Raw genomic sequence first — 121896 nt, 5'->3', positions numbered from 1 at the left:
GATGTTTATGATCTACTGACTTATGTGAGTGTGTGCATGCATGTCATGTCATTGTGAGACAGCTGCAAGCAAGACCACATTCTGATTGGCTCCTGTGGAAACCCAGGTGGTGTACGGTACCTGAAACTAGGGTATTCATGCTCTATAAATAGGCTCGACTGAAGACAGTTGTGGACCACCATTTCAACTGAGTACTCTGTTTGTTGCTGCTGTGATATTGTAAGACAAGTGATACAGGCTTCAATCGTCATTCTGTGAGACTTGAATGAACTGCTCTGCGATCTCCTGCTTTCAGTGATGACCTCCAGAATAACAGCATTCCTTTACAAACAAGACTCCTGCATCTCTTCGTTGTTGTGTTGCAGAAGCCATTGAGTGTCATCAATTTTTACATCCTGCACAATTCCCTAGACAATCTCCTATTTTAGTGAAGTTAATCATCGTATTATTCTGTTTTTCGTTTTTTGTAATAATTTTGAGAAGTATTAAAGCCAGAAGCTTTAACTTGATAATTTGGTGTATGTGTATTTCATTTCAAGTACTATTTTGTCTACCCCCATTTAGCAGTGACAGAACCCCTTGTCCAGTGCGAGTTCTTTCAGTGTCCCTCTCAATATCAATAAGCAGGCCTTACATAGTCATATCTGAGAATCAGCTGCTGACACATAACAAAAGTGATTAAGTATTTTTTCATCAAAATTAAATTGAATCAGAAAAAAAAGTGGTGCTGATGTATCTTCATTTATACTATCTATGTAATAAGATTAAATAAATCTGTGAAAGTGTATCAGAGAAAAAGAGGGAAAATATGTAAACAAACAAAATGGCCGCCAGTCGAATCTTGAAAAAAAAAATGACATGCACCTGTAACCCAATATGTATGATCATCATACCAACTTAGATCAAAATCGTTGTTACGTCGTCATCTCCGAGAAACAGCACCTGCACGTTTGCGAATCAAAAATAGCAAATTTTACATCCAAAATGGAAACCAGTTGGCCATTTTTGTTCCGATCTTTAAATAGAAATAATCTCATCAATAAAATATGATTTATTGTCTTTGTGTGAAGTTTTAATGAGATCGGTCAATGAGTGTCTGAGACCCAAAATGAATAGTCCCTGTTTTGGGACTAAAAAGTAATCATATACCTGTAATCCAAAAATGCTTAGAACTAAAGTATGCTGGAGGTATTGAAAGCATTAAATAGATCTAGGAAATATGTGAAGATCAGTCTTACAGAATCCAGGCAGCTACATGTAAGATATAGCTTGGCTTTTTGACATGCACAAATAAAAGTAATCTGATCCACAGTATTGAAATTAATAATACTAAAACAAAAAGAATTTCATACCTCAAAACCTTAAATTAGTATGCAAATTAAGCAATTAATAAGTGCAAAAGGCAGCTCACAACTAAGCAGATCCAAGGTAAATTTTAGAGCATATATGTGTATCAAGTTTATATCTGAAAACTGTCCAATTCATACTGCAAGTAATTTGCATGGATTGCAACTAAACACTAAAAGGTTTGCGGATTATCCGGAGGCACCTTTTGTAATCTGTTGAGTGGTTCAGGAGTTATCTGTAGAACAGCCATAAATTGGGTAATGTATATGTATATGGTGTAACTGCAAAAACTTCCATTGTGTGCATTACAAACAGAAGTTATTGCTAAACCAGGTGATAATCAAATTATATAATAACAACAAGCAATTTAATATAGATACTAAAATTTATTTAATTGTTATACTTCTTTAACAAGCGTAAAACAAGGAAACACTAATAACTAAATTTTCTAGAATAAAATATAATACATTAATAAAACAATGGTATGGCAGTGAAAGTCAGACTTTGTACAATGAGAGGATAGATGAAACCATATAACAGCTGTTATTACTTACTAGTAGTTTCCTAATTATTAAGACTACCGGTATACAAATAAACTTGGGAGTAGTCATTTCATAACAAACTAAGGGGTCTGGTCTAATGTCATATAGGAAAGCTTGACTGGCTATAAGATAATGACATAAAACAAACATGCAAAGCATTTCTTAAAATCCACCAAATTTTCTTATTTTCCCAATGCAAATGGTGTAGTTAGCAGGCGATTTCCAGTGAGATTATGCCTACCATAGTTACTCAGAGCTGCAACATGTTGAGTTGCTGTGACACGACTGAACTGTGGTATAAATGAACACTGTGTAGTTTTACCACCTACATCATTACACATATCTCAGTATCATGTTTGTGCAGGTTGCCATAGCAATACTGTAATTCACTTTAATTTCGCATGAAACAAACTCTGAGGCACTATGACATGGAATGTCAGTGACTTTTGCTAAATTTACAAATGCCATAAATCATCTAATCACAGAAATTACAGTAAATTATTATACACATACAGTTAAAACAAAGAATAGATGAGTTTTGAGTTCCCTGGTTGCTACGTTGATAAGCATGTGCTCAAAATAGAAAGGATTGGGAGGGGGGATTTTGTAACCAGGCATTGGTGAGCCTGTTCAACCTTTCACAAGTTGAGTCCTTGTATGAATGTTAACATGTTGTCAATCATAGTTTGTCCTACTTCACCATGTGTGTAAGAATGAAAAATACACTTTTTCTTATTTTACAAACGTTTCATGCAATGTCAATAATAATGTGGAAACCAACAATACAAAATCTACATATTTGGTAGAAAACTGAATCTCATATTGTAAAATATCTGCCTAAAACTGCATTCTAGCTGACCATAAGTGAAGCATTGACAAACTGTTAGTAGCTAAGCAACCAGGGAATCTAGTCTACTGAAAGGTGTGAGACAGCTTTTGAAATTCCTACAACTAATTCAAGGAAGATCGGCAGTGAAAAACACCAAATATATTAACCCCAAAAATATACATATTTATACATGTCACTATGTAGCAAATAAAAAATACTACAAGTTAAACAGTGCATTAGTTTATTGTTAAAATATAATGGCTAAATATAAATATGAATGAAAAAAGATGTTCTGTATGTACCCATATGATTCAAATAATATGTACAAAGCTAGCACTGTCCAAGCAAACTACTTGTGTGCATATCATGTTTGTATTTGCAGTATTTGATGAGAATTACTTCAATTAATATGATGCATGTAATGTTATTAATGGTAACCATTTTGTGAGAAAATACACTGAACATGTTTCTCGGTTGTCATGGTAAACAAATACTATTCATATGCACAAGTGAAAACATTGAGTGGGACTTAAGGGTTTCACAATGTTATTTTAGGCAAAAATTTGCACACATGTTAGAAATCAAGGCGTGAACCAGAGATATGAAAATAGCTGTGACTGCAGTGAAGACACAATGTACAAAGTAGACATTTTAACATCAAGTGAGAACCACATCCAAGTGGCAGAGACTAAACTGAGGCAACACACAAAAGGAAATACTTGTGAGAGGTAGTACTGTAAAACGAGTGAGAGTAAAAGCAACAATTTAAACTCAAATCAAGTAATTCTTCAAGTTATTGATCATTTTTGAGATACTGATCAGAGAGATTTTCTCTTTTATCTACAACATAAATGCTAAATATAGATAAATGGGAACAATTTCTGAAAACTTTAAATGCAGTCAATTCAGAAAACATGTGTTGTGACCACTGTATCTTCATGCAATGATGAGTGTCTTGCTTGCTATCTCAATAAGAGCACACCATGCACAGTGGGTGATGATCCTCTTTGTTTGTGCAAGTTAAAAATAATAGCAAGTATGTATGAATGTTCTAAAGTCGATTGCTTGATGAAGGCCCAAAGGTGTTACTTTTAAATTTCTTGGGTGTGACAGAAGCTAGAGGAGACACATCCTGAAATGGACAAATCATTTAGAATGAATATTGATTATTGGATTAACAATTGAATTATTATTGACAATGAAGTTAATTGAAAAGTTAACGGGTTACTCATGAGTACATGACACTGCCAACATGGAAGATAAACCAAGGGCATTTAGAAAGACAAGATTTTAACGAAATGATAATACATGCAGTAGAAGGAGAGGAGTCTGTTACAGGTAATTCAACAGTTCTTTGAACGATGAAATTTATTCAAATATTGCTATGCTATCGAAATTGGTTTGTAACCTCATGAGAAATGTATATACAAGCTGCTCTGAATTTATTTTTGAATTCACAGTTGTTTTTTTAGTCAAAACATAGATTTGTCGTAACCCCATTAACTGTTTAATAACCTGTGACCTCACAATATAAGGGAACCTCATTCTGGGATTATACTCGATCGATTCATTCTTATATCAAGACTTGCTTTATGAAAATGCTGGTGGAATCCCTGCTATACTGGTGCTAATTATAAAGACATGCATATATCTAAGTCAGAACTACCTTAAAAATTGCAGGACCCTAGTGCTGCCTCATTTTTTCTTTTTTCTTGGGGACAGAAGAAGTTCAGTCACTAAATAGGCATACTGAAATGAAAACAAAACAGCAAGGATATGGTGGTGTTATGACTAAGGAATTAATCATGATCAAAATAATAAATTATGCAAGAATTCATGGATGAAACAAACAATGCAAAGTAATGCAATGAATAGAGAAAAAGAATGAAAGTTCAGAAAATACACTGACCAATGTCAGTGCACTAGTATGCAGAATGTCAGGAGAACAAAACCTTGGCATACCAACAGACACAAGGAGAGCAGGACTACAGTCATTTTTAAACAAGTTTGGGCAGTAGCTAGAGTAAGCAAGATCCGATTCTGTTGTTTGGGTGTGCACAGTGTAATAACTGTACTGGAAGATGTTAGATGTTAGCCAAGTAAATGTAAGTTGCACGTTGAATAGCACTGGTCAGTTCAGGAGTACATGGTGTCTTCTTTTTTCTCATTGAAAACTTGAGTTTCTTTTTTGAAGAGGGGGGACGAGAAGTGGAAACAAGCTGAAAGATTAGAGACAAGGTAGAAAGACTTGATGCCTGAAAATGATAATTAGTTGGTAAAAACAATATTTAAAGATTTTAGTAGAAATATGAAAATAAAATGTTATTTATTTATTTATCAGCCTTGTTAGCATGTAAGCATAGTTATTAGTAATGTACATGTATACTTGATTCTTCCAACTATTACAACACCTCCAGATTCTGTAAACTTTGAGCCAGATGGCCGTAGCTTTCTTGGAATTCGGAAGGTGAATACGTATTAAAGTCGAATACCTTTAGTGAAGAACTACTAGCTAGTCTGGCTCCCATCATTTCATCTCTTTTTGGAGTAACAGTACGGCATGAAGTTGTCGGGTTATTCATCACTAATGGACTCATACTTGTAGACATCACAGATTTAGCTCTTTGCACAATTCGTCTAGGAGTTTTGTTGAAGGAGAACGTCCTACCAACCTTCTTTGTTGCTTTCCTGGCCACTCTGTACAGAAATTGGTTTACATTGTGATATGCTAGTTGTTATTATTAAGTGGAAGTGGAATGGATTTACTGTTAAAACAATTTACTATTAAAATGTGTAAGCGTTCTATTGAGAGTACATAGTAGATAATATTCTGGCACAGAAAATACGAGAGTTAAAAACAAGTTTTGTGAGACTAACAATAAGTGACAATTAATATACCTGATTGCTCTTCCAAATTTGCCAACATCAAAATCACTTTTTGAGATTTCCAGCTCTTGTGGATCAATCTGCGTCAGGAAATTTTCCTAGTAAAAAAAAACAGCATTGAGTAATTTGTAATATCATAATTTAATGTGAGATAACTACCTGAAATAGAAAGAAAAAATGTGTGCATGGCGAACATTGCATTCAGTAACAAAATTCTATTTTCGGTATGCGCTATACAAATTCACAAAATAATCCAGTTTATAGTCTGCACTTTCCTTCAGAAGATTGGAACAAAAATAGCCAAATTTCTGAATAAAACTGAAAAAAAAATGACTTCTGTCTGTTGGCTCCAAAATTTATTTCCATAAATATTAAATAGTTAAGAACATACTGGAATAAAACCAACAACATGACAATCAGTCAACTACATGTTCCTCAAATAAGGTAGTATAAGAAAAAATTGACGTGCACAAGTAACCCGCCATGAGTGATGTCAATCAATACCAAATTTTATTTGAACAAAAACACTCAGTCAAAGGTCAAAAGAACAAAAAATTGATGTGCATATGTCTTTCCCTATAATATGCCTTTCTCCAACTTTGAACAAAATTGGTCCAGGCATGTCTGACAAATAATGTTGAACAGACACACACAAAGATGAAAGTATGCAGAGAACTAAATACTTACTGAGTCAGCTTTACATGTAGTATTTGCCATGTGTTTACATAATGTTTTCAGCCATGTGGATTTATTTTGATCTTCACCAGTTAACATAAACATATAGATTCTGTCTGTTCTATCTAATCCATCTATAGGTCTCACCAGTATAGCAAAGGCATTCTGACAATCTAAAAGAAAAGTGACAAAATAAAAAACTAATGAATACATTTGTTAACTTTATTTTATTTTATTTTATTTTATTAGTATTTGATATGAACTCATAGCAACGTATACATGTGTAATATAACATTGTTTGTTTATACAAAACACAAACATATGCTGTTCAAACTGCCTATTCCATAGTAGTGATCAAGACCTTCTTATTGTAATGTCAGTGTTTTCCATCATCTGGTTTGCAATGACAATATGTTATAGAAATCTTTCCAAAGGTTCAATCAATTCCAAGTCACTGTCTTTTAGTTTAATAGTAAAATCCCCTGTTGACTTTGCCTAAACATGAAGTGCTTAACTGGAGCTCTACACAATTACAGCTATGACTTGTTGCCAAATTATACGATTGTCCCGGTCACAGAAATGGTACTTCTCAGCTATTTCACGGAAAGATGAAAATTTAAGAGACCTGATTACTAACAAAAAGTCATTAACAATAGTTAATAAAATGATGGTTGAGATTACCTTCAGTTTCATTGATATCTAATACTCTTCTTATATGTGATAATGATAACAGTTCTAAATGTTTATAACCTTTCTGAAGTGCTTTGACTGTCAATGACGCTGGACTTCTGTAAGTATTCACAATCTTGGAACGTCTTTTACATATCTAATATTGTAATAGAATTTCACAGTAAGACAGTAGATTATATTTTGATTATTCAGGCAATATCAATAAACAATGTTCAGTACTTCTGAGAGATCTTGTGCTATATGTGAACGACATGGGCAAAACATCCTAAAAGTTCAATGGTGAAAAAACATTGCTGTGAACATAACTTTACTTTCACTATAACTGACCATCATCAAATGTGAATAACTCATTATTGAATGTGAAAATACCCTTCCCATACAATATTTTAATAGGACCTTTGTTTGTCTTGATTTTACATTCAATTTTTTGTATAACGAGTAATCTTAGAAAGTTCTGAAAATGGTATATTCTGAATAGATGTGAACAAGCCAATGACAGCTGCAGTAAAACCTACATGTATTATTATATACTGTAGAATACTTTATTTTCGCTGAAGGGATGATTCCGTGAAAATAAAATCCAGCGAATATACTTTTTTTCCTATATTTAACATTAAACTCATCAAAAATCAGTGAAAATAAATTCCATACAAAACGCCCAAAAAGCCTTTTCAGCGAAAATTAATTCCAGCGAAAATAAAGTAGTCCACAGTATCTGTCATCACAGGGTATGTACATTTTAGGAAAGGCAAAATCCAAATATGAAATGAATACACAAAATGGTCTATATGAAGTTCATAGCAAGAAAGTTGCAATAATTTTCACCATCCTGCTCAGTTTAGGACATTAGACACTAATCGGTTTGATCGGGAAGATGCAGAATAATAATAACGAGGATACTGCAAAGTATACACTCAGACATTACTACCGGTAAGCAACAACAACCTTCACTTAGCGTCTTAGTGGATACTTTTCAGTCTTCTTGTTACCTCATATTTTTTATTTATATAACTATCAAGACTAACATATGGTGTCAATACTCACCTCTAAGCAGTCATTGAAGAGAAACATAGAAACATTGGCACCTTTCTCACTGAAATTATCTCCTTTTCCATTCTCTCTGTCACTTATTTCTACAGTATCACATCTCATGATTAGACTCCGATGTGATGACAATAGATGGGGTGGCACACCTTCAATGTCATTGATCACATCAAACATTTGAGTATGTCCTTCTGTTTTACGTTTGTCTTCATTGATGTGTCTGTAAATAAATAAAATAAAACACATATGTATTAAGTATATTCACAGGGACACGCACCAGACTCAAGTTACTTAGTTTAATTATAGCCTAGTGAAATTGTGTAAAGTCACTTAATAACATTGTGTAGTCACCTAATAACAATGTGTAAAGTCACCTAATGACACTGTAGTCATTTAATGACATCGTGTAAAGTCACCTAATGACACTGTGTAAAGTAATTTAATGACATTGTGTAAAGTCACCTAATGATATCGTGTTGAGTCACCTAATGACATTGTGTAAAGTCACCTAATAATGTGTAAATTCACCTACTTTCAATTGACGACATTGTATAAAGTCACTTAATGACATTGTGTAAAGTCACCTAATGACAATGTGTAAAGTCACCTAATGACATTGTGTAAAGTCACCTAATGACCTTGTGTAAAGTCACCTAATGACACTGTGTGAAGTCACATAATGACACTGTGTAAAGTCACCTAATGACACTGTGTAAAGTCACCTAATGACACTGTGTAAAGTCACCTAATGATATTGTGTAAAGTCAACTAATGACACTGTGTAAAGTCAGCTAATGACATTGTGTAAAGTCACCTAATGAAACTGTGTAAAGTCACATAATGACAATGTGTAAATTCACATAATGACAGTGTAAAGTCACCTAATGACACTGTGTAAAGTCACCTAATGACACTGTGTAAAGTCACCTAATGACACTGTGTAAAGTCACTTAATGACATTGTGTAAAGTCACATAATGACATTGTGTAAAGTCACATAATGACATTGTGTAAATTCACATAATGACAGTGTAAAGTCACCTAATGACACTGTGTAAAGTCACTTAATGACACTGTGTAAAGTCACTTAATGACACTGTGTAAAGTCACATAATGACATTGTGTAAAGTCAACTAATGACACTGTGTAGTCACCCAATGATATTGTGCAAAGTCACCTAATGATACTGTGTAAAGTCACTTAATGATACTGTGTAAAGTCACTTAATGACACTGTGTAAAGTCACCTAATGACACTGTGTAAAGTCACCTAATGACATTGTGTAAAGTCACCTAATGACATTGTGTAAAGTCACATAATGGCACTGTGTAAAGTCACCTAATGACACTGTCTGAAGTCGACTAATGACATTGTGTAAAGTCGACTAATGACATTGTGTAAAGTCAACTAATGACATTGTGTAAAGTCACCTAATGACACTGTGTAAAGTCACCTAATGACACTGTCTAAAGTCGACTAATGACATTGTGTAAAGTCGACTAATGACACTGTGTAAAGTCAACTAATGACATTGTGTAAAGTCACATAATGACACTGTGTAAAGTCACCTAATGACACTGTCTAAAGTCGACTAATGACATTGTGTAAAGTCGACTAATGACATTGTGTAAAGTCACTTAATGATACTGTGTAAAGTCACATAATGACACTGTGTAAAGTCACCTAATGACACTGTCTAAAGTCGACTAATGACATTGGGTAAAGTCGACTAATGACACTGTGTAAAGTCGACAAATGACATTGTGTAAAGTCGACTAATGACATTGTGTAAAGTCACCTACTTTCAATTGATTACTTGTATTATTTAAATGATAAACTCACTTGGTGACTTCTTTCACAGCTGTTATAGACCTTTCTACCTGTTCAAGATCTGGACTGGAAGAATCTGTACGTTTTAATAAATCTAGTGGAAAAAAAGAGAGAAAATTATAAAACATAAAAACCATTTGACAAACTTCAAATTTTGAGACACATAAGTTGCTTAAAAAGTTATTGTGATTAAAAAATGCCGTCAACATACTGTGAAAAGTTAAATTTTTGCTGCTGAGAAAATAGGTATTAAATTAAAAGTGTTAGCCAGAACATCAGAATTTGTTAAAAAAATAAAATGTTTGTTTGGTACATACCTTGTAATAGCAATATCATACTTGGTAACCTTTGTACTGGTCTTATTAATAATTCACAAAGTGTCTGTCTACCACACTCAGGTTTACTTTGACAAATCTACAGAATCATTACAAATTACATTTTCATCATATTAGTCATATTAATAAGTAATTTTGATATTTTGATGAGTCGCTATCATCAATGATTTCACTGATCTAGATATGTTTTAACAAAAGAAGATGGAACTAGATGTTTATACAGAAGCCATACCGTTAAGGGCACACACCCTTGATCGTTGATGAGAGAAACAAGATACAAATGAAATTTTAATAAAATACAAATTTTACAAATGTAAACAACAAAAACTCAATTTCTGTTCACCAGGACTGATTATAATGTTCAGTAAAGTATTTCTGAAGTGTTAAATTGACCTTTGTTCGTATGTCACTCGTTGTTTGGATGTACCGGTGTTCAATGTGTTTAATTGAATTTTGGAATTATAAACTGCAGAAACATTTAATAAAGTGCAGAAATATTTGGGTGAGAAAGTCTGGTGGTGAAAAGATTAATGTGTGGGAAAAACTACCCAAAACCTAAACAAGCCAAAACAAAACTACCCAAAACCTAAACAAGCCAAAACAAAACTACCCAAAACCTAAACAAGCCAAAAAATGTTCAAAATTGTATGAATAACATAAAAGCATATTGTTGAGATGTGCAGTAACAATATTTTCTGTATTTCAATGTGTCGTCAAATAGAGGATCATATCATCCCTTTAGAAAACTGGAAGAGTGATAATACAAATGTTCCATGTTGATATTGAGCATTTAAGGTTTGAATCAAATTAAAGATATGTCATGTCATAGTACTTTCATTATTATGGGTCAACATTGAATAAAAAGTTGTATTATTTTTATTGATATGAATTTTAATATTGTGAAAATATTTCAAAATATAATAATTTTCCATCACTGTAAAATACTTTATTTTCGCTTGGAATTAATTTTCGTTGAAGAAATGATTCAGTGAAAATAAAATCTAGCGAATATACCTTTTTTCACATTCTTTACATTCAACTTGTCAGAAAATTAATTCTAGCTAAAATAAAGTATTTTACAGTATATAGAATGGATACAGACAATAATTTCAATAGGATAAAAACCAGACACTTACGTACCTTGAGAAAAGCATGAAACCTCGGAAATTGCTTGTCACATTTGTTAACGGTTTCTTTTGTCATTTCAAAGTAATTGACAAACTGAGGATATGCTTTCATCATACCACTAGACTGTAAAAATAAGAAGATTACATGTATGTAATTATTGTTTTGGCATCGACAGTAACACTACAAATATAGTATAGGACATTAGCAGGCAGTCTTTACATACTTATGGCCACAAAGCTCACCAACTATTTAGATCATTAAAATATGACTTTAATTTATTTTGACGAAAGAAACTCTTCTGTTATTATTACTTGTAAAGACAATACAGTATATATGTCTTGCAACATGAACGTCTGTGTTGCAAGTTCTCACTAAGTATGTGACTTGAGTCAATAAAATAAATATGCACAGCAGAAATATCAACATCACAATTGTCTGCGTAACATTTTTGGACATACCCAATGCAATAGGACAATGTCCATATGAGGTTAGATATAATTGACTGGATGCGACAACCAAGAAAGCTGCCAGCCTACTATCTTGGATTGGATGACATTTTAACTTGCAACTACATGTATGTGGAACAATACAGCGTTACTTTGTACTAACATAATTAGACAATGTGCATTGGTTACCAGTCTGCCATTTTGGATTGGGTTGTTATGCAAGAAACACAATTGTACCGGATTCGGCTGATACCCTACCCTGGGCGATCTTATGGAGGATTTTATTTTTTTTTAGAAAAATGTGGACCAAAAGATCGCCCGGGCGATGTTATGGCAGATATTACGAAGCCCATCTTGTCTGGAAAAATAACCCTGCACTGATAAAAATGGTGTCAGAAAATGTTTAAAAATAATAATGTTTCACGTTGACCAGATATAATCATACAAAGTATAAATTCAAAGTGTTTTAATACATTAACAGGAAGGAAAAGCAAGCCAAACTCGAAAAGGGGTGCATCATGGACATGACACAACACACGTTGCGACAACTGAGTAATCAGCTAAATCATTTTGGGCGCAATTGAACTTCAAGTACTTCTTTACAAACTGTTGCTGCGCGGCGATACTACTGACATCAAGTGTGTGTTGACCGAAGTTTGACCCCCAAGTCACGCACTGAACTGGCGCGTTACCATAGCAACCTTATTCTTTTGTGCTCCGCACGCCAGTCTAGTAAAATTATTATTATATCCACAATACTGTAATCACATAACTTGTCTGCAACTCTGGCTTTGAATATATCAACATCGTTTACTTGGTGTGCTGCTTTTCTAATGACGCAAATTTTTTTACAATATTGTACCGGCTCTGTATATTTTAACTTCGTAATGTTTTCATAATAATTACGCAAACTCAAGTAATTTATATTACCGACTTTATAATGCGTTACACTCGTAATAATTACGCAAACATAAACATGGGCGCATTTAAAACATAGTAGTCAGGTGTCATGTGATTCATCAATGTTCCCAATGGTGAATTATTTTATTCGAAATGAAGTGAATATGTAATATAATAAACTCTGGGCAGCGCACTTCGATCGCATTATTCACGTACATTTCGACTGAACTCTAATAACCATGTGTTTGAATTACGTGCGGCATTTGGACAATGACCTCCAGAATTCACGCACTGATATTTTAATTATTTAAATTCAGGTCACCCAGGTTCACCCAAATTAATATAGTTACCTATCATTTGTTCAAAAAATCTTTCAACTCTCACAAATACCACGAACGCGAAGAGTTTACTGAAAGGGAACGTCTTTATTGGACAAAAAATACACGTTAAATACAAGATTATGTGTGCAAGGTTAGAATTTTAGAACGTACATGACCGCTTAAAGTGCCTGTGAAATGGCTGCTATTTTCACGCCTAAAATTATCCATTGATACATAAATATTATTAATTTTTATGTTTCTAAGCATAAATAATTTTTTTTAAGTGAAAAAATGTGTTTTTAACTCAGTCTACAGAAACTTTATTTTTGTGTATTTTAAACAAGGCTCCTCATTAGCTCCTCATTTGCATACAGGAATTCCCCTTGTGACGTCAGAAGGGGAAGTCGCTGGGCAGCTTGCATTGCCAATACGTGTAAATAAGGCAAATTTCTTGTGCTGTTTTCTCGTCTTTGACTAAATTGCCACTTATGTACTTGTTCGTCGAAGAAGAATGGGCCATAATGAACACATAGTATCAAGTTTGTTGCATGGGGTTGAGTCAGATGCGAAATATGTCCGGTCTGGTGTCGCTAGTCATCGTGGTCGTCACCGTCACCGGAGCACGTTTGTACACTGTCGCTGGACTCCGGCATTGGACAAAATCAAATTTGAATCGTCTTGTTATTTAGCAGGTTACTAGACACTATTGATTTATAAAATAGAGAAATAATTTTAAAAAAACGACAAAACACAGTTACTGAATAAATGACTACCGCGTTGTAATGGGTGAACGCGTCGGGTCATGAGGGGGACAAGTGCGTGAATGGCGGCGTTTAATTAGATAACAAAAATTATTGAGAGCGACTCACATACAGACAAATTCAGAGTGGATTTAGCGTGATTTTCATGATTATGACATCATATTAAAAAAATACATTGACAGCTCAAGCCCGGATTCTTATTCCGTAAATTATTACGCCGATCAAGCTGCAAGTAAAGGCAACAAAGGTGTGAATTCGACATTCAACACCAATAACCGAACAATTCAGACACTTTGAGCCTGCGAAAATGAAAACAGCCTGAGGGCTGCGTAATTTCCTGTTTGTTCGACGCTTCGTTTTCGTGTCATTATCAAAATTACTGCTACCTTTTTACATAACACCGGTGGTCTCTATAAAGCGATAATCAGGATCGCAAAAAAATCAAATCATTTGAAACACATACTCGACGTCTCTTTTCCTTCTGAAATCAGTCTCAGTGATCATGGGCTGGTCCGGAATCTATTTTTTGGAAAACGTTTTGTATTGTCGGCGTTTCTCGTTAAAACCTAGTTGTTGTCATGGACAAGGACAGTTTTTCAAAAAAAAAAAAAGAATCTGAGGTGAAGTGGACACTGCATATGAGGCATACGAGGAAGTCCACCCCAATCTTTTCTCATTATTTTCACGGCTTTCGACCACCGATTTCGCACCTTCGGATTGATTGGAAACGTGGAAATACTTACACTATGACTATACGCATTACTGCAACTGCCCACAACACAGCGTTTAACCATCATAAACGTTTTTTGTGAAAACAACTTCTAAAAATTCGCTCTCTCAAAAATAAAATAAAATAGACAAAAGAAACGTAGATTAAAAAATGTATATCGTTTAAAAGTACAGTTGTACGTTGAATGACAGTGATATAAAAGTACCGCCCAAGGGTATGGCTTCCTCTCATATTTTTGCATTTGGTGGCGCACTTTCGGCGTGAGTCGGAAATCCAGAAACAGTCGACCGTTTCAGGATAGGTGGGCGTGGCTACAGCACGGGAAATATCTCAAATTTACTAGGATACGAGTAATCATTTTCAGCAAAAAAATCAATAATTGCCCATTTCAGTGGGGCACAGATCTAAAACGGGAAGCGTGTGGGTGGGCATTGCACAGGCACTTTAACTCTGTGTTTTTTAATAATCATGTCGCATGTGAAACGCAGGAGACATTTTAGTTCGCTAATTTCCTGTTTACCAATCTTGAACTTTTTGTCAGGAATGTGATACAGACAAAGATTAAACAGTAACAATACCTACCGTTGTCAAATCAACCAAGAGGCTCGAATCAGGAAGACTTGGGTATTTCAAACTTCGTAAATAGCATTCATTTCAAGCGCAGACTTTATTCGAGTGTAATTAACGTAAGTGAAATGTATTCACGAGCCATAATACTCGTACCTTCTAAAGTTACGACTTTTACTCTTGAAATTGGTGATAAATACTTGCATAAAATACAAACATATACCATTTTTCATGCAACAACAATTCGTATACAGCATTGGATTTATTGGATTTTTACGCGTTTCGACTTCACAGCACAGTCACTCTAGTAGAGTGACTGTTCACAGTGAATTATTTTTAGCGTCATATTTGAAATAGCGCGCTTGATGCAAGATGTCGGACGGGGAAATTGGGGTCTGTAAAAATGTTTGTTGGTTCAGTCAGGCAATGTGTGGACCAAAACATCGCCCACTATTTGAAACATCGTCCATGGGCGGGGTTTAGGATGGGCGGGGTATCAGCCGAATCAGGTATGTGGTCAGTGAATTTGCAATACAAGTATAATTGAGCCAAAAAATGCAGATTTTTGTCAATTAAAATGCCTGCCCGTCAGCAATCAGAGATTAGATCGCGACACAAATAAACTTGCATCTGGACATTGTCTCTACCAAATACTAACAAATAATTGATGCACCAGTAAACTAACTGATGTTACCAATATCACAAGTTTTAACAGAATTGATGTGTGCAACTTCAAGAAACTGCTCTGCACATATGTACAGTTTTAGACCATTTTAGGGTCAAATATGGCCGCCAGTCAGCCATTTTGAATCATATTCTAATGAAAAAATAGGAGCATATGTATACTATCACATATCAACTATATATCTTTTTTTGAAACAATCTGTCAAACTTCTGAGAAAATACAACAGATGAATGAATGAAAAGATGGACACACAGAACCCAATCCTAGAATGTTCATTTGAGCACTAAGAACACTAGTAAGGTCAAAGGAATATACTGCAGGATTTTTTTTTTGTCTGTCCCTGATGTATGTTTTTGTACCACACATTACTTACATGTCTGAGTATTATTTCACCAATACTTTTGTCATCACTATAGTCAGCTAATAATTCAGACAGATCTTCTTTCAATTTCATATGCACTTCATATATAATAGGTATACTTCCAAATATAGTCTTGATGTCTTCAGCTGGTATAAGTGGACCGCCTGTCTGATTTTGTTCTAGTGGCTCTTTGAAAACCTGTTAATAAATAATTCAGATTTGAATTCCTTATTTTCTCCATTAAAGGGGTTCCCTAATTTACTGGATCATTAAAATATGACACATTTTTGTCTATATTATAACAAAATTCCTTAGTTTGTGCACCCTAACAATATTTACATTAGAAGCAACCTTGTGGGCGTGGTTTGTGTGTTTGGGTTAGGTCCCCCTAGCTGACTGCTTACTCAGCAGTATAAATTCTGCCTAGCACACCAAACATGTGATGTTATGATGTAGATAATATTGCCCTAGCAGACATAGAGAACGATAAAAACATGTAAGCTGCTCTTATCATCAGCTCACACTATGCCAGACGAATCATTGGTACATACTTGTAAGAGCTGGTCTTTCACATGATTGTGTTATTTGACTATTTGCATATTGATCTGAGTGATAAATAAATAAAAATAAAATACCTTGATAATTGTATGTAAGATACCAACATAATTACTTTCAGTTTGTAATAATTCCATCGCAATATGTTCTCGTTTGCTTATTATTCGTTTAGGTGGTGCAGGCGGTGTGGTTGGTGCCGTATCCACCGACTGAGGTGTACCTGAAGACGAAGGCAAGGTATGTATAGTTATTTACATTATTATTTAAGATTGTTTATAGCTAATACCAGACTTGTGGTATTGCGAGAAACAGTGTTTATATTCGGATGTATCATCTGTGATGACCTCTTCATCATACATGAAACTGCATCAGCAACAAAATAATGAAACTGACGACAAGTGAACATCATACAATATGATTTGCTGAATTATTGACTCAAGTACATTTTTAAACTAGTGAATGTTAGATATTTTTCAGTTTCTGAGTGAATTTGAAACTAGAATATCCAAATTAAGGAAAGAATTTTTCTGAGACGGTTTCCAGAGAATGGTCTAAAGGTAACTACAATTTTAGTGTTGGATCTTGATCAAGTAAAATATTGTAAGAATAATAATAATAATCATATGCTTTACTACAACGTGATTAGCTATGGCAATGTTGTAGAAAAGTGATTTTTTGACTCCACATATATCACAGTTGATTATGACATATGCAAATAGCAGCACTAGATCCAAGTCTGCTTCACAGATTATAGTCTATTTTCAAACACTTACAAGCAGTTCTAAGAGTGATGGATGAATCCGGTGTATGAGAGGCATCTAAGAAGGAACCAGACATAGACAGCATTCCCATGTCACTGGATCTTCTCTTTCTTGGAGGCACATGTGGGGATTCATGTTCACTCTCTTTTGACAAAGCTGCTATGCTCTCTCGTAACCGTCTACGTTTTCGAGAGCGAGCTACTGGTGTGCCTGGAGTAGAAGTCTTATGATCTGATGAATCGACCTGTCAAGGAGAATGAGCCAAAGCCAACTTCAAGTCAAGTCTACAATTCGGGCGCCACATTTTTTCCCTCGCTAAACTTTTGGTGCAACAGTTTGCTTATTTTTATGTATTATGTATATTTTTTTTTTTTAATTTTGTAGTTAATGAAATAATTTCCTATTGGCTGTAAGTCTTGATCAACTTTTTTGGAAAAAAATATTAAAAATACGAAGTAGGTGTAATCTTGTGAAAGGTGACGATAATTGTCTTTAGTGCTCATTAGAGACAGCAGAGAGCACAGTACCTACCTTTGTGAAACGGTACATGGTTTCATCTGCACATGCAGCCATCTGTATACTACCCCAAAACCACTATCAAAGAGAATAGCAACATGATTACTAATATACTAACATTACAACTGAAATCCACTGTGTTGTGTCTATCTGACTTCAGATTTGGTGGCACACTGGTGATCTTTGAAACCAAGACCAACTGTAATTTTAATTCCTGTTTTTTCGATATAATGTTAATCTTAAACTTTAACCAAATGAATAAACTTTTAACCAACCTCAGACTTGACTATGTGAATTTTACCATTGCATTCAAATGGTAAGTCTTTTACAGTGACATCATCAATAACTAAATGCGTACAACTTTTATCACCGACTGGAGCAGATGATCCACCTACAATATAAACACAAGTTACTATTAGAGTACATCACATCAGGTGTTCCAAAAATATGAACAAAAAACAATACACAGATTTTATAATGATGTGTAGTGTCAAATAAAATAATACAATCTATGTTGTTTAGTTATTTTTTATAACGACATGCCATAGATAACTGCACCCATTGATTGGAGAGGCATTCCCAAGCAGTCTCCCATGTAACAGGTAACTGCACCCATTGATTGGGGAGGCATTCCCAGGCAGTCTCCCATGTAACAGGTAACTGCACCCATTGATTGGAGAGGCATTTCCAGGCAGTCTCCCATGTAACAGGTAACTGCACCCATTGATTGGAGAAACATTCCCAGGCAGTCTCCCATGTCACAGGTAACTGCAATCTGATTAAAATCTGATGTAGTGTACGGGCTTTAATTATTTTGGCTATAAACTTATTTTAATTTTATGTTTTATTACTTTTGTTATTAATGCCTTTTTATTTTATTATTTTACTTTGATTTTGATTTTGTGATTTTTTTTAAATTCCGCCCTACATACATCTGAGCCGATGCCTATGTAACGAGATTTCAACGAGACCCACTGTCGACGATTTTAGTCAATGAATCACAGACCTTCTTCTATAGCGCACATGATGACGTCATTGGGCAGAGTCAGGGTGGCAAACACACTCAAATAAAATGGCGGATTATACCGACGTTAGCGACCGAGAAGAACACGGCTTTTCGGTAAGTTTATCATTGTCAAATGCAACGAAAGTCATTTTTTTTGTGTTTATATTGTGGCTCGAATGGTTCGAGTTTAGATCGTTATTTTGCGTAGTTATTCTGGGAGTGACGATTTTGTTTCCACCGGTTCGACCGAACACCGGTGTCTTTTTCCAGTCGCTTGCCCTGGAGACGGGTGATGTTTTGTTGACGATCGGGCCAAAACCGTCTACGGTATTGAAGCCGTAGCTGTAAATAATCATCAAAATGTATCAACATTTTGTACATTATACAATAACTCTTTATTAAAGTAATTGAGCTGATTTGGACTGGAATAAAATATTTTTTATTTGGAACACATCGCAATTGATCAGGAAATATTTTTTTGCTCCAATTTTCTGCGTCGATGCCGTGGGCCGGTGACCGTTATACAATTTAAAATTCGCATTGTTTACTATAGCTGTTTACAGTGTTCTAATCATTACGATTTACTTATTTTTTTGCTTCCATTCTAGATAATTATGCTCAGTGTTTGATGTAAAATTGAAGCGATGACTGAATAAACGAACCTTGGCTGGCGAAGATGTATCAGGACGTGTACACATTTGTTGGAAGTGAACAAAATATTCAATGTAATGACAAACATTGTAAAATGCTGTGGAATTTCTTTTGTAAATAAAAATATACTAGCAATTTTCTATTAATGGTTTATTCAAGTGGGCAAAATATAATGTACAGAAAGATTGCCCGTAGAGTATCGCTACACTGAAAAGTAAGCAACCGACAGCCTGTATAAAAGGGGGCCTGTGATTGGCTGTTACTTACGCGAAATTTGAACGGGACTTACGTAGGCGTCGGATCAGATGTATGTAGGGCGGAATTAAAAAAAATCAAAATCAAAGTAAAATAAAAAAAAAAAAAGGCATTAATAATAAAAGTAATAAAAAATAAAATTAAAATAAGTTTATAGCCAAAATAATTAAAGCCCGTACACTACATCAGATTTTAATCAGATTGAGGTAACTGCACCCATTGATTGGAGATGTATTCCCAGGCAGTCTCCCATGTCACAGGTAACTGCACCCATTGATTGGAGAGACATTCCCAGCAGTCTCCCATGTCACAGGTAACTGCACCCATTGATTGGAGAGGCATTCCCAGGCAGTCTCCAATGTCACAGGTAACTGCACCTATTGATTGTAGAGACATTCCCAGGCAGTCACTCATGTCACAGGTAACTGCACCTATTGATTGGAGAGGCATTCCCAGGCAGTCTCCAATGTCACAGGTAACTGCACTTATTGATTGGAGATGCATTCCCAGGCAGTCTCCAATGTCACAGGTAACTGCACCTATTGATTGTAGAGACATTCCCAGGCAGTCACTCATGTCACAGGTAACTGCACCTATTGATTGGAGAGACATTCCCAGGCAGTCTCCAATATCACAGGTAACTGCACCCATTGATTGGAGATGCATTCCCAGGCAGTCTCCAATGTCACAGGTAACTGCACCCATTGTTTGGAGATGTATTCCCAGGCAGTCTCCCATGTAACAGGTAACTGCACCCATTGATTAGAGAGACATTCCCAGGCAGTCTCCCATGTCACAGGTAACTGCACCCATTGATTGGAGAGACATTCCCAGGCAGTCTCCCATGTAACAGGTAACTGCACCCATTGATTGGAGAGACATTCCCAGCAGTCTCCCATGTCACAGGTAACTGCACCCATTGATTGGAGAGGCATTCCCAGGCAGTCTCCAATGTCACAGGTAACTGCACCTATTGATTGTAGAGACATTCCCAGGCAGTCACTCATGTCACAGGTAACTGCACCTATTGATTGGAGAGGCATTCCCAGGCAGTCTCCAATGTCACAGGTAACTGCACTTATTGATTGGAGATGCATTCCCAGGCAGTCTCCAATGTCACAGGTAACTGCACCTATTGATTGTAGAGACATTCCCAGGCAGTCACTCATGTCACAGGTAACTGCACCTATTGATTGGAGAGGCATTCCCAGGCAGTCTCCAATGTCACAGGTAACTGCACCCATTGATTGGAGATGCATTCCCAGGCAGTCTCCGATGTCACAGGTAACTGCACCCATTGATTGGAGATGCATTCCCAGGCAGTCTCCCATGTAACAGGTAACTGCACCCATTGATTAGAGAGACATTCCCAGGCAGTCTCCCATGTAACAGGTAACTGCACCCATTGATTAGAGAGACATTCCCAGGCAGTCTCCCATGTAACAGGTAACTGCACCCATTGATTAGAGAGACATTCCCAGGCAGTCTCCCATGTAACAGGTAACTGCACCCATTGATTAGAGAGACATTCCCAGGCAGTCTCCCATGTCACAGGTAACTGCACCCATTGATTGGAGAGGCATTCCCTGGCAGTCTCCCATGTCACAGGTAACTGCACCCATTGATTGGAGAGGCATTCCCAGGCAGTCTCCCATGTAACAGGTAACTGCACCCATTGATTGGAGAGGCATTCCCAGGCAGTCTCCCATGTAACAGGTAACTGCACCCATTGATTAGAGAGACATTCCCAGGCAGTCTCCCATGTCACAGGTAACTGCACCCATTGATTAGAGAGACATTCCCAGGCAGTCTCCAATGTCACAGGTAACTGCACCCATTGATTGGAGATGCATTCCCAGGCAGTCTCCCATGTCACAGGTAACTGCACCCACTGATTGGAGAGACATTCCCAGGCAGTCTACCATGTCACAGGTAACTGCACCCATTGATTGGAGAGACATTCCCTGGCAGTCTCCCATGTCACGGGTAACTGCACCCATTTATTGGAGAGGCATTCCCAGGCAGTCTCCCATGTAACAGGTAACTGCACCCATTGATTGGAGATGCATTCCCAGGCAGTCTCAAATGTCACAGGTAACTGCACTTATTGATTGGAGATGCATTCCCAGGCAGTCTCCAATGTCACAGGTAACTGCACCCATTGATTAGAGAGACATTCCCTGGCAGTCTCCCATGTCACGGGTAACTGCACCCATTTATTGGAGAGGCATTCCCAGGCAGTCTCCCATGTAACAGGTAACTGCACCCATTGATTGGAGAGGCATTCCCAGGCAGTCTCCCATGTCACAGGTAACTGCACCTGTTGATTGGAGAGGCATTCCCAGGCAGTCTCCCATGTAACAGGTAACTGCACCCATTGATTGGAGAGACATTCCCTGGCAGTCTCCCATGTCACAGGTAACTGCACCCGTTGATTGGAGAGGCATTCCCAGGCAGTCTCCAATGTCACAGGTAACTGCACTTATTGATTGGAGAGACATTCCCAGGTAGTCTCCAATGTCACAGGTAACTGCACCCATTGATTGGAGATGCATTCCCAGGCAGTCTCCCATGTAACAGGTAGCTGCACCCGTTGATTGGAGATGCATTTCCAGGCAGTCTCCTATGTCACAGGTAACTGCACCCATTTATTGGAGAGGCATTCCCAGGCAGTCTCCCATGTCACAGGTAACTGCACTTATTGATTGGAGAGGCATTCCCAGGCAGTCTCTCATGTCACAGGTAACTGCACCCATTAATTGGAGATGCATTCCCAGGCAGTCTCCGATGTCACAGGTAACTGCACCCATTGATTGGAGATGCATTCCCAGGCAGTCTCCCATGTAACAGGTAGCTGCACCCATTGATTGGAGATGCATTTCCAGGCAGTCTCCCATGTCACAGGTAACTGCACCCGTTGATTGGAGAGGCATTCCCAGGCAGTCTCCAATGTCACAGGTAACTGCACTTATTGATTGGAGAGACATTCCCAGGCAGTCTCCCATGTAACAGGTAGCTGCACCCGTTGATTGAAGATGCATTTCCAGGGAGTCTCCTATGTCACAGGTAACTGCACTTATTGATTGGAGAGGCATTCCCAGGCAGTCTCTCATGTAACAGGTAACTGCACCTATTGATTGGAGAGGCATTCCCAGGCAGTCTCCCATGTAACAGGTAACTGCACCTATTGATTGGAGAGGCATTCCCAGGCAGTCTCCCATGTCACAGGTAACTGCACCCATTGATTGGAGAGGCATTCCCAGCAGTCTCCCATGTCACAGGTAACTGCACCCATTGATTGGAGAGGCATTCCCAGCAGTCTCCCATGTCACAGGTAACTGCACCCATTGATTGGAGAGGCATTCCCAGGCAGTCTCCCATGTAACAGGTAACTGCACCCATTGATTGGAGAGGCATTCCCAGGCAGTCTCCCATGTAACAGGTAGCTGCACCCGTTGATTGGAGATGCATTTCCAGGCAGTCTCCTATGTCACAGGTAACTGCACTTATTGATTGGAGAGGCATTCCCAGGCAGTCTCTCATGTCACAGGTAACTGCACCCATTAATTGGAGATGCATTCCCAGGCAGTCTCCGATGTCACAGGTAACTGCACCCATTGATTGGAGATGCATTCCCAGGCAGTCTCCCATGTAACAGGTAGCTGCACCTATTGATTGGAGAGGCATTCCCAGCAGTCTCCCATGTCACAGGTAACTGCACCCATTGATTGGAGAGGCATTCCCAGGCAGTCTCCCATGTAACAGGTAACTGCACCTATTGATTGGAGAGGCATTCCCAGGCAGTCTCCCATGTCACAGATAACTGCACCCATTGATTGGAGAGGCATTCCCAGCAGTCTCCCATGTCACAGGTAACTGCACCTATTGATTGGAGAGGCATTCCCAGCAGTCTCCCATGTCACAGGTAACTGCACCCATTGATTGGAGAGGCATTCCCAGGCAGTCTCCCATGTAACAGGTAACTGCACCTATTGATTGGAGAGGCATTCCCAGGCAGTCTCCCATGTCACAGATAACTGCACCCATTGATTGGAGAGGCATTCCCAGCAGTCTCCCATGTCACAGGTAACTGCACCCATTGATTGGAGAGGCATTCCCAGGCAGTCTCTCATGTAACAGGTAACTGCACCTATTGATTGGAGAGGCATTCCCAGGCAGTCTCCCATGTAACAGGTAACTGCACCTATTGATTGGAGAGGCATTCCCAGGCAGTCTCCCATGTCACAGGTAACTGCACCCATTGATTGGAGAGGCATTCCCAGCAGTCTCCCATGTCACAGGTAACTGCACCCATTGATTGGAGAGGCATTCCCAGCAGTCTCCCATGTCACAGGTAACTGCACCCATTGATTGGAGAGGCATTCCCAGGCAGTCTCCCATGTAACAGGTAGCTGCACCCGTTGATTGGAGATGCATTTCCAGGCAGTCTCCTATGTCACAGGTAACTGCACTTATTGATTGGAGAGGCATTCCCAGGCAGTCTCTCATGTCACAGGTAACTGCACCCATTAATTGGAGATGCATTCCCAGGCAGTCTCCGATGTCACAGGTAACTGCACCCATTGATTGGAGATGCATTCCCAGGCAGTCTCCCATGTAACAGGTAGCTGCACCCATTGATTGGAGATGCATTTCCAGGCAGTCTCCCATGTCACAGGTAACTGCACCCGTTGATTGGAGAGGCATTCCCAGGCAGTCTCCAATGTCACAGGTAACTGCACCTATTGATTGGAGAGGCATTCCCAGCAGTCTCCCATGTCACAGGTAACTGCACCCATTGATTGGAGAGGCATTCCCAGGCAGTCTCCCATGTAACAGGTAACTGCACCTATTGATTGGAGAGGCATTCCCAGGCAGTCTCCCATGTCACAGGTAACTGCACCCATTGATTGGAGAGACATTCCCAGGCAGTCTCCCATGTAACAGGTAACTGCACCCATTGATTGGAGAGACATTCCCAGCAGTCTCCCATGTCACAGGTAACTGCACCCATTGATTGGAGAGGCATTCCCAGGCAGTCTCCAATGTCACAGGTAACTGCACCTATTGATTGTAGAGACATTCCCAGGCAGTCACTCATGTCACAGGTAACTGCACCTATTGATTGGAGAGGCATTCCCAGGCAGTCTCCAATGTCACAGGTAACTGCACTTATTGATTGGAGATGCATTCCCAGGCAGTCTCCAATGTCACAGGTAACTGCACCTATTGATTGTAGAGACATTCCCAGGCAGTCACTCATGTCACAGGTAACTGCACCTATTGATTGGAGAGGCATTCCCAGGCAGTCTCCAATGTCACAGGTAACTGCACCCATTGATTGGAGATGCATTCCCAGGCAGTCTCCGATGTCACAGGTAACTGCACCCATTGATTGGAGATGCATTCCCAGGCAGTCTCCCATGTAACAGGTAACTGCACCCATTGATTAGAGAGACATTCCCAGGCAGTCTCCCATGTAACAGGTAACTGCACCCATTGATTAGAGAGACATTCCCAGGCAGTCTCCCATGTAACAGGTAACTGCACCCATTGATTAGAGAGACATTCCCAGGCAGTCTCCCATGTAACAGGTAACTGCACCCATTGATTAGAGAGACATTCCCAGGCAGTCTCCCATGTCACAGGTAACTGCACCCATTGATTGGAGAGGCATTCCCTGGCAGTCTCCCATGTCACAGGTAACTGCACCCATTGATTGGAGAGGCATTCCCAGGCAGTCTCCCATGTAACAGGTAACTGCACCCATTGATTGGAGAGGCATTCCCAGGCAGTCTCCCATGTAACAGGTAACTGCACCCATTGATTAGAGAGACATTCCCAGGCAGTCTCCCATGTCACAGGTAACTGCACCCATTGATTAGAGAGACATTCCCAGGCAGTCTCCAATGTCACAGGTAACTGCACCCATTGATTGGAGATGCATTCCCAGGCAGTCTCCCATGTCACAGGTAACTGCACCCACTGATTGGAGAGACATTCCCAGGCAGTCTACCATGTCACAGGTAACTGCACCCATTGATTGGAGAGACATTCCCTGGCAGTCTCCCATGTCACGGGTAACTGCACCCATTTATTGGAGAGGCATTCCCAGGCAGTCTCCCATGTAACAGGTAACTGCACCCATTGATTGGAGATGCATTCCCAGGCAGTCTCCAATGTCACAGGTAACTGCACTTATTGATTGGAGATGCATTCCCAGGCAGTCTCCAATGTCACAGGTAACTGCACCCATTGATTAGAGAGACATTCCCTGGCAGTCTCCCATGTCACGGGTAACTGCACCCATTTATTGGAGAGGCATTCCCAGGCAGTCTCCCATGTAACAGGTAACTGCACCCATTGATTGGAGATGCATTCCCAGGCAGTCTCCCATGTCACAGGTAACTGCACCTGTTGATTGGAGAGGCATTCCCAGGCAGTCTCCCATGTAACAGGTAACTGCACCCATTGATTGGAGAGACATTCCCTGGCAGTCTCCCATGTCACAGGTAACTGCACCCGTTGATTGGAGAGGCATTCCCAGGCAGTCTCCAATGTCACAGGTAACTGCACTTATTGATTGGAGAGACATTCCCAGGTAGTCTCCAATGTCACAGGTAACTGCACCCATTGATTGGAGATGCATTCCCAGGCAGTCTCCCATGTAACAGGTAGCTGCACCCGTTGATTGGAGATGCATTTCCAGGCAGTCTCCTATGTCACAGGTAACTGCACCCATTTATTGGAGAGGCATTCCCAGGCAGTCTCCCATGTCACAGGTAACTGCACTTATTGATTGGAGAGGCATTCCCAGGCAGTCTCTCATGTCACAGGTAACTGCACCCATTAATTGGAGATGCATTCCCAGGCAGTCTCCGATGTCACAGGTAACTGCACCCATTGATTGGAGATGCATTCCCAGGCAGTCTCCCATGTAACAGGTAGCTGCACCCATTGATTGGAGATGCATTTCCAGGCAGTCTCCCATGTCACAGGTAACTGCACCCGTTGATTGGAGAGGCATTCCCAGGCAGTCTCCAATGTCACAGGTAACTGCACTTATTGATTGGAGAGACATTCCCAGGCAGTCTCCCATGTAACAGGTAGCTGCACCCGTTGATTGAAGATGCATTTCCAGGGAGTCTCCTATGTCACAGGTAACTGCACTTATTGATTGGAGAGGCATTCCCAGGCAGTCTCTCATGTAACAGGTAACTGCACCTATTGATTGGAGAGGCATTCCCAGGCAGTCTCCCATGTAACAGGTAACTGCACCTATTGATTGGAGAGGCATTCCCAGGCAGTCTCCCATGTCACAGGTAACTGCACCCATTGATTGGAGAGGCATTCCCAGCAGTCTCCCATGTCACAGGTAACTGCACCCATTGATTGGAGAGGCATTCCCAGGCAGTCTCCCATGTAACAGGTAGCTGCACCCGTTGATTGGAGATGCATTTCCAGGCAGTCTCCTATGTCACAGGTAACTGCACTTATTGATTGGAGAGGCATTCCCAGGCAGTCTCTCATGTCACAGGTAACTGCACCCATTAATTGGAGATGCATTCCCAGGCAGTCTCCGATGTCACAGGTAACTGCACCCATTGATTGGAGATGCATTCCCAGGCAGTCTCCCATGTAACAGGTAGCTGCACCTATTGATTGGAGAGGCATTCCCAGCAGTCTCCCATGTCACAGGTAACTGCACCCATTGATTGGAGAGGCATTCCCAGGCAGTCTCCCATGTAACAGGTAACTGCACCTATTGATTGGAGAGGCATTCCCAGGCAGTCTCCCATGTCACAGATAACTGCACCCATTGATTGGAGAGGCATTCCCAGCAGTCTCCCATGTCACAGGTAACTGCACCTATTGATTGGAGAGGCATTCCCAGCAGTCTCCCATGTCACAGGTAACTGCACCCATTGATTGGAGAGGCATTCCCAGGCAGTCTCCCATGTAACAGGTAACTGCACCTATTGATTGGAGAGGCATTCCCAGGCAGTCTCCCATGTCACAGATAACTGCACCCATTGATTGGAGAGGCATTCCCAGCAGTCTCCCATGTCACAGGTAACTGCACCCATTGATTGGAGAGGCATTCCCAGGCAGTCTCTCATGTAACAGGTAACTGCACCTATTGATTGGAGAGGCATTCCCAGGCAGTCTCCCATGTAACAGGTAACTGCACCTATTGATTGGAGAGGCATTCCCAGGCAGTCTCCCATGTCACAGGTAACTGCACCCATTGATTGGAGAGGCATTCCCAGCAGTCTCCCATGTCACAGGTAACTGCACCCATTGATTGGAGAGGCATTCCCAGGCAGTCTCCCATGTAACAGGTAGCTGCACCCGTTGATTGGAGATGCATTTCCAGGCAGTCTCCTATGTCACAGGTAACTGCACTTATTGATTGGAGAGGCATTCCCAGGCAGTCTCTCATGTCACAGGTAACTGCACCCATTAATTGGAGATGCATTCCCAGGCAGTCTCCGATGTCACAGGTAACTGCACCCATTGATTGGAGATGCATTCCCAGGCAGTCTCCCATGTAACAGGTAGCTGCACCCATTGATTGGAGATGCATTTCCAGGCAGTCTCCCATGTCACAGGTAACTGCACCCGTTGATTGGAGAGGCATTCCCAGGCAGTCTCCAATGTCACAGGTAACTGCACCTATTGATTGGAGAGGCATTCCCAGCAGTCTCCCATGTCACAGGTAACTGCACCCATTGATTGGAGAGGCATTCCCAGGCAGTCTCCCATGTAACAGGTAACTGCACCTATTGATTGGAGAGGCATTCCCAGGCAGTCTCCCATGTCACAGATAACTGCACCCATTGATTGGAGAGGCATTCCCAGCAGTCTCCCATGTCACAGGTAACTGCACCCATTGATTGGAGAGGCATTCCCAGGCAGTCTCTCATGTAACAGGTAACTGCACCTATTGATTGGAGAGGCATTCCCAGGCAGTCTCCCATGTAACAGGTAACTGCACCTATTGATTGGAGAGGCATTCCCAGGCAGTCTCCCATGTCACAGGTAACTGCACCCATTGATTGGAGAGGCATTCCCAGCAGTCTCACATGTCACAGGTAACTGCACCCATTGATTGGAGAGGCATTCCCAGCAGTCTCCCATGTCACAGGTAACTGCACCCATTGATTGGAGAGGCATTCCCAGGCAGTCTCCAATGTCACAGGTAACTGCACCTATTGATTGGAGAGGCATTCCCAGCAGTCTCCCATGTCACAGGTAACTGCACCCATTGATTGGAGAGGCATTCCCAGGCAGTCTCCCATGTAACAGGTAACTGCACCTATTGATTGGAGAGGCATTCCCAGGCAGTCTCCCATGTCACAGATAACTGCACCCATTGATTGGAGAGGCATTCCCAGGCAGTCTCCCATGAAACAGGTAACTGCACCTATTGATTGGAGAGGCATTCCCAGGCAGTCTCCCATGTAACAGGTAACTGCACCTATTGATTGGAGAGGCATTCCCAGGCAGTCTCCCATGTCACAGGTAACTGCACTTATTGATTGGAGATGCATTCCCAGGCAGTCTCCCATGTCACAGATAACTGCACCCATTGATAGGAAAGGCATTCCCAGGCAGTCTCCCATGTCACAGGTAACTGCACCCATTGATTGCAGAGGCATTCCCAGCAGTCTCCAATGTCACAGGTAACTGCACCCATTGATTGGAGAGGCATTCCCAGGCAGTCTCCAATGTCACAGGTAACTGCACCTATTGATTGGAGAGGCATTCCCAGCAGTCTCCCATGTCACAGGTAACTGCACCTATTGATTGGAGAGGCATTCCCAGGCAGTCTCCCATGTAACAGGTGACTGCACCCATTGATTGGAGAGGCATTCCCAGGCAGTCTCCCATGTCACAGGTAACTGCACCCATTGATTGGAGAGGCATTCCCAGGCAGTCTCCCATGTCACAGGTGACTGCACCCATTAATTGGAGAGACATTCCCAGGTAGTCTCCCATGTCACAGGTAACTGCATCCATTGATTGGAGAGGCATTCCCAGCAGTCTCCCATGTCACAGGTAACTGCATCCATTGATTGGAGAGGCATTCCCAGCAGTCTCCCATGTCACAGGTAACTGCATCCATTGATTGGAGAGGCATTCCCAGCAGTCTCCCATGTCACAGGTGACTGTACCCATTGATTGGAGAGGCATTCCCAGCAGTCTCCCATGTCACAGGTGACTGCACCCATTGATTGGAGAGGCATTCCCAGCAGTCTCCCATGTAACAGGTAACTGCACCTATTGATTGGAGAGGCATTCCCAGCAGTCTCCCATGTCACAGGTGACTGCACCCATTGATTGGAGAGGCATTCCCAGCAGTCTCCCATGTAGTAACAGGTAACTGCACCCATTGATTGGAGAGACATTCCCAGGTAGTCTCCCATGTCACAGGTAACTGCATCCATTGATTGGAGAGGCATTCCCAGGCAGTCTCCCATGTAACAGGTAACTGCACCCATTGATTGGAGAGACATTCCCAGGTAGTCTCCCATGTCACAGGTAACTGCACCCATTGATTGGAGAGGCATTCCCAGCAGTCTCCCATGTAACAGGTAACTGCACCCATTGATTGGAGAGACATTCCCAGGTAGTCTCCCATGTCACAGGTAACTGCACCCATTGATTGGAGAGACATTCCCAGGTAGTCTCCCATGTCACAGGTAACTGCACCCATTGATTGGAGAGACATTCCCAGGTAGTCTCCCATGTCACAGGTAACTGCATCCATTGATTGGAGAGGCATTCCCAGGCAGTCTCCCATGTAACAGGTAACTGCACCCATTGATTGGAGAGACATTCCCAGGTAGTCTCCCATGTCACAGGTAACTGCACCCATTGATTGGAGAGGCATTCCCAGCAGTCTCCCATGTAACAGGTAACTGCACCCATTGATTGGAGAGACATTCCCAGGTAGTCTCCCATGTCACAGGTAACTGCACCCATTGATTGGAGACATTCCCAGGTAGTCTCCTATGTCACAGGTGACTGCATCCATTGATTGGTAAATATCTCATGCTTTTTGCTGACATTTCAGATAGCTAGATGCCTCAAAGTATGCACTCACATCACATCAGCCTTTAATGCCTTTATTCATCCATCGCAATATTCGTGTACTAAACTCATTATTTTATAAACCTGCGACTTCTATAGACATATCAACAGACAACAATGGACTGGTAATAATACAAACCTTGCATTTGTGTGACTTCTTCCATGTGTTTTTGTTCTTCATCAGAGAAACCCATAAAACTCAGACAACAACAGAAAAAAGGCATCATTTTATACTGCATCTGAAAACAAGTTGCAATGAATCTTTCAAAGCATGTTATCATTAATAATATGGCTATTCTGCTGTTAGATAATTTGAAATCTTATTAACATTTGCTTTCAAAGGTCTACTTGAACTAAAACGACAAAGCATGATGGGATTTATTGTAGTGGTAAAAACTTATAGTCACTCAGGTAACACAAGTGTAAAAGTATGTATTAATGCCATTTTATTTTTTATATTTATTTGTAGGCATATGAAAATAACAAATCAAAAACCATGCCCTTTTTGTTTCCACAATTTTGATGTAGTCTGTGTAAAGATGAATGCAATTTACTAACCATGTCCTCATCGATAGCAGATCCTGTAGAATCATGTCTTGTACTCCATGCTTGGTGGACCCACTGTTCTGTCATTACTGGTGTACCAAGACTTACTGCTGTCTGTCGGATCAATCACAGATGGGTGTAATCAAGAAGAATAGAACAAAATATTGAGAGTGTGACCAACAATCCTTGAATTTGCTTGGAAGATCCCAGCTGAGGGCAATTATATATAATAGGTGTAATCATTAGCAAAAAGATCCCAAGTGAAGGATTATTAGTTTATGGAGTATTCTTCCTAGACGGTTTGAAGCATCAGAACTGATAACCTTTGACGTCTGGTGGTACTGGTAGACTACTGTCCTGGTGTTTAATTGTAATGCAAACTATACCTGAGTATTCACTCTAATCATGTATGTAAATGTGTCGAAATGGGCGTAGTGCGAGTGGCTAGTGCTAGTAGCACTAATCGGAAAAAGTACTAGATCTAGTGCTAAAATGGCACTAGATCTAGCGCTAAAATGGCACTAGATCTAGTGCTAAAATGTGCACAGTGCGAGTGGCATTGTTATCGCATTGTCAACGACGTCGAATAATAAAAGGGGCATCAACAACCACTTTCATATGCAAACTACGAACAGTATAAAACATCGGCAATATGCACGAGATGTCCATAATAATACTTTCTTTATATAAAACCGGATTCTGACGTAAATTCCGCCATCCGAGTGATGGGCGCTTATTTGGGGTTCAAAATTTCAAAAAATAATTATCAAATATTTTGGGGGAAAATTTTCATTGTATCCAACTACACAGACTTACTACGCCGTCAGTTGGGCCACCCAAGACGAAAGAAACTATTGCAGAATTAACAATAATTAATAATTTTTGCTGAATTAAAAAGTAGACCACCTGGAATGTGTTTACAGTGTCGCCCAGTGTCATTTTTCAAATACATTTGTTTTTATTTTATTGGTAACAACAGTATATTTTAAACGACGTTTCTAATAAAAACGAACACAACTGCATTGCGTAGCAGCAGGCGATCACAGATGCTCAATCCGGACATGCAACGTTTCACAAACGTTGATTATTACTCAGTAGTGATTATAATAACGCACAAAAAATAAATTCGTTGATTCAAACAAAATTCAACTTACTTTCATCGTAAGCTAATAGGTCAAATCGCTAATTAACCAATCAAAATGCTGGATGATGCTAACGCGTTCAAATTACAATAGCTCATTTAAATATGTTAATGTTATTGAACGCAACACGGAAGAGATTTGCCGATGTTGTAGTACGCTCTTTTGGCTTGAATTTGATGGGAAAATGGCATGTTTTTTTTTAATTAAAAAAATAGTTGTTTTCAAAGATGAACTTAGCATAAGAAGAATAATTTAACATTGTTTACAGTGATAACAGCTCTTTGTCCAAACGGAGCTTACGCTAGTCACAATCAACACACTCTTGAATAAAAACTTAAATAGAAGAATTTAGGCGTCAGGAACGATTGAAATGTCCGATAAATTACGACAAAATATTTTAAAAAATAAATTTAAAAACTGCCGAAAAATCGCCCTGGACAATTTCTTGGTCCCATTTTTTTAACGCGACCATACACTGGGTTTGTTTAGCTGTGAAGGGTTAAAATACGTATTTCACAACCGGAAATTCAACAGACGAACTTGTTACTTCACATGTTTTAATTATTAGCAACTGTAACAAGAACAAGATTTCGAGAGTCTACAACAAAAAATCCTAAGGGCTCCTAAAAAATATTATTGCAGAGAAAGTATCTAGACATATATAATATGGTCACGTTAAAAAATCGAAAAATCGGCAAGGTTACATCATATTCCGTTAGTTCCTCCATGATACAATGTAACAACAGGATTGCGTGAATATGTATATGCCCACTCACAGGTCGCAGTACACACAACATCCACTGAGGGAGACTTACACTAAGAGTATACCATTTTTAGGGGCCCAAGCCTGTAGGGCATGGCCCCTATTCTTATTGTTCGGTTTTTTCTTCTTCTTTCTTCCGTAACTTTTTTCGTCAAGCCGTTTGAGAAAACCACTGAACCAAATAGTCTGAAATTGCTCTATACTGATAGTCTCTAATATGAACTGGTGCAACGTGCTTTCAGAATTTTGATTGGTCAATTAGTTTGGCAGCCATATTGGATTGAAATAAAACCGGAAGTGGCTGTTTGACCACTTTCTGAGGGTCTAGGCGTCTAGATTTTTTTATGGTATACAGTACAACTCATGTGTAATAAATATCAGCAATAAAAACTTTAGTGGTCACCATGGGGTGGGGGCTTCTAACCTCATTAAAATGCATAACTGTTATAACTCAAGCACAGTTGTTGTTAGGAAGATGAATCCTGTGTTATTATGACAACGTTGAACAAGAGAATTGATTAAAATAACAAATGACCATATATGGTCATGTGAACTCATTAATATGCATAACTGTTATATCTCAGGCACTGTTGCAGGTAGGAAGATGAAACCTGTGCTATTATGATGATGTTAAACAAGAGATTTGAATAAAATAACAGATGACCATATATGGTCATGTGAGCTCATTAATATGCATAACTGTTATATCTCAAGCACTGTTGCAGGTACATGTAGGAAGATGAAACCTATGTTATTATGATGATGTTAAACAAGAGATTTGAATAAAATAACAGATGACCATATATGGTCATGTGGGCTCATTGATATGCATAATCGTTATATCTCATATAAATATATGGTACCAGCTGCATTTCGACTTCATGGTACTAATCATTCAAACTAACCAATTGTGTATCATGTGTATCATTTGACCTCATTATTTATGGCATGTATACTTGGGCCCCTGTGATGCTGCTTGCAGCTTTAATTTTGTTTAGTTCACATATGGCATCATAATTTCATTTTTGAAGATCTATTTTCATTAAGTGTGGCGCCGACCAGAAATAAAACAGCACATCAGCGATTTAAAAAAAATCAACGCTGAATTCCACCATTTACATAAAGTTTCAATCACCAAAGTTGAAAACACAAACTTCCTCACAATACCATTTCATACAGTATATCTATTCACAATTTGTTCGACCTGGAGTTTCACTGTTTCAGCTAGTTTCCCGGCCGATCGCGTTGTTCCAAAGGTCTATTACGACAAACGTGGACAATGACATTCTCAATTTTCCCACTGTAGCACATTTCCAATGAATGAAAGATACAACAATTTTACGTAAATATTAATTTATTTTCAGAGAATTACAGGATGTCTTGACGTCGTTGACAACGCGATATCAATGCCACTCGCACTATGTACATTTTAGCACTAGATCTAGTGCCGTTTTAGCACTAGATCTAGTGCCATTTTAGCACTAGATCTAGTAGTTTTTCGGATTAGTGCTACTAGCACTAACCACTCACACTATGTCCATTTCGACACATTTACATACCTCCTCTAATTACTAATGGTGTATTAGGGTATAATGTAATAAAATTTTACTCACTCGATATTTGTTTCCATTTGTTGTATTTGCAACCAGATGTGTAACTCTTGTACTAAAATCTTTACGAATACTTCCACCCATGTGATGTACTAGATTAACAAGTCGTGTAATCTCTGCTTTGTTTCGGAAACCCGTGAAACAGATTATGAGTTGTGACATTAGAGTACAGTACAGTGGCCTGGTATTATACGGCAGAGGCTGTTGACAACAAAGAACAGTACCAGTATATATTTAAAAATAGAAGATGGCGACAAGATTTTAAAATGCAAATCTCACTGCATGATAATGCATCTGGTGGAGTGTTCTGTTTTTATCAACAATTAGAATGCATAGAGTATTTTATTTTTCAGTTGTACACAATAATGAATATATGCAGAGAGTGATTTTAATAGTCTACTAATTTAAGTGTAATTGAGTGAGTCAATACGAATGTCAATCATCGGTTTACGTGTTAATCCAAACTGTTTGCGACATATTTTCAAAACAGACAATAATGGCGTTCACGTTAAAGGCATGTGCCGACTCAGTCTTGTGTGTGTAAACAATCAGAACTGAACAGGAAAAAAACTGTCTTTTCTTGAAATGCTACATAGACGTGCAAAATAATTGTTTTTCAAATCTTGTTTGCTGTTCATGTGCAGGATGACTGTAATGCCTCTGCAAACACAAGGGATTCAAAATTTCGGCATGTGTCAAAATACCATAACGTGAATGTAGCAAATGCAGTGTACATGTATGTAGCAAATGGTGTATGTAAGATGTAAGATTACACAACCTGTAATATTTGTATGCATAAAGTAAACGATGGGTGGGATATTTATTTATATTTCCCATGATACACTGGTGCAATCACAGGGATTGCAGAACCATGTTTTAATATATTTGTGCCTATTTTTTTTGTAGTTTTTATAACTATTTTTGATAATTTGGGGTTAAATGTAAAGAAATGTTCATAAGTTAGTATGCAAAAATACCAGAAAATACATGTGAGCAGTAATATGTGAATGGATGACCATGACGAAAGTTGACAATGGTGCTCAAAAGGTTCTGGTTGGGATGAACAACGTTGTAAACATGATTTAGCATCAAAGTAACTTACCTCTTTAGAGTTTGCACATTTTAGTATAACAGGAGGACCCATGATTCTATGGTCCATTTTATGCAAGCAGTCATAGTCCCTCCCTTCAAAGTTATTAAAAACAAATACTGTATCATATTTATCAGCAGCATCATCAATATACTCTAAACCATTGGTGGAATATACCACAGTACATTCCAATTCCTATTAAGAAAACATAAATTAAAGCTGCAAGCAGCTTGACAAGGGTCCAAGGAAGAGGCATACTGCCACTGCATGGACCAATTAAATTGACTCAAATGACTATGGTCATGTTGCTTTCTGTTACAATAACTTATAATGTACCAAAATATTCAGATGGAAAGCTATGGAAAGTACAAATAATAAAACAATAATCTTGTGAGATTTATAAAGTACAAATAATAAAACAATAATCTTGTGAGATTTATAAAGTACAAATAATAAAACAATAATCTTGTAAAATTTGCTCTGGGTGAATGATTATGCTAATTTGTCATTCTCCCAACTTTTGGTTTATTAGTTAGGCAGGGAAATTCAGACTTAATAAATAAGTTTAAGAGTTTTGCTTTGTTTCCATTATGTTGATGGCTTGTTTACCTCCAAAAAATGTCTGATAGTGTGTTTTGTTTTTCTGTAATTGTCAAACAGCCTGGGTGCTTGTCAAATAATTTACATTGAACACTACACTACAGAAATACCAGAAACAATCTCAAATCAAATGGACCAAAATTGGAAGAGCTAAAGAACCGAACAAGATAATGCCATTTTAAAATGTTTGATTTCACGCTTAATGCGGGATCTTGCAGTGAACAGAAAGTGGTCTATTAAGCCATACTTGTAATGTACAAAATAAATATGCAGTATATGCGACGTACAATTCACTTGTTATGAATACATATATAACAGCAAGTATCAACGATAAGAAACAAAATAAATTGAAACATCATTTTAGGGTTTTAGGGTTCTAAGTGCTTAAGAATTATTTATGTATGCAATTCTTACTTGAAGTGCCTGATTTAATCCATCATAGTTGGCAGTATCATCACTAACAACACATATTCTTGTCTCCAACGCAGTTTGATTGATGTCTGTCAAGAGAATCAAACAATACATTGTAACAAACAATCAGATGATGTGATGTCTACATAGAGTCTTGCGTTGGATCCAAAAAGTGCATGTGATTGATAGATTAAATAACAACTTACAATAACGGAAATATCAATTTATTATAAAGTATTTGTCGTGTTGCAGGTTGGAAGAAACAAAACTTTTTAACTTTAACAAAACTCAAAACTGTGCATGTCACGGATAAATAAGAGATACACACCATATTAACAGAACATACAACACAGAAATCAACCATAGACAGTTTGATTTTTTTAAGCAAAAACTTGGAATCCATTTTGAACTACAAATATTAAACAGACTTCAAGCTATTCTAACATTGATTTAAAAATGTATAAGGTTTTTATTAACATTTGTAATAAGGAAGGAGGGATCAATTTATCATTCTCCATGTGAAATATATATTTCAAATTTTCAAAGCAGCTGGAAAATGATTAGCTAGGCAATTTCATCGCCTTCTATGGAACCATACAATGTTGCCACATAAAGTAAAAATAACTTTAACATATTTGGAATTCTGAATGTATTTCTGGATATAGATGAAATTGAACCATCCCATGGTGGTGTTTTTTGGAGACAACCAACACAATGAATATCGGTAAGTAATATATTTGCAAATAACATTTGGGTTTATTCACAGAGAAATGTAGACAGGGAAGCACATGATTTGTATTGTAAAAACTATGATTAATTGGCAGATTTTTGTAGTTTATTAAAGTGACTTGTCAAGACTAGATGTACACATAAAACTTCTCATGATGATCAGTGTCAGTTCCAATCAATGACAAGACATCAAACATATGACAAAACACATCGTTAAATTTTTCCCAAAAAATGTACTGATTATTGACCCAAAATATTAACCTTATTTGCATTTTTGTTTGTTTTGCAGAATCCAAGAAGGGCACCGATGTTGAACAAAGAATCACTTTTGCACAGCCTAATACATTTTGGTTTGCTTCCAGATTGATCTAATTTACTAGAAGATGTTGCTTTGCAATTGATGTGATATGCAATAAAGGTGTCACATGAATTAAAGATAAGTCAATTGCAAGATGATCACAATATTCATACATGTCAAAAAAGTCTATGAAATCTGGTTAGTGTTTTCTCAGGCTGTTTGGCTAGTGTCTTTTTTTTATTTGCAAATTGTGTATTACCGGTACATGCATTTTACATTTTTGAATATTGGCAAAAATCTCACTCACTTCTTTTTATGCAATCAAACCTTTTATAGCATTTACTGGTTTCTGTGATGCCATTGGTTAGAAATCTAATTGCTATGCATGCAGAATTAGATCTTCATTTCATATCACTGAACATACACCGGCAAATATCAAAGTTGCATATCCTCATCTTATAAATCCTTAAAACCTCTGATATAATATACTGTTGTTGTTGTACAAGGTATTGGACTTGGTAATCATTTGATTCTCAGCTAAACTCATCAAGTTTGAGGACACAGCAAAAAATCTTACTTCATACTACATGTACAATTTAATTTTTTTGAAATTTCAATTATTGAGAAAATATTCAAGACAGTCTAAAATGGTTTACATTATCATATAAATAATGATATTAAACAATTATTTACTTTACATTAAATCATCGGACAAACCAAATTCTGGAACATTCCTGAAATCACTATAGAGTAGCCCGGTAATTTCAAAGGAACAATGAAATTGCAACCAAGTTTGCTAAGTCTTGAAGCGACGTAATTTTTTAGGATCAAAGCGTAAAAAATCAGGGTCTTCCTCGAGTTTCAAATCGAGCACAGCTTTAGCGATTACAAGAAAAATATTCTTTTTATAGTTGGACGATGAAACGCTGAATTTACGTAGGAAGTCTTCGAGCTATGGCACGGTCATTCTGTCGAAGTCAGCTATGGTCGAAAACGTGAAACAAATGCAATGAATCACTCAGAAATTTAACGCACGACATTAGGGTACACGCACGATTTAGCACTATTTTGATTCAAAGCTTGACCTGTATCACATGACTAGCAACCAGTTGCTAGGTAAATTTAACGGTCTTTGCGAGGTCTCGCGAGATCTCGACCGAACAGAAAATAGCCAATTACAAAATGATAATTTTGCATGACAATAACATAAGTGAATAGGCTGTAACACATTTTAGCTGCCATGTTTCCTGTTTATTCCAGATACTAGTACCTAAATCATAACACCAGTGTATTGTCTTTTCTACCTCCATGCTCTATTAGTTCGGCTCAGATAGAAAGCTGCCGTGTGAACATAGCAAATATTCATATACCCCTAAGCTTACAATTAAGGATGCTGTAACCGTTTTTGGTATTGATTTTCTAAACTGATATTTTCATATAAAATATTTACTGAACCACACAAAGCTATATATTGATGGAAAGCCTATTTCACACTGGATATGAAATCGACAAGATAGTGTGTGTATGGACGTGTATAGTCATGTGATTGGTAAACATATAATTGAACAATTGAATAAACAAATTTAGTGGAACATTGGCAACAAAACAGTTTTTCAGACGACGCTCACCAACATTCTACGTTGACTGAGATATATATGTACATGATAGTTGGAGAAGCAATTATAATTTAGCTATCTTGAAAAACAATGCGATCTGGTTCTTTCTGGTATTCAGAAATTGGAACATAATTTCGAAACAAATAGGGAAAAAGGAAAATCCCAGCGCCGCTTGAGAGGGAACATATCGAAGAGTGTCTGTGCGAAAAATAGTATAATGTATCCACTAGAACTCGAGATCAAAGGCCTGCAGTTGACGTAAATCGCTGTTTTGATTAACCAGGAAAACGGCAAAAACAACTTAGCTGCAACGTATCATCAGCTAACTCAAAATTCGTGTGTCCCTTGGATCAAAACAAACTCATAATGACTAGTCAGGTATCTGTCTGTCATAATCACGCCGATGTGAGAATATACGTGGTCGCAATTGGTTATAAAGTACGAAATTATACTCCCGAATCCAATAGGAAACACTATTTCACGGCGTGACAAAGCCGCGCCAAAATGACGTCATTATTAGGTTGTGGGAGGAGACTGCATTTCCTTTCTTTGCTGCCAGAGTTTGAAATTCTCAACTATGCATAATCATTTATACAACATTCTATATTGTCTTACCTGACTTTCTCGATTTAGTTGAAATATCAAACAGGAGTTGAGAATTTCAAACTCTGGCAGCAAAGAAAGGAAATGCAGTCTTGGCGTTTGAGGGCGCGAACGCATGCGCAGATTGACACAACTTGAAGGCTGGTATCACAGAGAATAGAAATTGTCAAATTTCGTCATAAATGCGTAAAATCTGGAAAAATATATGATTTATATGTAATCGGACAATATTTTGCGATAGTTCAATGTCTTATAAGCACTCGTAACTGGTTTGGACAAGGTATTTTGTATTTTGAGGTATGATTTTCGGCAGCTAGAAAAATGTGTGCACATTTTGTTTCCTCCCTTGTCTTATATATAGTGCAAGCTGATCGGCCGGAAACAAGTATTAGTGATTTTTGTAGTTTCGGAGTGTGATGATTAAATTTAATAACATATGCTTGCTTTACATTACTAAACTGTTTTAATTCCATAATTTCTATTATTTTGAGCAAAGACAAGGTTCTGTACCGGGACATAGTCGTACGGCCCCATAGACCTCCACGCATTGAGACGAATAGATTGTCAAGCCCCTGTGATACTAGTATTACTACAATATGTAATATGACAATGATAATTAAATATACGATGGACCCACTTAATTATACATTGTACTAATAGTGATTTTTCAATATTTTTAGTAAACATGTAGTGTATTTTATTAATAATTATTATAAACTTGCCATTACAAATAACCTTTTAAAACCTCCTGATTATGATATTTCGTTTGCAAAACAGTGAGCTACAATTGCAATACTGCTGCCTGGGTTGCTTTTTCGATCACAGGAGTACGTAATGCATAGTACATGTATTTTTTTAAACCGATGTTGTAGACATAATAATCATTATGGGACATTTAAGCAGGAGATGAATAACCAAGGAAAGCAAGGTAATAGACGATTTGCACAATTTTTACAAACGATCATCAACACTCACCTTTCACATTTGAATCAGAGTTGATCACCGACATCGTGCAGCTCGATTACTGATGATACGGACAACGACTCATTAGAAGGCGAACTATCGGCCTTTCCACGGTTTAGTTATCTGTTGATAACACTGGTATTCGCTAGTACTTTGATTATAACTAATTTTGTGCTCGCAAACCAGCAATTTTCGCTCCCTATCTAAACAATACACGCATTTTTTTAAATTTGCGAGCGTCGTTTGAAGCCGATAACGTTTATAACAAAGACGCTGATTGGCTAAAATGTCCACATGACCTTCAACCCTGTTTTAGAACTTCTCTTCGAATGAATATTATCTGTCTGCGATAAAATATATCAAAGCTATAATGAAAACATTCATTTGTTATTATGTAATACGAATAAGTAACCCGAAAAAAGAAAAAAGAAAGGAACTATAATATTTTTGTAGAAAAGCTTGCAAGCCAATCACTGAATTCGTTACAAGTGAACCCGGAAATGATACATCCAATCAAACGGAACATGTTGCGCATGTTCATATCGTCTCACCAGAATGGCTGATCGAAGGGAGTCGGGTATGTGTGTTGTTATAAGTTTGGTGGTTGACATTATATTTTGCAAGCAGCGAATGAAAACTACATACATTCTGAACTCTATTATGCTTTGTTAAATATCATTCAGCTGAACATGAATAAGATTTTTTTGTTTGTTTTTTTTCTCGACCATTTGGCATCTCGCATGACCGGTAGTTTTGGCAACATCATAAATTTCGGCGGGATGGTCAAAACAAATCTGCACGAAAAAAAAATATGACAGAAAATTTAAAAAAACAAGTCATTGTCAATGACACGTCCCCGTTCCGTTCATATTTGAGTGACATATACATTCAAAGCAGATCATGACCGAAATGCACCTGCATATGTACAACACATTGTGCTAAATCTGAACAAAATCCATCCATGCATGACTGAGATCCGGTTCTGGAATTGTGAAAATACGTGATTTTGATGCATTTTTGGCCTTAAAATGGCCATCATTCCGCTATTGTTAAGCAGATCATGAAACAAATGCACATATCTATTTGTGACATGATGTACCATGTGTGTGTGAAGTTTGAACTTGATCAATCCAGACATGTCTTGGATACGGATCCAGAACTGAATTCTTTAACAAAATGGCCGCCAGTCGGCCATTTCGAACTTGATCCGAAAAAAAAAGACGTGCATCAAGGTCCTATTATGTTTAATGTATGTACCAAATTTGAACAAAATCCATCCATGCATAACTGAGATACGGGTCCGGAATGGTGAAAATGTGCGATTTCAATGCATTTTCGGCCTTAAAGCGGCCCCCATTTGGCTATCGTTAATGAGATCATGAAACAAATGCACATACATATTTGTGACATGATGTACCTTGTGTGTGTGAAGTTTGAACTCGATCAATCCAGACATGTCTCGGATACGGATCCAGAACTGAATTCTTTAAAACAAAATGGCCGCCAGTCGGCTATTTCGAACTTGATCCGGAAAAAAAAATGACGTGCATCAAGGTCCTATTATGTTTAATGTATGTACCAAATTTGAATGAAATCCGTCCATGCATAACTGAGATCCGGGTCCGGAATGGTGAAAATGTGCGATTTCAATGCATTTTCGGCCTTAAAGTGGCCGCCATTTGGCTATCGTTAATGAGATCATGAAACAAATGCACATACATATTTGTGACATGATGTACCTTGTGTGTGTGAAGTTTGAACTCGATCAATCCAAGCATGTCTCAGATACGGATCCAGAACTGAATTCTTTAAAACAAAATGGCCGCCAGTCGGCCATTTCGAACCCGATCCAAAAAAAAAAATGACGTGCATCAAGGTCCTATTATGTTTAATGTATGTACCAAATTTGAACAAAATCCGTCCATGCATAACTGAGATCCGGGTCCGGAATGGTGAAAATGTGCGATTTTGATGCATTTTCGGCCTTAAAATGGCCACTATTCGACTATCGTTAATCGGATCATGAAAAAAATGCATGTGCATATGTCCCATATAATGTGTGATGTATGAGTGAAGTTTGAACTTAATCGGTCCATGCATGTTCGAGATACAGGTGATCACGGACGCACGGACGGACGCACACAGGGCAAATCATAAGTCCCCGTTTTCGGACTGCGTCCGAACGGGGACTAAAAAATCGAATCGAAACAATTTTGTTTACAGCACAGTAGTCATGTAAACAATCCTATTAAGGTAGAAGCACAGGGAGCCTGTACCACAGTCACTTGGGGGCTGAAAATCAATAAATACTAATTTTCAAAAAAAATAAGCAAATAACACCGAATAAACGGCAAGGTAAAGACTATGTCTAATTATAGTAAATACGTACTGCGTGCGTGACTCGAACCGGCGCTCGCGTACGGCACCTAATCGCCTAGCTTCACGCCACTACACGTCTTCCCCTCGGCCACCGGGCATCCCCAATAAAGGATGCTTAATAACCGAGCTTACTACGTGCAGAGAACATGAAACCCGTCCACGCGATACGCGCCACACAGCATGGCCAGTATGCGGCAAAGGCCTTCAGATCTGGCTGTAGTAGGATGGTGAAAGTAATGGTACAGCATTTTTTTAACAGTGAATAAGTACTGAGAAATAATTTTTAAACTCATAATTGCTGTCGACATAGGAAGTAAAGTAAGCAAATAACACCGAATAAACGGCAAGGTAAAGACTATGTCTAATTATAGTAAATACGTACTGCGTGCGTGACTCGAACCGGCGCTCGCGTACGGCACCTAATCGCCTAGCTTCACGCTGGTACATTTCTGGATTCCCCTGAATGTTTTTCTTTGTTACGCTTGGCTTGATAATGTAAAAAGTAGTTTCCCTGGTCAGCCTGAGAATGGCCACAGTCAGCTGGTGTACAAGCGATAATATGATAAATGCGATTAAGGCTAATCTACCGATATTTACTATATGGGGTAGCCATCGTGAACACTGCTTGGAACTACATAGACAAGTTGAAAAACAGTTTCCTACAAATCAGGGAGAAAATCAGGGTAACACTAAACAATCAGCTAAAAAATTCGAGCTCATTTGTCATTTTTGAGTGGGCAATCCCTTGTATCCCAACACCTCATTAAACAAAGAACATATAACACTTTCTCTGGTATATTTGAATGCGACATTCAACTATAAGACCGTCCCCTACTGTTATATAGATTCTCCCAGAGTGGGCGTGACCAACAGACAGCGCCAGCAATATTCAAAAACCAACAGTTTAGTCAAAACCAATGCAGTTAGCCAATTCGCAAGCGACCTTGCAAATTGGCTGCCCCAATACTTCTGAGACTTGCTGTAACTTAAAAAAAAAGTTTGGGGGTCATCTGCTTAATTTTTGATAAAATGATGGTTGTATTTCAGTGGATAGTGGTGTATTTTGGCAGTATTATAATGCTTTTACCATAGGTTCCTATGGCAGATATATTATGCCATATGTCAAATTGTAGTCTGGTGACATGGGCTGAAAAAATTATATACTGTCAAGGGGTTAATTATTCACTGGGTTTTAATTATGCTTATTTTGCAGACTGGAAAATTAAAACCAAGTGAATATGTAAAATTTAGCATAAGACACTATCTAAATAATAAAACCGTGAATTTAAAACCCACTGAATATGTCTGAAATAGCAAATCAGCAAAATTTAAACCCAATGAAAATTAGTCATTTTACAGTATTATGAATGATGGGGTACTTTTTCTTGTCCTCAGTTATTTAAAAAATCTGGGTTTTAAAAAGTGTCAAAAAATGCAATTTTTCTTTAACATTTTGCTTGGAATTGTTCTAAAAATAGCAGATTTTGGAAAAATATTGGAACAAGTTTGTCATAATACGTCACTGTAACACAAAAAAATGGGACATTAGCTTCATGATCTTACATAATAAATGGATGAAAATTGTCATGCCATTTATGACTAACTTTTTAAAAAGAAGAAGGAAATAAAATATGCAGTTTAGAAAATTGTACTTGTCAATTACACCTGGTGTCTGGTGTGTAATGTAGAACCCATTAAAGTCATGAGAATTGTGAGATAATCATGGTCTGTGTATTTGCTTATCAATACTTATGTTTTGTTTTGTTTTCCTTTCGTTTTGAATACTGCGCTAAGCAAAGCATCCGTTGCTTTCTACGATTGGTCAGTAGCATCCATTACATTCTGTAATTGGTCAGAAACAACGTTGATTGACATGCATTTGGAAAGGAATAGGGTATTCATTGCAACACAGTACATAGAAGTAAGATAGTTTGTGTTGTTGATGGTGTACTCCTACTTGTATTTTGTAAATTACAATCAAAAGTTAACAGGTTTGTAGAAATTTAGCCTGTCAAATCAAATTTTGGAGTGTGTGTCTCAAATAACAACTAAGACGTAGACATCAGGTAGACAAATATCTCTCTTGCTTGAATAGTTGTACTCAATCTGGACAATGAAAATGTACTATTTCATTAGTCCCCGTTCGGACGGAGTCCGAAAACGGGGACTTATGTTTTGCCCTGTGTGCGTCCGTCCGTCTGTCTGTCCGCCCGTGCGTTCGTCCGTGATCACCTGTATCTCGAACATGCATGGACCGATTATGTTCAAACTTCACTCATACATCACACATTATATGGGACATATGCACATGCATTTTTTTTCATGATCCGATTAACGATAGCCGAATAGTGGCCATTTTAAGGCCGAAAATGCATCAAAATCGCACATTTTCACCATTCCGGACCCGGATCTCAGTTATGCATGGACGGATTTCGTTCAAATTTGGTACATACATTAAACATAATAGGACCTTGATGCATGTCATTTTTTTTTTCGGATCAAGTTCGAAATGGCCGACTGGCGGTCATTTTGTTTTAAAGAATTCAGTTCTGGATCCGTATCCGAGACATGTCTGGATTGATCAAGTTCAAACTTCACACACACAAGGTACATCATGTCACAAATATGTATGTGCATTTGTTTCATGATCCCATTAACGATAGCCAAATGGCGGCCGCTTTAAGGCCGAAAATGCATTGAAATCGCACATTTTCACCATTCCGGACCCAGATCTCAGTTATGCATGGACGGATTTCATTCAAATTTGGTACATACATTAAACATAATAGGACCTTGATGCACGTCATTTTTTTTTTCAGATCAAGTTCGAAATGGCCGACTGGCGGCCATTTTGTTTTAAAGAATTCAGTTCTGGATCCGTATCCGAGACATGTCTGGATTGATCAAGTTCAAACTTCACACACACAAGGTACATCATGTCACAAATATGTATGTGCATTTGTTTCATGATCCCATTAACGATAGCCAAATGGCGGCCGCTTTAAGGCCGAAAATGCATTGAAATCGCACATTTTCACCATTCCGAACCCGGATCTCAGTTATGCATGGACGGATTTCGTTCCAATTTGGTACTTACATTAAACATAATAGGACCTTGATGCACGTCATTTTTTTTTCCGGATCAAGTTCGAAATGGCCGACTGGCGGCCATTTTCTTAAAGAATTCAGTTCTGGATCCGTATCCAAGACATGTCTGGATTGATCAAGTTCAAACTTCACACACACATGGTGCATCATGTCACAAATAGATATGTGCATTTGTTTCATGATCCGCTTAACAATAGCTGAATGATGGCCATTTTAAGACCGAAAATGCATTAAAATCACGCATTTTCACAATTCCGGAACCAGATCTCAGTCATGCATGGATGGATTTTGTTCAGATTTAGTACAATGTGTTGTACATATGCAGGTGCATTTCGGTCATGATCTGCTTTGAATGTATATGTCACTCAAATATGAACGGAACGGGGACGTGTCATTGACAATGACTTGTTTATTTATTTATTTTTATTACATGTCTTTATGAAATTAATGTAATATTGCCAACTATTAGAAGTATTCTTTCCATGCTGTTCACTGCTTCACCCACAAATCAACAAGTTTTACAATAAAATGACTTGTATACTTTGGTTTTGTAACATACAGGACGATTGAAGGATGCAAATCATCGCAGAGTTCTGGATGAAGCAACACGAATGCGAAGACAAAAACGGCAACTAGAAGCACTTGAGCGAGATAACTTTCAAGATGATCCCCAAGCTAATTTAGTACTGGTCACAAAAAAGTTACCACAGTTTGATGTACAGGAAGGAAACAGTGAGTTTTAATCTTTCCAATTCATACTAATGTATGCGTGTAATTAGTTGACATATTAATTACACCTGTATCATTGAATATGTACTGTGGGTATTGTGGTTTACTGTAGTTGTCTATAAAAGTTGAGTAAAAACCCCAACCAGGAAAACAGCAAATTGCAGAAAAATTAGGGGATGCTTATCAATGGATAAAAGTTAAAACTTCAGATATTCTTTTTCAAACACATGGATACCATTTATGTCTTTGTTTATATTTCAAAAATGTTTGAATGAAAGTCTTGTGTTCAATTTTTAGTCAAGAAGAAAAAGAAAACAAGAGGTGATCATTATAAACAGCGTTTTAGAAAGAATTTCACTGCATTACTTGAAGAAGAATTAATGAATATGCAAGAACCATCAAACTATCTGTCAGCTTGTGTACCGCCCTCTACATTCCCAGAACGAAAATTTTGTGCTGTTTGTGGATATCCTTTTCAGTTTAATCTGTTTTTCCTTGACATGTTCTAACATAGTACTAGGGTCAAAAAGGAGATTTGTGGGAAAACTTTTACTAAGGGACTTAATATTTGTTTAGCCTTTTTTTGTCTAGTACATTGGCAATATACTACATTCCTTGAGTTAGTCTAGTACATTGGCAATATACTACATTCCTTGAGATAGTCTAGTATATTGGCAATATACTACATTCCTTGAGTTAGTCTAGTACATTGGCAATATACTACATTCCTTGAGTTAGTCTAGTACATTGGCAATATACTACATTCCTTGAGTTAGTCTAGTACATTGGCAATATACTACATTCCTCGAGTTAGTCTAGTACATTGGCAATATACTACTTTCCTTGAGTTAGTCTAGTACATTGGCAATATACTACATTCCTTGAGTTAGTCTAGTACATTGGCAATATACTACTTTCCTTGAGTTAGTCTAGTACATTGGCAATATACTACATTCCTTGAGTTAGTCTAGTATATTGGCAATATACTACATTCCTTGAGTTAGTCTAGTACATTGGCAATATACTACATTCCTTGAGTTAGTCTAGTACATTGGCAATATACTACATTCCTTGAGTTAGTCTAGTACATTGGCAATATACTACATTCCCTGAGTTAGTCTAGTATATTGGCAATATACTACATTCCTTGAGATAGTCTAGTACATTGGCAATATACTACATTCCTTGAGTTAGTCTAGTACATTGGCAATATACTACATTCCTTGAGTTAGTCTAGTACATTGGCAGTATACTACATTCCTTGAGTTAGTCTAGTACATTGGCAATATACTACATTCCCTGAGTTAGTCTAGTATATTGGCAATATACTACATTCCTTGAGATAGTCTAGTACATTGGCAATATACTACATTCCTTGAGTTAGTCTAGTACATTGGCAATATACTACATTCCTTGAGTTAGTCTAGTACATTGGCAATATACAACATTCCTTGAGTTAATCTAGTACATTGGCAATATACTACATTCCTTGGGTTAATCAAGTACATTGGCAATATACAACATTCCTCGAGTTAGTCTAGTACATTGGCAATATACTACATTCCTTGAGTTAGTCTAGTACATTGGCAGTATACTACATTCCTTGAGTTAGTCTAGTACATTGGCAATATACTACATTCCTTGAGTTAGTCTAGTACATTGGCAATATACTACATTCCCTGAGTTAGTCTAGTACATTGGCAATATACTAAATTCCTTGAGTTAGTCTAGTACATTGGCAATATACAACATTCCTTGAGTTAATCTAGTACATTGGCAATATACTACATTCCTTGAGTTAGTCTAGTATATTGGCAATATACTACATTCCTTGAGTTAGTCTAGTACATTGGCAGTATACTACATTCCTTGAGTTAGTCTAGTACATTGGCAATATACAACATTCCTTGAGTTAATCTAGTACATTGGCAATATACTACATTCCTTGAGTTAGTCTAGTATATTGGCAATATACTACATTCCTTGAGTTAGTCTAGTACATTGGCAATATACTACATTCCTTGAGTTAGTCTAGTACATTGGCAATATACAACATTCCTTGAGTTAATCTAGTACATTGGCAATATACTACATTCCTTGAGTTAGTCTAGTATATTGGCAATATACTACATTCCTTGAGTTAGTCTAGTACATTGGCAGTATACTACATTCCTTGAGTTAGTCTAGTACATTGGCAATATACTACATTCCTTGAGTTAGTCTAGTACATTGGCAATATACTACATTCCCTGAGTTAGTCTAGTACATTGGCAATATACTAAATTCCTTGAGTTAGTCTAGTACATTGGCAATATACAACATTCCTTGAGTTAATCTAGTACATTGGCAATATACTACATTCCTTGAGTTAGTCTAGTATATTGGCAATATACTACATTCCTTGAGTTAGTCTAGTACATTGGCAGTATACTACATTCCTTGAGTTAGTCTAGTACATTGGCAATATACTACATTCCTTGAGTTAGTCTAGTACATTGGCAATATACTACATTCCTTGAGTTAGTCTAGTACATTGGCAATATACTACATTCCTTGAGTTAGTCTAGTACATTGGCAGTATACTACATTCCTTGAGTTAGTCTAGTACATTGGCAATATACTACATTCCTTGAGTTAGTCTAGTACATTGGCAATATACTACATTCCTTGAGTTAATCTAGTACATTGGCAGTATACTACATTCCTTGAGTTAGTCTAGTACATTGGCAATATACTACATTCCTTGAGTTAGTCTAGTACATTGGCAATATACTACATTCCTTGAGTTAGTCTAGTACATTGGCAGTATACTACATTCCTTGAGTTAGTCTAGTACATTGGCAATATACTACATTCCCTGAGTTAGTCTAGTACATTGGCAATATACTAAATTCCTTGAGTTAGTCTAGTACATTGGCAATATACAACATTCCTTGAGTTAATCTAGTACATTGGCAATATACTACATTCCTTGAGTTAGTCTAGTACATTGGCAATATACAACATTCCTTGAGTTAGTCTAGTACATTGGCAATATACAACATTCCTTGAGTTAGTCTAGTACATTGGCAATATACTACATTCCTTGGGTTAGTCTAGTACATTGGCAATATACTACATTCCTTGAGTTAGTCTAGTATATTGGCAATATACTACATTCCTTGAGTTAATCTAGTACATTGGCAATATACAACATTCCTTGAGTTAATCTAGTACATTGGCAATATACTACATTCCTTGGGTTAATCAAGTACATTGGCAATATACTACATTCCTTGAGTTAGTCTAGTACATTGGCAATATACTACATTCCTTGAGTTAATCTAGTACATTGGCAATATACTACATTCCTTGGGTTAATCTAGTACATTGGCAATATACTACATTCCTTGAGTTAGTCTAGTACATTGGCAATATACTACATTCCCTGAGTTAGTCTAGTATATTGGCAATATACTACATTCCTTGAGTTAGTCTAGTACATTGGCAATATACTACATTCCTTGAGTTAGTCTAGTATATTGGCAATATACTACATTCCTTGAGTTAATCTAGTACATTGGCAATATACAACATTCCTTGAGTTAATCTAGTACATTGGCAATATACTACATTCCTTGGGTTAATCAAGTACATTGGCAATATACTAAATTCCTTGAGTTAGTCTAGTACATTGGCAATATACTACATTCCCTGAGTTAGTCTAGTACATTGGCAGTATACAACATTCCTTGAGTTAGTCTAGTACATTGGCAATATACTACATTCCTTGAGTTAGTCTAGTACATTGGCAATATACTACATTCCTTGAGTTAGTCTAGTACATTGGCAATATACTACATTCCTTGAGTTAGTCTAGTACATTGGCAATATACTACATTCCCTGAGTTAGTCTAGTACATTGGCAATATACTAAATTCCTTGAGTTAGTCTAGTACATTGGCAATATACAACATTCCTTGAGTTAATCTAGTACATTGGCAATATACTAAATTCCCTGAGTTAGTCTAGTACATTGGCAATATACTAAATTCCTTGAGTTAGTCTGGTACATTGGCAATATACTACATTCCTTGAGTTAGTCTAGTACATTGGCAATATACTACATTCCTTGAGTTAGTCTGGTACATTGGCAATATACTACATTCCTTGGGTTAATCTAGTACATTGGCAATATACTACATTCCTGACAGTATGGAAACAACCTTTTTCCTTAACATTGTGTACATTTCCTTCAAATTATAAGTGTGTTAGCTGTGGTGCCAAGTATTGCTGTATCAAATGTCTTGGAACACATCAAGATACAAGGTATGTGTTAGCTGTGGTGCCAAGTATTGTTGTATCAAATGTCTTGGAACACATCAAGATACAAGGTATGTGTTAGCTGTGGTGCCAAGTATTGTTGTATCAAATGTCTTGGAACACATCAAGATACAAGGTATGTGTTAGCTGTGGTGCCAAGTATTGTTGTATCAAATGTCTTGGAACACATCAAGATACAAGGTATGTGTTAGCTGTGGTGCCAAGTATTGTAATTTGTTGTATCAAATGTCTTGGAACACATCAAGATACAAGGTATGTGTTAGCTGTGGTGCCAAGTATTGTTGTATCAAATGTCTTGGAACACATCAAGATACAAGGTATGTGTTAGCTGTGGTGCCAAGTATTGCTGTATCAAATGTCTTGGAACACATCAAGATACAAGGTATCCCTTACGAAAGAATTCTATTGATTATTATATAGAATTCTATAGAATTTAACAGACATTTGGCCCATTTTCTATAGAATTTGTAAAGAAAAAGGTACTAAAAAATTTGGACCCTTTCATATAGAATGCTACTGGTCATTTAAAGATTTTAACCCAGCAGTATTCAAGTTTCCACCCAAGGCTGAGCAAAGCAACATTGCCAAATATGTGAAGAAAAATGAGGAAACTTCATTAATTCACAGAAAAGTTAAACATTGACACAGCAGTGTAACTGAAACTTTAGTCAGACTGTCCATAAATACATTTAGTTATATAAAAAAATTGTGTACAATTAAGGTACTCTGATTGTAAATACTGGTAGGGTGAAATGAAAAAAAATCAGATTCCACTTTCACATAATTTATTCTTGATGTGTCCTCTTCAGTCTCAGCCAAATTGCTTTGATGCAGTCCCTAAAAGTGAATATGAATATTGAGATATTAGCGCAATGTTTTCGAATGATTTAAGAAAAGAAAATAATAAGGTTGTTTTACGTCATGTCATGTGGAACAATGGTTTTCCCTCTAATCATGTATCCACCGGACAGAAAATAGCGGAATTTAGATGCTACACTGTACCATTTAAACTTGTTATACAAGTGCAAGGGTGTGTTTTCAGAGAAAATTGAGTGTTTAATGCACTACAGTTCTTATGTATGTTATGCAGTATTTGCAAAAAATAACGACAGTTGCAGACAATAGAGGTCTTAAAATTTTAACCCTTTGTTGTGGCTTTTCAGTGATTTTATATGATATCCTGGCAATATTTCAACCCCATAATGATAATAATTCTATGTTTGTTGCTATTTTAGTTTTTGACTACTGATTCTTCATCCGAATTGGAAATGCTAATGACATGAACTTTGGCCAATGCTGATCTACATTGCTTGCCACCTATGGGTACTGTACATAGATCAAAGTTGCATCTCACAACATAAATCAATAGAAATACCCTTAACAAGAATTCTGTGCCCAAAGCAAAATAAAGCAAACAAAATATCACAGTTTCATTTCCATTTCCATTGCATTTGGCAATAAAGAAATAAAATTGAAACCACAACATCTTGAAATATACACATTATAAACATTTCCATCTAGCACACAGAGTTGTCACTTAATAGTTATTCTCTACCAGCCTTATTGAATGTTTGCACACTTTCTACTAGTAACAGTCTAGATTTTGCACAAAAACGAATGCCACTGATTGAATCTTTGCTTTGAGCATCCAGCTTACCAAATTGAAAATTACCGGATTCGGCTGTTACCCCGCCCTGTGCGATCTTATGGAGGATTCGATTTTTTTTTAGAAAAATGTGGACCAAAAGATCGCCGGGGCGATGTTTTGGCAGAATCTTTTGGCAGATATTACGAAGCCCATATTGTCTGGAAAAATAAAAATAGTCTCAGAAAATGTTTAGAAAAAATAATGTTTCGCGTTGACCAAATATAATCATTCAAAGTATAAATTCAAAGTGTTTTAATACATTGGTGAGAAGTTGCATTTTACGTGAACAAAAACATGCACTAAGAAGGAAAAGCAAGCCAAAGTCGAAACGGGGTGCATCATAGACATGACACAACACACGCTGCGACAACTGAGTGATCAGCGGCATCATTTTGGGACGCAATTGAACTTCAAGTACTTCTTTGCGAAACTTGCTGTGCGGCAATGCTGACATCAAGTGTGCGTTGACCGATGTCTGAACTGGCGCATTACCTTAGCAACCTTTTTCTTTAGTGGTCCGTGCGTCGATCTAGTAAAATTGTTATTAGAGAGTTTAAGATTTGCGTACATAACAAGAACGTAACGTGATGTTCTAATTTCGTTTGCCTTACGTTCTCGGGTGTCAGAAAACGATTAAGTAAAAGCGCCCACAACGGGAACGTAACTGAAACCAGAACCATATCAATCCCTCTCTCATTGGGCAACAATAACTATCCAATAAAATTTGTTATGTCATTTCACGTCCGGAATCTGAATTAGTAGTTAGTTTCCAGACATTTGACGGGGCTCTCACTATTTATAATATTTATAATCAGGAAGGCTTGGCTATTTTAAACTTCGTAAATAACATTCTTTTCAAGCGTAGACTTTATTCAAGTCTAATAAACGTAAGTGAAATGTATTTTAACAAGTAATAATACGCAACAATTCGTATACAGCATTTGTTTTATTGGAGTTTCATGCTTTTCGACTTCACAGTGAATTATTGTTAGTGTCATATTTGAAATAGCGCGCTCGATACAAGATGTCGGACAGGAAAATTGGGTCTGTAAAAATGTTTGTAGGTTCAGTCAGGCAATGTGTGGACCAAAACATCGGCCACTATTCAAAACATCGCCCATGGGCGGGGTTTAGGATGGGCCAGGTATCAGCCGAATCCGGTAATACCCGAGTGGTATCAATTGTAATAATGTTTTATACTGCATGTTGATGAACTCATTGAATTATAAATTAACATTAACTGAAACTTGTTTTCAATGAAGTGTGTCTATGATCAAAATTGTAATCCAGTATACTGTATAATTTTTGTTCATCCTATAATAGAATGCACTTCTTATAGAGCAATTACTGTTACTATACTAAAGCTTGTCTCTGAATGAAAACTTATGTAATGTTCATATTGAACAATAAATCATATTCAAAATTGTCCATTAACAGGTAATTTAGTAATTTGGGTTAAAACATAATTTGGGCTAAAACAGTTTTATGAGGGGGTTACACTAGAGCTGATACCTCCCTTTCAGGTGGATAACAGTTTAAATTTTGTCATTGTTGAGTCTCGTGCTTGATGCTAGATGTTTCATATTCACAGCTGTTTTCCTTTTACAATGTTATTTGCAAAAAACACTTTCAAAAATAATATTATATCATTCAAATAATTCGGTTTAATAGCTGATTTCACCAGTTTTTCATAACACAAAAAATACAATGTAGGTTTTTCTACATTACATGTACAGCAGCTGATAACATCTAGATTGCATTAAACTATTTTTTAATCTCATTATATTATATTATATTAATGTAAAAGTCATACAAAATTTCATAATACGATACTGACCTTGTACGTTAATTGTTCCAGAAAATTGTTGTATATTTTGATGTGTTGTACTAAGTCAATAAATGGATATATTATAGTTTCCCATTTATGGCAGCACTAGAATAAAAGATGAAAGTATAATCATAGAAATTAATTAATTATTCTGTTTTACAGTAAAAAAAATAGTTAAACAACTGCAAAATAATTTTAATAAATCTGTGAGAATGAATCTTAACAAGCAGCCAGTCGGCTAAGATAGCTCCGCTGTTAGCAATGCACATTTCAATAAAAGAACAGAAGACATCATTAGAAAATGAACAATATGCATAGTATCAATGCAATGGGACTTGCTGTTTTCAACAATAATTCAAAAATATAATTTTTCACCATAAATGATTGTGGTTTTTAACAAGAAGAAAATATCACTTTTTACCAAAAATGACAAAAATATTCACCAAAATTAGAGAATTAAAGATATCATTACAAAATGAACAAATCTGAGAAAGGTCCACATGTAGTACCTATATATCTAATATTAAAGCAATTGGACTTGCGGTTTTTAACAAGAAGTTGAAAATATCACTTTTAACCAAAAATAATCACCAAAATTAGAGAATTGATCATGAAATGAACAAATCTGAGAGAGGTCTACCCAAGGTACATATACACCAAGTATCAAAGCATTCAGACTTGTAGTTTTCAAGAAGAAGTCGAAAAAGTAAAACATTGACACGGACAACGACGGACAATCACTCATATGATAAGCTCCGCTCGACAAAGTCGACAGCGGAGCTAAAAAAAATATGTCCTAAATATAAATTGAATATCATTAAGGAAAGAGAAGAATAAACTCAGTGAATCTATTCATTGTAATGTTAATTGAATACAAGTTAATTTGCATAATTTATTCAAGGCGCCATATCGAATCAAAATTTGAATCAAAACAGTCGAAAAAATTACTGGTGTCCATGTCTGACTCAATTACATTGTCTCACAATAACACTTAATACAGAAAGAAAATAACACATGTTTCACTTACCTTCCTATGTTGTCTTTATAGAAATCTTTTATACAACAATTATCATTAATTGTCATTGTTCTTTGTTGGTCAATTAAGCTGCTGGCTGAGTCAGACAATCAGATACCACTGCATGAAAGCTACAAGTTGATGTTCTATGATTTTGTTACCCATGTGTTCCCTGTCATTCATTGGTCACTAGGTTCCAATAGTATTATGTTCAACAGCTTGAAAGTCACCAGATATTCCTTCAAACTGTGCCTTCTCTGTGAATGTTGTTGAATGACAGCAGTCATCTTGTTTGGTTGTTTTTGTGAAGCGCCCTCAAGTACAATGCAATGCATTGTGGGTGAACAAAGAGAATACTTTCTGAGGGATGGTTGCAATATGTTTGTTTTCAATATTATTATATTAATTTTGATCTAATTATATTTGTCATTTTATCATTTTACACACCAACAAAAACATTATTTGTGCTCTCTTGGTATAAATTAGATTAGATATTAAATAAACAAACCAAGAACAAAAAAACTGTCAAAAAAATCAATGGGGAACAGCAAACAGATGGCTAGACAGATAAGTGGAACAAATAAACACAAGAACACCTACTGCTGAATTTTGTATTTGCTAATGTATTCATTTCTGTCGTGTTTTTTTGTGTAAATATTATGAATAATAAAAATGAAGATAAAAAATAAAATAACACAAGCAGCCTCTCAACTAAGACGTTAACAATTTATGCACATTTCAATTAGAGAATTGAAGATATCCATCTAAGGTTCATGTATGTTCGATATATAAAAGCAATCAAACTTTCAACACGATGTCAAAAACATCACTGTTTACAAAAACATGTATAGTTTCAAAGCAACCGGACATCAAAAACATAACCTTTTACTAAAAATGAGAAAAATATTCATTAAAATTTGGGAACTGAAGTTATCATCACAAAATGAACAAAGCTGAGAGAAGTCCACTATAGGTACTTATAAGTATAGTTTCAAAACAAAGAAGTCAAAAATATCACTTTTTACCAAAGATATCACAAAATAAACTAATCTAATAGGGGTCTACTCAAGGTACATATACCCCAAGTTATCAAAGTAATTGAGAAAGTAAAAAGTTTGCGAGGACGCCAGACACTAATATGATAAGTTCCAATCAACAAAGTCAACAGTGGAGTTAATAAATATAATTTGACATTTTTAATAAATTCTTACCTCATATTTTTGGCTTCTCTAAAAACAATTTTGGTTGTGCCTAATAGATTTGAGAATGTTTATAATCATGTCCCAATTGTGTGTAATGTGAATCTAGCAATCAAGTATGTCACCAAGAGTCAATATCTTTTGACATTAAAATTAAAATACATCAAAACCTAACTTTTTTGTAAATTTATAATACATCTAGCAATCTAGTATGTCACCGAGAGTCAATATCTTTTGACATTAAAATACATCAAAACCTAACTTTTTTGTAAATTTATAATATATCAGCAATTTAGTGATGTGTAACTGCTGCTCTCTCCATTCCATTATTTTAATCTCTAAAATTCTATAGAATTTCGTAGAGTTCCACAGAAATTCTATAGAAATTGAGTGTTACATATAGTTTCAATATTTTTTATAAGGGTGAATTTTTATCAATTCCATGCAGTTTTTTTTTAGTATGTACATCATTACACAAATATACAGGAATTATTATTTAAAGTGAATGTCACCAGTTGTATAAACTAATGAGGGGAAAAAAGTGTGAAGTAGATAGTCATGTGCTTGATATGATTCTACACAATTCTATAACATTCAACATTACATATACAATTCTATAACATTGTACAGATTTTCTATGGAATTTATTAATAAATAGAATTTAATAGAAGTTTTTCGTAAAATATAAAATAATATCTTGCGTGTTTGTGCGTAGTGTAATAAAGTATTGGATTTCTATAGAATTCTATAGAACTTTTTCGTAAGGGATGTTTTATCTGTGGTGTTAAGTATTGCTGTATCAAATGTCTTGGAACACATCAAGATACAAGGTATGTGTTAGCTGTGGTGTTAAGTATTGCTGTATCAAATGTCTTGGAACACATCAAGATACAAGGTATGTGTTAGCTGTGGTGCCAAGTATTGTTGTATCAAATGTATTGGAACACATCAAGATACAAGGTATGTGTTAGCTGTGGTGCCAAGTATTGTTGTATCAAATGTATTGGAACACATCAAGATACAAGGTATGTGTTAGCTGTGGTGCCAAGTATTGTTGTATCAAACGTCTTGGAACACATCAAGATACAAGGTATGTGTTCGCTGTGGTGCCAAGTATTGTTGTATCAAATGTCTTGGAACACATCAAGATACAAGGTATGTGTTAGCTGTGGTGCCAAAAATTGATGTATCAAACGTCTTGGAACACATCAAAATACAAGGTATGTGTTCGCTGTGTTGCCAAATATTGCTGTATCAAACGTCTTGGAACACATCAAGATACTGGATGGACAAATTCTCCACATGAAAACATCAGCCCATACATGTACATTGTCATATATTATGTATTTCATTGCAAAATGTAAGCCAATAAAAAAATGATCAGGCTTTGGCTCAGGGTGTTCATTCTATTGTACTATCACCTTGTTGAATATAATTATCCTCCCACATTTACCATAGTGCAAGGCATTTCACCCTGTCAGAGCTTATAATGCTGACAGTGTCAAACTAGTTTGACCACAGTCCCTCTATCAGGAAACGGCTAGCATTCTTTTGTCTCAAACCATGTTGCAGGTAAACAAACTGTCCACACCCAGGCCGAGGGAGTCAGGAAGTCAGACAAATTTCAATACTGTCAGAATATTCATTAAAATCGGCAAATTTACCATCATGCAAAGCGACACCTCATTGTATGGCTTTACTTTGACCTCATATTACAGGGAACTACAACGTAAACAAAACATGTAAACAAAATTAGCACTATGAAATTTTGCGTTTTTGAACCCCGATACGTATCAAAAGCAGCCTACCAACATAAACGCCTAGTTCCTGCCATGTAAAGATCAATATCGGGAATTAACGTGGTCGATCGAAAAACCTGTGATATTTCTGATTCTTGGGGGTACATACAAATTTATACTATACAACAACTAATGACTATATTTGATACAGTAGTATAAACAATGCTTCAATTTTTGCATATAAATAGATTTTTAGCACTGAATAGAATACATTGTCATTTCAAAACGTCGCCATTTGCATTTACGATAGAAAAGAGCATCCATAAAAAACGCCCAATTTAATATTAATACAATGCTTTGTGACAAATAACAAATCAGCCCACCAAATTTTGATGATACGTTTCGATCATAAAATGTCAAATAAAAGACAAATGTCGGCTTCACGTCGAGAAGAAGGATAAATAAAATAGAGTTCATTTCAATCACCCTAAAAGTCAAACAATTTCTGGGTAAATTTATGAAAATTTGTTGTGAAAATGTGTCGCTGCTAGTAAAATAAATAATTAAAAATAGTCAAAAATAGTGACCAACTGCGTTCTGATCACATGAAAATGCTTTGGTGGGGAGTAGGTGTGAATAAACCTAATACAATAACCATTTCTATACCGGGGATAGAGGGACTGTGCTTTGACATACCAATTAAATTAAATGGATTGTATCAGCCCATATCAATAATATAATATAATGAACAACTTTTCCCGAACATGGGTGGATTTTTTAAAATTATTTTTGACAGTGTTCACAAACCCATTTAGACTATACATGTATATGATATGAACACATTCAATTGAAATAATACTAAAAAGCTTTCTCTACTTTTCAGATGCTTGAAATGGACTGTGTGAAGTATTGCGTACATTGGACGACTCGTCACCACCAATTTATATATATATACTACCCTAGAAAAGTGGACTATATTTTTCATTTCATATTTTATTTATTTACATAATTTTAATAAAAATAGTTTACTCAGTCAAAACAGGAGATTATTTGTTATTGTTTTTTGTATTGAATAGGTTATTTTCTGTTCACTGCGAGATCTTCTGTATTGCAGGAAAATAATTTGATTTTGAACTCAAATTTCTTTTCTATAGCTCATTTTGAAATGCCTGTAGCACATATTAAGCCTGGAAATACACAAGTAAACTTTGAGTTTGTTGAATTCAATGGGATGTTTTGATGACTTTTGTTTGTTCTATTTTGACAATTGATTTTCGCACATGTGGCATCATGCAGTGAACAAGAAAAGATTTATTGCACAAAATTATCATGTTTAAATATCAGTATGTTATTTGATATAATGCCCACACTTGTGTAAATGACAGCACCGTACTTGGCCAAAATACTATATTTTAGCTTGGAATTAATTTCGCTGAATAGACTTTTTGGGTGTTTTGTATGTTATTTATTTTCATTGATTTTTGATGAGTTGAAAGTAAAATATGGGGTTTACAATAGACAAAATATCACAGAAGCTAAACAAATTATATCTTAAGTATGAGATCATTCCCAGTAATGTTCAGGGTTTTCCCCAGGGCATTAAAGAATATATGCTTAATTTTGGATAAACAATAGAGCCAATTTTTTTGAGAAGGACGCTTGTTATTGGTTCAAAATGGTCATGTGATCATTTGATAAATATTGATATTGGTCTCTGAGGTTTGTGTGTGGTGTCCTAACATCCGGCACACTTCCCAATTCGTTTAATAATGCTTTTAACTTAAGTTCAGCTCATTGTTTCCCTTTGAAATAATAAAACAGTTATAGTCCTTGGTTTCAGCCAATATTGAGAATTTTTTTCTCCTATTGGTTTTTAGCCACTTGGAATCAATAATTTTTCATATTGGCCTTAGGCGAGTTCAATAACTGTATATTATTCATAAAACTTGGCAAGAGTATTTGTGACATGGTTTCAGTACTAATCTCTCCTATATTTTGTTGAAATTTCTTGACATACTCATTTATGTCTTGTACTAATTACATCCCCATGGCTTAACTTGGTTTGCACCACATTTGTGTTTTGTACTTCAATGCATAAGTGACTACTTTGCATTGGTTTTGTTTGGTGAGGAGAATACCAAATATGCATGTATACATAGTTGCCTGTAAGACAATTTATAGGTGTACAAATCATTTTAAGCAATTACTTTAATTATAGTTGATAGTAGTAAATAATTAATAACCTAAAGGAGTCTACTCATAAATAAAAATACACAGAATTTATTTATTTTGCAATAAATTGTTGCATTTTAGTGTTTTGGAAACATTTGTTCCTGTGATAGAGATATGTCATATCCTGTATTGTTCATGTGATCGAGATATGTCATATCCTGTATTGTTAGCTGGTGACATAAGGCAATGTTCCTGTGATAGAGATATGTCATATCATGTATTGTTAGCTGGTGACATAAGGCAATGTTCCTGTGATAGAGATATGTCATATCCTGTATTGTTAGCTGGTGACATAAGGCAATGTTCCTGTGATAGAGATATGTCATATCCTGTATTGTTAGCTGGTGACATAAGGCAATGTTCCTGTGATCGAGATATGTCATATCCTGTATTGTTAGCTGGTGACATAAGGCAATGTTCCTGTGATAGAGATATGTCATATCCTGTATTGTTAGCTGGTGACATAAGGCAATGTTCCTGTGATAGAGATATGTCATATCCTGTATTGTTAGCTGGTGACATAAGGCAATGTTCCTGTGATAGAGATATGTCATATCATGTATTGTTAGCTGGTGACATAAGGCAATGTTCCTGTGATAGAGATATGTCATATCCTGTATTGTTAGCTGGTGACATAAGGCAATGTTCCTGTGATAGAGATATGTCATATCCTGTATTGTTAGCTGGTAACATAAGGCAATGTTCCTGTGATAGAGATATGTCATATCCTGTATTGTTAGCTGGTGACATAAGGCAATGTTCCTGTGATAGAGATATGTCATATCCTGTATTGTTAGCTGGTGACATAAGGCAAACAAATTATAGATAAAAAAATCTGATTTCATGTTCTTTAAAACTGTTTTGAATTATATTTGGCCAATATTCTCAAAATATAGCACTGAAACACACATGATATCATAGAACTGCAAGAAACCAATAAATATTGTGCCATTTTTGAATAATTTTTGTTGTAAGATGTAGCCATCTGCACAAAATTACTGTTTATATGCCGGTAAACCCCATTCTTCAGGTACAAATTGCTCCAATGAAGTGAGTAACTGATAAGAACCACTTGGATAAAATGATTTATCAAGCCTAGGATCTGGAATAAATACAGTCTTCATATTGGCAGCTAGTCCAGAAAGAACACCATTTGGCGCATCTTCAAATACTAACACCTAAATACAAAAAAAAATCTTGTTAATGTAAAAAACTTTATTTTGAGGAAATAAATCCTAGAACATGTGGGCATGAGTGGCAGGGTGCCCTCGCTGGCTGAACAGCATCAGACCCCACTAACAGATGACAGAATAGTGTATGTCTCGTCGACAAGATCAATACTGCGAATTCGCAAAGTTCACGCCTTCTTGCAATGTTTCAATGAATATTCATTTTAGTGGTCATGGTAACACCGTCAACCAAAGCAGTGTTTGCATTGTCGGTGTTTTCAACATAGGATAAATTTACCAGCACCTTATCACACATTATGTCAAACAAATAAACTCTGCCATGAATGGTTACCTTTTGATGGCTGTCACTATCTGACGTTCCTGCAATTTGATTGGTACTGACAAATAAATCGTCTGGAGGGGGAAGTGAAAAACTACATCGCTCTGTCAGGTGTGTGTTGGGTTTGGAACACCTTGGAGGGCGAGACCTTGTCAGGCTAAAAAATTCTAGCTAAAAATAAATTAATCTACAGTAACCAAGAATAATGATATACTGCAGAAGTTTTGATGAGTTGAATATATGTGAGAAAATACATTTATATTTAATTTATACTGGGTTTATTTACCGATATGTTTTATTTTCACTGATTCATGTCTTCAGTGACAATATGAAAACAAGTAATTACATAGTCCCTGTTTAAAAAATAATTAAAGTATTTCAGAGATATGGCTTCAGAACTGTATTCACTAAAACAAAATGGCCACCAGTCAACCATTTTTGAATCCTATCTGAAAAACAAAAGGATGTGCATCAAGATCTCATAATGTTCAATGTACACATCTATGTAAGACTGAAATACAGATCGTGATTTTGATGAAACATTAAAAAGGCAACCATTGTCATTAAATGGATTGTCAAATATTTGTGCAACATGATGTATATATAATGTTTGAACATGATCAGTCAAGGGATGTCTGAGATAAAGTTCTGGAACAACATTTGTTAAATCCGATCAGAAAAACAAAATGACTTACATCAAGATCCCATGTCCGATGTTTGTACCAAGTTTGATTGAAATCAGTTTATACAAGATCTGATTTTGGAATGGCAGAAATGCTTGATTTTAATGAATTTGTAGCACAAAAATGACCACCACTCGGCCATCTTACATCAGATCATAAAATGAATGGACGTTCATACATGTATCCAAAGAAGTGTAAAGTTTGAATGTAATTGGTCCAAGCATGTCCGATTAAGATGGAGACACAGGCAAAGATGCACACAGGTCATAGCAGCAACTATGGTACTGTCAAATATTGTGGTTAATGATGCCTCCCCATTCATACACGTGTTTGATGTTACCAGCAACCATGTTTGATATCTGAGTCTGAACTACAGCAAACTATGTGATGAAATAGATTACTTTTATATCATTACTACTTACATTTTGTGGATTAGGTGAACCACCATCAAATCTATTTGCAGCCACAGTGTAAGCGTCAGGTGCAGGTTTACCATGTTTGATATCTGAGTCTGAACTACAGCAAACTATGTGATGAAATAGTTTGAACATTTCCTTGTGTTTGGTCTGTGTCTTCAAGTTGAAGTGATATGCAGAGGATCCTGTTGATACTGCAATGGGTATTCCTTCTCTATGTAGATGTCTAACCAATGATTCAGCACCTATCAATATCCACCATCAATTATGCGATTTAGAAGTTATTATAAAAGCAATAGTTTCTTTATCTGTTATTAAAAATTGGTGGATTGCCTTTATGTATAGATACATTAACAAGCTACTTAGAGAAAACTGCCCTCAAATATTTATCCCCTTTATAAATCAAAACATGTGTCATTTGGTGCAAGACATCTTAATACAACATTTCAATTAGACAGTATCATGATTTCCTGTTATAATATCAACAATTTGCTCACTGTCTTGCAAAACAATGCAGGCTGATGACTGAGGATTTGATATTCCTTTCAGTATATGGAAAAATGTAGAATTACACTTGAATGGCATGTTTTTTTGACAAACTGAAGTAACAACAATTACAGCCCACAGTATCTTTAGAAATCTTCTTTCATCTTACGATATTTCAGCTGGAAAGCATGGTAAGACATGGTGAGAAAAAATACCTGGATGACACTGTTTTATAAAGTGAGACAACCCAAGATATATTTCCTAGAAATCAAAACAAATCTGCTGTACAGAGTTTATCAGAATGAACTCACAAATCTGTGCATGTCACTGGTAGAGTGTTATTTTGGATAATTGTGGTTTACACCTTGAGCCAGTTTAGTACATTTATTAGTAGGGAGAGCAACTTTTTTCCAGCCATCGTACAACCTTTATTACAATGTACATGAGCATGCAGTGCTTTCGATCAATTAAATTTATGTTGAACGGGAACAAGAACTACACTACAGGCCTCCACAGATATGAATGGGAAAATATGGCGTCAACAGACAATGTGGCTCTACTGGTTTCTATGAATGGGAAAATATGGCGTCAACAGACAATGTGGCTCTACTGGTTTCTATGAATGGGAAAATATGGCGTCAACAGACAATGTGGCTCTACTGGTTTCTATGAATGGGAAAATATGGCGTCAGCAGACAATGTGGCTCTACTGGTTTCTATGAATGGGAAAATATGGCGTCAACAGACAATGTGGCTCTACTGGTTTCTATGAATGGGAAAATATGGCGTCAACAGACAATGTGGCTCTACTGGTTTCTATGAATGGGAAAATATGGCGTCAGCAGACAATGTGGCTCTACTGGTTTCTATGAATGAGAAAATATGGCGTCAGCAGACAATTGGTTCTACTGGTTTCTATGAATGGGAAAATATGGCGTCAACAGACAATGTGGCTCTACTGGTTTCTATGAATGGGAAAATATGGCGTCAACGGACAATGTGGCTCTACTGGTTTCTATGAATGAGAAAATATGGCGTCAACAGACAATGTGGCTCTACTTGTTTCTATGAATGGGAAAATATGGCGTCAACAGACAATGTGGCTCTACTTGTTTCTATGAATGGGAAAATATGGCGTCAACAGACAATGTGGCTCTACTGGTTTCTATGAATGGGAAAATATGGCGTCAGCAGACAATGTGGCTCTACTTGTTTCTATGAATGGGAAAATATGGCGTCAACAGACAATGTGGCTCTACTTGTTTCTATGAATGGGAAAATATGGTGTCAACAGACAATGTGGCTCTACTGGTTTCTATGAATGGGAAAATATGGCGTCAACAGACAATGTGGCTCTACTGGTTTCTATGAATGGGAAAATATGGCGTCAACAGACAATGTGGCTCTACTTGTTTCTATGAATGGGAAAATATGGTGTCAGCAGACAATGTGGCTCTACTTGTTTCTATGAATGGGAAAATATGGCGTCAACAGACAATGTGGCTCTACTGGTTTCTATGAATGGGAAAATATGGCGTCAGCAGACAATGTGGCTCTACTTGTTTCTATGAATGGGAAAATATGGCGTCAGCAGACAATGTGGCTCTACTTGTTTCTATGAATGGGAAAATATGGCGTCAACAGACAATGTGGCTCTACTTGTTTCTATGAATGGGAAAATATGGCGTCAACAGACAATGTGGCTCTACTGGTTTCTATGAATGGGAAAATATGGTGTCAGCAGACAATGTGGCTCTACTGGTTTCTATGAATGGGAAAATATGGCGTCAACAGACAATGTGGCTCTACTGGTTTCTATGAATGGGAAAATATGGCGTCAGCAGACAATGTGGCTCTACTTGTTTCTATGAATGGGAAAATATGGCGTCAGCAGACAATGTGGCTCTACTTGTTTCTATGAATGGGAAAATATGGCGTCAACAGACAATGTGGCTCTACTTGTTTCTATGAATGGGAAAATATGGCGTCAACAGACAATGTGGCTCTACTGGTTTCTATGAATGGGAAAATATGGTGTCAGCAGACAATGTGGCTCTACTGGTTTCTATGAATGGGAAAATATGGCGTCAACAGACAATGTGGCTCTACTTGTTTCTATGAATGGGAAAATATGGCGTCAGCAGACAATGTGGCTCTACTGGTTTCTATGAATGGGAAAATATGGTGTCAGCAGACAATGTGGCTCTACTGGTTTCTATGAATGGGAAAATATGGCGTCAGCAGACAATGTGGCTCTACTGGTTTCTATGAATGGGAAAATATGGTGTCAGCAGACAATGTGGCTCTACTGGTTTCTATGAATGGGAAAATATGGCGTCAGCAGACAATGTGGCTCTACTGGTTTCTATGAATGAGAAAATATGGCGTCAGCAGACAATTGGTTCTACTGGTTTCTATGAATGGGAAAATATGGCGTCAACAGACAATGTGGCTCTACTGGTTTCTATGAATGGGAAAATATGGCGTCAACGGACAATGTGGCTCTACTGGTTTCTATGAATGAGAAAATATGGCGTCAACAGACAATGTGGCTCTACTTGTTTCTATGAATGGGAAAATATGGCGTCAACAGACAATGTGGCTCTACTGGTTTCTATGAATGGGAAAATATGGCGTCAGCAGACAATTGGCTCTACTGGTTTCTATGAATGGGAAAATATGGCGTTAACAGACAATGTGGCTCTACTGGTTTCTATGAATGGGAAAATATGGCGTCAGCAGACAATGCGGCTCTACTGGTTTCTATGAATGGGAAAATATGGTGTCAGCAGACAATGTGGCTCTACTGGTTTCTATGAATGGGAAAATATGGCGTCAGCAGACAATGTGGCTCTACTTGTTTCTATGAATGGGAAAATATGGCGTCAACAGACAATGTGGCTCTACTTGTTTCTATGAATGGGAAAATATGGCGTCAACAGACAATGTGGCTCTACTGGTTTCTATGAATGGGAAAATATGGCGTCAACAGACAATGTGGCTCTACTGGTTTCTATGAATGGGAAAATATGGCGTCAGCAGACAATGTGGCTCTACTTGTTTCTATGAATGGGAAAATATGGCGTCAACAGACAATGTGGCTCTACTGGTTTCTATGAATGGGAAAATATGGCGTCAACAGACAATGTGGCTCTACTGGTTTCTATGAATGGGAAAATATGGCGTCAGCAGACAATGTGGCTCTACTGGTTTCTATGAATGAGAAAATATGGCGTCAGCAGACAATTGGTTCTACTGGTTTCTATGAATGGGAAAATATGGCGTCAACAGACAATGTGGCTCTACTGGTTTCTATGAATGGGAAAATATGGCGTCAACGGACAATGTGGCTCTACTGGTTTCTATGAATGAGAAAATATGGCGTCAACAGACAATGTGGCTCTACTTGTTTCTATGAATGGGAAAATATGGCGTCAACAGACAATGTGGCTCTACTTGTTTCTATGAATGGGAAAATATGGCATCAACAGACAATGTGGCTCTACTGGTTTCTATGAATGGGAAAATATGGCGTCAGCAGACAATGTGGCTCTACTTGTTTCTATGAATGGGAAAATATGGCGTCAACAGACAATGTGGCTCTACTTGTTTCTATGAATGGGAAAATATGGTGTCAACAGACAATGTGGCTCTACTGGTTTCTATGAATGGGAAAATATGGCGTCAACAGACAATGTGGCTCTACTGGTTTCTATGAATGGGAAAATATGGCGTCAGCAGACAATGTGGCTCTACTTGTTTCTATGAATGGGAAAATATGGTGTCAGCAGACAATGTGGCTCTACTTGTTTCTATGAATGGGAAAATATGGCGTCAACAGACAATGTGGCTCTACTGGTTTCTATGAATGGGAAAATATGGCGTCAGCAGACAATGTGGCTCTACTTGTTTCTATGAATGGGAAAATATGGCGTCAGCAGACAATGTGGCTCTACTTGTTTCTATGAATGGGAAAATATGGCGTCAACAGACAATGTGGCTCTACTTGTTTCTATGAATGGGAAAATATGGCGTCAACAGACAATGTGGCTCTACTGGTTTCTATGAATGGGAAAATATGGTGTCAGCAGACAATGTGGCTCTACTGGTTTCTATGAATGGGAAAATATGGCGTCAACAGACAATGTGGCTCTACTGGTTTCTATGAATGGGAAAATATGGCGTCAGCAGACAATGTGGCTCTACTTGTTTCTATGAATGGGAAAATATGGCGTCAGCAGACAATGTGGCTCTACTTGTTTCTATGAATGGGAAAATATGGCGTCAACAGACAATGTGGCTCTACTTGTTTCTATGAATGGGAAAATATGGCGTCAACAGACAATGTGGCTCTACTGGTTTCTATGAATGGGAAAATATGGTGTCAGCAGACAATGTGGCTCTACTGGTTTCTATGAATGGGAAAATATGGCGTCAACAGACAATGTGGCTCTACTTGTTTCTATGAATGGGAAAATATGGCGTCAGCAGACAATGTGGCTCTACTGGTTTCTATGAATGGGAAAATATGGTGTCAGCAGACAATGTGGCTCTACTGGTTTCTATGAATGGGAAAATATGGCGTCAGCAGACAATGTGGCTCTACTGGTTTCTATGAATGGGAAAATATGGTGTCAGCAGACAATGTGGCTCTACTGGTTTCTATGAATGGGAAAATATGGCGTCAGCAGACAATGTGGCTCTACTGTGAACATACTGAAACCTCACTTCAGTTTTGTTGTATAGTTAACACAGAAAAATACAAGGTGAAATTTGCTATGGAATTCTGGGAATTGTGTGAAAATGATCAGATACAGCTTTCATACAAGGTACTAAGTATCAAAGATATCTTGTGATTGACACACATATATAGTACAGGTATATTGCCACATATCTAAATAATAACTAAATATTATAATAGTAAAAATTAATATTCACCTGGCTTAAGATTGCAAAATGGAAATATTTTGTCAAGTTCATTAGCAGCTTCTCGAAGTAATTGAGAAGGTTGTAGAGGTAAATCTAGCAGGTCTATTATCATTTGTGCTGCTGATTCTTCTTTCATTCCCATTATCTTTGGTTTAATTGACCAGTCATAAGATTTTCCATATTTGGCAACTATTGATGAATAAACTTCAAAATAGATCTTCTCTGTGTCTGAAAGAATAAAAATAGAATTAGTGTCATAAACAGTCCAATTTCATGAACTTACTAATCACTTGGTTTAGTGTCTAGTATAAATGACAGGCATATTATGAACAAATAAATACACAAGACAAGATTTGAACTCACAACTATGACAATGTGCCTTGCCACTATAAACTGACATGCACCACACTAAGTTAGTACCTGCTCAAAAAAAGGGTGATCTGAATGGTGTGAAATATACATACTCTTACAGCAACTTGATTGACATGTGGAAGCCACACTTCTGATGTCACAGACAATCACATACATACAAGCCAAGTATATTCATGGTGAGTTTCACCTCTGCAGTTATGATCACCCTTGGGGACAATTTCATGCCCACCAGCAATGGCACACACCTGGATGGTGCTAGTTAATAAACCAACATTTCTGATCATGTCAAATTGTTTGACTATGCCCCAGTTGGGAATGCACACTTTAATATGCTTTTGATGTTGTCAGTGATATTACTTGTCTTGTTACGAAAAAAAATGACCTTAAATGAATTGATTGAGCTATAATATCAGCTGTAGTGTTCCAAACCAACTATCATCATATTCAGGACAACAACTCACTTACAAGAAGAAAGATATTAGGGACCTAGTATTACCTTCCACCAAAGGCGACATTAAGTGATGGCTACCTTCCAAATAGTTGCGTATTTGGCTTGCTCAGCCGACTATTTTGTACATTTATGACAGAAAGTGTCTCATTATGGCCTCCTACTGTCTAAATCTAGTTGCCTCATTAGCACCTTGTTGTACACAGTTGTACCACATTGTCACATTTTGCAATCCCCATTGTCGTCTCATCTCCTAGCCTCAACCATGGAACTATAAACCCCAGGAAGAACAACCACTTCGTTTCCTTTGAACTATGATAGTTGCCGCGATGTCGAATGTTTATTTTGACTGTTTATTTCGTCGCATTAAAAAATAAGCCAATTTACGCAAATGAACGCTAATCTCCCACTATCGGTCATTTTCGGAGTCAATCGGGCGACTTCGGGGGATCACGTGATCGAGTTGTTTCGGTTATAGCATAAAAAAATAATGGCGCCTAGACAAAAACACTGATAAATGAGCGACATTCAACGGGGAAAAAAAACACATTGCCACTTCTGCCAATCGAAGGGAAACACGGAATAAGTCGGGATATCTGGACAACAAACAGCATACCAAACCCCATGTTTCGCAAACTTTCGCAACCTTATTTTTTCAAGGGTTGAAAAAAACAAGAAGTAATCTAAAAACGACATTGAAAATTATGAAAACTTGCTAAAACTCCGAGCCGTTGCATGATTTCCGGTACACTGAAGGTTACCCTGCAGACCGACTTGTTTGCGCATGCGTAGTGAACGAAATATTTTACTGCGCAGATATGAATTTTTTTTTTCAAGTTTTTCGCTTCCAGCAAAGCGGTTGATACGGGCGTATCGGCGGCAACTAACATGGAGTATGACTAATGTTGTGGAAACAAAAGCGAAAGCACTGTAAGATAAACTAAGACAAAGGTTTTTTTAATCCTCTTAGTTTCGTTGTTCTTCCTGGGGTTTATAGTTCCATGCCTCAACAAATAGAAACAACAATCAGATTATAAAATATAATATGGTAATGCCCATATTTACATAATTATCTCCTTGAAAACATTAAACTCAAGTGTGCTGCACATTATTGATCTGGTCAGTTAGCCATATACAGGTGCACATAGGTAAAGTGCCAAATATTCAATACCAGATATTCAATTAATATAATGCCTTTCTAGTTATTATTAAAAATATTATGGAAAAGATCAATAAAATTAAAAAAAAAAGCATTGAAAGAACTCCTGTGTGCTGAGGGCATTGGAGGCATATGTGATTTAAGCAGAAATAGGAAATATTTAAAATGGATTCAAAATTTTATATTAACTCATTAAACAAGCTATAATTAATAACAATAAATATGCCTCAGAATAGACCAGTCATGGTAATTTCGAATCAGAACAAGATTTAAAAAAAAAATTATAAAATTGCCATGGCTGGGCCAGACTAATCAAATGATTGACCCCTTATTGTATTTATTTTCATTATTTATTTGTTTGTGAAATGTGATGAATTTGTTCTCAAGATGTTATTTATTTGTTGTTAATTGATAAAATAATCTCATATCTAATATATACATGTGAAAAATAAAATGTACTGGAATTACCACCCGCCTTACCCTCCCTGTGAACATAGGACCTGATTATATGAACATATGACTGAAACCAACTAATATAATATTGATGATATTAAACTCTAGGACAATTGGTAGTATGCTGACTAAGCTAGTACTAGTAAATCAATATTAGATCCTCTCCTAGAGCTGCTGGACTCCAGACTACTAAGAACTTGTACAAGAGTACGTAGTCTGGGGCTGGACTTAGCCTCCCCGGTACCTTCCACTATAACCTTACCCAAATGGCAATTGTCCCCTTACCTAATAATAGGCCATCCACGTCAAATATAACATGTGTAATATGACCTCGTTTTGACGTCATTTCAACTGAGCAGAATGTACCAGCTTTCTCTTGCAACGCACGTCACCTTCTCATTCGATTATCACGTGAGATAACATGGATGAACTATGATCCGGAAATAGTAGTCATGGTCCTGACCTGTTGTGACGTTTCCAAGCATTGATCGGAGTACCCCATTGACGCTGCAGTTCGGCGTCTTCTCCACTGTGCTGGACAGCGCTTCCGGTGACGACACAACGGGAGTACCCATTGACGCTGCAGTTCGGCGTCTTCTACACCGTGCTGGGACAGCGCTTCCGGTGACGACACAACGCGGGAGTACCCCGTTGTGTCGTCACCGGAAGCGCTGTCCCAGCACAAACCTCGAACTCCGCACAGTTCGATGCGCGTTACTTATCATCACTGCACAAAGCAGCTTTGCATAGAACTCATTTGCATATTCGAATATGTTCGAACTACAAGACCCTGTCGGTTAACAAAGTTATGCGTAAGTTACTTGGTTACTTTAGTCACTTTAATAAGACGTTTCACGCCCCGACTTTGAATAAAATGTTCAGTTAATTAGATTAAAATATACATGACTTGCGTTAGAAACGTACAATCCTTTCCCAGATGAGAAAGCATTAGATTGTACAATAAATAAATAACTTTATAAATTTACAAGAACCTTTGTGTTTCATGGCAGTTAGACGCGGAAAATCGAACCCGTTCAAGCCAGAAATAGTATTGAAATATTCAGCAGAATACAAGATGAACGGAAATGTTAGGAAACCCTTTTCAGTGAAATTAGTATTTAATGTTTCTTTCCCAACTATATTCGTTAACAGAACGTTTTTTCCTCCAAGTTTTAGTGTATCACGTGCGCCGTTTCACGACTATAACATTACCTTGCAAAATATAGTTCGCGATAAAATGGTTCGCATTTACGTTTTTACTGAAGTCTGACATTAATGAATAGTTCGGATATCACATACGTTTTTTCCCACTTTTTGTAGTTCGGTTTCAAATGAAACAACGGCGGAAAAATGACCACAAAATTGAAGGCTGCCTGTGGCAGAGGCACTATTGCGTAAAGCGCAAAGGCCTATGGGAAGGAGATTGCACAAACCTGTGTTCGCTGGTTCCCGGCGTCCTTTGCGAATGGCAGGTAGGACGCAGGTAACTAGTAATTGCCATATTGTTCCATTTGGGCCGGTTTTCCGGCCGGAAGGAACGCGACTGGGTGACGTAATTTGAAAACATTCCAAGTTCCGTTTTGCGTAAACGTGTCTGTAATGCTACAATAAAGCCACGCTCATACATACTGCCTGCTTAGATTTACAGATTTGATATGTTCTGTGCAAATTTATAACAAAAGAAACAATTCTTTTTATTCGCCCAACTTTCAAAAGCAAAAGGAAACCCCTGAACGGCCACGAGCGTAAGCGCTGACGTCAGGTAACTAAGGGAAATGGAACAAGCAACGAGAAAGTGATGTACCAATCAGAATGCCAGAACCGTTACTAGTTACCACCTCTTGTGGCTTGGTATGCCATGACACTTGAGGCGGGAACCAGCCAAAAACCTGTGTCATATGACGCCTTACTAGCCGATTTTGGCTAAAATTCCGCTCCGCCGCCTCTTTACAACAGTGTTTATACGCGGAACTTGATATTGCTTTTTACAATTTGGGTTGCCTTTGGAATCACATATTTTAGTGAAATATTGTTTATAGAGTGAAATATTATTGTCATACATAATTCTATCTTTGAAACAACAGAAACTAACACATAATAACGATAATCAAATTGAAACTTAGAAAACTTGTAAGAACAAACTGGGCCCAAATTGCGCAAGACGCCGAACTGCAGCGTCAATGGGGAGTACCCCTATTGAAGCCAAAATAGAATACATGCATTGACGCTGCAGTTCGGCGTCTTCTACACCTGGGACAGCGCTTCCGGTGACGACACAACGAGAATACATGTATACCGATACGCATGCGCGACGCCATCTTGGAAATGCGGACAAGCTATTTCCACACGTATTGAACTGCTAGTGTTTTTCTATAACTTGACCTACTATTGTTGTCCTAGGCGTATTTAGGGAGCATGGTTACCACAAAACATTGTTGTTATGGAAAATGTCGAAGTGATTCTCGGTACAGTGACCGGGACTACATGAAAAACGTTCGTTTTCTGCGATTTCCGAAACCACACGTCGACCTGGAGAAATGCAAGAAATGGGTTCATGCTTGCGGGCGGAGAGATTTTACAGTAGAAAACATAAAAAAGGATACCTATATTTGTACGATTCATTTCGTTGGAGAGAATGGTCCTTCTAATGAACACCCTGACCCGGTTCCAGCGACATTCAATGAGGAGCAGGTACGATTTTTATCATGTAAACAAAGTGTTGTTGGTGTGTAGACTCACAGGCGCTCGGAGGGTCTTACAGTTTTTGTCCACACCCCCCTACGGATGGTTTAAATCCGAGGGGTCATATTTCTACAGAAAGTATGGATGGTTCAATTCCGAGAGGTGTCATTTTTTGACTATTTTTTTTTCTATATCCACACCCCTACAGATTATTTAATTCCGAGGGGGGGTCATATTTTGGGTCCCACTAAACACAGCCCGGGGCCTCCAGGGGCCTCCCGGGAGGTCCCGGTGTCGTTGTCGCACCCCCCCCCCTGTGCCTGTAAGTGGCGAGAGTGGTTGGGAACTTGCACAGTGTAGAGCAAATGTACGATGAGCCGCATTTGATTTGAAAAAAATGGCGGCCATCATTGTGGGCTCCCTTCCGGTCGATTCTTTGTTGTCAATGAAAAATGAAACCGGTTAAATACACACCGTTAACATACCTGCCTGCTATAAGAAAATTAGGAAGGGAAAATACAGTTGTAAGAGTATTTTTTACACAATGCTGATGAGTAACACATGCAGGTTTGGTCACCTAATTCACGCCCTTTAGACCACACCTGTCGCCTGGCTTAGATGCATTGTTAACGCGTTCTTTGTTTCGTTCCAGGTTGAAGTAGACCGATATACTGACCTGTTTATGGTTAAAAACAAGACTTGTATAATTACACACGTGCAGTCAATGTTTTTCGACCATGTCTCATTGTTTTGGTTATGTTTTTAAGATAGGGAAATGTTTGTATGATACAATGGGATATTTTATTTTGAACGTGCACAGCGAAATGAAGGTAATGTCCAAAAGAGCAAAAAACAGATCTAAAATACAAACAAAAACTGGAAAGGATATACTTGTTGATGCTCTAAACCTTGTCAGAGTAATCCTTGTATCAATGCATGTGTTTTAAAGTACAGGTCACAGCAAAAATAAAACGATTTTACCCAATGGGGTGAGAATACCGCCAAAATTAGCTTTGTGTAATTATTTGAACACTGTTTAATTGTTTGGTCTTTATTTGGAAACTTGTTTGGTTATTATTTAGTAATTATTCAGTTATTTGGTCTTTATTCAAACATTATTTTGCGCTTATTCCATTATAATTTCATTGTGCTATTACCGCAGCATCGTATTGCTATTGTTTCATTATTTCAACTTTATTTCTTAATTATTTCATTATTGTGTAATTGCTACAATTTTATTTTGTCATTGTTTCATTATGTTACAATTGTGTCACTATTTAGACATTATCTTGACATTTAATTGTCAAGATTCGTTTATTTTCACATCCAAATGGATTGACATTCGGTTCGCTTAACTTGCGATTACGTCAACATTTGTTTTAGTGAAAGTTAAACCATTTATCATTCTGATTCCCATTTCCTGGTCTCTCTTAGGTACTTATGACAGACATATTCCTGTTATGGACGTGATTTTTTACGTTCACTCCATTATTGTCAAGATGCCGATATATTCAATTGTACGGCTGTTTTGTAGCGCGCCATTCATTTCATGACGCTCCGAAATCGGATGTCTTCGTTGGCAACAACTGCATCGGCAAGGAATTTCTGGGTTTCATTGTCAATAGAAATCACGTCAGTGTCACGAGAGTTTTTCGCCAGTCATGCGTCGCATCTGTAGTAATCATAATTATGCTGTCTTCGAGGTTTCCGTAAAAGTCGATTTCCTCTCGCAAAGTAGTTTCAATTTTGTTTTGATTCGATTGCTGTGAATGTCTCCTCCGTCAAATTCCCCATATATTACTGGCCAAAGTAGCCTATTCCGACATTTGACAAAACCCAATTTTGTAGTTGACTAGAAATATGCTAAATTAGTAGATGCGGAGCTAAATTTCATCGGAATACATGCCCCGGTTGCAACCGGTTTTCATCATAAAGTTGCGCAGTGGACTAAATAAACTGGGTTGCAGTTGTAACTGTGAAATTTCGCTTGCTGTACAAGGTTCTCGATAGATGATAAATGTGGTTATAAACATTTGCTGCTCAGTATAAACCACACAGTGTATTTACGTAATTACCAGAAATATCAGTATGTATGGGCAGGATTCATTCGTTTTATCGATCTTTATATATAACCTCAGACTGTTTATGAAATAATGTAATAATAATTTCATTTATTACACCATAACGAAAGCTAACAAATCACTTTAGGCTGTTATGTAATAAATTTAAAAAAAATAGTAATAAAAATAGAAGTTAAAGAAAATTAAGATTAAAATGGCAAATTAGCCCGAGATAGTGTGGTGAAATACAATTATGTATAAGTACATGTCTATGTGACATGTTTCTTGAAACAAAGTTTTCAGTATTTTGTCACATGCTTGATTAATTTATGTTCTTTTGTATTAATAATAGTTTTGATTTTGTTTATATTGTTTTCTGGTTGAAAAGTGGGGAGTACATTTGTGAATTCTGTATAAAGTATTTCTCGTTCAGCATTATAAAAATCACACCCTGTTACAAAATGTATTTCATCTTCAATTTCTGATGAAGTGCATTTTTTACAGATTCTTTTTTCTGTTGGTATTTTTGGCCTTTTATGTCTACCAACTTCAATTTGAAGTTTATGGCAGCTCAATCTCAAGTGTGTCTTCTCTATTATATAATAAATGCAGATAGGGTGACGTACTGATATCATTTTTAAGGAGGCTGTAGGTTCTGAGCTTAGAATCTGTTCTATTAATATCACAAATCCATGAATCTGTGTAGTGGTTCTCAGTTTTCTCTAAGAATGACTTTTTTGATATGGTAATAGGGTTTATATTGTAAATGTCCCTAATTCTGTGCATGCCCCCAATCCATCTCCCACGACGTGGACGCGAGGTTGGATTTTTGGGAGACATAAATTACATAACATCGAAGTTCTTGAGTATGAGAGCTATTAAATTACATGGAAATATATGAACGAGTAAGTTACACGCGAGTGAAAGCAACATATGGGGGTTAATTTTTACCAGAGCCTCTTCAGTCGGCACTAAGGTCCGCTACCATCTCCCACGACGTGGACGCGAGGTTGGATTTTTGGGAGACATAAATTACATAACATCGAGGTTCTTGAGTATGAGAGCTATTAAATTACATGGAAATATATGAACGAGTAAGTTACACGCGAGTGAAAGTAACATAACATCGGAGTTCTTAAATACACGAACGAGTGAAAGTAACATAACATCGGAGTTCTTAAATACACGAACGAGTAAACTAAACGCGAGTGAAAGTAACATAACATCGGAGTTCTTAAATACACGAACGAGTGAAAGTAACATAACATCGGAGTTCTAAAATACACGAACGAGTAAACTACACGCGAGTGAAAGTAACATAACATCGGAGTTCTTAAATACACGAACGAGTGAAAGTAACATAACATCGGAGTTCTTAAATACACGAACGAGTAAACTAAACGCGAGTGAAAGTAACATAACATCGGAGTTCTAAAATACATGAACGAGTGAACTACACGCGAGTGAAAGTAACATAACATCGAAGTTCTAAAATACACGAACGAGTAAATTACGCGCGAGTGAAAGTAATATAATATCGGCGATTATTTGGTGTTTTTCCTGCTATTTCAAAGTCGTGGTTCTAGCTGATTTTACTCTTTTCTTCTGGTTTGGTTTCTTCGCGTTTTTCGGAACTCGTGGTATTTTCAGTTTCCCGTCAGTGCTTAGTATATTTTTTTCTCTTTTCGGAACGCCTCTCATAAATTTCCTATAAACTCTGTCCTGCTCTTCTTTCGATTTCTGAGTCCAGACGACATGTTGGATGCGCATCTTCGCCATCCACGGCGCAAGTTCATACTCACCCTGACCATGAATGGCGCGACACACATCAAGCTGTTGACCTCGGACGATTCTGCATGTCAATCAATTCGGGAAGCCTCTGGGACTTCCAGTTGGCACTTAACTTTAAAATATTATTCATACTTTCGCATGAATTATTTTTCCAGTCAAGTGGAATCCAACTGTTGCCTTTTCTTGGCTGCAACACAGACGTCCGCAACTTGTCGGCAATTCTGTGAAAATAAAAAACAAAGCCTGGAAACGAAGCGTTATATTTGGCCGAAAGTTCCGAAAATTGGAGTTCAAATTCCTCGCTGGTAGTACATTTACAAAGACCACTACTGCCAAATATGTCGCTAATTATAATTTTTCGGTTTTTCAAGTCAACTCCAACCTTGTGTGTCAAACACCGACGAACGTTTTCCTCTAAATGTCGAATACATAAAACCTGCGCCGAATCCGGAAAACAATCCCTAACTGCTTTGGTGAGTGCCGCTTCTTCGTCCGAACCAATAACCAAATTAGACAACTGCGTACCATTAATACGACCTGCCAGCTTTCCGTGTAGATGAGAAAAAAAACGCTGATAAGTCTGATACCGACCATCCCAGTGCAAATAAACTGCTCCTAACATAATTGGATGTTTCTGCGTCGTCTTCCTTAATAAATTGCCGTGATGATAGACCATAATTGTCACGTAGCAGGCGCCTAAATTGAATGTCCTGTCGATACCTAAAACACTTGGATGGGAAGAGTTAGACGAACAAAATAACTCGATGTCACTCAGGCTTTCCTCAAGATAACAAATAAACGAGGGTGGTTTACCATGTTCGCCTTTGATTTGGACAATTTCCTGCAGAAACGGGTGCTCGTGAAATGTGCTCTGCAGCATCTGAATGTCGTCGGCTGTATTTTTCTTGCTTCGTCCTTCCGTTTTGTCGCTACTATATTTTATGTTCTCTATAACTTTTAAATTTCGCGGTGCGTCTCCGTCTGCCAACATTTCCTGGTATATAACACGCGGTTTCTTCGTCTTAACCATCTCCACCATTTTTGATTTCTGCTCTTCCGTCGTTCTGATATAGTCTCCGCCGTTAGTCTTTTTCGAGTTTCCATGTGCTGTAACTGAACTATTATACTTACCTATATACTCCACAACCGCGAGTTTTTTCAAATGAGCCAGACTGTCCCTTGTACTGTACTTATTCTTTTCTTGTAATTGCTATCTCGTTTCAGCACTATGTAATACCTCCTAAACACTATGACGCCATCTACGTTTGGCTGGGGCTTTAGTGGTACACGCTTTCTCTTCACGTCCCGGCAGTATAAACCATCTTTCAAATCTACATAAAACTTTAGTCTGTCGCCTTCCATAATATAATGATGAGTTTTGCCAGATGATTTGTTATCCCACGCCCCACATTCGTCTACATAGTTCATCTTTTTGTTACTTTGCCTGCGGAGATAATTGGACTCGAAATTTAAAAGGAAGTAGACATTTTCCTTCACACCTGGTGGCACTGAGGTTGCACTAGGCTGATTTCGTGACATGCATTGAAACAAATCATCTACATCCAGAAATCGGCCATTACCGTGCATTGCACCAGGAAGTGAAGGCATACTCACCTGCATACTTACTACCTCAGGTGTGTCGTCATCTGATTCTTGGCTGCTGTCGTCAGATATAACCGCCACATTACTTCTAATCTTCTTAACAGGCGTTGAAGTAAAAACAGGCGAACTAGGAGGTGTCAGAGATAATTCCAGGATTGATTGTTCTTCTACCTGCAACAAGGGAACAAAATGATTAGGTCTCCATATTCCCGAGTTATACTTACCTGGCATACTTACCGATGTCCACATAACGGACAGATCGCTTCTCGCACGACTACCGGCTACTGCCCTGGGGTTGAATACAGTATTGAGTATTCCGACACACCTGTCAAGTATCCCATTGACACTCGGATATACCGACCGTATTCCAACCCCAAGGACAGTGGCGGCAGCATGAATCGTGAAGGCCGATGAATATCCCCCGTCGGTTGCACAGTCTCGTATACAATTTGCGTACTCCGGTGATATAAGAGAAATCATTCTACCTCGGTGATACTCGGTGTAATACTCTTCGTTGTTTACCATCTCGATGCATGTCCTCAATCTAAGCTCGGTAGCGGCACTCTCATCTCCGACACAGGCAACGGATAGGGCGTTGAACAGGCAGTTACCATCTCCCATCACACTGACTGGTTTCAGCTGTTCATCGCCGCCAGCCTTCTCCCATATCTTCAACGACACTCTATCTACAACTTTATCACCCAACATTACCTCGTTCTCTGGCACCACGATATTCTCCACGCGTCCAATGTAAATACTTTCCATCGTTGCAACATCTCTTAACCGAAAACCACCCAAACATGCAGCAGTGTGTAACCGGGCCAGACCATCTTCAAAACTATAACCAGCTGTGCAGAGAGAGCATAAAAAATCGTTAGTCATAGTCCCTAGTGTTTCCATGTCGTGCGATGTCAGGTTTTCGCAGCGATCATGGAACCATACATGGCACCCATCACAAAAAATCACTCCGTCATCACCACAGTGACTGCCACACTGACCACATGGCCAATGAACTGCAGTGCGATTGCGTCGAGGAGCCATAATTATAGTAATATAATATGTTTGTCTGGATATAGCTTTAGAGAGATGCGTTTCAAAGCAATGCTAAGATCAGCTGATCAAAAAGATCTGACCGAGTCGGGAAAATAAGTCTCATTTTATAGCGCACATCTTCATGTGATTGGCTTACGTTACACTAGCACTTGATTTTCATTGGCTCGAGCAATTACAATTGTTTACAGAAAAAAATTGCGTCTGCAATTTAAAAAGAGTAACACCGTGAACAATGCCTCTTTTCAACACACTCGTCAACAATAGACTCTACTTAAACTGCACTCCTATACCAATTTTGTATCAAAACATTCTCCATTTGCCGTTTGAAATATATTTCACTAGTCCCATTTTATATACCCGTTTCTTCTATTGTTTATGTTTATTTTTTACACTGCCTTAGCGGTAACTCCGTCTGTTACTTTAATAGTTTATGCGCGTTACTGTTCTCAGTGAAGCCATGTCGTAACCTTAAAAAAATACTACTGTTCCCGAATCGAATTCACAATATCATGTAAACTCGTGTGCATTTTTTTTACTCAAAAAGTCCGTCTGTTTTAGATTATTGGTTGGTTACTAGCTCGCTTGGGTCACATTGTAACAATTGAACAATGTACATAACGATAACGCGTCACACCATTGTCTTTGCTGAGAACTTCTGGAGACACCGACTAAACAATGGCTTTCACGACGGTAACTATTACACCAATGCCATGGCGAGTTTTTTTATGGAAACTTCCACGATATGCAGACAGGGTTAAAAATATGTAGAAGTTTCGTGACACTAAAACAATCATACGTTCGTTGGTGATGGAGATGTCCGCACCGATCGACATTACAATATCGAGTGATAACAATAAAATATGTTTTGTTTTTGCTGTGTACCATGTATTCAATTAATTACGAATGTTTCTAACCACTGGACGTACATCTAACAATTTCCGTTGTCATGCAAGTATGTCGATGGAATGGGAGGCACAATCATTTACTTATTGAGATGATATATGAAAATCACTCTGGTACTAGGTCCCACATCACCAATATATGCGATGTAGTGTGGTTTCATCAGGCGTCACCTATTTTTTGTGTGTGACAGTGTTGTCAGTGGCACTGATATAATGCGACGTACCGTAACATGGGACGATTTCTTTTATTATCAGTATGACTGAAATAATGCGACGTACCGTAACATGATACGATTTAGTTATTATCAGTGTGACCGATATACTAGTATTGTTGCCTAGTTTGAGTTTTTTTCCATCAACAGTGGGACTAATATAAGACGGCGTATCATCAGTCACGTACTCACTTCTATTCAAGTTGTTAACACCTTCTCTTTTTTCTCTAAACAATGATCTGCTGCCAACCAACAGGTCATTGTGTTTTTTTACTTAGCGTATATAAAGAACAGGAAGACGAACATGTCGAGCACTTAGCTTGTCGACCAAGTGAATGCATCTTGCTACATTGTCACATTCCGTCTTCTGTTCTTAATTTATTCACGCAATACCCTATGTAAACGCATTCCAACGAACCATGGGGACCCTGGACGGAACTGAAATGCATTGCCCGACTACCAAAAATTAAACATAACATTAACATTATTTGTTTGTTCACAGATAGACCAATAAAACTAGTTTGTTTGTCTACATAAACTGCTACATTATTTCCCTCTGTCGATTAACGTTCTTTATTCATTACGTCAAAGATGCGAGTATTATCCAAGCAAATAACTATGAACATTTTTTTATCGTTTCGAATAGGTTTCCAGTCCAGTAGAAAGACAAGATCTCACTTTTATGCAAATTTGCCGTTTTAGAGCCTTCCATTTTGGCTCTATGCGCATCACTTTAATAAACGTCTAACGTACACAGGATCTATTTCAATTTTTTTCACAGAAGATTCTCATCTAGTATACCAACAACTGTATGTATCACATTATTCAATGAGTACAATAAAAACGACAATTTATTCGCAAAGTTGAACAATTTCCACTTTTGACTCCCATTTCAAGAAAACAAAGGCGCGCATTGTACTGTCCGGAAACGCTCCGATCCCCAGCCAGCTGACCAGTTTACAACAATAGACAGGATGGCCGCAACTTCAGCATGTTTTCCGTACGTCTGTTTTCAGTGAAAAAACAAAACAAACAAAAAACAATTTACACTTTTGACTCCCATTTCAAGAAAACAAAGGCTCGCATCGTACTGTCCGGAAACGGTCCGGTCCCCAGCCAGCTGACCAGTTTATAACAATAGACAGGATGGCCGCAACTTCAGCATGTTTTCCGTACGTCTGTTTTCAGTGAAAAAACAAAACAAACAAAAAACAATTTTCACTTTTGACTCCCATTTCAAGAAAACAAAGGCTCGCATTGTACTGTCCGGAAACAGTCCGGTCCCCAGCCAGCTGACCAGTTTATAACAATAGACAGGATGGCCGCAACTTCAGCATGTTTTCCGTACATCTGTTTTCAGTGAAAAAACAAATCAAACAAAAAACAATTTTCGCTTTTGACTCCCATTTCAAGAAAACAAAGGCTCGCATTGTACTGTCCGGAAACGGTCCGATCCCCAGTCAGCTGACCAGTTTATACAGCCAAAACAAGGTCAGCTTGGACGTTCAGTTGCGAGACATAACAAAAAAACGCAGGCAGTGATACATTTTGAAAATAAAAATACAAAATAAACGCGCGTTGTGACACAGTCTTATCAGCGTCCTTCACTCACGCAATATAATAATGCTATTTCTCAGCGCACTTGTATTGAATACATTGTCGAAAAACACCACAAGAAAAATATCAATCAGGCTTGTAATTACTAGTAACTCAACTCGAACGCAATATTCATCACTGTAAAAGTGTATAAATTCGAACCAGCCAGCTCATGACCGGAGACGCCCGGTCGTCTTCGTTGATAACTCGCCAATTCACCACAATCGTGGTGGTAAATAGTTTAGCTGATTTTTCAAAAGATGGATATTCAATTCATATTCATCCCAACTTATTTGAATATTCTTTCTGAAATTTGAGACATTGTTAAAAAAAAATCCTGTACAGGGATATGTCTGATGTTAACTAATAATACGCAATTATCCAGGCAATACTAGAAATTATTGCTGATACTAATTATGTTTTTTAGTTGGAAGTTGGATACTTGAACGTGTAATTCCCGGGCGTGTAGTAGACGAGCATAATCTTACTGTGTCATATGGTTTTCGTCTTAGCCTTGTCTTTTCGTCTTAACCGTCACAGTCTGCTTCATTGAATGTTTAGTTTAATAATTGATAAACATGCATTCAGCGTGAGACTGTTGTTTAAAGTTGTGTTAAAACAGAGATGATTTAAACTTCTCCTTCAGTTGCCAACGTATTCAGTGTATGGGAATAGCATGTGTGTGCGTTTGCGTGAGTGAAAGATGCAGGCGAGATTACTCGTCGCAACGCGTTCTATTTATTTCCAACGCGCGTGGTCGGCGTCTTTGATTGCGTTTATTTTGTTCTTTCATTTGCGAAATCTATCACTGGCACCGTTTATTTTGTCATGTCTCACAACTGAATGTTCAAGCTGACTTTGTTTGGGCTGTAACAATAGACAGGATGGCTGCAACTTCAGTATGTTTTCCGTACCTCTGTTTTCAGTGAAAAAACTATAAAAAAAAAACAATTTTCGAATGAAACACGCAAACACTTCTCTAGTTTGAGAAGAAAAAAAATATTTCCACACACAACTGGAAATAACTATGAAAAAAAATTATCGCTTTGAATAGGAATAGACAAGAAATCACTTTTATGCAAATTTGCCGTTTTAGAGCCTTCCATTTTGGCTTTATGCGCATTACTTTAATAAACGTCTGACAGACACAGGATCTATTTCAATTTTTTCACAGAATATTCTCATCTAGTATACCAATAACTGTATGTATCGCATTATTCGATGAGTACAATAACAACAAACGGTAATTTATTCGCAAATTGAAAAGTTTTCACTTTTGACTCCCATTTCAAGAAAACAACAAAGGCTCGCATTGTACTGTCCGGAAACGGTCCGACCCCCAGCCAGCTGACCAGTTTATAACAATAGACAGGATGGCCGCAACTTCAGGGTGTTTTCCGTACGTATGTTTCCAGTGAAAATCCTCAAAAAAAACAAAAAACAAAAAAACAATTTTTGAGATAAACACGCATACACTTCTCTAGTTTGAAAAGAAAAAATATATTTTCACACACAACTGGAAACACAGAGCTAACTAAAAATATACAACAGGTGTTCAAATGCCAACTTCATTGTTAAATACAGGTTTGAATATAAGCGCCCACGAGCCTGGGTCTCATCCTTAATTTCACACTACCTATGGCGTTAAAATGACAGGCACATTCATCTTTGACACCGTTTAGTGAGCCTCAATCGAGGAATCGTACAAAGACACTAGAAAAGTGTTTTTGATTCATCTTATATTTACACACATATGTTTAGGTAGTGTGTTTATTTATAAGTCTAGGCACAGACAATGTTGGCTTTGTTTCGTTGGTTAATTTAGCACAAAAAGGCAGTTAGTATCTGAAGTATTGATGATGTCCGTAGAAGTGGATGAGCGCTGCCCGTGATTCCAAATCAGGCCATCGACCTTAGTAATTAGCATATAGCGTACTGGTGACATCCGGTAAAAGTCGGTGGCCGCGTCTCGTGAACCGCAAATGATCATTTGTCGTTGGTAATCAACGTATTACCCAACATAAAATGCCGTCCTAATACTTCGACTGTTTTTGTTTTTAATTACGACGAGATAATCACACCAAAGAAATCTTTCCTGCTGAATTGCGTAAGTAAAATATGTGTTTGTGTACCATTACTGTTGTCCCTAGGCTTCGGTTATTTTTTTTTTTTATTTTTTTTTTTATTTTTTTTTTTGGCCACACAGTGTATTTGTGTTCTAACCCACTCCAGCACCCACAGGCAACTTTTAGACCGGAATGTACGTCCCGGGAGGCCCCGGGCTGTGTTTAGTGGGTCCGCATATTTTTGATTATTTTTTTTTTCATATTCACACTCCCCATAGATGTGAATCCATGCGGTCATAATTTTTAAGCTTCCAAGGGGTAGGTTTGTAAAAAAAAAACTATTGGCCAAGAGACCTGGGGGAGGGGGTACGCCCTTTTAAAATGCATGCAATTATACATGGCTGTACTCCTGCTCGCAAACTGTTTTAATCCAAAAAATCTATTTATTCTACAACGGTGCCGATCAAGCCCACACAAACATATCAATCGCAACTTAGAATAAAGAATAAACCAATGTGTTGGGGCAAATAATTCATGTGTATACTTGACACATTCATTTAAAAGAGTCTGACTTACTTGTACATTTCAGTTGTTCTCAAATTTCATTGGCATCCATGAACTGGAACATTATAAATTAAAATAAACTCAACTCGACATGTGGCTATTACATCGGACATTACAACACTTGTATACAATCATTTTATTTATAATATTTGAAATCTCTGTATTTTACTGGCTAGCATAATTAGAAAGCTACATGCAAGTCTGCACGCAAGTCTGATTTTCGCGTTCATTTCCTTTATTCAAACTCTATTTTATTCACACGCGTAAGTCTGGTTTGTGCGCAGGTTATCATGAGAATACCATGCACAAGTCTGATTTGGGCGTACGCGCAAGTGGCATATATACAAAACTGCGTCTCACCTTTCCCACGCGCAACTACCCTGTAGAGGCACCCTTACATACACGGTCGTGTATTGAAGGCTCGCACGGCAATTCACATTTATTGTCAAGACCATGAATGAACACAAAAGACTGAGAAATTACAAGGATCACACAAATTTCCAATGGAAAATTAAATAAATTTGGCTTAGTCAAAAGCTTGGAAACTAGTCTATAATAGTTGGCAGAAGAACATTTGTTTTATTTGCCTGAGCCTTGGAATGAAAGACGTACATAAAATATGATTCCATGATTTTGTGAATATACATCATGCATGGTCTCATTTACATGTAATGTTTAGAAAATTTAATGTTTCGCGTAGACCAAATATAATCACGCAAAGTATAAATTCAAAGTGTTTTAATACATTGGTGAGAGATCGCATTTTACGTGAACAAGAACATGCACTAAGATAAAAAAGCCAAAGTCAAAATTTAGTACAACATACAACTGAGTGATCAGCGACATCATTTTGGGGCACAATTGAACTTCAAGTACTTCTTTGCGAAACTTGCTGCGTGGCGATGCTGACATCAAGTGTATGTTGACTGAAGTTTGGCACGTTACCTTAGCAACCCCTTTTATTCTTGCCTCGCGTGTCGATCTAGTAAAATTGTTATAATATCTGACGGTACTGTAATTACGCAACTTGTACACAACTCTGTACTGGCTTTTCTAATTACGCAATTTTGTTTACAATATTGTACCGGCTCTGAATATTTCAACATTGTAATTGCTTTCATAATAATTACGCAAACTAAAGTCATTTTTACTATTGTTAGGGTACTGTCCCAGGGTATTGGGTCTGTGAGTGTTTCAATATTACCGACTTGATAATGTTGCATTCGTAATAATTACACAAACTTACACATGTGCGCATTTAAATTACTGAAAAAGATTTAGTCAGGTGTCTGCCGAATGTCGAGAAAATATTTTAAATACTTCATCGATGTTCCTATTGTGAATTATTTTATTCGAAATGAAGTGAATATGTAATTTAAACCATACAATAACATACCATATCATGCGCAATGTTTAAATTTTACTATAATATAATAAACTCTGGGCAGCGCACTTCGATTACATTATTCATGTACATTTCAACTGATAACCACATGTTTGAATTACATGCAACGATGGGCAATGACCTCCAGAGTTCATGCTCTGACATTTAAAGCGAGAGAGTTGTCGTCTACGCATGCGTCCATAGTGTGTCTACCCACGTCTACCCTTAGCTGAAGTTGACAATACATACATACATACATACATTATGTATTGGTTAACTTGCGTCTTTTGTCACACCAAAATGGTTCAATATTTCAGGGCAAAAGTATTGAGGACTGTTCACAATTATAATTATCAAACTTTTGACATATGAACATTTAGGTTTTAAAGTTGTATTATGTTTTAATTTTTGTTGAAAATTGATCATTTCCTCTTTTCAGAAATGTGTTTTACTATACAGCATACATTATAATGCCTGAAAACAGTTGGTTTGAGTTTTCAACAACTTAGGGAGTCTCAATTCAACATTGTAAATAAACTATGAACTTTTGTACTGCTGGCAGGTTCTACTGTTATCACAATACTTTTTCGCTAAGTTTCGCTGTTATTAGTTTCTTTTCATTAGTTTACGCTTAATACATATATAATACATACAACTTTAAATTAATGTTTTTGTGACATTAAATCCAAAGCAGAAAACCTGTGTATTAAAGTTTTACCAATAGTCATTAGACCTTGCTTGCTTTTATGTATAAAGCAAATTGTGAGCAATAAAAAAATGTTATTATATAACACTACATGTATATATGCACTCTAGATGTATATTTTTGCATTTACACTGAGCGCCATATTGCTTCATACATGTACATGTGATTTGTGAATCAGTCTGCAAATTACCTGACCATTCAGTTGAACGTACTTCTACATTGCAATTACTAGAGACATATCACAATAAAAAAAAATTCAAACACCAATGACAAAAGTCATTCAACTAATTTTCGGCCCGATTTGCAAATCAGGTGTCATCATATTATGACATCACTCTAGTTGTGCAAACCCCCCCCCCCCCCAAAAAAAAATCATTGACTCCTTCCAACTGCACTGCTCTTCGCAACATACCATCTCAATTCACCCATTTTTTTTATAATTAGAAGACCACTTAGTAGGCCACCTGCAAGTCATACTGCTTTTTTTCCGAGGGGTTCTGTTTTTGTGTGTATCCGAGGGGTATAATTTTTTCACATACCCATCTGTATACGTCAAATCAGTAGTTTCCAGGGAGTGTGTTAGTTAACAAAAATCCGATACCTGAATGGTGGATTTGAATCCATAGGGTGTCATAACCTTAATATCCATCCGTAGGGGGCTCGGGGTGTGGATAAAAACTGGATATTATTATACATTATTTATTATATGAGTAGTAGGGGAATGTACCAGCGACTGACTAACCGATCCCACTTTAGGTCATTTTTTATTATCCAGGAAACGTTCCGAGCACCTGTGTGTAGACTGCATGAATGATTTCTAGACGATCCGACCTTGGTCGGTTGCGGCCCTGGTAAAAAAAATAGACGTTCCGGCCCTGGTTTGGATGTTCCGGCCCCAAAACAGTTTGGTCGATCCGGCCCTGGTATAAATTATACGTGTTCATATCTAATGTTAATATATTAAATACACGAATGTTTGACTATCTTGTTTAACAACTTATTTTTCGTCTTTTGCAGGGCATTTTTCACGATTTAACACATTGTTTGAGAGTGCAACAGATGTATGTTCATTTATTCGCCGCCGCCTGCGTGAACCGCAGACATTAGAATACACATCTAATACAATCTGTTTTTGTCAGGGTTCGAATGCACATTTGTGGTTTGTCGCGTAATGAACGTTAATACATGAAATGCACAACAAATGTATGACTATCTTATTCACAACTTATTTTCCGTCTTTTGTAGCACTTGTCAAAGTTCATGGAAAGAATGTAGCCACTTAACACTTACATTTAGCACAATGCAAGGGCTGTACACATCTTCCGTTCGGGCATGGTGTCAAAGTACACACAATCATTGAAATGGTAATGAGGAGTGTAGCAAACAGGTCACTTGACTCCAGCGACAAGTTGTCAAAGCACACACGAATATTTAACTAGTAACAAGTGTAGTGAAACATTTTTCTAATCAACGTGATTAGTAGATTTTTTTATTATCAGTGGGACTGATAAAACGCGACGTACCGTAACATGGGATGTTTTTTTTTTATTATCAGTGGGACTAATATAATGCGAAGTACCGTAACATGGGACGATTTATTTTATTATCAGTGGGACTGATATAATGCGACGTACCGTAACATGGGACGATTTTTTTTGTAATCGGTGGGACTAATATAATGCGAAGTACCATAACATGGGACGATTTTTTTATTATCATTGGAACTGATATAACCGTAACATGGGGCGATTTTTTGTTTTATCAGTGGAACTAATATAATGCGATGTACCGTAAAATGGAACGCCTTTTTTTATTATCAGTGGGACTAATATTGGAATGAATATGAATTGAATATCCATCTTTTGAAAAATCAGCTAAACAGTTCACCGCGACGATTATGGTGAATTGGCGAGTTATCAACGAAGACGACCGGACATCTCTGGTCATTAGCTGGCTGGTTCGAATTTATCCACTTTTACAGTGATGAATATTGCGTTCGAGTTGAGTTACTAGTAATTACAAGCCTGATTTACATTTTTCTTGTAGTGTTTTTCGTCAATGTATTAAATATAAGTGCGTTGGGAAATAGCATAAATATATTGCGAGTGAAAGAGGCTGGTGAGACTGTGTCACAATGCGTTCTATTTATTTTCAACGCACGTGGTCGGCGCCTCTGATTGCGTTTATTTTGTATTTGTATTTTCGAAATGTATCACTAGCTGCGTTTTTTTTTTTGTTATGTCTCGCAACTGAACGTCCAAGCCGACCTTGTTTTGGCTGTATTTTTTTTTACTATCAATGGAACTGATATAACGCGACGTACCATAACAAGAGACGATTTTTTTATTATCAGTGGGACTAGTATAATGCAATGTACCGTTACATGTGACAATTTTTTTTGTATTACCAGTCGGACTTATATAGCGATTTTAACGTGACGTAGAAATATATAATTTTCAGAGAGCAAGCGATTTAGAATTCTTAGCAGTTAACTGATAGAGTGTGTGAACGACATATTCATTGTTCATAATATTGACCACTTACGTACAGGCGGTATCATCAGTCACGTACTCACTTCTATTCAAGTTGTTAACACCTTCTTTTAGCCGCGAATTTTTTTTCTTTAAACACTGATCTGCCACCAACCGACAGGTCATTGTTTGTAATTTGGCGTATAAAGTACGAGAAGTCGTGCATTTAACATGGCGACAAAGTGAGGCATCTTGCTACATTGTTATGTTCCGACTTCTGTTCTTAATTTATACACGTAATTCCCCATGGAAACACATTCAAACGAACAACAAAAATGCGGATCTTGAGCGGAACTAAAATGTATTGCTCAACAACCAGAAGCACAACGTGCAAAGAAACAGTTAATTTGTTTATTTACTGATAGACCAATAAAACTATTTTGTCTGCCTACATAAACTGCTACATAAACCTTCCTCTGTCGATTATCGTTCTTAATTCATTACGCGACAAACCGCAAATGTGTATTCAAACCTGACTGAAACGGATTGTATTAGATGTGTATTCAAGTTATTTGTCTGCGGGCCACACATGTCCACGTGCACAGTGTAAATCACATTCGGCCATACAGTGTTTAGTACAAAGGCGACGGCGAGTAAATAAAAAACATCTGTTGCATTGTGTAAAATATGGTGTTAAACCGTAAAAATTCCCTGCAAAAGACGAAAAATAAGTTGTCAATCAAGATAGTCAATCATTCGTTGTGTATTTAATATATTAACATTAGATATGAACACGTATCAAATATAATTTATACCAGGGCCGGATCGACCAAACTGTTTCGGGGCCGGAACGTCCAAACCAGGGCCGGATCGTCTTTTTTTTACCAGGGCCGGAACGTCCTGATACCCATGAATTTGTACACCGAGTAGAATTTCCGGTGGTGGAGACTGCATGGCGGGCGGCATGCATACAAAATAACTGTGTTATTTGTCACTGTTGGTTGATTTTATTTTCTGAATTTCTTGTATCCATTCCCACTTTTAGATCCATCGCTTTTCGAGGAAAAGAAAACCTCCTATGCCAAGAGATGTTTGTCCAAGTCCTAAAAAGCAACAACAAATGGATGCAGCAAGTGGCCTTTTAATGCTGAGTGTAAACACAATGACAGGTGGGTTATTGGCGATCCGCTCCTCTAGGATTGCCCTTATAATCACTTTTGTTGGTGATCCGCTCCGCTAGGATTGCCCTTATAATCACTTTTGTCGTTTTGTGTGTGTGTCTGTGTGTGTATATTTCCAGTGTTTTCACGTATGATTTCTTCTGTGATTTTTTTGGCTTGGCCGATTTCGTTCAAACTTGGCAGGTAGGTCACACCTTCACCCTAGTTATTAGGAAAAATCTACAAAAAATTTTGGCCTACCGTTGCCATAGCAACAGCCAAAAAACTGATTTTTGGATAGCTTCGCGCCAAATGTATCTCCTCCTACAAATTAGCGATAAAACACTGCAGACATAGCTCATTCTACTCAGCTTGAGTGTGGGCACAAAGTTACCATTTGAATTTTTGATATCTGTTTTCATTACCGAGAAATTTGACCCTAAAGTTGGGGTAACTTTTCACCAGCAACGGCTTTTAACTCCTCTGTGATTGTTTCGGCTCGGCCGGTTTTGTTCATACTTCACAGGTAGGTCGTGCCGTCACTAATTGGAAAACAATCCTGGCCCACCATTGCCATTGCAACATTCAAAAACTGATTTTTGAATACTTTCGCCCCAAATGTATTACCTTCTACCAGTTTTATCGGTGTCGCTGGGTGTATATGATAAAAGGAAGTTGTGCAATCAAATTTGCCGAGTTCGCAGTTTTTCGCCAATAAAAAAATAACTAAGGCAACAACTCACGGTTTTTCAGCATTTTTGTAATAAAGACATTATTCTCCATCAATAATCCGCCCAAAACAGGAACATTTCTACTAATTCTTGTGTTTTTTCGACGTTTTTCGAAAAACCTGCGATTAGGCTGTGAAAGTAGAACATTCCGGAGGGGGCGAAATGGAAGAGCCATATTTAACGCGTAAAAATAGAACGCGTATTTTGACCTCTATGCGGTCGTCGCCAAAGAGCCCCGCGTCCATCGCCTGGCAATGCTCTTCCGTTTCACCAGTTGCGTTTTTTTGACTAAAATTTGGGCAGTACTGTCAGTCACGAAAATTGATGAATAAATTAATACACATAAAATATGAATCACGGGCTAATTCAATGGTCACCGAACACTCCACTGTGGCAAGATAGTAGCGTACTGTATATTTGACCCAGATTTGACAAGCGTGGTACAGTTTTTTGCGCGTGTCCGTAATAACGCGCACAAAGGATTGTGGGACAGAGTCCTTTATTTGCTGGCATTCTTGACTTTTGACTGCAGTTCTTTTTTATATTTTAGAGTAAATGCTTTTGATATGCTCTTAGGTTTCTTAATATCCGTCTGAAATTCTGGACTGTGGTCATATTTTTCGATTAGGAGTCGTATATTTAAATAACTCACCGTGACTAATGTTTTGCATTATGCAGTATATTATTATGAAGGTCAACACACTGTACTTTAGGTAAATATTTACCATCTCGTTATTTCATTATTTCGCTTTCCAGCATTTACAGGAAACGCTTCATTCTAGAAAATGCTATCGCAAAACGGTTGGAAATAATAAATGTAACAGCAGAATACGTCCTAGCACAGTCACTCGACTAGGAGAGTGATTGTGGTCCTAGTAATAAACTAAGTGACTTCCAAAAACTGAATGGTATTTGCGAACTTCGTATTAGTTATAAACCGACGTTAGCTTCACGTTTATGTCACACCATGGAAACAGCCAAAAACATGGTGCTTGTTTTTGAGCGGAGCGGATCGCCAACCAGCCTACCGGCTTGTCTTTTTATATGCTGTTAGGAATTAACTTCGACATATTGAGTTGTATAACATGTCTGTGTACCCTATTCATTGGTGAACTGAAACATGTATTTATATTCACTGCTTTCAGTGATAGTTTATTTATTGCAATATTTAAATTTTGTCCACATGCAAATGTCATAGTTACTGAGTCTGTGTACTCTATCATTGGTGAACTGAAACATGTATTTATATTCACTGCTTTCAGTGATAGTTTATTGATTGCAATATTTAAATTCTGCCCAAATTCAAATGTCACAGTTACCAACAATGCATTTTGTATTTTTTCCATTTTTTTTTTATAGACACACAATCTGAGGTAATCTGTGATAGGACATCAACACTATCAGCAAGCCAACCTGTTCTATGTGTTTCAAGTACCAACAAGGAAAATAAAAAAATAGAGACATTTGATAAAGGTACTCAAGTAGACTTTAAGAGCCGTGAAATTGATTTGCTTGTCCGATTGAAATCAGAGAATGCTATCCTTAAAAATGAGTTGACTCTGTTGAAAAATGCTGATAGCTCTTCGCCAACTTCAGGAGATCTGCATCTTTTTAGTGTAAATGATGTTGAGAATAATGAAGAAATATGTAAGTTCTACACTGGTTTGACGTGGATCCAGTTTATGAGCCTATGGAATTTCTTGGGCCCTGCACGAGACAAACTGCTGTTTTGGAAGCGTGATTTTGTCGACAAAGAAGCTACTTCAAACGAGCGCTGTGGACCTGATTGTAAATTGACTCCCATGAATGAACTTTTTTAGCTCCGCAGTCGACTTTGTCTAGCGGAGCTTATCATATGAGTGATTGTCTGTCGTCCGGTGTCTTGTCGTCCGTGTCAATGTTTTACTTATTCGACTTCTTCTTAAAAAACTACAAGCCTGAATGCTTTGATACTTGGTGTATATGTACCTTGGGTAGACCTCTCTCAGATTTGTTAATTTCATGATCATATCTTCAATTCTCTAATTTTGGTGAATATTTTTGTCATTTTTGGTAAAAAGTGATATTTTCAACTTCTTGTTAAAAATCGCAAGTCCAATTGCTTTGATGTTACATATGTAGGTACTACATGTAGACCTCTCTCAGATTTGTTCATTTTTAAATGATATCTTTAGTTCTCTAATTTTGGTAAATATTTTTGTCATTTTTGGTAAAAAGTGACATTTTCAACTTCTTGTTAAAAACCGCAAGTCCAATTCCTTTGATATTACATATATAGGTACTACATGTGGACCTCTCTCAGATTTGTTCATTTTGTAATGATATCTTTAATTTTCTAATTTTGGTGAATATTTTTGTCATTTTTAGTAAAAAGTAATATTTTCGACTTCTTGTTAAAAAGTACAAATCCAATTGCTTTGATATTACATATATAGGTACTACATATGGACCACTCTCAAATTTGTTCTTCATTTCATGATGATATCTTCAATTCTCTAATTTTGGTGAATTTTTTTGTCATTTTTGGTAAAAAGTGATATTTTCAACTTCTTGTTAAAAAATGCAAGTCCAATTGCTTTGATATTACATATATAGGTACTACATGTGGACCTCTCTCAGATTTGTTCATTTTGTAATGATATCTTCAATTCTCTAATTTTGGTGAATATTTTTGTCATTTTTAGTAAAAAGTAATATTTTCGACTTCTTGTTAAAAAGTACAAATCCAATTGCTTTGATATTACATATATAGGTACTACATATGGACCACTCTCAAATTTGTTCTTCATTTCATGATGATATCTTCAATTCTCTAATTTTGGTGAATTTTTTTGTCATTTTTGGTAAAAAGTGATATTTTCAACTTCTTGTTAAAAAATGCAAGTCCAATTGCTTTGATATTACATATATAGGTACTACATGTGGACCACTCTCAAATTTGTTCATTTCACGATATCTTTAATTTTCATTGCATTGCATTGCTAGCAGCGGAGCTATCTCAGCCGAGAGGCTGCTTGTTTAATGCTTGTAAGACTCGAAGTTGGTTTACTACATCAGGATATAGCTATATAGGTTTGGTATTTCTAGATGTCATGTCACAACTGTAGTTACTACTTGGATACAGTTTTTGTATAAACATTTTTCCAGATTCAGGTGTGATATGTTTCCTCCTAGAGATATTATAAAACATAACCTTCCAGCGTGTTTCAAGAAATTTAAAGATGTTCGTGTGATAATAGATTGTTCAGAATTTTTCGTTGAACAGTCAACCCATTTTAAGCAGCAGGGCAATATGTATAGTAGTTACAAGAATCATGTTACTTATAAAGTGCTGATAGGTATTGCTCCGTCAGGAGCTATTATGTATGTGTCTGATGCATTTGAGGGGTCTATTTCAGATAAATAAATTGTGCAGCAGTCAGGTTTTCTTGATCTCCTTGACGAAGGTGATCTGATCCTTGCTGATAGGGGATTTACAATTGGGGACTTATTATACGAGAAGAAGGCAGATCTAAATATCCCATCATTTTTAGGACTTTCTCTTCAGCCTGTTTTTTCACAATTGGTGTTTGTGGCTGGCTGCCTTGTAAATTTTCAGGACCCAATTGTTCGATAAGTAGCGACATATAGAATGAATATGACAATTATTAATACACATTATGATATAGCAATCATTTTTTTATTTCTTTACTGAATACACAATACATGTATACACTGTAACTTAACGTTCTGTAAATAAAGGAAAGCGTGTATTTTGTTTCAAGTTGGAAATCCTACAGGTGTTTTGTACAGCATGGAAACCATATCCCCATGAACACAATAGCTGTTAACACTGTCTGTTAACACTTTATATCACAGAACAGTGACAACTGAGTAGACATGTACTTAATCAATAGAAAGTATTGACAAGCTCCGCGGTATTCTCACCTCAAAAAATTCATGAATAAACTTACTCGAGTGAAATTTGGTTAAGCGTTTGCTGATATTTAAAAAAATACAGTATCAAAGTGCAACTGTTCACATATCATTCCATTAGGTGTCCACACAACGAAATAGCAAACTTCAGTTTCTGTAATTCCCATTTGCATTTGGCATTGATAATAATATGCATGATTTCGTTTTAACTTTAATTGAGAGTCAAGACAAAAGTTCTTTGCTTGTTTAATACTCAAGTCTTTTTCAAAGGTTGTTGTCTTTGTCAATCAAAATGCCATCAGGGGATGCTCCTAGTCCTGGATGTTTACTGTTGGTCCACATCCCGGATTCATTTACATTCAGATCTGGATACTTGGTCTGGAACTGTTCCCTTGCTCTGTGTTCATTGGTGTGGCCCCAGTGCATAGCTGCTGTAGATATTGGCTTGTCCCACAATTTTCTAGCCACAATATTTTCAGCAGCACTATCAGTTTTACAGATATATATTTGTTTGCACTGAGAGGCAGTGACCCGAACACGTCTCTCATTGTGCCAGTACCTGTCACCTTGCCCTGTCGTAATTTCTGTCACACCAGCTGCTGTTAGGTTTTCAATAAGAATGTCACGCCGTGTTTTCAAATGTTGGAGTTCATCATCAGTTAACAAATAGTCGTCATAATGGACTGGAATTATAGTTTCCCACATTGATGGTAAGGCATTATGGAACTGCTGCAAACTGATGATGAATTCATTTTTTGCATGTGTACTTAGTTGATTGTGTCGTAATGATGGTGGTCTTGGGTCAAAGCTGATAACATCTGAAGTATTTTGTCGATTGGTGTAATGCCGGTCTGCTGGTACAGGCTTCTTTATCATAATTTGACACATATAAAAGTAATGCAGCCACATGGCTACACATCCCTAAGGCTGACGACTTACATTCGCATGTCCCATCTTTGACAAAACCAGAATTAGCAGATATTGCAAAGGTAACAAAGTAAGTCTGACTCCTCATGCTGGCCTGTACTTTTGCTTTAACATAGATGGTTGCATTCTTCTGTATTGCATAAACCTGTGTGACATGTCCACTTCTATAAAACTGCTCGCCTCTCCTTAATGGTTTAGCTGTATGACAGTCAAGTTCATCTTCTGATTCATCGCATTGTGTATGGCTGGAGGGGTGACTCTCAATTATAAAAAATATGACCATCAGTTATGACAGGTATATTGTCCTGTAAATCACTGAGGTTTCCAGCCATTAATAGGTAATATATCACCAATATCAAGTGTATTGCAGGACCTGATTTCACCTTTATTCACTGTCAACCATGGCCTTTATCAATTCCAGGATCGATACGCTGTAAAGCACCACTGTCTATGCAAAGTTGACACCTGAAAATACATGTAAACATCATAGTAATAATTATTATTATCTGATATTACAGATATTGTTTGGTCTTTTCAAGAAAAAGCAAGTCCCTGACATCATAAAATACTTGTCTTATAATTCATGTAATTTTTCGTGTTTCAGACATATGGGTAATACATTATTTGAGGTCATATTGTTATAGTTGAAAACAGAGTTAAATTATTTGTCATACTTAATAAAACTTGAAAGACTGTAACAATTGTGTTCAATCAATGTGCCGTGTTTAATCAATGACCATTCATTTTGCGGTGACTATTTTTTTACGATCAAAACAAACTACCGGACGTCTTAGTCATGGTGGAGGGGGGGTTACACACTAAAAAAAAACGGGTGATGAGATTATCTCTGTAATATTATATTTCAGGATTCTGTTAGATAACTACCAACATCATAAAAAATGAAAACGATATTTTAGCTCCAATGATTTAGGGACACGACGTATTAACGCCGATCACATCAACCTGTCTGACAACGACAAATTGCCGGATCACGGTTAGTGCAGCTCTTCCGGTCGCCGCAAAAAAAAATATTCACTCGAACACTGATCGATCCAATGATTTTCAAACCATAAACCGTGTTTTTCACGTTTTCTGCACTAATTGGACAGTATTTAGTAAATAAAATCTCAGACTTAGCTAACAACCACAGTCAGCTGGCGCATACGTGATAATAAAGTAAATACGATATTTACTATATGGGGGCCCGCCATCTTGAATGACACATAAAACTAAATAAGGGTTGGACCATTTGATTTTTGAGGGGGGGAGGTCAGAAACAAACAAAAAAATTTGCAAAGTGAAATGTTCTTCAAAAAAAAAATTGCTGCTTCACCAGTGTAAAAAAAAAATATTTGTCACTATATAACTTCGGGGGAAAAAAATGTTTCCATCAGCTGTTGTCGTGTCATCTCTGAACATGGTAGATTCACTTGAATTACTGCGTCATAAAAAAATGGCAATTCTTCCTGCCAAGATAAGGGGGCACATAGTACAAGAAGAAACTAGGTCAAATATAAATGGATGTCAATAATTCTGGTTTGTGGATTAATTAATAGCAGAGGGAAAATTAATATCTGCATTTCAATATTAATTTCAAAAACAATTTCACTCTGATTGCATTTAGATTGTATACCATACATGCTCTATTAGAAGAGCATCTCCAATAGAAGCACATGTACGGCAACAATTGCATTGGTTGTATACTGATTTATTAAAATATGATGTATTTTGACCATAGAAACACCTCTGTTATTTACACAAGAGCATGCGCTACTAATAGAGCAAATGCGGTATTGCATGCAACATCTCTGACAATTTAGCTGTTTTAGTTTAAATACATTTACAGACTAAAACAGAAACATTGTTAGAAAATTTGCTTGCACTATTGCTGACTACTGTAAAATACTTTATATTCTCAGGAATTTATTTTCGCTGAAAACAGCTTTCTGGCATTGTGTGGATCTAATTTTCACTATGTTGTATTAAGACTCAATGCGTATAGAGAAAGCTGCATTTTCACTGGAATTTATTTTGCAGGAAATTGACTACAGGTAAAACAGGGAAAATAAAATGCCAGTGCAAATAAAGCATTCCACAGTATGTTATGTGACCACAATAATAGACAAGATACATTCATGATTGTATGGAACCACGTCGTATTAAACAAGTACAAATAAAATAAATATCAAAGGAAGCTTAGAAAGAACTCTTGAGTGCTGAGAGTATTGGAGACACATTAAAATTAATTCAAAATTTAAGATTTGCTTTTCAAACAAGAAGCTTGGCAGCTAATTTTTGTCTGCTATTTGAGATGCATAACATGAAAAATGTGATTCACATTATCACAATTTATAATACATACAGAAAATACATTTGATTTTTCATCCATGGTTTTTATTCTAATTAGTTCCAGAGCACCTCTGCGATGAATTCAATTTAAATCTGATTTTTGTTTAATATCAGAAATGGGCTAATCATAGATAATCAATATGCATTAAACTAATCATGTCTGTGGATTACCTCAATGAACCAAATGAATTTTTATACAAATTGAGAAATTATTATGTATAGATTTAGGTCTGTATATTGTTCCAGGGTGCACATGTACAAAGTTTCATTATAATGTGATGTTTAATCATAACTAAATTAATTGAAAGCTGAAAAGTAAATTATTATAGATTTATAATATTATAGATATTATATAATTATTATAGATGTATATAAACCTAAAACTTACTTGATCATCACATTGTGTTAGAGTATATATGTACCAAGATTCATTAAATTAAGATAAGCACTGTCACAGACCATCTATGTACGAAGTTTCATTGAAATGTCATTATAATCAAAAATTATGATTTATTATGCAAATTAAGTAATTAATATGATCTTAACCCAAAACTAATCAGGTCTGTGTATTGTCCTAGAACATCTATGTACCAAGATTCATTGAAAAAAAATGAAGTCATAGTACTTGAAATATCAAAAGCTAAAAATTGAGTAATTACGCAAATTAGGTAATTAGTATATCTCATATTTGTCTGTGCATTGTCCTTTGTATGTGATGATTAGTACCTGAGATATCAGTGGAAAAGCGAAAATTGACTAATGAAAACCTAATCAAATCTGCGTATTAGCTCAGAGCATCTATTCACCAAGTTTCATTAAAAACCAACATACTGTTCTTGAGATATCAGATCACACATACAGACAGGGTAACTGCAAAGACTCCCATTGTGTGCTTCGCACACAGGAGTCAAAAATAAATAAAATGTAATAAAATAAATATTAAAATAAATGAGAAAATTTGTTGTCAGCAAATGTTTTACATCACACTCTTACAGAGCAATCTCGTTCTGACCTACAATCAGACTCTCACCACCCACCTTATTCTCACCACCCACCTCACTTTCACCACCTACCTCACTCACACCTACTATCTCATTCTCACCACCCACCTCACTCATACCTACCATCTCATTCTCACCACCCAACCCACATTCACCAACCATTCCACTGTCATCAGCCACTTTAGTACATGTAGCAGTCACCTGCATTTTAGCCCTTTTTGTTACAATGTCAGTGATCTTTTGTTGCTTTGTAACAGGATGTGGGGATGATGCACACTTTCTCTTCTTATTTTTCTTTTTGTTTTCGGACTACCGACGAACCTTTTTAGTCCCAGTTCGGACGAAGTCCAAAAACGGTTCCGTCCGTCCTTCTGGATCCATTTATCGGACAGCCTTTGACCGATCTCGTTCAAACTTGGTATACAGACAATCTATAATGACCTACATATGCCAATTTTCGTTACGATTCAATTAAATATGGCTGACTGGCAGCCATTTTGTCCCTCAAATTTGCTAAATTCTGATATTTAAACGTGAACAGGGCGATTTCAATCAAACTTTGTATGGTGATCATGCATATTGGGTTATTGGTGCACGTCACTTTTTTTTCAAGATTCGGTCCAAAATGGCCGACTCACAGCCATTTCATTTTTTTTTTTATTTTTGTGCTGATTCCTCTGAAAGATATTGCCTGATTCACTTGAAAGTTTGTACATAGGTACTATACTTCAAGACAATACAACACCATGTTTTGTTTTGAGATTTGATCAAATTTGTCGAAATGGCGGCCATTTTGTTTAATATCTTAAATTCAGTCTGTAACGTGTCTGGAACTGTTTCCCGAAGCTGAATAGGGTGATTTCAATCAAACTTTATATGATGATCATGTATATTGGGTTACACGTGCACGTCATATTTTTTTCAAAATTTGGACCAAAATGGCCGACTGTTTTGTCTTGAGATTTGATCAAATTTGTCGAAATTGAGGCCACTTTGTCAAAAAAACGTAAAATAGCAAGTCTTTTCTACCACCGTTGAAGATAATGAAAAAAAAATGTTGGATATGATGAACTCCTAAAAAAAAAAATTGCCTTTCACTGAGCTGACCCCCCCCCCTCAAAAATTAAATGGTCCAACCCTAAGAGTCTCTTATTTAGTTTTATGCGTCATTCAAGATGGCGGCCCCCATATAGTAAATATCGTATTTATTTTATTATCACGTGTGCGCCAGCTGACTGTGCTAACAACGTATTAGTCAGTCGAATACCGGAAGTTAAATTCCGTTCCGGAGAGAATCCATAAAATGTCGACTCACCTTACTATCAGAATGCTTTTTTTCCCACTTGATTGAAGAATGTAGTAACTTTGCGCCCGGGACATCGTCCTCGGTGAGTGAAACGGGATTCACATTAGCTGCCATTGCACCGTGACATAAGTTTGTCTGCAAATCGAGTGAGCGGTCACGTGACATGAATATTCATGAGGACTATGACGTATCTCAAATCAACGCTATTCATTAATACAATCAATTAAAATGATTATATAATACAGCAACGCGTACATAATCAACAACATTTTAAAATGCAGGGAAAACACAATAAGAACGAGTAAAAAACTCAAGATATTTTGTTTCGAAACATCGTCCGCTCACAAAGTGTCGTATCTATTCACCCCTCTCCCTATGAACCCTGTGGAGACAGTGAGATATAACAATGTCTATATTCTGAAATCGTTAATTAACAAATATACTAATAAAGTGGGCAAACATTATCTATATGCTTGCTTTGTGGATTTACGCAAAGTGTTTGGAGAGAAGGACTTCTTTTTAAATTGGCTAATGCAGGAGTGACAGGAAAAATAATCTACTAGTACTTGATAAAATCAATGTATAGTAATACTAAATACGCCATCAAGACTAACCAAGGTTATTGTAAACCCTTCATGTCTTCTAGTGGTGTTAAACAAGAGTGCAATCTAAGTCCCCTGTTGTTTAATATCTATATCAATGACCTACCTGAAAGTCTAGTACAAACTGAACCTGTCAGGCTGCATGACATGTCATTTAACTGTCTACTCTTTGCGGATGACATTGTCATACTGTCAAATTCAGGTTCTGGGCTACAAGACAGTCTAAATCTCATTAATGACTACTGCAAAAAGTGGAAACTGACTGTCAACATAAAAAAAACCAAAGTTATTATTTTCAACAAAAGGGGGAGAAAAATTAATGATATCTTTTTTCTAGGTGATGAACAAATAGAAGTAGTATCTTCATATACATACTTAGGGATCACCTTTCAGAATAGTGGCAATTTTACAGTCACTGTTAATAACCTTGTAAAGAAAGCACAGCGAGCACTAGGGGTCCTAAAACAAACTCTGCTGTTAAACAACATTATTGCCTCACCAATTAATGCAATTAAACTATTTCGTAGTTCTGTTATGCCTATTCTACTATACGGCTCGGAAATTTGGGCAGCTTTTAATTTTAAATATCACCCCTGAATTATTTATTCAGAAATTATTTAGTGATAGCTCAAAAATTGAATCAATCTACATCAAATTCTGCAAACAACTACTTGGTGTTCACAAAAGGGCAAGTAATGTTGCTGTTAGAGCAGAGCTTGGTAGTTATCCCCTAATTACTGAAATTTGTACCCAAATGTACAAGTTTTGGTTAAGAGTAAAAAATAAAGAATGCAGTAATATAGTGCACTGTGCTTATCAGTCAGAGTGTACAATCAATAGTAATCCATGGGCAAACTTTGTTAGCAAACTACTTGAAATAACTCGATTAAATGAAACAGATCATAATGCTAACATTTTTAGAAACAATCTTAAAAGAATTTACTATGACAAAATTTGGTTGCCAACTCTATCCAAAAAGGAACATAATAAACTACGTATTTACAACAAATACAAATCAGATTATGAATTTGAACCATATCTGAATAAAATTAATAATTTAAATCACAGAGTAAGTGTAACCAAATTTAGAATTTCAGCACATAAATTACCAATTGAAAAATTAAGATACCAAAAAATACCCTCAGAGCAAAGATTTTGCACACTGTGTTCTGATCAGTCTGTTGGTGATGAAATGCATGCTCTTTTTGACTGCAAACTGGATAAAATTGTAAAGGCACATAGCTACTTTTGGAATACTCTATCATTATACAATGATAATATTTTAAAACTACCAAAAGAAGATATGTTTGTGCATAATATGGGAATAAAAGACAGTTTCATTGCCAATAGTCTAGGAAAGTTTATTAACATAATTTTACAATGTAATACCTAATAGTTGTTAGTGTTATCTGTTTTAACATTTTATTTTATTTTTAATATCTGTATTTCTTGTTATTGTGTTTTTGTTGTTTTTTGTGTATGATTATTGACCATGGTTAATGTATTTCCAATTCATTAATTTGAGTCAAATAAAATATACTATACTATACTATAATATCTTAAAAATTCAGGATGATTTCGAAAGTGTTACATATTTGTTGATTTAGAGACAAATCTCCGGCATTTTTTACCCTGGAAAAAATATTTTGAGCATGCATATAAAACTATACATTTTATTAGAAATTAAAAATCCATTACAGCCGTTCTGAGAATTATTCGGACAGTCAGTTAGCAATATATCTTGGAACTTTGCAAAACACTTGGGGCTTTTCCAATCTAGACTTGATGGCGCCGTTGTATTGTATTGTATTGGCACGCACGCCCATGCCACAGTTGGGATCATTCCATGATATTATTTGTTGTAAGCGTATACAGCATTTTCCACATTAAATGTCGTAATTCGTACGCAATTTCCATTTTTGATTCTTAAACACAAATTATCCAATATATTATAAAAAAATGCCATATGTAAATAGGAATTTGCTTTATCTGCTTTAAGTATAAAAAAAAACTATTTTTTACTGTAAATGGAACTTTCATTTTATTTTCTGTAGAAACGTAAAATGCCTTTTTTACATGTATTTCCTGTAACCTGTACCAGGTACCCCCCCCCCCCCTGCCCCCTGTGAAGTCGTCTCTACACAGAGGCGGCGGCACGACATTTTCAAGTTGCATGGGGGATCTGCTCACCAACGAAGCTCGCGCCTAAGCAGCGACCTTACTATGGGGTCCGGAGGCATGTTCAACAATTTTGAAATCTAGACCCTCTGAAACGCTATTTCCTGCATTTTGAGGGGCATTGCTGACACTAGTCAACGAGGCTCGTCGACGTGACATAATGCGGCAGACAAATCCCATTCCGTACTACTCTCAATATATGGTCATAAAATCCATGTTTACCAAAACGAGAAAATGGTCCATTTTCATTTTCATTTTTTTAAATATGGATATCTTTTGTTATGTTCCTATTAAAAGAGGAAAATACACATTCGTTTCATGTTCTTTGATTTTCAGTGTATATATATATATTCTATGAAAAAAATACTACTAGTACAACTTACACTTTATGATTATTCATTTATTGTTATTGTTGTAGCTGTATTTGTTGCTAGTTTCCAAACACATAAATGAATCGTCGAGGGCGTTTCCTTGCAAAACTGAGGTCCCGGTATCTAACACTTGGAACAAATATACCCCATTTAAAAAAAACCCTTACCCAGATTTATCACGCTATATGTCAATATAAGTGTGCGAGGGTTATAAGAATAAAAATATATGGAGATATAGGTTCACCCTGTCGCACCTCCCTATGTAATTGAAAAAAATCAGAAGAATGACTATTGTTTATTACTTAACTTGAGGCACTGGAATAAAAGATTTCAACCCACTTTCTGAATGGTTCCCAGAATTTAGAAAATCTAGCGTTTTGTCAATAAAATTCCAAGAAATCGTATCATACGCTTTTGTAAAATCAAGCAGAACAAACATGCCCGGAATGTCTTTCACAGTGGACCCACGCAATACATCATAAACTAAACGCGTATTTTCACCAATATTCCGTTGTTTTAGAAAACCTTTTTGATCACTATGAATAATACTTGGCAACACTTTCCTCATTCTACCTGACAAAACACCTGATGCAATTTTATACTATGTATTTAACAGTGAGATAGGGTGCCAGTTTTTTTAAGAAAGATCTAGCTTTATCAGATTTTGGGATACATGTAATTATATCATGGCCATGTGTTTCCGACAATGACCCTGAAGTATATGCTTCGTTTAATGAATTTAAAACAACTGCCTAATGTCAGACCAAAAAAACTTATAAAACTCGGCACTAAAACCTCCCACCCCGGACTTTTATTATTTTCCACATTTTTAAGCACTGTTGTACACTCGGTCATTGTCAGTAACCCTAACATGGTTAAACCACAGTCCCTCTATCATAGATAGAGGGACTGTGGTTAAACGTTGAGTATTAGTAAGCTTTGACTGAGTGCTGTCAGGAGATAGAAAACAGTCAAAGGACCGTTCCTCCATATTGGACTGACTTAAAGGCACGCTGTATAGATTAGCATAAAACTGCTTTTGTTCGTCTAAAATTGTATTCATATTGGTAATAACTGAACCATTGATATTTAATTTGCCTATTGTGTTATTAACATAATTTCGTTTTTCCATGGAGCAGAACTACTTAGACGGTTTTTCACCTTCCGCCGACCAGCGAGAAGGAGAACGAATTCTCGCTCCCACCATATACTTTTCTTTGATCTCAGCTAATCTACGTTTACTTTTCTCCAGCTCATTCATCAGAAAATCAGACGGGGCTAATCTATACTCTTTTTCTAAACTTTCGATATACATTTCTAAAATATTTGTCTCATTGCGACGTTTTTTGATTTTCAGTACCGAATAAGAAATTATGGCACCGCGAATTTTCATTTTTAAAATCTCCCAAAACAGCTGATGAGAAATAATGAACGTGTCAGCTTGGGTGTCGATTTTATACTCAAAAATAGTTTCGTCAATGAGACTGGCATATTGTTTGTCCTTCAAAAGAGATACATTGAATTTCCAGAAACCTTTACCTCGGACAGAATTGAGAAATTTGCAGTTTAATGAAATTAGGGAGTGGTCAGTCTTATATCCAGCACTGATGTCTGTCTCTACAGTCATGTCAGCCAGATCAGATGTAACAAGAAAATAATCTAACCTGCTCTGGGTCGATGTCTAAGCCACGTATATTTTCTCTCTTGATTGTAAAGGGTACGCAAAATATCAATCAATTTTAACTCTTCACATATGTTATCAATTTCTATCTGTGCTCTGTTCTGTCGATTATGTAACCGCCCATCAATATCTAAATTGAAATTCCTGACTGTGTTTCTATCACCAATATTTGAGTCATTACCAAAATCTAACACGTCCATTTTAATATTGTGGAAAAATTCTGGATCGTCCTCATTTGGCCCGTAAATACAAATCAATGTGAAGCGCTTCTTATGAATCGTAAGATCAAATAAAACATATATGCCATCATATGACAAGTTTTGTTTATGAAGAATATATTTAAAATTATTATTGAATTAAATGGCAACACCTTTACTGTTACTGAATGCACATATCATCTTAAGTTAAAGCAATATCATGTATTAAATGCACCTAATTGACACAGGAGGTTTTTTAACAATGAAAGTTCATTAAACTACAAGAGACTGTCTCTTGACAGGAATAATGACAAAAATAGCCCTTTTCAGACAGACAGGTTAAAATAACATACCCCTTTTCAGACAGACAGGTTAAAATAACATACCCCTTTTCAGACAGACAGGTTAAAATAACATACCCCTTTTCAGACAGACAGGTTAAAATAACATACCCCTTTTCAGACAGACAGGTTAATATAACATACCCCTTTTCAGACAGACAGGTTAAAATAACATACCCCTTTTCAGACAGACAGGTTAAAATAACATACCCCTTTTCAGACAGACAGGTTAAAATAACATACCCCTTTTCAGACAGACAGGTTAAAATAACATACCCCTTTTCAGACAGACAGGTTAAAATAACATACCCCTTTTCAGACAGACAGGTTAAAATAACATACCCCTTTTCAGACAGACAGGTTAAAATAACATACCCCTTTTCAGACAGACAGGTTAAAATAACATACCCCTTTTCAGACAGACAGGTTAAAATAACATACCCCTTTTCAGACAGACAGGTTAAAATAACATACCCCTTTTCAGACAGACAGGTTAAAATAACATACCCCTTTTCAGACAGACAGGTTAAAATAACATACCCCTTTTCAGACAGACAGGTTAATATAACATACCCCTTTTCAGACAGACAGGTTAAAATAACATACCCCTTTTCAGACAGACAGGTTAAAATAACATACCCCTTTTCAGACAGACAGGTTAAAATAACATACCCCTTTTCAGACAGACAGGTTAATATAACATACCCCTTTTCAGACAGACAGGTTAAAATAACATACCCCTTTTCAGACAGACAGGTTAAAATAACATACCCCTTTTCAGACAGACAGGTTAAAATAACATACCCCTTTTCAGACAGACAGGTTAAAATAACATACCCCTTTTCAGACAGAAGTCGTGAATTTGGAACCCCTGTTGGCGGCACATATACATGATTATAGCACTTCAATGTGAGTCCCCCCCCCCCCGGGCGTTGACTCCATGGATACGATAGCTATTTGGACTTGTAGAAACCGCAGTACTTGGGCGCCTGACGCCTCTCACTTCATACACCATTCGATTTCCTTCTTCCAGATTAAATACACCATCGGCTTGTCAATTCACCTGTGTAGAGGGTCGGCAAGGTGTATTTTCGCAAGCTGTAATCAATTGTTTTTATTTTCGTAATAATATAATATAATTTAAATAAATACGAATTGTAATAGACACGGGCAAGGTGTAAAATGTAATCAGCTATTTTATTCGTCCGTAACTTGTACAAAGATTTTATTTTTTGTAAGCGAATTTTCCAAATTAAATGTTGTAATTCCAATTTTGATTCCTAAACTCAAATTATCAAAAATATTATAAAAACGTTAAATGTAATTAGGAATTTGCTGTATATTTGCGGAATATGACCACGTGACGACCAAGCGACCGGTTGATTAATATCCGATTGATTCACCGCCGCGTGGGAACGGCGACATTGTTTTGTATTTGTTATTTTTGATGTCTAGTTCAGTGAAAATCTCCACACGTTGCGTCAAAATATAAAAAATGCCAGAAAATAACTCAGACGGCCCGCCATCAGTGTTATTCTGACTCGTATTTTCGCATAATCTGACTAAATTTCGTTACAGACAATGACAAATGTCACTGTTCTATAATGTACAATACAGGTCACCCTCCCCTGGTCATCACGTAAACAAAGCGTGGGAACGGAACGGAACTGACTGGTAACATTGTAGCTAGCGCTTGTTTTTGATCTGTTATTGGGCTCCCCGTCGAAAAGCCCCCTAGCGAATTCAAAATTGTTTTATGGTAACTATGATTAGCAACTATAATGGCTGTTGATTGGCCCGAGCCGAAAGACCATAATGATGATTGGACAAAAAGAAACGCGCCTCAGTTGTTTGTGCGCGCGCCCTCAGTGGGAGAAATAACACATGGCAAAACATACGAGTTGGCAGTGAATGTGTTCATGAGCGGATAGTTTAAAACGGCTTTCGTTATGCCGTCTTCTATTGAATCAATCCTTGAAAAGGTTGGTGATTTTGGTTGTTGAAGTACACTACATCATTATTTTTAAGTGTTTCACATGCAGTAGAATTCTATGTAAACCGCCCAGTAAGCTTGGCGGTAAGCTTAGTGTTTCTGTTAAGGTCAACGAGGCCACAACATGACAAATCTGTATGATCTTGGTATTTTACGCGATTCGCGAAGCTGTTGCTGTCGTGAGTGGTGTTCTTCCTTGAAGTATGTTATATAAAATTCAATGATTGTGGAGGATGATATATCTACACTAAATATACAAGTATTTCTGACGGTAGCTGTTTTCGGACATTGACCTACACTCACGATTTTCACCAATGATGACGCTGTTTACGAGAGTTCAAAATCATCGCTTTCACTCGCCAGAGATAAGAATATTTTTCCGTTCGTTCTTATTTTATGATAATAATTTTTGATTGAACCATTTCGTTTTTTAGTTTTTGACTCCCGTGTTCGAAGCACCCAATGGGAGTCTTTGCAGTTTGTATGTGTGTGTGTGTGTGTCAGTCTGTTCCACTGATATCTCAAGAACCATACATAGGATTTTGATGAAACTTGGTGCATAGATGCTCTGAACTAATGCTAGGATTTGATTAGTTTTGTGTACAAATCAGTGCATATTAATTATCTAATTTGCCTGATAATTAGTTGATTTTTAGCTGTTCCACTGATAGATGCTCTGAACGAATGTACAGATTTAATTAGTTTTAGGTAAAAATCTGTGCTTATTAATAACCTAATTTTCATAATGATTAGTCATTTTTCTAATAATAGGGTAATATCAGTACATATTAATTACCTAATTTGCATAATTAATTCAATTTTAGCTTTTGATATTTATAGTAGTAATTACATTTCAATGAAACTTGGTACATAGATACTCAAGGACTATGCAGAGATTGATTGTTTTGGGGTAAATATTTGTGCATATAAATCACCTAATTTGCATAATTAGTTAATTTTCAGCTTTTCTACTGATATCTCAAGTACTAATCACATTTCAATGAAACTTGGTACATAGATCTTCTAGGACTATGCAGAGACCTGATTAGTTTGGGAGTAAATAATTGTACATATTAATTACCTAGTTTGCATAACTACCGGATTCGGCTGGTACCCCGCCCTGGGCAATCTTATTGAGGATTCTATGTTGTTTTTTTTTAAATGTGGACCAAAAGATTGCCCGGGCAATGTTATGGCAGATATTACGAAGCCCATCTTGTCTGGAAAAATAACCCTGCGTTGATAAAAATGGTCTCAGAAAATGTTTAGAAAAAATAATGTTTCGCGTTGACCAAATATAATCATGCAAAGTATAAATTCAAAGTGTTTTAATACATAGGTGAGAGGTCGCATTTTACGTGAACAAGAACATGCACTACAAAGGAAAAGCAAGCCGAAGTCAAAACGGGGTGCATCATGGACATGACATGACACGCACGCACTGTGACAACTGAGTGATCAGCAACATCATTTTGGTACGCAATTGAACTTCAAGTACTTCTTTGAGAAACTTGCTGTGCGCCGATATTGACATCAAGTGCGTGTTGACAGAAGTTTGACCCAACATCGCGCACTGAACTGGCGCGTTATCTTAGCAATCTTTTTCTTTCATGCTCCGCACGTCGATCTTGTAAAATTGTTATTATATCCGACGGTACTGTAATTATGCAACTTGTATGCAACTCTGTACTGACTTTGAATATATCAACATTGTTTACTTAGTGCACTGCTTTTTCTAATTACGCAAATTTGTTTACAATATTGTACCAGCTCTGAATATTTCAACTTTGTAATGTATTGCTTTCATGATAATTACGCAAACTCAAGTTATTTTTTTACTATTCTTAGGGCACTGACTCAGGGTATTGGGTCTGCGTTGCATTTGTAATAATTAAGCAAACTTAAGCATGAGTGCATTTAAATCATTAAACAGGATGCAGGTATGTACGGAAAGTCGGGAAAATATTTTAAATACTTGTGATTCATCGATGTTCCAATATAATAAACCTTAGGCAGCGCACTTTGACCGCATTATTCACGTACAATTCGACTGAACTCTAATAACCACGCGTTTGAATTACGTGCGGCATTGGGCAATGACCAATGACCATGACCACTGATATTTAAATTATAATTACTTGTCATATGTTCAAAAAATCTTTCAACTCGCACAAATACATACCTTGAACGCGAAGAGTTAACTGGGGGCTAACTGAAAGGGAACGTCTTTTTTGGACAAAAAACACGTCAATACAAGATTATTTGTACAAGGTTAGATTTATAGAATGTACACAACCGCTTAACTCTGTGTTTTTTTAATAATCATGTCGCATGTGAAACGCAGGAGACATTTTAGTTCGCCCATTTCTTGTTTACTAATCTCTAACTTTTTGTCTGGTAAGCGATACAGACAAAGATTAAACATTAACGATACCTACCGTTGTCAAATCAACCAAGAGGCTCGAATAAGGAAGGCTTGGCTATTTTAAACCTCGTAAATAGCATTCTTTTCAAGCGTAGACTTTATTCGAGTGTAATAAACATAAGTGAAATGTATAAATACGCAACAACCATTCGTATACAGCATTGGAGTTTTATGCTTTTCAACTTCACAGTGAATTATTTTTAGATCATATTTCTATGCAAGATGTCGGACGGGAAAATTGGGGTTTGTAAAAATGTTTGGTTCAGTCAGGCAATGTGTGGACCAAAACATCGCCCACTATTTGAAACATCGCCCATGGGCAGGGTTTAGGATGGGTGATTAATTTTTGGCTTTTCCACTGATATCTTGAGTAGTAATCATCATAGTTCAGTGAATCTAGGACTATGCAGAGACCCAATTAGTTTTTGGTAAATATTTTTGACTATTAATCCCCTAATTTGCATAATTAACCGATTTTCAACTTTCACACTGGTATCACAAGTACTAATCATCACATTTAATTGACCGGGGAGACAGGCATGTGTTCTACGAGTGGCCACGTCACAACTTAGTGACTACTTCAGGCCTTGGGGGAAACTCGCCTCATGGGAGAAGAGAGCACCCGAACTGCCGAACCCATGGCCACATATCCCTGTCGTACACAGATTGTAGTCTGATTTGGAAACAGGTGGTGACATCCTGTTACGGAATACCGCTGAAATCTCCATCTCCCCGTCAGTGTCTCCCCTATTGGGCACTGCCTGGGGACTCCCGCAAGGCGGAAGCAATCAGGCAGGAAGTAGCAGTTTGCTGGGACAAGGTGCCATACACAGGGTAGATCAGCCAGCACTAAGTCCAGGTTTCTACCCAAATGTGTTCGTAGTACCAAATCTACAGGTGGTGGGCGTCCAGTTCTGAATCAGTACGTGCTCCTCGATCGGTTCCACATGGAGACTCCATTCAGGGTTCTTCTCTAATCCACCGTTTCGACTGGCTAGCCCCACTAGACTTAAGCGGGGCCTACCGGCACATACTGATGCACCCAGCGAGTTGCCATTTCCTTCAAATCGCCTAGCTGGGCCAAGTATTCGAATTTCGGGTGTCCACCGTTCGGGTTATGCACAGCGCCCTACGTGTTCACCAGAGTGATGAAACGGGTAGTGCTGCTGCTTCACCAAATGTCGGTACACCTCAATCCGTACCTAGACGACTGGTTACTACACAACCCGGACAAGGGGTTATTAGCCAAACACGTCAGGCTAACACCAATCTGATTAAAATCTGATGTAGTGTACAGGCTTTAATTATTTTGGCTATAAACTTATTTTAATTTTATTTTTTATTACTTTTGTTATTAATGACCTTTTATTTTATTATTTTACTTTGATTTTGATTTTGTGATTTTTTTAATTCCGCCCTACCTACATCTGATCCGACGCCTATGTAAGTCCCGTTCAAATCTCGCGTAAGTAACAGCCAATCACAGCCCCCCTTTTATACAGGCTGTCGGTTGCTTACTTTTCAGTGTAGCGATACTCTACGGGCAATCTTTCTGTACATTATATTTTGCCCACTTGAATAAACCATTAATAGAAAATTGCTAGTATATTTTTATTTGCAAAAGAAATTCCTCAGCATTTTACAATTTTTGTCATTACATTGAATATTTTTTTCACTTCCAACAAATGTGTACACTTCCAGATACATCTTCGCCAGCCAAGGTTCGTTCATTCAGTCATTGCTTCAATTTTACATCACTGAGCATAATTATCTAGAATGGAAGCAAAAAAATAAGTAAATCGTAATGATTAGAACACTGTAAACAGCTATAGTAAACAATGCAAACTGATTTTAAATTGTATAACGGTCACCGGCCCACGGCATCGACGTAGAAAATTGGAGCAAACAAATATTTCCTGATCAATTGCGATGTGTTCCAAATAAAAAATATTTTATTCCAGTCCAAATCAGCTCAATTACTTTAATAAAGAGTTATTGTATAATGTACAAAATGTTGATACAATTTGATGAATATTTACAGCTACGGCTTCAATACCGTAGACGATGTTGGCCCGATCTTCAACAAAACATCACCCGTCTCCAGGGCAGGCGACTGGAAAAAGACACTGGTGTTCGGTCAAAACGGTGGAAACAAATTCATCACTCCCAGAATAACTATGCAAAATAACGATCTAAAGTCGAACCATTCAAGCCACAATATTAACATAAAAATGACTTTCGTTGCATTTGACAATGATAAACTTACCGTAAAGCCGTGTTATTCTCGGTCGCTAACGTCGGTATAATCCGCCATTTTATTTGAGTGTTTGCCACCCGACTCCGCCCGGTGACGTCATCATGTGCGCTATAGAAGGAGGTCTGTGATTCGTTGACTAAAATCGTCGATAGTGGGTTTCGTTGAAATCTCGTTACATAGGCATCGGCTCAGATGTAGGTAGGGCGGAATTAAAAAAATTCAAATTCAACACAGTCAGGAAAAGAAACCCAGTCAACCATGTCGTACTTCTGTTGAAATACATTTTGTAGCAGTGCGTCACGTCAGAATATTGTTTAAAATAAATTAGTCAATTCCAGCCAAATCTAGGTCAAAGGGTCAGCGTGCATATAATTATAGATAGTTAAAACAAAAAGTATTTGAACTTTTGATGGTTGTTCGACATCTATGCACGGTTACTAAACTAGTAACCGTGATCTATGAAAACCAGAAAATTGTTGGTAGTACGAATTTTTGCACAGTCAAAAATAAAGCAGAAATTCAACAAGCGGTCGCAAAAGCGTGCGATTGAAAAGCGGGAGTGGGCGAGAGGTTCGGAGAAATGAGTTCTGTACTTCTTTGTTTGATGAAGCGATGCTGGTGCCCACATTGTCACCATAATGAGGCCACAATGAAGCGAAGCGATAACCGATGCTGAAGCCATAACAATGCCATAATGATGCGATGCTGAAGCGGATGTGAAGCTGAAGTGAAGCCAAAGCTTTCGCGAGAACTGTACTGTATAATTGTTGTTGTCCTAGGAATTTAGTGTAAGCTATATGACTCATTTCTGGTAGTTCAGAGAACAGTGGTTTATAATGTTCATCTATTGGCAGATGCGCTTCTAATAGAAAAAATACATTTTCAATGCAATGGGACAAAAAGTGATAGATTAGTTCACAATAGCAACCACAAGTACATAATGTCATTCAAATGTGACGTGACATTTATTAAACCAACTGAAAATGACATTTATTACCAAATGACGTCATTTCAAATGCATAAAATAGTATTCAATTACTCAAGATATACTCGAAAATACAATATCCAAGCATTATTTATTATTCATCAAGTAAATAAATTGAGGGCTAGGGGTGCAAAACACACCACTAAGCAATACCATTTTGATGAAGGACAGGAAGAGGTGGAATCACAAAAAAATGACGACCTCCAATAAAAAAAGCTGTTATGTGGGGAAAGTGGCGAAATTTGATTTGATTTAAGTTTAATTTGTCATAATCATGCCTATTAGTTTTAAAGATTTGCACCAACCTTTATTTTTTATTTTGGGTAATATATTCCAAGACCAGAAATTGTTTTAGGGATGGTGAGTAGCTTTTAATAGCTGGGAGTAAGTCATCCCATCTTAATTAATTATTTAATAATGAACATTTGTGCAAAATGTTATCATCTGTAATACATGATGTTTATTAAAATGTTTGATTTTTGTTTTATCTTTATATAGTACAACAGACCTTTTGAAGATGCAGATGAAATTGACATTGTCAAATTGGAAATCCTTGAGCTCAATGGTAATTAATAATATAATCTATTTTGATTCTTTGTCCAATAGTAAACATGTCAGTCACTATTGACTGCAACACCGTCTCCATCATGCATTATTACAATTAATTCAAACTTGACACAACATCGTGTAAAACGTAGTAAAACACATACACATACACAGTCTGGTCCAAGCAACATAAACAGTGATTTCACTGACATTTGATAGGGATATAAATTCTAATATTGTTACATGGGACAAAGCCAAGCATGTTCCCTATTAAAAACATGTGATAGTCGGATTCTCCAGAATGTAAGAACTTTGCTAGAAAACAACAAAAACAGTATACCAGTCTTTGCAATATTCAACACAATACATGTAATATTCAACAGTGGGACCAATACATTACATGCATTATTCAACACTGTGGGACAAATACAATACATGCAATATTCAACACTGTGGGACCAATGCAATACATGTAATATTCAACACTGTGGGACCTATACATTACATGCATTATTCAACACTGTGGGACCAATACATTACATGCATTATTCAACACTGTGGGACCTATACATTACATGCATTATTCAACACTGTGGGACCTATACATTACATGGAATATTCAACACTTTGGGACCTATACATTACATGCATTATTCAACACTGTGGGACCTATACATTACATGCATTATTCAACACTGTGGGACCTATACATTACATGCAATATTCAACACTTTGGGACAAATACAATACATGCAATATTCAACACTGTGGGACCAATGCAATACATGCATTATTCAACACTGTGGGACCTATACATTACATGCATTATTCAACACTGTGGGACCAATACATTACATGCATTATTCAACACTGTGGGACCTATACATTACATGCAATATTCAACACTGTGGGACCTATACATTACATGCATTATTCAACACTGTGGGACCTATACATTACATGCAATATTCAACACTGTGGGACCTATACATTACATGCATTATTCAACACTGTGGGACCTATACATTACATGCAATATTCAACACTGTGGGACCTATACATTACATGCATTATTCAACACTGGGACCTATACATTACATGCATTATTCAACACTGTGGGACCTATACATTACATGCAATATTCAACACTTTGGGACCAATACATTACATGCATTATTCAACACTGTGGGACCAATACAATACATGCATTATTCAACACTGTGGGACCAATACATTACATGCAATATTCAACACTGTGGGACCAATGCAATACATGCATTATTCAACACTGTGGGACCAATACATTACATGCATTATTCAACACTGTGGGACCAATACATTACATGCATTATTCAACACTGTGGGACCTGTACATTACATGCATTATTCAACACTGTGGGACCAATGCAATACATGTAATATTCAACACTGTGGGACCAATACAATACATGCATTATTCAACACTGTGGGACCTATACATTACATGCATTATTCAACACTGTGGGACCAATGCATTACATGCATTACCGTATTTGTCTTCAATTAGGCGCCACTTTGTTACACTTTCATTTCGTGGTGGCGCTTAATTCAAGCACTTCAAGTTCTAGTACAGTTAACTGTTTCAAGTCATTGTTCTTGCTCCATTCTGGTGATAGATTATTGGCAATATTTTACATTACAGTCTGACGCTTAGTCACTGTAGCCTGTATTTTAAATACCGGGTACTGAGTAAATGACCCGTTTTCAGACAGTCTAGAAAGTTATACAAAATTTATGATCTTTTAGAAAACATTCCTAGTTTGCTGTACGATCAACAGAAAAATAAAACAAACACAAATGCATCGCTTAGTAGTAAATGATCACGGTAGCAAAATCCGGTCATGCTGCATTCCACGGTTACGATTATTATTACTCAGTAGTAATTATAATAACGTACAAAAAATAAAATGCAAGTAAAATTCAACTTAATTTCATCGTAAGCGAATGATTATGGTCGCATGTAAACGCTTGATGTCACGATGTCTGCCATTCTTCCTGTCTAGGACTTTACCTGAAACGTGTTCTTTGACCTAATAGGTCAAGTCGTTAATTAACCAATCAAAATGCTGGATGATGCCAACATGATCAAAATTACCATAGCTCATTTAAATAATGTATGAACACAATGCGGAAGTGATTTGCCGATGTTTGCGATCTTTCGGCTTTGATTTTGGTGGGAAAAACGGCATGATTTTTTTTCAAATCAAGAAATTAGTTATTTTTGGAAAGTAAACTGAGCATTTAAAGAATAATTTAACACTGTTTACTGTGATAACAGCGCATTTGAAACAGAACATTTTCGCATTGTTTTAATTTCGTTTTCATGGACTTACTGTGAAATTAAAAACCACGCGGATATTGTCTACAGTAGACTAAAAAGACATGTTTCAAGAGATTATAGACCGATTTCTCAAAATTTGTTAGAAACAAAACCAATTTTTTTTTACATTAAAGTCATTCGTACAGTAACAGTGAGAGACTTCCGCGATCGCGTCTATCGCTACTAACCGGTAACCTGTAGTCGATCCGCCGGCGCCCAATTCACGATCATTACGTCCCAAAATTTCAACTCTGTCTGGCGCTTAATTGAGGTGTAAAATACGATGTTTTCGTGGCACTGGCGCCTAATTGAAGGTGGCGCTTACCTGGAGACAAATACGGTATTCAACACTGTGGGACCTATACATTACATGCATTATTCAACACTGTGGGACCAATGCAATACATGTAATATTCAACACTGTGGGACCAATACAATACATGCATTATTCAACACTGTGGGACCTATACATTACATGCATTATTCAACACTGTGGGACCAATACATTACATGCATTATTCAACACTGTGGGACCAATGCAATACATGCAATATTCAACACTGTGGGACCAATACAATACATGCAATATTCAACACTGTGGGACCAATCAATGCAATACATGTAATATTCAACACTGTGGGACCAATGGAATACATGCATTATTCAACACTGTGGGACCAATACAATACATGCAATATTCAACACTGTGGGACCAATGCAATACATGCATTATTCAACACTGTGGGACCTATACATTACATGCATTATTCAACACTGTGGGACCAATACATTACATGCATTATTCAACACTGTGGGACCAATGCAATACATGCAATATTCAACACTGTGGGACCAATACAATACATGCAATATTCAACACTGTGGGACCAATGCAATACATGTAATATTCAACACTGTGGGACCAATGGAATACATGTAATATTCAACACTGTGGGACCTATACAATACATGCATTATTCAACACTGTGGGACCTATACATTACATGCATTATTCAACACTGTGGGACCAATACATTACATGCATTATTCAACACTGTGGGACCTATACATTACATGCAATATTCAACACTGTGGGACCAATACAATACATGCAATATTCAACACTGTGGGACCAATGCAATACATGCATTATTCAACACTGTGGGACCTATACATTACATGCATTATTCAACACTGTGGGACCAATACATTACATGCATTATTCAACACTGTGGGACCTATACATTACATGCATTATTCAACACTGTGGGACCTATACATTACATGCATTATTCAACACAGTGGGACCTATAAAATTACATGCAATATTCAACACTTTGGGACCAATACATTACATGCATTATTCAACACTGTGGGACCTATACATTACATGCATTATTCAACACTGTGGGACCAATACATTACATGCAATATTCAACACTGTGGGACCAATGCAATACATGTAATATTCAACACTGTGGGACCTATACATTACATGCAATATTCAACACTTTGGGACCTATACATTACATGCATTATTCAACACTGTGGGACCTATACATTACATGCATTATTCAACACTGTGGGACCTATACATTACATGCATTATTCAACACTGTGGGACCTATACATTACATGCAATATTCAACACTGTGGGACCAATGCAATACATGTAATCTTCAACACTGTGGGACCAATACAATACATGCATTATTCAACACTGTGGGACCTATACATTACATGCATTATTCAACACTGTGGGACCAATACATTACATGCATTATTCAACACTGTGGGACCTATACATTATATGCATTATTCAACACTGTGGGACCTATACATTACATGCATTATTCAACACTGTGGGACCTATACATTACATGCATTATTCAACACTGTGGGACCTATACATTACATGCAATATTCAACACTGTGGGACCAATGCAATACATGTAATATTCAACCCTGTGGGACCTATACATTACATGCATTATTCAACACTGTGGGACCTATACATTACATGCATTATTCAACACTGTGGGACCTATACATTACATGCATTATTCAACACTGTGGGACCTATACATTACATGGAATATTCAACACTTTGGGACCTATACATTACATGCAATATTCAACACTTTGGGACCAATACATTACATGCATTATTCAACACTGTGGGACCTATACATTACATGCATTATTCAACACTGTGGGACCAATACATTACATGCAATATTCAACACTGTGGGACCAATGCAATACATGTAATATTCAACACTGTGGGACCTATACATTACATGCATTATTCAACACTGTGGGACCTATACATTACATGCATTATTCAACACTGTGGGACCTATACATTACATGCATTATTCAACACTGTGGGACCTATACATTACATGCATTATTCAACACTGTGGGACCTATACATTACATGCAATATTCAACACTGTGGGACCAATGCAATACATGTAATCTTCAACACTGTGGGACCAATACAATACATGCATTATTCAACACTGTGGGACCTATACATTACATGCATTATTCAACACTGTGGGACCAATACATTACATGCATTATTCAACACTGTGGGACCTATACATTATATGCATTATTCAACACTGTGGGACCTATACATTACATGCATTATTCAACACTGTGGGACCTATACATTACATGCATTATTCAACACTGTGGGACCTATACATTACATGCAATATTCAACACTGTGGGACCAATGCAATACATGTAATATTCAACCCTGTGGGACCTATACATTACATGCATTATTCAACACTGTGGGACCTATACATTACATGCATTATTCAACACTGTGGGACCTATACATTACATGCATTATTCAACACTGTGGGACCTATACATTACATGGAATATTCAACACTTTGGGACCTATACATTACATGCATTATTCAACACTGTGGGACCTATACATTACATGCATTATTCAACACTGGGGGACCTATGCATTACATGCATTATTCAACACTGTGGGGCCTATACATTACATGTAATGTTCAACACTGTGGGACCTATACATTACATGTAATGTTCAACACTGTGGGACCTATACATTACATGCATTATTCAACACTGTGGGACCTATACATTACATGCATTATTCAACACTGTGGGACCAATACATTACATGTAATATTCAACACTGTGGGACCAATACAATACATGCATTATTCAACACTGTGGGACCTATAAAATTACATGTAATATTCAACACTGTGGGACCAATACATTACATGCATTATTCAACACTGTGGGACCTATACAATACATGTAATATTCAACACTGTGGGACCAATACAATACATGCATTATTCAACACTGTGGGACCAATACATTACATGCATTATTCAACACTGTGGGACCTATACATTACATGTAATGTTCAACACTGTGGGACCTATACATTACATGCATTATTCAACACTGTGGGACCAATACATTACATGTAATATTCAACACTGTGGGACCAATACAATACATGCATTATTCAACA

At 37.3% G+C, this 121896-nt stretch overlaps 7 protein-coding genes and 2 long non-coding RNA genes across 10 annotated transcripts in view; 4 read left to right on the top strand and 5 right to left on the bottom strand.

Annotated features, from left to right (window-relative positions):
- Positions 1-1713: 1713 nt before the first annotated feature.
- Positions 1714-41540, bottom strand: LOC100374097 (protein ECT2-like). The gene is made up of 21 exons (XM_085498644.1): positions 41300-41540; positions 37082-37167; positions 36080-36262; positions 34981-35178; positions 31475-31576; positions 31056-31155; positions 18183-18298; positions 17923-17985; positions 17404-17635; positions 16711-16850; positions 16088-16273; positions 11318-11428; positions 10160-10256; positions 9855-9936; positions 8014-8233; positions 6961-7105; positions 6292-6452; positions 5617-5702; positions 5211-5415; positions 4385-4467; positions 1714-3850 (listed from the first exon to the last, which is right to left on the bottom strand). Exons 1-20 carry the CDS (start codon positions 41331-41333, stop codon positions 4414-4416), a joined length of 2601 nt encoding a protein of 866 aa, XP_085354770.1. The 5' UTR covers positions 41334-41540; the 3' UTR covers positions 1714-3850; positions 4385-4413.
- Positions 18942-19837, top strand: LOC146750340 (uncharacterized). Its single transcript, XR_014929359.1, has 2 exons — positions 18942-19027; positions 19522-19837. It is a non-coding gene; the product is annotated as an uncharacterized LOC146750340 (long non-coding RNA).
- Positions 41541-41775: 235 nt separating the features above from the next.
- Positions 41776-60299, top strand: LOC100370710 (zinc finger HIT domain-containing protein 1-like). The gene is made up of 5 exons (XM_085498643.1): positions 41776-41864; positions 47336-47506; positions 47801-47971; positions 51733-51811; positions 60139-60299. The coding sequence occupies exons 1-5, from the start codon at positions 41843-41845 to the stop codon at positions 60158-60160; spliced, it is 465 nt and encodes a 154-aa protein (XP_085354769.1). The 5' UTR covers positions 41776-41842; the 3' UTR covers positions 60161-60299.
- Positions 60300-62326: 2027 nt separating this feature from the next.
- On the bottom strand, positions 62327-72636 carry LOC100376804 (uncharacterized). 2 transcript variants are annotated; one of them, XM_002731377.4, is made up of 4 exons: positions 72228-72636; positions 69520-69738; positions 64102-64340; positions 62327-62665 (listed from the first exon to the last, which is right to left on the bottom strand). In XM_002731377.4, the coding sequence occupies exons 1-4, from the start codon at positions 72286-72288 to the stop codon at positions 62483-62485; spliced, it is 702 nt and encodes a 233-aa protein (XP_002731423.1). In that variant the 5' UTR covers positions 72289-72636; the 3' UTR covers positions 62327-62482. The 2 variants fall into 2 exon arrangements, with proteins under 2 accessions (XP_002731423.1, XP_085354768.1); XM_085498642.1 differs by having other exon boundaries at positions 72406-72549.
- A 1582-nt stretch (positions 72637-74218) lies between these two features.
- On the top strand, positions 74219-96693 carry LOC146750338 (uncharacterized). The gene is made up of 3 exons (XM_085498640.1): positions 74219-74633; positions 92077-92200; positions 94282-96693. Exons 1-3 carry the CDS (start codon positions 74358-74360, stop codon positions 94740-94742), a joined length of 861 nt encoding a protein of 286 aa, XP_085354766.1. The 5' UTR covers positions 74219-74357; the 3' UTR covers positions 94743-96693.
- Positions 79890-81187, bottom strand: LOC146750339 (vertnin-like). Its single transcript, XM_085498691.1, has 2 exons — positions 80090-81187; positions 79890-79919 (listed from the first exon to the last, which is right to left on the bottom strand). The coding sequence occupies exons 1-2, from the start codon at positions 81116-81118 to the stop codon at positions 79911-79913; spliced, it is 1038 nt and encodes a 345-aa protein (XP_085354817.1). The 5' UTR covers positions 81119-81187; the 3' UTR covers positions 79890-79910.
- Positions 96580-102556, bottom strand: LOC146750337 (uncharacterized). Its single transcript, XM_085498641.1, has 2 exons — positions 102430-102556; positions 96580-98229 (listed from the first exon to the last, which is right to left on the bottom strand). Exon 2 carries the CDS (start codon positions 97744-97746, stop codon positions 97102-97104), a length of 645 nt encoding a protein of 214 aa, XP_085354767.1. The 5' UTR covers positions 97747-98229; positions 102430-102556; the 3' UTR covers positions 96580-97101.
- Positions 102557-109649: 7093 nt separating this feature from the next.
- Positions 109650-121896, top strand: part of LOC146750335 (uncharacterized) — a 49097-nt gene continuing 36850 nt past the window's right edge. Inside the window, exons 1-2 of the mRNA XM_085496826.1 lie at positions 109650-109772; positions 115949-116015. Of these exons, the coding sequence (XP_085352952.1) occupies positions 109740-109772; positions 115949-116015 (100 nt within the window). The 5' untranslated portion in view covers positions 109650-109739. The remainder of the gene's footprint in view (positions 109773-115948; positions 116016-121896) is intronic.
- LOC146750336 (uncharacterized) lies at positions 113806-114617 on the bottom strand. Its single transcript, XR_014929385.1, has 2 exons — positions 114475-114617; positions 113806-113979 (listed from the first exon to the last, which is right to left on the bottom strand). It is a non-coding gene; the product is annotated as an uncharacterized LOC146750336 (long non-coding RNA).

Source organism: Saccoglossus kowalevskii, chromosome 1 (assembly GCF_978046115.1).
Source record: "Saccoglossus kowalevskii chromosome 1, keSacKowa6.1, whole genome shotgun sequence".
Lineage (NCBI taxonomy): Eukaryota > Metazoa > Hemichordata > Enteropneusta > Harrimaniidae > Saccoglossus > Saccoglossus kowalevskii.
Note: the sequence above shows the minus strand (reverse complement) of the source record. Positions and strands in the feature narration are given on the sequence as shown.

Coding starts and splice junctions, on each gene's coding strand:
- LOC100374097 (XM_085498644.1), bottom strand. CDS start 41,333: ATGTCGGTGATCAACTCTGATTCAAATGTGAAAG. Junction 9,937..10,159: donor TATGATATTGCTATTACAAG/GTATGTACCAAA, acceptor TTTTTCCACTAG/ATTTATTAAAACGTACAGAT. Junction 5,416..5,616: donor AAATTTGGAAGAGCAATCAG/GTATATTAATTG, acceptor ATTTCTGTACAG/AGTGGCCAGGAAAGCAACAA.
- LOC100370710 (XM_085498643.1), top strand. CDS start 41,843: ATGGCTGATCGAAGGGAGTCGG. Junction 41,865..47,335: donor GGCTGATCGAAGGGAGTCGG/GTATGTGTGTTG, acceptor TGTAACATACAG/GACGATTGAAGGATGCAAAT. Junction 47,972..51,732: donor ATTTTGTGCTGTTTGTGGAT/ATCCTTTTCAGT, acceptor CATTGTGTACAT/TTCCTTCAAATTATAAGTGT.
- LOC100376804 (XM_085498642.1), bottom strand. CDS start 72,517: ATGGGTACTCCCGTTGTGTCGTCACCGGAAGCGCTGTCCAGCACAGTG. Junction 69,739..72,405: donor GCTTGGAAACGTCACAACAG/GTCAGGACCATG, acceptor TTATTCTTTCAG/ACACAGAGAAGATCTATTTT. Junction 62,666..64,101: donor GTTCACCTAATCCACAAAAT/GTAAGTAGTAAT, acceptor TTTTGTATTTAG/GTGTTAGTATTTGAAGATGC.
- LOC146750338 (XM_085498640.1), top strand. CDS start 74,358: ATGGTTACCACAAAACATTGTTGTTATGGAAAATGTCGAAGTGATTCT. Junction 74,634..92,076: donor CGACATTCAATGAGGAGCAG/GTACGATTTTTA, acceptor TCCCACTTTTAG/ATCCATCGCTTTTCGAGGAA. Junction 92,201..94,281: donor GAGTGTAAACACAATGACAG/GTGGGTTATTGG, acceptor TTTTTTTTATAG/ACACACAATCTGAGGTAATC.
- LOC146750339 (XM_085498691.1), bottom strand. CDS start 81,118: ATGGCTCCTCGACGCAATCGCACTGCAGTTCATTGGCCATGTGGTCAG.
- LOC146750337 (XM_085498641.1), bottom strand. CDS start 97,746: ATGTGGCTGCATTACTTTTATATGTGTCAAATTATGATAAAGAAGCCT.